Consider the following 119,497-nt stretch of genomic DNA (forward strand, 5'->3'; position numbering starts at 1 on the left):
ACTCACTCACTCACTCACTCGATCACTCACTCACTCACTCACACTCACACACTCGATCACTCTCTCTCACTCACTCACTCACTCACTCACACTCACTCACTCACTCACTCACTCACTCACTCACTCACTCACTCACTCAACTACTCACTCAATCACTCACTCACTCTCAATCAACTACTCACTCACTCACTCAACTACTCACACCATCACTCACTCACACTCAACTACTCACTCACTCACTCACTCAACTACTCACTCACTCTCAATCAACTACTCACTCACTCACTAAACTCCTCACACCCTCACTCACTCACACTCAACTACTCACTCACTCACTCACTCACTCAACTACTCACTCACTCACTCACACTCAACTACTCACTCTCTCTCACTCACTCACTCACACACTCACACACTCACTCACTCACTCACTCAATTACTCACTCAATCACTCACTCAATCACTCACTCACTCACTCACTCACTCTCAACTACTCACTCACTCACTTAACTACTCACACCATCACTCACTCACACTCAACTACTCACTCACTCACTCACTCACACTCAACTACTCACTCACTCACCCACTCACTCACACTCACACTCACTCACTCACTCACTCACTCACACTACTACTCACTCACTCACTCTCACTCACTCACACACACTCAACTACTCACTCATTCACACTCATTCACTCACCCACCCACTCACTCACACTCACACTCACTCACTCACTCACTCACTCACTCACTCACTCACTCAACTACTTACTCACTCACTCACTCACACTCTACTACTCACTCACTCATTCACTCACTCACTCACTCACTCACTCACTCACTCACTCACTCACTCACACTACTACTCACTCACTCACTCACTCAACTACTCACTCACTCACTCACACTCAACTACTCACACTCACTCACTCACTCACTCACTCACTCACACTCACTCACTCACTCACTCAACTACTCACTCACACTCACTCACTCACTCACTCACACTCAACTACTCACACTCACTCTCACTCACTCACTCACTCACTCACTCACTCACTCACTCACTCACTCACTGTCACTACATCACTCACTCACCCACTTACACACTCACTCACTCACTCACTCACTCACTCACTCACTCACTCACTCACTCACTCACTCACTCACTCACTCACTCACTCACTCCCGTTCAGCTGATGACCGGAAAATGCAATTCACGACTCGTTCGTGATCAATGCGCATTACCCACACCTACTGGTTGAAGTCACATGAACGGAAAAAAGAACAAATCACTTTAGGTAGTGATTCGTTCACTCGTTCACTGAAAGGATTCGTTCTTTTGCACGAATCGTTCACTCACTAGCCAACAGTACCTCGCGCAGGTAAGCACCGAAAGCGAGCCCAAGGAGCCCACTTTCGCCTCAAACAAGCAAACTACATGGAGCACAAACGATTTAAAGGTACGACATTTATCATCAATAATAGCTGTAAAACATTCTTACGAGCGCTGCAAGGTTCATTTTATGTAATAGCCTCTTCACAGGGGACGCGTACGTGTACAAGCCAAAAATAATCTTTGGGTCTTCAACATCACTAGTATTGAATTTAACGATCATTACACAGCCATCTATATCTATTCTCAATCTGTTAAATTAGTCCTGTCGTGCTGGTTAAATGGGTCATTCCTCGTTAGTTTAATCCGCACTTTTAATCGTATAGTGGACTCAGCGGACACAACATACGACGCAAGCCATGAAGAAAAATAACGTCACTTAGATTTGAATGACTTTTTTTGTTTGTATTTGAAGTAATATGAATTCAACCTTGTAGTAGTTCGCTGTTGTATAATTGAAGCAGACTACACAGCCAAACGTCATCAATCATCTGGAGGTCACGTTCATTTGCATTAGCTTGACATTTTTTAAATGTTATCTCGTTCACATTCTGACAGCTGAAGGTCGCTCAGCGTGAACAATGAAGAGCAGTCTTCTCCATCTCAAGAGCTGAGAAGCAGCCAAAACCTATGAGGACAAATGTTCTTTTGTTCGCTTGCAATTTCAAATGGATTTAGTAGTAATATAATATACAGGTTGTGTGTGCTGCAGGTGCGGGCTGCGATTAATGTGATCATGCTGAGGACGATTATAAACGGCGTGCGTGCGTGCGTGCACGCGTGTTGTAATCTGAGCCAAAAACATGACACTAAGATGCACTATCATCACTTGGACTCGCTTTAGGGATACGAAGAATTAGAGTGAATAAGTTTGTATAAATCTACTCCATCTTTTAATTTCTTTCACAATGCTATCAAGAACTTGGTCAGTACATTTAAACCGTGGCCTGGTGTAAAAATCACTACGATGGGACATTGTGATTTCCGAGTAATGTTGTTGATCATTTGAAAATGTGAACATTGGCAGAGAAATAAAGTTTAGTTATCTCTTCAATAATTATTGTCAGTGTGTTCTTCTAGAAATGTCTCAAATTGTTCCCCATCATCACAGAGTGACACTGCTATTTTGGAGCCTCTGATGTTTGGATAAAATGCCTGAAAAATGAGACCTGGCCAGGTGGGACTGAACTGGAGATGTTGGCTGACATGGACAACACCGGCAGCTATGACAGCGGACAATCTGCTTTCGTAAGTCTTGTGGGCTTAAACTTCTCCAAGGTGGAAAGCCGGAATGTTCCACGGGGATGTTCTTTTCCATTCCAGAGCGATGATAGTTTGGAGCATTTGTCTGCCGAGGAGAAAGCCTGCCTCATGTTTTTGGAAGAGACCATCGAGTCTCTGGACACCGAGGACGACAGCGGACTCGCCAACGACGAAGTGGACCTCTTGCCTGACCCTGGATGCTTGGCTTCTCGACTAGCGCATCTGTCAGCCTCCATGAGCAAAACCAAGCTCAATGGTGAGCTCACTTTGAAAGTGAAAAATGTTCTTTGCGTTGTTACTTACAAACATATTTTTTCTTCTAGGTCTGCAAAAGCACAATGCTTTGGAAACTATCAGGGAGAAAGTGGAGAACAAAGCCATCCAGAACTATCTTGTACCAACACCTTTTGTTTTGGCGAGCGGCTCCAATTGTTGTGAACCAAGCGTGAAAGCTGGAATTCAACTAAACAACAAATCGCTTTCATTGAGCCAAAAGCCTGCCGGTGTTCACGAGGTCAACGTTATGAAACCTCCCGCAAGCAAAGCCAAAGTCCACTTTGTGAAGACAGGTGAAAGGGGACCTTTATCCTACGATGCACTTGTCTACCTGCGGAGGAGCGCCTCCACAAAGAAAACACCTTTATGTCCTACAGTTGATCACACCATAGGCCCTTCTGTCATCAAAGAAGATCCAAACACTGGAAATGTGGGAAGGCTTGACAGAGCCATCTCCAAGGTGAGCAGATTTATGGCAGGCCCGCCACCTGTTGTACCGAAACTCCCCAAAATGTCTTCAAATATCTCCGTGAAAAGAGAAAAGGAAGCGACCCCCGCCTCAAACTCATCGTACAGTCTCAAGAACGCGACAGATCCCAAAGTGGTGAGACGGGAAGCTTTGCAAAAGTTAGGCCTCCTCAAAGACCAACACTCAGAAACTACTCAAGTGGCCCAACTGGAGTCTTATTTGTCTGCAGGCAACGGATTTTCAAAACGACTCACAAATGTAAATCCGTTGAGAAGTCCGTCTTTTTGCCAGGCTCCGGCACCCGGTCCTGGGCCTAGGAACAAGGGTCTGCAGAGCAGTGCTAGTTTCCACCACTACTCCAGGGCCACCTCGCTTTCTCATCCCAACCAACTCAACAGATTGAAGGTGGCCAGTCCAGAGCAACCTACTGTCCTGGTCAAGCACAAAAATGACAAGAACCATTCAGAACTAAAAAGTGTCGTTGAGGATCCGCCAGTCGCCCCCAAAGCCTCAGATTGTGTGACGTACACAGTAATGATGGTGCCTGGAATGGACGCCGACAGAAAAGAGGCGCTCAGGAAGTTGGGACTGCTCAAGGACAAGTAAGCAGAGCAGTCGACTTCCTGAGTCAAAAGAGGCCACGTGGTAAGAATGAAGATGATGAAGAACGTAAAGGAGCAGCTCTTTCCATCGTAGGTCCAGCGGTCAGTATGTGTGTAGCTTTGAAAAGTACAAAGATCATTTCTATCCTTTTTTCACACACCAACAAGAAAATTAAAACATTTGACAGCAGCCACTTGGAGTCACTGAGGATTGTTTGACTCGTAAGAGTCGTCTTACTTGGGAGGGAGGCCGGCCGGCTGCTCTGCCATTATCAGATTAGCTGGAGCATGGCACGCATGTTAACTTAGTCAACAGACCTTACGTTTCACTCTGCCCTGCTGTGTTCCCCTTTTGCATGTTTGAATTTCTTCCTTGTATGGTTATGTAATGCCTCAATGGCCAATTGTTGCCTTCGCAGGCTGAGGCGCATGGCTCGGCCAATAGGTGTGTGTGTGTGTGTGTGTGTGTGTGTGTGTGTGTGTGTGATCTATGGCTTATATTTCTACGGCAAATAAGGGGTGTCAAGTTCTGAAACTGATACGGCTCGCTTACTGTCAACTCATTCTATGATGGAGGTTAAATTGTGAAATGTGACACACAGGGCCAGCAGGCTGGAGCCTAAAAAGTAAAGTCCTAAAAGCATCTTTACGGTTAATCGTGCAATAAATGCTAAAATGGTGACTTTAATGAAGCAGTAAGATTCAAACGGTCTAAAAAAGTAGTCTAAAACGAGTGAGGTTGGACATGATTTGTGAAAGTAACACTTTGCTTCCGTTATTGATGAGATTTGTTTTTTTTCCGCTTTGCCTTGGATGCCGGGACGCTCAAGGATTCCAGGCGGAAGGGGCGTGGCATGATGGAGTCCAGGCTTGCGTTTGTGCTGAGGTTGGGTGAGCCATTCCAGAGGGTGGGGCCGTGGGTGGCTGCAGAAGAAGGCGTTCAGGTTCATTTCCTCGCCTAACACAACTGATTCAAAAATGCCTCATTTTTTTCACACCACAAAAAAGCAGGGGTGTGTGGACTTTTTATACTCGTTGTAAAATTGATCTGTGAGATTGACAGAAGGTAGTCGCTGCGTATGCATCTGCTCACCATGTCCCGCAGCTGTTTCACCTCTGAGCAGCTGGCTGGCCCTCTTGGATCTGAAGTAAGCGTTGGCAATGTTTTCACTGTCGCTGCGGTCCAGAAGCTCCTTGTAGCGGTCCTCCTCAGCCTGCTGAGGAACACAGGCTTGAGACTGCGCCGCAAGTGTTTCGGGATCATCAGCAGGGACTATGGGTGGAGAGAGCTTTGAAGGCGCGGCTGAGGGAAGAGGACACGAAGAACGTCTTGAAATTGGGACACGGCCGGAATGCAATACCGCTTTAAACAGGCTATTTGAGTCGAGTCCACCAAATGAGGAAAAAAAAACACCTGAGGGAAGCGTGGTTCTCTGGATGGTCACGTCGGGAATCCTCCAAGTGGCGCTCTCCTCGTCCCACGCGGCCTCTCGCTTCAGGCGCTCCAAGCTGCTGTAGTTGCAGTCCCGGCGAACCAACGGTGCCATGCGCTCAAGCAGGCCGTGAAGGAGCTGGCCCTCGCGCTCCAGGCGACGAATGGTCGCCAGGTAGTCGTTTCTCTCCTCCTCAAACTCCGTCTGCAGGTCGCGGATCTCCAGTTTGGCCGCTTTCAGCTGATCAATAAAAAGGTCATGTTTTAGAAGATGTTTCCGACTCGTGGATTTCAGGTGTATCAAAAATGCTGCTCTTACAAAAATAATCATGCTCCACTTTGATTGACAATTACATCAGTGAGTCTTTGAGTTTTGATTAAATGTATTTTTTTACTTTTTAATAGGACACATCTTGAATTTGGGTTATGTTTATCTAACAGACAAAATAATATAATTTTATATTTAGGTTACTATAAATAGTTTAGACTATCCAAAACAACAATAATAATACAATTAGAGGTGCAATCGTGTCTAACATTTTTGGCCGGTATACGTGACTGTTGTGGCGCTGTGACTGACCTTTCCCTGGACCTTGAGGAGCGTTTGCCCTTTGGCATGAACCTCCTCCTGAATGGAGTCGTAGACACTGAACAGCACGTTGTCGCTCTCCTCGCTGTTTTCCGACAAAGCTTTGACAAGCTGAGCTTTCCTTTGATCGGCCACCGTCCTCCTCTGCCGCTGCCTCTGCTGGAATTCTTTGTTGCGGGCCTGCTCGCCGCCAACCACCTCTTGCTCCAGCCTCCGTAGCCTGCACAGGAGACAATGAAGTGGGTAAAGTCCATCTGCCCAGCTGTGTCTTCTGGCCAGGTGGAGGTCTGAATGTCTTTCAAAGTGGGTTTTAGTCTTGTTGAAATCACTTTTGGTCAATGTAGTATTTTCCCAAATGAATACTATTGGAAAGTCCCCTTGTGGTATTTTTGGAAGGTTTTAACCAATTTACAGAGATTTGTTTACAATAAGATAATAATGTGTAGAAATGTGTTTTGGGATTCATGAGATAGGTCAATCCACCTGGACTGTCCTTGGTGCTGAAAGTAAGAATACATAGCAGCAGGCCACCAACCTCTCCAGGGCTTCTTTCTGCTCCACATCCCCTGCTGTGCTGACACCAGGTGACTCTTCTGGCACTCCATCTGGACTTGTTTGGACCTCTTCAGCAGCACGTGGCACAGTGGGCTGGCTCAGCTATGGTGCAAAGCAGAAGTTAGGCTTACATGTTGATGGCGGAGTGCTTTTCTTCATGTGTGTGCACCTCATTAATGCTGTTGGGGGAGAGGTCCTCTGCTGTCACACTGCTGGGGCTCTCTTGTGGTGGGAGACAAAGCAAATAAAAGACAAAACAATGAACTTTCCCTATTCATGGGTTGCGATTTGTAAATTCAGTTATTTATTTATTTGTTTAAGGTTTTTTTATATAGCGTCTACATGAGTTCAATGCTTAAGTGCAATCTACATAATTAGATATTATTCTTTTATGAAACATAAAAAGTGATAAAGCGCTTGTATTATTGTTGTAATCTGACCTACATTTCCATTTCACTCATATTTTTCGGTATTTGTAGCAAGGACTAGGTTCCATATTGCACATGTGTTGCTGACGTTTTGAAATTGTCAAGCTTACCATTCTTTGGGGAAGAGCTCCCCCTAGTGGATTTGATCTTCTCCAGGACAGACAGTTTGCTCTGATAGGAGGTGTGCAGGGCAACAATGTCCTCCTGCAGCTTGGCCTTGGATTCCCGCTCGGCGCTGAAGTCAGCCTGCAGCCTGGCCAGTCTTTCCTCGTAGTCCTAAAAGGCCAGAGTAGTAAGTCAACTCCAACAGGACAACAGCGGCCATGACGTCAAGTGATATGTGAGCGTGGGAACATTCTGCTGGAAGCTACCTTTTTAATCTTCTCCTTGTCACCATCGGCGGGGCTAGTGGAAACCTCTCCTTGGTGCTTGGACATGATGGCTGCAGCATTTAAGCATTCAGACATGACTTGATGGAGGAGCATTTGATCCGGCCCGCCATGTAATTAAAACAAATACAACCCTAATGCTCAAAATAAAACAGTTGTAGTTGCTATGGATTTAGAAGACTTGAAAATTCAATAAAACAATAACAATATTAAACGTACTTTTCAGGAATTAAACTTCAAATATGAGAATTCCTCTACTCACGTGGAACGGGGCCATCAGAGGCAAGCTGGCCCGAGATGAGGGCCCGCAGCTTCTTTATCTCCTCTTGGTACTCTCGAAGCAGCGCATCCTTGGGGTCCTCGTTGATGCGCGGCCGGTTCCGGATGCTCTTGGCGCGGTTGGCGTAGCGTAGCGTGCTCAGGCTCTCCTCGTAGTTGCTGTCGGCCGGCGAGAGGCAGGCCACCATCAGGGTTCGTGTGTTGCCGCCCAGCGAGTCCTGTAGCAGCCGGGTCAGTTTGGAATCGCGGTAGGGGACATATTTGGAGTGGCCGTCCACCAGGGCCGAGATGACGTTGCCCAGGGCCGAGAGCGACAAGTTGATTTTGGTGGCCTCGCGCAGGCGCTCGCCCGTCGCGCCCGTTTTGGACTGACGCTCGCTTCCCGCCAGATCCACCAGGTTGAGTTTCCCGGCTCTGAGGTGGTCCTGGCCTGCTGCGTCTGTGGAGAGACAACAACACCGAGTTTTTTATTGGCGCTATAGAGCTTTCAATATTTCATTATCTTCTCACCTCAAAAAACAAAGGATGTGTTTGTACAGTTTTTGTGTGTATGGCCTGACCTGTGTGGCACATCTCCAGGTGGATGCTGAAGATGGAGTGCGAGCGAGATGAGTCCTTGTTCATCAAGGTGTAGGCCACGGCACGGTTCCGCCAGCCGCGTTCCATCACCTTCTCGCACTCGAGCACATTGTGTACCGTGTGCATGGACAGGTCCCGAGCGTACACCCCGCGCTCCGGGTGCTCTTTTAGCTAGCCGCAGAGAGAAAAAAAAAAAAACTGTTTGTGACCACACATAAACATATTTATTTTAATGTATGTGATTTTTTTTTTTTTTTTTTTTACCCTGTGGGCCAAGAGCCTGTAATAAAATTTATTATTATTGCTCGGATATTCCCTTTTTCCCTCTGGTGGCGTTCTTACTTGGTTTCCACAGCGGATTATATTTTTATTTATTTTTTTCAATTTTTCAATGTATGTCTTGCAGCTTTCTTGCAGCGGACGAGGCTTTTTGGCGCCGAATAATAATGGCCGCCCGGGCGTGTGACGTTAATGCATTTCGGCCTCACTACACCCACCCAAGGCCCCCACCCTCGTGAGTCTAGTGGCAGCGGACGAGGCGTTTTGGCGGCAAATAATAATGGCCGCCCGGGCGTGTGACGTTAATGCAGTTCGGCCTCACTACAAAGGCCCCCACCCTCTTGAGTCTAGTGGCAGCGGACGAAGCGTTTTGGCGGCAAATAATAATGGCCGCCCGGGCGTGTGACGTTAATGCATTTCGGCCTCACTACACCCACCCACCCAAGGCCCCCACCCTCTTGAGTCTAGTGGCAGCGGACGAGGGAGGCTTTTTGGCGGCAAATAATAATGACATGTGACATTAATGCATTTCGGCCACTGATCTTCCCGCGCTCCCCTGTCCATATAGTATGCATTTGCGCGGCGCGCGTTACACCCCTCAGTCAGTCAAACTAACAGGCTGCCTGAAATGTCAGCGTTTACCTTGGATTTTAATGATCGCGGGGATTTAATCGATTCTCCGCCCGCCTGCCGTCTCTACGGACGGTGCACAGCAAATGCACCTGCAACATAACACGGTGAAGGCTTTATTCTATTTTTATTTATCGGGGGATGCGCCGCGCCGCGACGCCGTCGTCCCGTTCAATATTCCTTATCAGTTGACGCACGGAGGCGCAACTGCCGTCGGCGTACAGGCGATGGCCAACGCTACATTACAGTCATGAAAAAAAAAAAAGAGGAACAGTTGAACAACAACTATGACTTATTTAGATCGTCTGTCGACGTGTTACTCCACGCTTTGCTAACGGTGTCAGCCCCTCAGTGGCGGATTCCATTATGTGTCAGCTCGCTGGGGCAATCCTAAAACAAATTCAAACATGCAGACACAAATGAGAACTAGTGTGCTACTCCACACTTTGCTAACGGTGTTAGCAGTTTCCATTATGTAACAATGTTCAAGATTCAAGAGTTTTTATTTGCCATGTCTGAGGCTGCCAAACAAAAAATTCGACTTTGGTAAATCACAGCCTCTGTTCAACATTTAGGTGACTAACAACAACACTCATGACATGTGAAAAATGGCAAATATTCTCAAACATCCCCTGATCTTAAACTCCCAAGAGGGCAAGGGGAAAACTCAAAACTCCAGCTAGGGGAAATGAGAAACCTTAAGAGACCACAGATGCTTTGCCTTGCGCTGCCTGGCGCTGCCTCGCGCTGCCTCGCGCTGCCTCGCGCTGCCTCGCGCTGCCCTGCGCTGCCCTGCGCGCGCTGCCCTGCGCTGCGCTGCCCTGCGCGCGCTGCCCTGCGCTGCGCTGCCCTGCGCTGCCCTGCGCTGCCCCGCGCTGCCCCGCGTTGCCCCGCGCTGCCTTGCGTGCGCTGCCTTGCGTGCGCTGCCTTGCGTGCGCTGCCTTGCGTGCGCTGCCTTGCGTGCGCTGCCTTGCGTGCGCTGCCTTGCGTGCGCTGCCTTGCGTGCGCTGCCTTGCGTGCGCTGCCTTGCGTGCGCTGCCTTGTACTTGCGTGCGCTGCCTTGTACTTGCCTCGACTTGACTTGTACTTGTACTTCTTGTACTTGCCTTGCCTTGCCTTGCGCTGCCTTGCGCTGCCTTGCGCTGCCTTGCGCTGCCTTGTACTTGCCTTGCCTTGCCCTGCCTTGCCTTGCCTTGAACTTGCCTTGAACTTGCCTCGCCTCGCCTTGTACTTGCCTCGACTTGACTTGTACTTGTACTTGTACTTGTACTTGTACTTCTTGTACTTGCCTTGCCTTGCCTTGCCTTGCCTTGCCTTGCCTTGCCTTGCCTTGTACTTGCCTTGCCTTGTATTTGCCTTGTACTTGCCTTGCCTTGCCTTGCCTTGTACTTGCCTTGCCTTGCCTTGCCTTACCATGCCTTGCCATGCCTTGCCTTGCCTTGCCTTGCCTTGCCTTGCCTTGCCTTGCCTTGCCTTGCCTTGCCTTGCACTTGCCTTGCACTTGCTTTGCCTTGGCCTTGCCTTGGCCTTGCCTTGGCCTTGCCTTGGCCTTGCCTTGGCCTTGCCTTGGCCTTGCCTTGTACTTGCCTTGCCTTGCCTCGCCTCGCCTCGCCTCGCCTCGCCTCGCCTCGCCTCGCCTCGCCTCGCCTCGCCTCGCCTCGCCTTGCCTTGCCTCATACTTGCCTTGCCTTGCCTCACCTCACCTCGCCTCGCCTCGCCTCGCCTTGCCTTGCCTCATACTTGCCTTGCCTTGCCTTGCCTTGCCTTGCCTTGCCTTGCCTTGCCTTGCCTTGCCTTGCCTTGCCTTGTACTTGCCTTGCCTTGCCTTGTACTTGCCTTGCCTTGCCTTGTACTTGCCTTGCCTTGTACTTGTACTTGTACTTGCCTTGCCTTGTACTTGCCTTGCCTCGTACTTGCCTTGTACTTGCCTTGCCTTGTACTTGCCTTGCCCAGCCTTGCCTTGCCTTGCCTAGCCCTGAGTAACTTTGCCTTGCCTTGCTCTGTCGTCTCGCCATGCTTTCGCCTTGTACTTGCCTCGCCGTCTCTTGCGGTGCCTTGCCTGGCTTTTGCCTTGCCTTGCCTTGCCTTGCTGCGCCATGCCTTGCTGTGCCGTGCCGTGCCAGCTTGTGCTTGTGGCTGCCCGCGCCTGTGCCGTGCCGAGCCTTGACGTGCCGTGCCGTGCCCGTGCCTGTGCTTCCGCCCGTGCCAGTGCCGTGCTCTCCCGGGCCGTGCCTGTGCCTGTGCTCCAGCTTGTGCTTGGCTTGTGCTTGTGCCCGTGCCTGCGTCGAGCCGTACAATACTGTGCCGAACCTGGGCCTGTGCCTGTGCTTGTGCCTGCTTGTGCTCCGCCACGCCTGTACTTGTGCCACTGCTTGAGCCTGCGCATGCTTGTGCTTGTGCTGGTGCCAGCGCTTTGCCCGTGCTCGATCCTGTCTGTGCTTGTGCCTGTGCTTGTGCCTGTGCTTGTACCTGTGCCTGTGCCTGTGCCTGTGCTTGTGCTTGTGCTTGTGCTTGTGCTTGTGCTTGTGCTTGTGCTTGTGCTTGTGCTTGTGCCTGTGCCTGTGCCTGTGCCTGTGCCTTGCCTTGCCTTGCCTTGCCTTGCCTTGCCTTGCCTTGCCTTGCCTTGCCTTGCCTTGCCTTGCCTTGCCTTGCCTTGCCTTGCCTTGTACTTGCCTTGCCTTGCCTTGCCTTGCCTTGCCTTGCCTTGCCTTGCCTTGCCTTGCCTTGCCTTGCCTTGCCTTCTACTTACCTTGCCTTGTACTTGCCTTGTACTTGCCTTGCCTTGCCTTGCCTTGCCTTGCCTTGCCTTGCCTTGCCTTGCCTTGCCTTGCCTTGCCTTGCCTTGCCTTGTACTTGCCTTGCCTTCTACTTGCCTTGCCTTGTACTTGCCTTGTACTTGCCTTGTACTTGCCTTGCCTTGCCTTGCCTTGCCTTGCCTTGCCTTGCCTTGCCTTGCCTTGCCTTGACTTGCCTTGCCTTGCCTTGCCTTGCCTTGTACTCGCCTTGTACTCGCCTCGCCTCGCCTCGCTTCGCCTCGCCTCGCCTCGCCTCGCCTTGTACTTGCCTTGCCTTGCCTTGCCTTGCCTTGCCTTGCCTTGCCTTGCCTTGCCTTGCCTTGCCTTGCCTTGCCTTGTACTCGCCTTGTACTCGCCTTGTACTCGCCTCGTACTCGCCTCGCCTCGCTTCGCCTCGCCTCGCCTTGTACTTGCCTTGCCTCGCCTTGCCTTGCCTTGCCTTGCCTTGCCTTGCCTTGCCTTGCCTTGCCTTGTACTTGCCTTGCCTTGTACTTGCCTTGCCTTGTACTTGCCTTGCCTTGCCTTGTACTTGCCTTGCCTTGTACTTGTACTTGTACTTGTACTTGTACTTGTACTTGCCTTGCCTTGTACTTGCCTTGCCTTGTACTTGCCTTGTACTTGCCTTGCCTTGCCTTGTACTTGCCTTGCCTTGTACTTGCCTTGCCCAGCCTTGCCTTGCCTTGCCTAGCCCTGAGTAACTTTGCCTTGCCTGGCTCTGTCGTCTCGCCATGCTTTCGCCTTGTACTTGCCTCGCCGTCTCTTGCGGTGCCTTGCCTGGCTTTTGCCTTGCCTTGCCTTGCCTTGCTGCGCCATGCCTTGCTGTGTCATGCCGTGCCGTACCGTGCCGTGCCGTGCCAGCTTGTGCTTGTGCCTGCCCGCGCCTGTGCCGTACCGAGCCTTGACGTGCCGTGACGTGCCCGTGCCTGTGCTTCCGCCCGTGCCAGTGCCGTGCTCTCCCGGGCCGTGCCTGTGCCTGTGCTTAAGCTTGTGCTTGGCTTGTGCTTGTGCCCGTGCCTGTGTCGAGCCGTACAATACTGTGCCGAACCTGGGCCTGTGCCTGTGCTTGTGCCTGCTTGTGCTCCGCCACGCCTGTACTTGTGCCACTGCTTGAGCCTGCGCCTGCCTGTGCTTGTGCGGGTGCCAGCGCTTTGCCCGTGCTCGATCCTGTCTGTGCTTGTGCCTGTGCTTGTGCCTGTGCTTGTACCTGTGCCTGTGCTTGTGCTTGTGCTTGTGCTTGTGCTTGTGCTTGTGCTTGTGCTTGTGCTTGTGCTTGTGCCTGTGCCTGTGCCTGTGCCTGTGCCTGTGCTTGTGCCTTGCCTTGCCTTGCCTTGCCTTGCCTTGCCTTGCCTTGTACTTGCCTTGCCTTGCCTTGCCTTGCCTTGCCTTGCCTTGTACTTGCCTTGCCTTGTGCCTTGCCTTGTACTTGCCTTGTACTTGCCTTGCCTTGCCTTGCGTTGCCTTGCGTTGCCTTGCCTTGCCTTGCCTTGCCTTGCCTTGCCTTGCCTTGCCTTGCCTTGCCTTGCCTTGCCTTGCCTTGCCTTGCCTTGCCTTGTACTTGCCTTGCCTTGCCTTGCCTTGCCTTGCCTTGCCTTGCCTTGCCTTGCCTTGCCTTGCCTTGCCTTGCCATGCCTTGCCTTGCCTTGCCTTGCCTTGCCTTGTACTCGCCTTGCCTCGCCTCGCCTCGCCTCACCTTGTACTTGCCTCGCCTTGCCTCGCCTCGCCTTGTATTTGCCTTGTACTTGCTTTGCCTTGGCCTTGGCCTTGCCTTGGCCTTGCCTTGCCTTGGCCTTGCCTTGCCTTGCCTTGGCCTTGCCTTGCCTTGCCTTGCCTTGCCTTGTACTTGCCTTGCCTTGTACTTGCCTTGTACTTGCCTTGCCTCGCCTCGCCTCGCCTCGCCTCGCCTCACCTTGTACTTGCCTCGCCTCGCCTCGCCTCGCCTCGCCTTGTACTTGCCTTGTACTTGCTTTGCCTTGGCCTTGCCTTGGCCTTGCCTTGCCTTGCCTTGCCTTGCCTTGCCTTGCCTTGCCTTGCCTTGCCTTGCCTTGCCTTGCCTTGCCTTGCCTTGCCCCCTGCGCCTTGCCTTGCGCCTTGCCCCCTTCGCCTTGCCCCCTTCGCCTTGCCCCCTTGCGCCTTGCCCCCTTGCGCCTTGCCCCCTTGCGCCTTGCCCACTTGCGCCTTGCCCCTTGCGCCTTGCCCCTTGCGCCTTGCCCCTTGCGCCTTGCCCCTTGCGCCTTGCCCCTTGCGCCTTGCCCCTTGCGCCTTGCCTTGCCCCTTGCACCTTGCGGCCTTGCTCCTTGCGCCTTGCCCCTTGCGCCTTGCCCCTTGCGCCTTGCCCCTTGCGCCTTGCCCCCTGCGCCTTGCCCCTTGCGCCTTGCCCCTTGCGCCTTGCCCCCTTGCGCCTTGCCCCTTGCGCCTTGCCCCTTGCGCCTTGCCCCTTGCGCCTTGCCCCTTGCGCCTTGCCCCCTGCGCCTTGCCCCTTGCACCTTGCGCCTTGCCCCTTGCCCCTTGCGCCTTGCGGCCTTGCGCCTTGTGGCCTTGCGCCTTGCCCCTTGCGCCTTGCCTTGCCTTGCCTTCTACTTGCCTTCTACTTACCTTGCCTTGTACTTGCCTTGTACTTGCCTTGCCTTGCCTTGCCTTGCCTTGCCTTGCCTTGCCTTGCCTTGCCTTGCCTTGTACTTGCCTTGCCTTGTACTTGCCTTGCCTTCTACTTACCTTGCCTTGTACTTGCCTTGTACTTGCCTTGCCTTGCCTTGCCTTGCCTTGCCTTGCCTTGCCTTGCCTTGCCTTGCCTTGCCTTGCCTTGCCTTGACTTGCCTTGACTTGCCTTGCCTTGCCTTGCCTTGCCTTGTACTCGCCTTGTACTCGCCTCGCCTCGCCTCGCTTCGCCTCGCCTTGTACTTGCCTTGCCTTGCCTTGCCTTGCCTTGACTTGCCTTGACTTGCCTTGCCTTGCCTTGCCTTGCCTTGCCTTGCCTTGCCTTGCCTTGCCTTGTACTCGCCTCGCCTCGCTTCGCCTCGCCTTGTACTTGCCTTGCCTTGCCTTGCCTTGCCTTGCCTTGCCTTGCCTTGCCTTGCCTTGCCTTGCCTTGCCTTGCCTTGTACTCGCCTTGCCTTGTACTCGCCTCGTACTCGCCTCGCCTCGCCTCGCCTCGCTTCGCCTCGCCTTGTACTTGCCTTGCCTTGCCTTGCCTTGCCTTGCCTTGCCTTGCCTTGCCTTGCCTTGCCTTGCCTTGTACTTGCCTTGCCTTGCCTTGTACTTGCCTTGCCTTGTACTTGCCTTGCCTTGCCTTGTACTTGCCTTGCCTTGTACTTGTACTTGTACTTGTACTTGCCTTGCCTTGTACTTGCCTTGTACTTGCCTTGCCTTGCCTTGTACTTGCCTTGCCTTGTACTTGCCTTGCCCAGCCTTGCCTTGCCTTGCCTAGCCCTGAGTAACTTTGCCTTGCCTGGCTCTGTCGTCTCGCCATGCTTTCGCCTTGTACTTGCCTCGCCGTCTCTTGCGGTGCCTTGCCTGGCTTTTGCCTTGCCTTGCCTTGCCTTGCTGCGCCATGCCTTGCTGTGTCATGCCGTGCCGTACCGTGCCGTGCCGTGCCAGCTTGTGCTTGTGCCTGCCCGCGCCTGTGCCGTACCGAGCCTTGACGTGCCGTGACGTGCCCGTGCCTGTGCTTCCGCCCGTGCCAGTGCCGTGCTCTCCCGGGCCGTGCCTGTGCCTGTGCTTAAGCTTGTGCTTGGCTTGTGCTTGTGCCCGTGCCTGTGTCGAGCCGTACAATACTGTGCCGAACCTGGGCCTGTGCCTGTGCTTGTGCCTGCTTGTGCTCCGCCACGCCTGTACTTGTGCCACTGCTTGAGCCTGCGCCTGCCTGTGCTTGTGCGGGTGCCAGCGCTTTGCCCGTGCTCGATCCTGTCTGTGCTTGTGCCTGTGCTTGTGCCTGTGCTTGTACCTGTGCCTGTGCCTGTGCTTGTGCTTGTGCTTGTGCTTGTGCTTGTGCTTGTGCTTGTGCTTGTGCTTGTGCCTGTGCCTGTGCCTGTGCCTGTGCCTGTGCTTGTGCCTTGCCTTGCCTTGCCTTGCCTTGCCTTGCCTTGTACTTGCCTTGCCTTGCCTTGCCTTGCCTTGCCTTGCCTTGCCTTGCCTTGCCTTGTACTTGCCTTGCCTTGTACTTGCCTTGCCTTGTACTTGCCTTGTACTTGCCTTGCCTTGCCTTGCGTTGCCTTGCGTTGCCTTGCCTTGCCTTGCCTTGCCTTGCCTTGCCTTGCCTTGCCTTGCCTTGCCTTGCCTTGCCTTGTACTCGCCTCGCCTCGCCTCGCCTCGCCTCGCCTTGTACTTGCCTCGCCTCGCCTCGCCTTGTACTTGCCTTGTACTTGCTTTGCCTTGGCCTTGCCTTGGCCTTGCCTTGGCCTTGCCTTGCCTTGCCTTGCCTTGCCTTGCCTTGCCATGCCTTGCCTTGCCTTGCCTTGCCTTGCCTTGCCTTGCCTTGCCTTGCCTTGCCTTGCCTTGCCTTGCCTTGTACTTGCCTTGTACTTGCCTTGTACTTGCCTTGCCTTGCCTTGCCTTGCCTTGCCTTGCCTTGCCTTGCCTTGTACTCGCCTCGCCTCGCCTCGCCTCGCCTCGCCTCGCCTCGCCTCGCCTCGCCTCACCTCGCTTCGCCTCGCCTTGTACTCGCCTTGCCTTGCCTTGCCTTGCCTTGCCTTGTACTTGCCTTGCCTTGCCTTGCCTTGTACTTGCCTTGCCTTGCCTTGCCTTGCCTTGTACTTGTACTCGCCTTGCCTTGCCTTGCCTTGCCTTGCCTTGCCTTGCCTTGCCTTGCCTTGCCTTGCCTTGCCTTGTACTTGCCTTGCCTTGCCTTGCCTTGTACTTGCCTTGCCTTGTACTTGCCTTGTACTTGCCTTGCCTTGCCTTGTACTTGCCTTGCCTTGTACTTGCCTTGCCTTGTACTTGCCTTGCCCAGCCTTGCCTTGCCTTGCCTAGCCCTGAGTAACTTTGCCTTGCCTGGCTCTGTCGTCTCGCCATGCTTTCGCCTTGTACTTGCCTCGCCGTCTCTTGCGGTGCCTTGCCTGGCTTTTGCCTTGCCTTGCCTTGCCTTGCTGCGCCATGCCTTGCTGTGCCGTGCCGTGCCAGCTTGTGCTTGTGGCTGCCCGCGCCTGTGCCGTGCCGAGCCTTGACGTGCCGTGCCGTGCCCGTGCCTGTGCTTCCGCCCGTGCCAGTGCCGTGCTCTCCCGGGCCGTGCCTGTGCCTGTGCTCCAGCTTGTGCTTGGCTTGTGCTTGTGCCCGTGCCTGTGTCGAGCCGTACAATACTGTGCCGAACCTGGGCCTGTGCCTGTGCTTGTGCCTGCTTGTGCTCCGCCACGCCTGTACTTGTGCCACTGCTTGAGCCTGCGCCTGCCTGTGCTTGTGCGGGTGCCAGCGCTTTGCCCGTGCTCGATCCTGTCTGTGCTTGTGCCTGTGCTTGTGCCTGTGCTTGTACCTGTGCCTGTGCCTGTGCCTGTGCCTGTGCCTGTGCCTGTGCCTGTGCTTGTGCTTGTGCTTGTGCTTGTGCCTGTGCCTTGCCTTGCCTTGCCTTGCCTTGCCTTGCCTTGCCTTGCCTTGCCTTGCCTTGCCTTGCCTTGCCTTGCCATGCCATGCCATGCCATGCCTTGCCTTGCCTTGCCTTGCCTTGCCTTGCCTTGCCTTGCCTTGCCTTGCCTTGCCTTGCCTTGCCTTGCCTTGCCTTGCACTTGCACTTGCACTTGCACTTGCACTTGCACTTGCACTTGCACTTGCACTTGCACTTGCCTTGCCTTGCCTTGCCTTGCCTTGCCTTGCCTTGCCTTGCCTTGCCTTGCCTTGCCTTGCCTTGCCTTGCCTTGCCTTGCCTTGCCTTGTACTCGCCTTGCCTCGCCTCGCCTCGCCTCACCTTGTACTTGCCTCGCCTTGCCTCGCCTCGCCTTGTATTTGCCTTGTACTTGCTTTGCCTTGGCCTTGGCCTTGCCTTGGCCTTGCCTTGCCTTGCCTTGGCCTTGCCTTGCCTTGGCCTTGCCTTGCCTTGGCCTTGCCTTGCCTTGCCTTGCCTTGCCTTGTACTTGCCTTGCCTTGTACTTGCCTTGTACTTGCCTTGTACTTGCCTTGTACTTGCATTGCCTCGCCTCGCCTCGCCTCGCCTCGCCTCACCTTGTACTTGCCTCGCCTCGCCTCGCCTCGCCTCGCCTTGTACTTGCCTTGTACTTGCTTTGCCTTGGCCTTGCCTTGGCCTTGCCTTGCCTTGCCTTGCCTTGCCTTGCCTTGCCTTGCCTTGCCTTGCCTTGCCTTGCCTTGCCTTGCCTTGCCTTGCCCCCTGCGCCTTGCCTTGCGCCTTGCCCCCTTCGCCTTGCCCCCTTCGCCTTGCCCCCTTGCGCCTTGCCCCCTTGCGCCTTGCCCCCTTGCGCCTTGCCCCTTGCGCCTTGCCCCTTGCGCCTTGCCCCTTGTGCCTTGCCCCTTGCGCCTTGCCCCTTGCGCCTTGCCCCTTGCGCCTTGCCTTGCCCCTTGCACCTTGCGGCCTTGCTCCTTGCGCCTTGCCCCTTGCGCCTTGCCCCTTGCGCCTTGCCCCTTGCGCCTTGCCCCATGCGCCTTGCCCCTTGCGCCTTGCCCCTTGCGCCTTGCCCCCTTGCGCCTTGCCCCTTGCGCCTTGCCCCTTGCGCCTTGCCCCTTGCGCCTTGCCCCCTGCGCCTTGCCCCTTGCACCTTGCGCCTTGCCCCTTGCCCCTTGCGCCTTGCGGCCTTGCGCCTTGTGGCCTTGCGCCTTGCCCCTTGCGCCTTGCCTTGCCACTTGCGCCTTGCCCCTTGCGCCTTGCCCCTTGCGCCTTGCCCCTTGCGCCTTGCCCCTTGCCCCTTGCGACTTGCGCCTTGAGACTTGACTTGACTTGGACTTGGACTTGGACTTGGACTTGGATTTGGACTTGGACTTGGACTTGGACTTGGACTTGGCTTGTACTTGCCTTGTACTTGCCTTGTACTTGCCTTGTACTTGACTTGACTTGACTTGTACTACTTGTACTTGGCCTTGTACTTGCCTTGCCTTGCCTTGCGCCTTGCACCTTGCGCTTTGCCCCTTGCCCCTTGCCCCTTGCCCCTTGTGCCTCGCGACTCGCGACTTGCGACTTGCGACTTGGACTGGACTTGGACTTGGACTGGACTTGGACTTGGACTGGACTTGGACTGGACTTGGCTTTGCCTTGTACTTGACTTGACTTGGACTTGACTTGACTTGGACTTGGACTTGTACTTGGCCTTAGCCTTGTACTTGCCTTGTACTTGCCTTGCCTTGTACTTGCCTTGCCTCGCCTCGCCTCGCCTCGCCTCGCCTCGTACTTGTCCTGCCTCGCCTCGCCTCGCTTCGCATCAAACTTGTACTTGTACTTGCCTTGCCTTGCCTTGCCTTGCCTTGCCTTGCCTTGCCTTGCCTTGTACTTGCCTTGCCTTGTACTTGCCTTGCCTTCTACTTGCCTTGCCTTGTACTTGCCTTGTACTTGCCTTGTACTTGCCTTGCCATGCCTTGCCATGCCTTGCCATGCCTTGCCTTGCCTTGCCTTGCCTTGCCTTGCCTTGCCTTGCCTTGCCTTGCCTTGCCTTGTACTTGCCTTGCCTTGTACTTGCCTTGCCTTGTACTTGCCTTGCCTTGTACTTGCCTTGCCTTATACTTGCCTTGTACTTACCTTGTACTTGCCTTGCCTCGCCTCGCCTCGCCTCGCCTCGCCTCGTACTTGTCCTGCCTCGCCTCGCCTCGCATCGAACTTGTACTTGCCTTGTGCTTGCCGTGCCTTGCCTTGCCTTGCCTTGCCTTGCCTTGCCTTGCCTTGCCTTGCCTTGCCTTGCCTTGCCTTGCCTTGCCTTGCCTTGCCTTGCCTTGCCTTGCCTTGCCTTGCCTTGCCTTGGCCTTGGCCTTGGCCTTGGCCTTGGCCTTGGCCTTGGCCTTGGCCTTGCCTTGCCTTGCCTTGTACTTGCCTTGAACTTGCCGTGCCTTGAACTTGCCGTGCCTTATACTTGCCTTGTACTTGCCGTGCCTTATACTTGCCTTGTACTTGCCTTGCCTTGCCTTGCCTTGCCTTGCCTTGCCTTGCCTTGCCTTGACTTGACTTGACTTGACTTGACTTGACTTGACTTGACTTGACTTGACTTGACTTGACTTGGCCTTGTACTTGCCTTGTACTTGCCTTGTACTTGCCTTGCCTTGACTTGACTTGACTTGGCTTGGCCTTGTACTTGACTTGACTTGCCTTGCCTTGTACTTGCCGTGCTTTATACTTGCCTTGTACTTGCCTTGTACTTGCCGTGCTTTATACTTGCCTTGTACTTGCCTTGTACTTGCCTTGTACTTGCCTTGTACTTGCCTTGACTTAACTTGACTTAACTTGACTTGACTTAGCTTGGCCTTGTACTTGACTTAACTTGACTTGACTTAGCTTGGCCTTGTACTTGACTTGACTTGACTTGCCTTGCCTTGTACTTGACTTGCCTTGCCTTGTACTTGCCGTGCTTTGTACTTGCCTTGTACTTGCCTTGCCTTGCCTTGACTTGGACTTGGACTTGGACTTGGACTTGGCCTTGCCTTGCCTTGCCTTGACTTGACTTGACTTGACTTGACTTGGCCTTGTACTTGCCTTGTACTTGCCGTGCCTTTGACTTGACTTGACTTGACTTGACCTTGTACTTGACCTTGTACTTGCCTTGCCTTGCCTTGCCTTGCCTTGCCTTGCCTTGCCTTGCACTTGCCGTGCCTTGTACTTGCCGTGCTTTGTACTTGCCTGCACTTGCCTGTACTTGCCTTGCCACGCCTCGCCTCGCCTCGCCTCGTACTCGCCTCGCCTCGTACTCGCCTCGCCTCGTACTCGCCTCGCCTCGTACTCGCCTCGCCTCGCCTCGTACTCGCCTCGGACTCAGACTCGGCTTGCTTTGCCTTGCTTTGCCAATCGGCGGCAATTCTGGAACACGAACCGCAATCGGCGGCAACTCTGGAACAAACGTGCAATCGGCGGCAACTCGGAACACGAACTGCAATCACCGGCAACTCTGGAACACGAACCGCAATCGGCGGCAATTCTGGAACACGAACCGCAATCACCGGCAACTCTGGAACACGAACTGCAACTCTGGAACACGAACCGCAATCGGCAGAAACTCTGGAACACGAACCGCAATCGGCGGCAACTCTGTAACACGAACCACAATCGGCGACAATTCTGGAACACAAACCGCAATCGGCGGCAACTCTGGAACACGAAATGCAATCAGCGGCAACTCTGGAACACGAACCGCAATCGGGGGGAACTCTGGAACACGAACCACAATCGGCGGCAATTCTGGAACACGAACCGCAATCGCCGGCAACTCTGGAACACGAACCGCAATCGGCGGTAACTCTGGAACACGGACCGCAATCGGTGGCAACTCTGGAACACGAACCGCAGTCGGCGGCAACTCTGGAAGTCCGTACCCCAATCGCCGGCAACTCTGGAACACGAACCGCAATTGGCGGCAACTCTGGAACACGAACCGCAACTCTGGAACACGAACCGCAACTCTGGAACACGAACCGCAACTCTGGAACACGAACCGCAATCGGCGGAAACTCTGGAACACGAACCGCAACTCTGGAACACGAACCGCAATCGGCGGAAAATCTGGATCACGAACCGCAATCGGCGGTAACTCTGGAACACGAACCGCAATCGGCGCCAACTCTGGAACACAAACCGCAATCGGTGTGTGTTCAAAGATTTTACCACTAGCATTGACTGAAACGACACTAGACAGCAGTTTGTTACCTTTGAATGGATGCTACCTCATGTGAACATAGCCGATACCCAATCCCAGGCGGTGACGTCAACAAACAATGGAGATTACAGCGGTGTGAGTATTTTATAGTGATGAACTACAAAAAGAGATTCAATTGGTTTCAACAGAGCCCTCAGTCATAAAATTGGCATTTTCATGAGGCCGTACGCGAGACAACACCATCGGCCATGAGCAGAAGCTGCTGGCCGGCCTCCCCTCGCTCGCTCGCCAGGGTGGAGACAGCTACCATTCCACAAGTCCATTAAACGCTTGAATAAATAAGATAAATAAGAAATAAGATAAATCAGCCATTTTCCTGGCGGCCCAAACACCACGTACACCCCTTGTCCCCAAGAAAGGACTCATTCAATGGCCGCATTAGAAGAGGGGGGTGGGGGGGCTCCCACATCCCGTCCACACATCCCTTTCTTAGGGCCGGAGGATTTACAGATGCTCCTTTGGAAAGTAGAATAGAGTTTGAGGAAATGCGGCAGACTGGTGCTTTTCTTCCCACTGTCAACGACGATCAAATACATGGAGGAATTAAACAACGGTCTTACCCATCAAGGGCGTTCCCGAACATCACAGGGAAAGTTAAAAAGGAGAATAGAACGCATACACGACCGGGCAGGTAATAATAAGAAGAAAAATAAGGCTTACAGTGAAATGGGACTCACAAAGAGGGTCCTGTCCTCTGGTTGTCTCCTTTCCCGCGGGGGAATAGAACAGTCGTGTGGGAAAGATGCGTCACGCTTCTTGGGTCTCAGGTGGTGAGCCGTTTTGGAAAATAGGTTAAAACTACTTTAAAGTATCCGTCATCGTCATGTTTTCACGCTCAGTCTCATCTACATGTATCCCAGACCATTAGCCATTCTTCTCCCCGACCGCGTAGGGGACACGCTGCGCGTCTGTCGTTTCCTGTCCAACCCAGACCAAACATTGCTTTCACGTCCTACGCATAATCGGACATATAAGTGTCGTATCCAATCGTCGCTAATGTATCGTCGCGTCGGAATACATAATTACCAGTTTTGCAGTTGCTTCTGTTCGAAAATCAATCAAATGCACGCGTCGTGTTACGTGAACAAAAAAATTACAAACCTTAAAAAAAAAAAAATCGCGGCGTGTACGCATTCAACTAGCTACGTTGAACCCCACAATGAAACACTGCTTGTGCTCGATCCTGTTAAAGCTGTCACTTCAAGACAATAAATAGGACAATAAATTAGAAACACTAGATTGTTATCCACTTGCGCTACCCTCGACCATTTCAGCAAGGAATGACAAAAACATTTAAAATTCTATAATATTCGTCATTCTACCACCTCGAGACCGTGATGGGTAGATGAGGCCTCATGAAGCAGAACTGTATTGACTTTGGACTGGCACTGCGTTACTCTATTGTTCAGTAGGTCACCTGCTGGATCATTGCAATCCAGGCAACCTACATACAGTACAACACGTTGCAGTACTTTATTCTTTAATCAAAGATTAAAATATCCTTGAAATCTATAGTCAATCAACGTGAACGTGTCAAATCAGAGTCAGTGTTGTGAAGGTAAATTAATGTTGCATTTTTTTTCCTTTTTATTAACTGCCCGACACTGTTCTTGAAATTGTTTTTTTGTAACAAAACTAACAATTTAACCATAATACATTTCATAAACTTCCCCTGGGGTCGAACCCATGAAGTCCGGATTAGGTCGTAAAATCGGATCGTGCATTTTCAGAGTTGAATGCCTCGCAATATGATTTGGCTAATCAATAGTGACGCTTATTGTTAACCGCGTGGATCGTGTTAATATTGCAAACTTAATACTAGCCAATCCTCCTTCTAAATTAAATGCAACTTCAACAATGGTATAGGAAATGAATGGATGGCACTAAAATACCATTAATTTTCCACAAAATTGCCCTTTTTCCTGGTGTGCTGCAATGAATGTCAACAGGTCTCTCAGAACACAAGGCTGTGTTGCCACCTAGTGGCTTAACGAAGTACAACAAGTTACCAAAGTTTACGTAGCCATCTTTTTATATATTAGTTATTTTGGGGTGCATGGGAGTTCGCCCAACCAGTCCACATGTGTTTTGTGGGCTTGGAGAAGGCGTTCGACCGTGTCCCTCGGGAGGTTCTGTGGAGGGTGCTTTGGGAGTACTGGGTGCCGAGGCAACTGATAAGGGCGGTTCGGTCCCTGTATCACCGATGGCAGAGTCTGGTCCGCATTTCCGGCAGTAAGTCGGATTCGTTCCCAGTGAGGGTTGGACTCCGCCAAAGCTGCCCTTTGTCACCGATTCTGTTCATAATTTTTATGGACAGAATTTCTAGGTGCAGCCGAGGCGTTGAGGGGGTCCGGTTTGGGGACCTCAGCATCGCGTCTTTGCTTTTTGCAGATGACGTGGTGCTGTTGGCTTCTTCAGGCCGTGATCTCCAGCTCTCGCTGGAACGGTTCGCAGCCGAGTGTGAAGCGGTCGGGATGAGGGTCAGCACCTCCAAATCCGAGTCCATGGTCCTCAATCGGAAAATGGTGGAATGCCCTCTCCGGATCGGGGATGAGATCCTGCCCCAAGTGGAGGAGTTCAAGTATCTTGGAGTCTTGTTCACGGGTGAGGGGAGGATGGAGCGCGAGATCGACAGGCGGATCGGTGCAGCAGTAATGCGGACCCTGTACCGGTCCGTTGTGGTGAAGAGCGAGCTGAGCCAAGAGGCAAAGCTCTCAATTTACCGGTCGATTTACGCTCCTACCCTCACCTATGGTCACGAGCTATGGGTCGTGACGGAAAGAACGAGATCCCGGATACAAGCGGCCGAAATGAGTTTTCTCCGCAGGATGTCCGGGCTCTCCCTTAGAGATAGGGTGAGAAGCTCGGTCATCCGGGAGAGACTCGGAGTAGAGTCGCTACTCCTCCATGTTGAGAGGTGCCAGATGAGGTGGCTCGGGCATCTTATCAGGATGCCTCTTGGACGCCTCCCTGGGGAGGTGTTCCGGGCATGTCCCACCGGTAGGAGACCCCGGGGACGACCCAGGACGCGCTGGAGAGACTATGTCTCTCAGCTGGCCTGGGAACGCCTTGGGATCCCCCGGGATGAGCTGGATGAACTGGCTGGGGAGAGAGAAGTCTGGGAGTCCCTCCTAAAGCCGCTGCCCCCGCGACCCGTCCCCGGATAAGCGGAAGAAGATGGATGGATGGAACTTTCTAATGTTACGGAGAGTAAAGGACACTACAAACCTCTAATCTCTGCTTGGTGTCGTTGCCCAAGAGGTCTCGTATTTCTTCGTTGTAAATCTCCAAGTAGGACACCCTCACCAGGAACTTGGCATTTTCTGCACACTAGCGCACACAGCCAAAGTTTTTGTAGAACATTTAGTACTTTATACTTTTTATACATCGGCAACGGTAAATTGATGGTTACTCCAAACTGGACAAACTCTCAAACAATCAATCAATCAATCATGTACGTGCTGCCAAATCCACCTGAATGCTCTCGAAGATGTGTTCAAAGGCTCGTGGGATGACCCCCCTCTGGGCCGGAGGCTCAGACACACCCTGCATAGTGAAGGACTTGCCGCTTCCTGTTTGGCCGTACGCAAATATTGTGCCATTGTATCCTTCTGTGACCCCCTGTAAGATATTTATACATTTTATGTTAAAGGGAACAGATGTAAGTTATTTTTAAATAGCTTGTATGAAAATAATTGGAGATAAAGGCTCACCTCTACCAATGGATAGGCGCTCTCATTGTACATCTGCTCTGTGGTTTGATCGGTGAAGTACGTCCCGTCGAAGGTGAACTGCTTGGGGGGTTCGTCGGCTGATGCAAGCTTCTTGATGAAACACTGGCAGCGCTGCAGATCCACGGTCAGCACCATCTTGGAACCCAGAGCTCTCTCCCTGTCATTCAGGGGCCTGCATCGGACTACCACCTTCACAGATTCGGACCCCATGTCAGCCACCTGGAAGGATGATGAGATTCTCGATCACTGTGCCAAAACGTTTTCATTTTAATTGAAATGTGAGACTTTTTTTAAATGTGCTTTGATTGAATAAATAAAGACTGGGAAAATTGTAGTAGCCTTATTGGCCACATTTCCTCCATCACATTAAAAAGCCAAAGAATAAGCAAAACACACTTGTGAGAATACATCGTAGACAATATTAAAATGATTCAAGACAGCGCATTATATTTTTTCCTTATTTTTTTAACAATTTATGGTGTGCTTACAATGGCGGCCGGTCGAAGAAAACGTTTATTTCAATTGACCACTCACCAGAACTACTTGCAATAGTTTCAAAACTCGACGTCAAACAGTTCCAAAAACACGTCAGCTGAAGTTCGGTGGAAAATAACTCGCCCGTTGACAAAAGAAAGCCGATTGAAGGCATAATTAGTTTTCCGCTTCTCGTGTGTCGTGACAGCTTTCATTTCGCCTTTTCTGTTGTCACTCCACAATTTGGACGGTGCCTAGCAACGAGCAGCCAGCCTCCTGTTTTTTCCAGGGCGGCCATTTTGGTAGGGGCAGCTTGATCGGTCACAATCATACAATCACATAACTGGTGCAAAAGTAATCAAATAAGTTAGTGAATGTCTCGCATGTCACGAAAGCACTTTGCAGTGGGTGCAAACTTTAAATATATAAGCCTGTCAACAGAACCGCAGACTCTCGTCCAGTGGCCATCTTGGTAAGGGCAACATAGGTATTTGGGTATCTGCAAAAGTGCTACATGAGTGTTAGTGATACCAACAAAACACTTTCATTTAAACAAATATATTTGCAGCATCTTGAAAACTGAGGGGGGAAAAACAGCTTTGCCATCAGATTTAACAACCTGGGCTCTTTTCCATAAAGATTGAGCAAATACTATGTAGGACAAGTGCATGCCTTAGAAACACTGTGGAACTTGATTTAAAAAAAAATACACATATAAAAACATAAAAGCAGCAAATACAAAACAACAGCCTTGAACAAATGGCCAATACCTTACACAAACTTGAAGTGCCAACAGGGTGAATAAAAAGGTGCGCTAAGTATTAATAAACTTTGAAATGTCCCACCATACATAATGTGACTTGGTGAAGGATGATATGCAAAAAAAAAAAAAAAAGTTAGCAGTTGCCCACTTCTAGTGTCCAAATTTCATCCACTTTCCTTTCACAATCCTCTGCATTCTGCTTTTGTTCAAGTTTGTGTCTAGCTCCTGGGCTTTGGGCTCTGCGTAGTCTTCCTCCTCCCACTCGTAGCAATGGTTGACCCGAGCACAGCTCAGCCGGCACGGCAGTCCATCCTGGTTCTCCGTGTAATGTTCGATCAGCTCTCCGATGGAACTAAATTCAGCTTTGCATTTCTACCACGTGCCACAGACAAAAAGAATAGACATAACATTTCTCTATTTAGTTTTGAGAAAAATATGACATTTACTGCATCTGGTGACTCAGTAGGAATTTACCCGACTTAATCAATATTGCCAGCAATATGTATTCAATACTCCTTCTCCTTGGGGAAAGACTCAAATGCTGGAAGTTTCACAAAACAGTAATTGGCATGTACGCTCATTGTGTCCGGTTACCTCCAAGAGAAAATTCCCTTTACGTGTGTTTTGAATGAGGTGGGTGATGAGGCCAGACGGGAAGCGAATGATGAGTGATCCGCTTTTGGGTTTCTTGGGGTGCGGGCACAGGAGGTAGGATCCCAAAACGTCATCAGCCAGGAGGGAGTAGCTACTGTCACTGGGACACAGAAAAAGGAGCTGCATTGTTTTTAAAGGGGACATACAAGGAACTTCTATACAATTAGTATACAAGCATGTTGAAATAAAAACATTAACTTCTGACAAATCTTGGGATTCGGTGTTACAAATGGATGTTGCGGTAGTTGTCATGGTAACCAAAGCTGGCCTCTCCTCTTTGTACATGTTATCAAGACACCCGAGAAGAGTTTTAAAATGTGAAACAAAAAAACAACCCCAAAAAAAAAGTTTACTACTCACGTTGCGATACCATCCCAACACCACACAGCCTGAGCCAACGCTTCCTCAGTTTCGGCCAGGCTCGGAGTCCGGGATCGTCTTGCTGGGGTCTTGTCTTGGTCCTTTTCTACTGCACGGACAAGAGAAGACATCCTTCTGAGATTGTTGCAATGGACACATCTTTTATTGCATGTACAATGAGTAAATTGGCTAGTCACATACAGTCAGCATCAGTCAAGAGTTTGGAAACACAAACGTTCCTTCATACCCTCGCTAATAATGTGTGTGTGGGTAGGAATCACTGTACTCGCAAGAGGTGAAGACACACATCAAACATGAGGAAAACCAAACATGTTCCATCTTGTTCGAGACTCAAACGTGAGCACCCGTGACAGGATTGCGAAAGCTCACAAAGAAACACCTCCAGGTGATCTCCCCATCGAGCGAGCAAAGGCATTACCTAATCAACTCCCTGAATCTGCAGAGCGCCTTGTGAACTGCGGGCCCACCTTGTGAGGCGCTGAGGCGCTCCTGCACGTGGCGCTGCTTGAGCGGCGTGAACGTGAAGGAGCGGTAAGCCCCGGCGCGGAGCACTTTGTTGCGGATGGCTTTCTTGCGCACCAGGGACGGCGAGTAGGTGGGAAAGACCTCGTCTTGGCTGCCAAGAGGCTGCTCGTCACAAACCTTGTCATTTTTCTGCATGCGGACAAAAAAAAGCAAACGTCAATTGTGTTTCAATAGCTGTCTTGAAAAACGAGTAAAACCACTTTGCCTTACGACCTTGGATCCGAACGTCAAGCCTCGAAAGGGAGCTCTTCTGAAAGACACCAGGGCGCTAACACTGAGCGGGAAGCCATGGTTGAGAAGCGACGGGTTACGTCGAGGTGCGGAGCCGGACGAAAGTTCCTGGGCTTCGTCCGGGTGCTTCTCCAAATAAGATAGTTGGAAACAGCGGCACAGCAGAAGGTTCAGGAACTGAGCCTAAAAGGAAAACGGGCAAGCGCATACTTTCTTCACCCACGCTCATGATGCATATGTGAAATAGTCATTTCTAAATCTATCTGGTCTCTTACGGCTCTGGCGTGTCTGGCTCTGAAAACATGGCAGTACAGCTGGGCGTCGGCGCTGCCCGGGTTGTGGGAGACGAAGGCGAACTGGGAGTCGCTGGGCCGAGCGGTGGACAGTGACACTCTACGAAGGGCGTGGGCCATCAGGAGGGTCTGCAGGACGGAAGACAGGTTGGAGCACATAACCATTGTTAAGTGCAGTTAGAAAAAAAAAAAAAAAAAAAAGAAATAAACATCCATACCGTTTCATCCTCGTCGTACATTTTCACGCCTTTGATGGAGAACTTGAGGGATACAGGCCTACTTTTCTTGCACGTCTGACAGCAGAAGTACAGTGGTAGAGAAAATGGATGGGGAAACATAATGCTTTTGCACATGGAACAATTTGAAAGTCAAGCAGCGGGACTTACATTCAGGGTCTTCAGGTTCCTGTGCAACTGATCCATCTGGTCATCCAGGCAGCTGTCGTCCACCGAAAACGACCCGACGTACTTTGGAGCCAAAATGGAGCATTAGATGTCGAATAATGGCGGTAATATACTAATAGTGCTGACCTCAGCTGATCGGATCACTGCACCATCCTCTTTAACTGTTGTTTCTCCCATGCCGTCTGGAGATCTCTGCACGTATGCATACAGTTTACATCAATGTACAAAGAGGAAGAATTCTATTTACTGTTAAGTTGAACAGCAGATTTTGTTAACTTTATCTTGTCAAATCAAACCAAAAGAAGATAAGCATTGGATTTTTATCCACTTTGAAGGTCCACATTGCAATTAGACAAATCCCAAGCACCACTTGGACATGTGTTACTTGAACAGTGTTCAAATTTTATGCTATGTACTCAAAGTAGCCACGGAAATTCCAATCTAGTTTGTCAATTATTCACACTATTTCATCTGGGGGAAAACTAATAAAAATTTTAAAAAATCCCAAATTGGAAGTGGTATAAAAAGTAGATGCTGGACGACATTTCTCTTGTGTTGCGTCTCACCATATTCAACAATTACGCACAAGCAAGTTGGCGGAAATACTAAAGACAGCAAATTAAAACATATTCTCTTCGACAAGTTTCCTCCATAATAAAAAATAACCGTGTCTCAACAGTCGCGGACCGTCTCCCTTCTCAACCGAGACCGTCTTTGTCGACGCCCCCGCCGCCTTTAGTCACCTGAAGTCCGGCTGTCCGAGTTCGGCTGGTGCTTCGACCCAGGTATTCTGTTTAAGCCGAGATAGCGGGTGGGTGTTGGGTTAGAGGAGAGGAGATGGCGAGGAACGGGAAGTGAAGTTATGTGATTTTCGCCTTGGTGTTGCCTCTCGCTTCGCACCGCTCACATTGCTACTTGTTAACGGTTGCGACGTCACAAGTCAGAAGGCGGAAGTAGCACACCTCCACGCGATGCAATTCCGAATCGCCCCGCCCCGCCCCCTAATTGTTATGACGCTCACGGCTAAATGAATAATGTGCTGTTTTTGAACTTTAAGGTCTAAAAAAGTTTGATCACAATTAAATCAGTCTAGAAACTTGGGATTAAAAATATAAATGTGTATTATCATTTTAGTTGTGGACAAAATGTTTTACTATTGGATGTGGAGAAAAAATGAATCCATCCAAAGTAATAAGACACTCCATTCCCCCCAAGTTGGTGCTACCCACCCAATCTAAAGTGCTGAAGTCGGGGAAAATTACAAAAAACTTTGACTCATTTCACCCTTTCATACAATTTCAATTACAGCGGGGAACGAAATTTCGGTTTCTTTGTGTGTCTTTGGCATGTGAAGAAATTGACAATAAAGCTGACTTTAACTTTGATCATCTTAGTCACTCCACACAAAAAATGAAAATACACTTTTTAAAAGTAAATTACGGACTAAAATTATTATTAAATATGGTTGGGAGACTGATACATTTAAAAAACATGCATTTTACGAAATCCATGAAAAAGTATGCCAATAAAAAAATGAATGTCGATTGAAAATGAATCAGAAAGTATGTCAAAGGTCCTATGAGTCACTTTGAACTAAAACTGGGGAATATTACAAAGAAGGTGAAAAAACAAAATTCAAGCGATCGATCGTCACATCAATGAATGGAGTCATCAGATAAAACTCTATGAGATGCAGGTAGGATTTCTGGGGTCACCCGCCTCACGTTCTACCTGAGTGACTTTGGGTGGGTTCTGGTCCAAAAAGTTGGGGCTCTGCCCGGTGAGTGAGCACATGTTTAAGCAACGTGGAATTAATGCGTGACAAGCCGAAGCAAGCATGCGCGTTGCACTTCCAAAAGTCTGCAAAAGGTTGACTTGGGTTTGACTTGCACTTGGCCAAAACGTCAAACGTGACTCCAGCGCCGCCGCCGTTCATCCCGTGACGAGGACCCGCGTGATCTGTTGCGGCAGCGTGTACACCAGCAGGCCCAGGAAGAGCGTCACCACAGCCAGACACATCAAGGCCACGATAAACTTCCTGAACTTCCTCCAGATGAGGAAGACAAAGGTCTTGATGGGGTTGAGGAACCAGGTGAAGGTGATGGTCGGACGGCTGCGACGATGACGGAAAGCACTGAGTCACGCCGATGCTTCGTGACCAACCGTTGCAAAGATTTCCTTTTGCTTTTTTTTTTTTCGTCAACAACTTTTTACATACAAACTCTGTGTGTGTGTGCGTGTGTGCGTGCGTGGGTGGGTGCATGCGTGCGTCTCACTTTGGTTTGTCCAGAGGTTCTGGTTCCTTGCGGCCTTGTCCGACCGGATTGGCCTCGGCATGCTCCAACGTTACCAACTGGAGTTCTGCCTCCACCTTGCCCTGCAAACACACAAAAAAAAAGTTCTGGATAAAGGGGCTGCATTCAGTTTTGGGGCGGGGCTGGCGTTGGGGCCACCATGAGCATGTAGACGTTTCCATCAGTGTCGGTGAAGCAGACGTCGTCTCTCTTGACGCCCTTCTTCTTCTGGCGGACCTTGGCCTCCTGGCGTTGCAGGTCGTCGGGCGTCTGACGGCAGGTGAGGGGCCACCAGCCCTTCAACTTCTTGCTGCGGAAGATGGAGGCCCGCGGGCCGGCGCGCTCCTTGGCCATCTGCACAGTGCACTTTTCGGCCGACTTGGCGCCACGCACCATGTCATCCAGGCGCAGCTCCAACGAGCCTCCAACAAACAAGCACACGTTTCTTTCTTTCTTTCTTTCTTTCTTTTCTCAGGCTGTCGACGTGCCAGTCTCACCGAGGAAGTCGTTGGCCGAGATGCGATCGTAGTCCCAAATCTGAAGCGTGAGGACGGCCGGCTGGCGAAACTCCGAGTCCTCCAGAGAGAAGAAGGACTCCTTGCGCTTGAACACCACCTCTTTCTGGGGCGCACGCACAACAACATGATGAGATGAGGAAGAAGACTCACCAAGCGCACTCCAAGTTGAATTCTGGGATTGTTTTGTAGGAGGGGGGAAAGACGGTTGGCCCAGCGCATGGACATTCATTGATAACAAAAAGTGCCAGAGGGGTAAGGGTCCCGGATGACCTCGGTGGGCAGGTAGTCAAAGCGGAAGACAAATCTCCAGTTGAAGTTCCCCTCCCCGCTTAACGAGTTGAAGTGGACGTCCGTCTCCTGCTTGTCGCCTTCCAGGCCTCGAATCCAACTGCATGTCGTGAAAAGAAAAAACAGCCAATCAGCAGCCGGCCGGCTTGGCGAGGCCGGCTTGGCAAGGCCGGTTTGGCGAGGCCGGTTTGGCGAGGCCGGTTTGGCGAGCCCGGCGCGCACGCAACGCCGACCCTTTGACGTAGATGTCGGACGAGGCTTCGCCGGTGAACGGGTTGATGTCATCCAGGAAGACGTCGTCCGTGTTCCAGATGATCACACGCAGCTCGTACCTGAAAATCAGACACTTGAGCACCGCAATACATTTTATACAAAATGAAACTCGGGCTGGACGTACTGGAAGGGCAATCGGGGCTTGATGTCCACGGGTGGCGGTGCAGGAACGTCCGTGGGGAACATGTCCACCCACATGTGGAGGTAGCCCTGCACTAGCACGCACGTGTCAAAGAAGCCACGGCGTGCCGAGCGGTCATCAGGTCTACCTGCGGAAGTCCGGGCTTGTCGTGCTTGTCGTGCTTGACGAGTGAGCGGATTTCCACGTGCTCAGGGACCAGTGCGACCGCTCCTGGGACAAACTCGCTCATCTGGTCCCAACGTCGCAGCACGCTGACGGCTGCGTGCTCCTCCAACGCTGCCTCCTCCTCGGCCGAACGCGCCGTCTTCTTTAGCAAATCTATAAATGTGAGATCTTTGACTTTTATTTGGAACTCGAATTCTTGATGACTGTTTTGCCGTTTGACAGAAATAACAAAAGGTCCTGACAGCTATTTGACATTAGAAACTTGGTGTATCAAAAGCGGGTTAGTCTGCTATGCACTCTTGCCTTCGGGGACGGCATCGGTTGGGATCTTGAAGATCTTGTTGAGGACTTTGACCTCCATGAGTCTGTATTCCGGGGGCGGAATGCCGTTATTCTTACAGAGCTCGGACAGGATGACGGAGGGCTTCTTGGCATCTCGCCACGCGTTGTAACCCTCGCTGCAGACACATGGCACAAATGTCACAACTTCAGGAAAAAGTCAACTCCGATAGATGAAACAAGTCCCGCTAAAATGGCTTCAAAGCCAAATGGCAGAGCTCCTGTGTCTTTTCCGGCGTGGCTTTTTCAGACTTTTTGTGAGACACAAATTTCATGGTGTGACGTGAAACTGCCTCTTGAGCTGGAATTTCCAAACTATTCTGGTTGGAACAGCTGCCGATTGACACAAGCACCACAAGAGCTTGACAGCAGAATTTGGTGAGGTCATCAGTTTGGGAAAAGGTGAAACGCAGGATGAATCGTACGACAACAACGTCCACTCAACGGCAACGAAAATATGAGCCGAGTCGGCCGAGCGGTTGCCGAAAGGTGGGCCGGCGCCGCCTGAGCCCGCTGACGGCCAACCAAACCCACGTGTCGTAGTAGAGGGCCAGGCCGCAAGTGGCGCGGTGGCGGCTGTAGAACCGGTTCTCCAGGTCCACCCGGGTCTCCCCGATCACGTCGTCCGTGCCCACCATGTCGTGGTCCATCACCCTCACCAACAGCTCCGTCTCCAGAGGGAAGCGCGCTGTCACTTCAAAGACCCTGGCGCGGACAGACGGACAGACAGATGGATGGACGGCTGCCAGTTAACATGCATGTGTATGGGAAAAAATGTCCAAGGTAGAAGGAACCTGTGGTCAAGAGCAAAACGCTCCTCCCTCTCTCCCTCCCTCACTCACTCTCCAAAGATGGGGTTGAGTTGTTTGGGGATGTAGCGCTCCCTGGTGTCTCGACTCTGCTTGCCAACGGAGACCACCAGGTACGGGTCGGCTTTGCCGTTGGGATCGGCCGGAGCCAGATTGCTGCCCTGCAACCAGGATGAGGAGAGCGAGTTCCTTCCGGCCCTGCGCACACCGAGCGGCCGGCCAGCGGGCGGGAAGCGCTTTGTCACCTTGACGACGTAGACGCGGACCAGCACCTTGAGCGCCGTGTTCTGGGGGATCCCTTTGCCGATCCGACACTCGACCTCGTCGTCTTCCTCGTCCGAATCGATCGGGTAGACCAGGAAGGAACCCTGAGCGGAGAAAGCGGCTGAGTCAAAGGCGCGTAAATTCCAAACGCACAACGGAGGGGCCAGAGCAGAGCACCTTGTACTTTCCCGTCAGACGCTCGTCCCGGTCCTCGTCGGCGTCCTCGCCAATGGCTCGGCCTTTGAGGAGTGGGAAGGTCTGCAGCCAGTCCTGGAACTGACTGAACTCCGCCTCCAAGTCGCTGGCGTACAACTGAACGCACGCAGAACAATGGCACGACATTGACCTTGGACTCGGGCAAGATGATGCGAAAGCGTGCCGAGGGGGAACCTTCAGCGTGGCCATCTTCTTGCGCTTGGCAGGCTCCACCTGCACCGCCGCTTCTTCTGCCTTTCTCTCGTTTACTCCCTCTAACCGGCACAGTTGTTGACTTGAGAATCATTCGGTGCAAATGATGCTTTGTCAATAAAAATTAAAAGTGAGCACACCGGTTCCTTGATCTTGTTCCTCCTCCTCCTCCTCCTCCTCGTCCTTCTTCTTCAGCTCCTCAGCAGCCTGCAACAAACACGTTCATATGTTATTCAACGTCCATGTACCTTTAGGACGCCATCTTTGCTGTGGTGAAGCGGCACAGTTACGTGAATGAATGGACCACTCGTACAAGAGTGACATCATCAGCTGCGCTTGATGGAACTTTGTGTACGTGTGTGTGTGTGTGTTTTGATGTGTCTGGCCTGTCTGTCCAGCTCTTTCAGGGAGGCATAGTACTTGGACCACCAGTCCAGCTCCTGGTTTTCCGGCACGTCCTCCTCCAGCTCCTCATCCTTCTTCTTCAGCTCCTCAGCAGCCTGCAACAAACACGTTCATATGTTATTCAACGTCCATGTACCTTTAGGACGCCATCTTTGCTGTGGTGAAGCGGCACAGTTACGTGAATGAATGGACCACTCGTACAAGAGTGACATCATCAGCTGCGCTTGATGGAACTTTGTGTACGTGTGTGTGTGTGTGTTTTGATGTGTCTGGCCTGTCTGTCCAGCTCTTTCAGGGAGGCATAGTACTTGGACCACCAGTCCAGCTCCTGGTTTTCCGGCACGTCCTCCTCCAGCTCCTCATCCTCGGCCTTCAGCAGCTTCTTGAGAGGAGCCTGCGCGCAGACCAACACGGCACAGGTTAGCGACAGAAGAAAAGAAAGAAATATTCTTCAGCCGGCCGGCTGCTTCACGTTGATCAGCTTGATGGCGGCATTGGGAATGGCAGACTCTTTGATTGACAGGTTGCCGAGCTTTATCTTCTTCAGTGACTTCAGTGCGCTGGTCTTTGCCATCAGCGGGGCTGTCTTCTTCTCTGGAGACACGTGGGGAAACACAAAGTCACCGGAGAGGATTTGCAGGGGGGTTCCAAAGAATAATCAGGTTTGATGTCATGTCTTGCAGGGCGGTTCCAAAGAACATCAGGTTTGATTTTGCATCTTACGTGCTTTAACTTCGTAAGTGGACTCATCTTGCCCTACATTTGCCGCTCAGCGCTTTAGCTACCTTTGGGTTTCGGCTCGTCCTCTTCGTCATCCGGCTCGTCCCAGAGCCCAGGCGCAGCGAAGTCCAGGAGGCATCGGACCACGTGGGTCCCGATCAGGACCTGCCGTCCGAACGCTCTGCGCTCCACGACAGACAGCATCAGAGGAGGGTGGAGGTAGGCCTGGTCCGGCAGCTTCTAACGGGAAGGCGACGACGAGACGTCAGCCCAATTTCGGGGGGGGGGGGGTTGCCCAAAACGCGTCAACTGACCACGTGGAGGAAGCGCACGGGCTCCCTGAAGTTGGCGTGGGTCTTGTAGCTCTCCAGCTCCTGGGATTCCAGCTGCTGTCCGGCGCATTCCAACTTCACCAGGGGGTGCTCCACCTCAAAGAGCTGCACACGCTTCAGCTCGCGCAAGCCCCAGAAAAGCACCTGCAAACAATACTGACTAGCCTCTCAAATGGGCCACAGGGCACGCCTCCAACATACATTTTCCTGTCCATCGACAGGGATGTAAGTGAGCACCTCAATTTTGAAGCTCCTGAGGAGCGGCCTGACCCCCTCCGGGATGTCGTAGCAGCGCCGCTCTGGCCAGTAGGTCAGCTCCTGAGGGTCCACGCTGGCTGGGAGGGACGGCTGCCCGACATCAGGACGCACGGGTTAAGCTTCACGCTCTTACTTCTTGTTTACGTTCCAACAATCTTATGACATTGCTGGCCGTTCGGCATAGAAAGCGCGAGCCTGGAGCAACTCCAAAGTTTGGGATCAACAACAAACGGCGGCAGCGTCACCTCGCCGAAAGACGAGTAGTCCAGCTCGATGAGCTCGAAGGCGGCCAGCAGCTCTCCGGCCGGCGCCCTCCCCATGCTGATGTCAAAGAAGCGCAGATGGGGCTTCCGGTAGAGCGCCTCCGCCGGTTTCAACTCGGGCTCGGCGAACGCTCGGCCCAGAAGCTTGGGGCCACCCTGAGCACATTTTCCAGAGTGGCGCTTTACGACCTTCCTTCTGCCACCGCTCCGGTTCTCAGCGGGTGAGCAAGGACCGGCGTTACCACGGCGTCGTAGTCCAAGATGTGGATGATGACCAGAGGAGGGTCGTGCCCGAGGTCTTCCATCGTGCCCTCCAGCAGGACGCGCTCAAACAGCAAACACTCGCACCACGCTGGGGACAGCGTGTTGGACAACACCTGAGGCGCACACGCCGGCCGCGTGCATGCGTGGACGCTTGTGTTGAGCCATAATCAAAGATCATCATCATACGTGACTCTATAAAACTCACCTTGGTCATCTGACACTGCGTGGAGAAGAGCACCTTGGCGAAGGGATCGGAAAGGCCGTTGTCGTTGGCCGCCATCAAGCCGCGCGCTTGGTAGAGGTGACATCGCAGCTGGAAGTAGCGGCTGTCTGCAACACAACATGCAACACACACACGTTCGTGCACAAGTGGTACAGAAAATGGATGGATGGACTTTGCGTCAGCCAAGCAAAAACGGCGACGGACTCACCCTGGCAGTGCAGTTTGACGGGCATCCTCCTGGTTCCCGTGGTGACCAGTGCTACCCCCCCCTCCTGGTCCTCCTGCGACCCCTCGTAAACGGGCAGGAACTCGTCCGGGAGCGAGGTAATGGCCTCCTTGCTGTACTTGGCTTGGCCCAGCCACAGGTACGCCTCGATCTTGGCATAAATCTCACTGGTGGAACCTCCCGGAGACTAGTCACAGAATCGCAGAATATTTTGAGAACTCAGCCTCTGGAGCCAGTTTCACCGAGCTGCGCAGGATTCGGTAGACGTTCCTATCAAGAGTCGACTGAGCCCAAAACTGCCTGTTCACGCTCCCGTGCTGTCCACATTTAGGTTTAAACGCCTCACGGGCAACTAGGCAATGCATTTCCAGGGCAGACTCTCGGTTTGAGTTACAGACCTTCATGTAGAGGGTGGTGACCCGACCGCAGTCCCGCCCCCTCTGGTCCTCCACCAAGGAGAACATGACGGAGCGAGCTGGTATCCTGACGTAGGCCAAACGTTTGCTTCCACTCAGCAACCACAAGAAGACATCGGGGATGGTGTTCTGGGGCTATTCGCGGGTCAGACGGTGTCAAAGCTCACGTTGGAAGCAGAAGCGCTAAGTCGAGACCAAGAAAGCTGACGTGACGTCGTGCTGTACCTCTTGGGCCAGCTGTCGAAGTTTGCTCAGGAGTTTTTTGACATCCATCACTTGCTGTTTGAGCCTTCGTCTGGTTATGCTGTGCCTGATCCTCGTGGCCCGCCTGGCCACCAGAACCTGGAAATGAGCCGAGCATAGACAAGGGTTCATCATGCAGGCGTTTGGATACCAGCCGCATCGTGGTTGATCAGGAAAGCGTTTTCATTTGAGCTGATGCACGTGGCTTCAAGCGTTTCAGACCCATGTACATGAAAATACGAGAGCCTCACCAAATTTTTCCTGATGAAGTCTTTCCTGCATGTGTCCAGATTGTTGGGACGAAACTGAGCACGCCGATCTGAGAACAGTCGGAACTGCCTGTGTTTAACAATTGAGAAGAAAAATGTTTGAAAAGGGAGGCTTTTTGATTCAGGTTGCTACATGCAGGCGGTGGCTGACTTGCAGGACGTAACCAGCTCCAGCAGCACATGCACTAGGCGCTCCTTGATGCCACTGCGAGGCCTCCGCCCAAGAAGCTCCACCTGGTCCAGACCGATCTCCTGAAGCCGTTCGCCCCAGATAGTTACTCCCAGCGATAACTTCCCGGCCAGCTTCAGCGGCGCCACCTCACCAGCCTGTCCGCCATCTTGCTGAGCCAGTTGCTTTGGTACAGACGAAAGCTGTGGTCTTCAAACTGACTCCAGACAAACAAACATGGCTTGTGGTTCTCCCAGGGGGCCTGCAGCGGGATGCACTGGAACGACCTGAGGCGAGACACGGGTGCGACGTGTCAAACACAAAACACGCAAGTGGTTGCGAGCAGGTCAAACACAGGCGCGCGAGATTGCGACACGTCAACGAGACACAGGCCGTGCGAGGTACAGGCCAAGAGAGCGAGACAGTCCACACTCTTCATCACTCGACGGAGGTCCTTTTACCCGTCGTACTCGGTGGACTGCGGCCTCAGGGGTTCGGACACAGATCTGTTCTCGTGTTGGGGACTCAGCACCGCCTCGGTGTCCGGCTCCTCCTCGGACTCCAGCAGCCCTTGCGCCTCCTCACCGGCGTCCTCCTGGCTTTGGCTCAGCTCTCGGTGGCTTGCTTGCACCTCTTCCTGAATCTGGCTCTTCCTGGAAGGCCTGCCTTTAATCGCCTTACCCCAATTTCCTGCCGACAACGCCACCATTGACGGTTTGGGTTGTCCTTCGTACTGCTGCTTGTTGTGTCAGGTGTTCCTTTTACCTATGGAGAGTTCAAAGACCACGGGCCTGCTGCCTACTGATGGATCCATCATGGTGACCTCAAACAAAGATGCAAAGAGTAGAAAGTCTTCTTTCCCCCCTAGGAAACCCTACACACACACACACACACAAAATCTGCTCAATGTTAACCTGTAGCATCGACGTGCCGTGGTGTACCTCAAAGCTCTGTCCTCAGTCCTCGATGATAAGAGTTGCTTGAATGCTTGTTTTAATATTAGAATGAACTTCGTTGGGCAGATAGAAGATGGAAGTAAGGTTTTGTTTTTTGTTTTTTCTCGGCGCTGACCTCAGGAAGTGGGTGAATCTCCTCTACATCCACAGTCACCGCCTCTGGCACCTCCACTCCTGCCTCGCCCGACTCGTCGTTCAATCGGCTGGAAGCTATGTGCAAAAACAAAAAAAATAAATAAAAAATAAAAAAAGCAACAATTTTGAGTGTCGTTGGCACTTTGAAGGATCTTACTTCTGTCCAATCAGAGCCCGGAAAGCAAAAAGTGATCAGATGAGAAAATAAATCTTAATCATTGTTAAAATAGTAATTGTTCAAGAAAGATGCTATAAATCAGGATTTGACAAAAACAGTGTTGTGCTCGCATATGAAGATAAAGTCACAGTCACCTTCCTTCCTTCCTTCCTTCCTTCCCCCCTCCCTCCCTCCCTTCCTTCCTCACCTTCCTCACCTTCCTTGCTCTTCTCCTTCTTGCTGCCTTGTGTCTTCCTCAATCCCAACCGGCCCAGCGTTCCTTTCATCTTCAACAGAATCACACAGGGCCAAGTCAGAGCAGATTGAGCAGAACGGATGCGGCAGATCCAAATACCATCGCTAACGGAGCCGAGCTGGAGTCGGGGGCGATAGCGGAGGGCGAAGAGTAAATCTCTACACAGAGCGCCAAAAGGATTCGCCCGCGGTAGAAGATTCCCTCTCTGAGGCCCTGGTTCAAAGCCTGGAGAAGACAGTCTGGATTAGCTTCGGCCCGCCCTGCCCCGGTCCGTCCTGGGGCACTTGAGAGCCAAGAGAAGCATCCATTGAGAGGCTTACCTGGTGGACATCTCCAAGGGTGGAGTTCCGAGGAGAACCGTAAAGATTGACCCAGCACGGTCCAAAGGTAGGTTTGAAACCTGCAGGCGGACACCCTTACACACTGAAGGCTTCTTAAAGAGCACAAAGCTGGCAACAGAGCAGTTTTCAACGTGTACCATTCCTTGTGGGGTCTGAAATCTGCCGCAGGTCCAGGAAGTGAGTGGCCAGAGCAACGTCCCCCATCTTGGAGTCGTCAAGGACCTGGACTCTGATCCGCTGGGCTAGAGGAGGAAACTGCTCCACGAAGGAGATCTCTTCGTTCCAAAGCGGAGAGCTGGTGGCGCGAGCGACAGACGTCTCCCCCTAAGAGGGACCGAGCACTATGCTTTGAACCCGAGCTTGTGGACCTGAGTAGCCCGTCTGGTTTTTGTGTACCTGTTGTCCAGCAAAGGTGACTTGGACGTAAGGGTCAATGAAGACCATTCGCTCCGTGACTTTGGACATTTGGCCCATCAAGCCGGCATCCATGGTGGGCAGACCCTCCGCCATGTAGACCCGGAGCCGAAATCGAGCCCACGGGCGCTCGGAAGGCATCCCGCGAGGAAGCATCAGATTCCTGTCACAAACGCATGGCATTTGTACCGCCACGGAAAAAGCCCCGCCTCCATTCAGCGTAGTTCACACGCTTAAATTTTGGGAGAAGAAGATTGTTGTCCTGTGGAAATGATCAAAATGAGACAGCCCGACGTGGCCTCATCTGTCTTGACTTGCTTCATGTCACCCTTCTGATTGGGTTGAATCCCCCGACAAAAAACATGTTCAGCAATAGTGCGGGTGAACTTACTTGTCAATGTCCTGGTTGGTGTTGGGCATGTCAGGCAGCAGGCTTGGGGCACTCAGAGCCTCACCCTTCATCAGGACGCTGAGGGTGGCCTTCACGTAGCCCTTGGCCCCCGATCGGGTGTCGGCCGGGTCGCTGAGCGGAGCCCATTTCTGGTAGAAGCGGTGCTCTGCCAAGGAGTTGGGCCGTCATCAGGGAAGGAAGGGGGCGGTTGGTTGGATGGTACCTGGCTGGTACCTGGCTGCTGGAAGACGGTGGCGATGTCCATCTTGAAGCTTCCCACGTGGCTCATGAGGAAGGCCAGCATGCGCCGATGGTATACCTGCAAAGGCGGAGGAGTTTTGGCAGCCTGTTGCCGTGGAAACAAGCTGCATGCCGTGGCGACGGGAATGACCTTGATCTCGATGACCTTGTCAAAGAGAACCTGCGGAGTCTCGTGGAACTCAAACTGAAAGTTCTGCAACAGGGGTTCAAGTTAGTCCATCGCTTGGCTTTTATTGCAGCACGAGATGTTTGCACGTCCTCTGGAAAGAAGGTGCCTGCATGTTTTTTATTGGGCCCGACTGTCCGACAACATGTTTGATGCCAGTCCTCTACTGGCTTGAACGGCAAAAGATGTTCTATTCGATTTTGATTTCAAATGTGCTTGACTGCCCTCTGCCGTGTTTGATAGTGCTCAACCGCAGTGTTGCATTGTCCTAAAAGGTGTGTGCTCCCGTCTCTGTCGTGTCTGCTGTGGTGTGGCTCGGTTGACTTTGTGTACCTCGTTATAAAAGGGAAAGTTGGTGGACTTTTGCGTGGCCGTGTGTTTCTTCTGCTGCCCCACCCGGATCAACACGACTGGGTTGATGTTAACGCCCGCCAGTTTCTGAGCTTCCAGGATGTTGACGTTCACCTGCAAGCACCCGATCGGACACGTTCACTGCTGCAGACACCGCCCCCCCCAAAAAAACAACAATGATTTAACAACCAACTACTAAATGTGAATCATCAGCTAATAAACTAACCGACCAGTAACTAACTAACTAACTAACTAACTAACTAACTAACTAACTAACTAACTAACTAACTAACTAACTGACTAACTAACTAGTGATTCAAATAACTAACCAATCAACCAACAAATTCACTAAACAAAAATCTAATGAAATAACTACCCAAACAAATGACTAACTACCTACCTAGCAACTAATGACTGACTGACAAAAGAACTGCCAGAAAGAAGTTCTTGGAGTGGGCCAAAAATTCAAAAAGTGGATCTGTGATAGGGAAGCCCTTCCGTGTCATTTTTATTGTTTGTGGCATTCTTACCTGGAAGCTTTGAGCTTTTGGTGTGGCTGCGGCGACACGTCTTGACAGTGGCCTGGAACGACTACACACACACACACACACACGTACACACAAACACACACACACACAAAGTACAAAGATTTGTATCTTTGCTCATCTACCTATGCCAGCCACTTGAGTGACGGCAGGCGCAGCCATTCAAATGTTTTCCATTAAACGGCGGCAAAGTGCGTCAAACCATTCTACACACAAATCTAAAATGAGAACAGCGAAGCCGACCTCATCAAGGGAGCGAAGATGATGTCGCACGCCTCCGTCTCCAGCAGCTCGTCTTCGTCATAGTCGTCATAGTCATGTAGGTCGTCGTCGTCATCCAGGCCGCCCTGCGCCACGATGAGCTTGCGTCCCAGATGCCGAGCCTCCCTCTCCAGCTCCCTCTCCGGACGACTCAACAGCCGAGGGCCCGCTCTGTAGGGTGGACCGCATTGCTGCACATGCTATCATGCGAGTGTGAGGTGAAGTCGCTCTCACCTCTCTTCATCCTCAAAGGCTTCGTTGACGAAGCCCATCGACAATCTGAGTGATGCACACACACAGAATTTAAATGAGCTAACTAACTAACAAACTAACTAACTAACTTACTCAACTTGGTCGCCCACGCGGATGAAATCCTGTCCCTCCCAGCCTCCTGCGGTGCCCTCCACAGGATTGTAGTGCACGTCCAACTCCACGTAGATCTACTCCAGCAACATGATTACAACACGCACACACAAACGTGCATGTACGGATTGCACACTTACATCAGTCAAGAGATGGTTGCCATCCGTGAGTGGTTCCTGTAGCAACAGCCTTCCTGATGTAACAATGTGCTGGAGGCCCACAACCAGCTTGCCCAGCAGTCTAAACACACACACAAATATGAACATATGCACACACATGGATCACACCATGTGTGTGTGTGTGTGTGTGGGGGGGGGGGGTACCTATTGGAAAAGACTTTACTGAAGTTGTAAACTCTGATGGTCAACACTTCATGTCGGATGACTTTACCATAGTGAGGCCAGCGGAAATGCTGCACACACGCACAAACACACAAGGAAGGAGTCAAGGTCACACCCTTGGACTGTGTTGTATGTGAGTGATCTCACAAATCAACCACCCTGATTTTGTATTTGATTGATCGTTACTTTTAGGAAATTTAATGTGATATCGTTATACTGTTTGTTTTGTTGACGAAACCAAATTGTCAAAGAAAAAAACACCAACTTCATTGAAGACAGCCACACCATCACTGTGCAGCACTCGGCTCTTCTGGGTGAATCCTGGCGGGTGGAAAACAAAACACGTTACCATAGCAACGGCTCAAATCGCACCAGAAGAATAAGGTCATAATAGTGCAAGAAAAAAAACACAAGAATAAAATTGGATGTTTTTAGAAAGGGTTTTTTCCCAAGTGACGGATTTTTATAGAAAAAAAAAGATTCTTTGAAAGCAGTTATCTTTTTCAAGTCGAGGCACTTTCAGACAATATGCTTCACCGAATTAAATGTGCAACAATTAAAAGCATTTCAATGTAATTTCAAAGCAATACAAAGAAATAAAAATGAGCACAGTGCAAGAAGATGATTTTAGAGAACGACAGAAAAATGCTTTTGCATGTGTTGGCAACTTGGCACCTAATTCCATGTTTGTGCAGCAGAATCGCTAAATGCTGCTTCAGCATGTTTGCGTTGCTCCACTCAAGAACAAAGAAGCTGTCGGGGGAAAGTTCCCTTGCTTGGAAGGAATGGTGAGAAGGAGAGGAGGAAAAAAGAGCCAGCAAGGTGGAGCAGTGGCTCCCTCACGCATCCGAGACATTTCGAGGTGTTTTTCGATGTCCTTTTTTTCCTAAGCAGACAACTCACCTCTAAAGGAGAGCTCCACTCTTCGCAGGGATCCTCCCGGAAGGTTGGACACCTTCCTCAAGTTCACGCTGATGGACATAGCGAAGGAGCTGGAGGATGGCGCCTGTCTACATGTCTCAAGGTCAGCTCATGCTTTGGTGTTGGCGTGTTGGTTGGGGCTGGTCCCATCCAATCTCATGTTTGACCGGGCAACGATACTCGACTGGCTTGACTAGTTTCCTCCTTTGACTAGGCACACACACACACACACGCACATGACAAACATCTTATTAAGTACCGCAGAACCTCCAATGTCGAACACAATCCGTTCGGCGACACTGATGAACTTCCATCATAAGAACAAGTGAATGAAGCTGGAATTGCGCAATACATATGCAGTTGCAACTGTATATGAAAACGCGTATATATGGCCACTCACTCGCATGTTTTCGCCTGCGTGGGCTTCCTCCCACATCCGAAAACCATGCTTGGTAGGCCTGGTAGGCCGATTGAGCACTCCAAACTGCCTGTAGGTGTGAGTGCGGGTGCAGATGGTTGTCTCTGTGTGCCCTGCGATTGGCTGGCAACCGGTTCAGGGTGTTCCCCGCCTACTGCCCGATGACTGCTGGGGGACAAGCGGTACAGATAATGGATGGACGTAACATTTACCTGACAGTTGTTTTTTCAATCAAAATAAAAATCACGAACGCAAATGAATTGCAATATTGTAAATACATTAACTAAAATAATTGTAACTAATTTAATAAGTTCTTAGGATAAAAAAAAAAAAACACCCCGCAAATAATAAAAGAATGAATAAATACGTCATGATGGAGTCGTCTGCGGTTGCCATGGCAGCTCTGACGTCAAAGCCCCTGCCGGGATGCCTGGAAGCCCCTGAGTGTCGTCGCCATGGATACTGGCGGGGGGAGGGGTGTGGCTTAGAGGAAGCGGAAGTGTCAGCGCAGGCGGAAGTGGTACTGCCCTGAATCCCCGTTCAGCGAGAGGAGGACGGCTCGATAAAAACCTCGTCGGTCATTGAAAATCACCAACTCTCCTGCCCGACAAAAGTGAGTTAACCACATTCGCACGCACTCGGCACACACCGCCAGCAAGCTTCTCGCTTTGCGGGCCCCGGGCGCGACCCCCGAGCGGTGGTCGTTTTTGCCTCCTCCGCGGCGGAAGGTGCCCATTGTGGTTTGGATTTAGGCCGAGATCCGCTGGGGCCGCGTACGGGGAAAGTACCCAGCAGTGCTCCGGTTCGACTCCACCTGAGTATGACGACGTGTGCTTTTTATCCCACCCTGCTCTATGTTGCTTCCGATGCGACGGTCTTCGGGCGACGCGCGGCACGGTGCAGTGAGGGAGTCGCCGATGATTGGGGCCTCTTTTTTTTTGACAGCTTAAACGCGCTGGCCCGTCTTTGACGGCAACACCGGCTTATCTTCGCCTTTTGTGGGCTGTTCCCACAGGCAGGCTCAGTCAGAGTGGTGGAAAATCCGTCCGATTACCCAGCCTAGCGCTCACGTAGCCCCCGCTGCTCCGTCATGGCGTGGGCTAACACACCCTCCTTTCCCGGGACCCCCCCCACCCCCCTTCCTTCGCGATTATACTCGCGGATTGAATTTGGTTTGATTGAAGCGTGTTTCCGGCCATATGTCATATTTCGACAGCCCCAGTGGTCGTGTTTGTGCCGCCCATGCTATTGATTAAACGCATCCGATCCGAGTGTCTCGTCGTCCGGCTAGCATGCTAGGCTAGCCTCCATCTTAAAATTCCACAGGGGAGTGCGGCGGAGTCGACGAGGGCGGAACTGCCTGCAGGCCTCGCGAATAAAGTCAGAGCCTGCTGTAACACTCGCCGGCCGCGACAAATTGATGACCTGAGGCGACGAATTGAAGCCTCTTTTGTGACTGCGTCGCGAGGAATGAAGCCATGAACAGGCTCCCCACCCACCCACGCACGCACGCACAACAACTCGCTCGGTGCGCTTGCTCGCGTGTTAGCGGCTGGCTAATATTTAATGAGAAGGGGGCGGGGGGCGTTATTTTGAAATGTCTCAATTGAAATTACTGGCCGTTAATTGTAATTGGTCGATAATGATGTTTGCCGAACGATGACGAAAGGCGCTTCGGGGATTGAAATCGTCGGTGTGTGCCCAACGATTCACACATGGATGAAGGAAGATATAGGGGTCGCATATAATGGAAGCGTCAATTAAAGACTGACATGAACGGATTGATTCACTCAGTGATTTGGGCTGTGACATGTCAGAATATTGGCAGAAATGTCTAAAAAATAATAGTAGTGTGAACCACTCTCAGTGATGGTGGAGCTGTTGAGCCTGAGGTGGTTTGAAATTGGGTGAAGGCATCCACCTCCAAAAACGTGACATGCTGAGTTGTACCGAGTAGCCGGGACCTACCTCGGTGTGTCGTCGGTCGCTTTTCACCAACCTCCGTGCGGTGACGCTCACGTTGTTGTCCGTAGCCACGAAATGGACAAGAACGAGCTGGTGCAGAAAGCCAAACTGGCCGAGCAGGCCGAGCGCTATGATGACATGGCGACCGCCATGAAGCAGGTGACTGAGCAGAACAATGACCTGACCAACGAGGAGCGTAACTTGCTGTCCGTGGCCTACAAGAACGTGGTACGACTCCCACCTCATTTGCGCTGGCTGTCCTCGCATTCTTCACGGCGCTCTTGACTTTGGCGGCGGCCTTGCCTTCCTGCCGGCAGGTGGGAGCTCGCCGCTCGTCCTGGCGCGTCATCTCCAGCATCGAGCAGAAGACTGAGGGCAACGAGAAGAAGCAGCAGATGGCTCGCGACTACCGTGTCAAGATTGAGCAGGAGCTCAAGGACATCTGCAATGACGTGTTGGTACGTTCCATCATGTCGTGATCGACCGCGTTACTCGCAAAGCGAGTTGGAGAGTTTGTGTTTGTTCAGCTTGTTGATATTTTCCTATGAAAACAAAAGAGAAATGAATATCTCAAAGGAACACGCTGTTGTTGTTCCTGTGCCCGTCTCCTTCCAGAATCTTCTGGACAATTTTCTCATCGCCAACGCAAAGTTGCCAGAGAGCAAAGTGTTCTACCTCAAAATGAAAGGAGACTACTTCAGATACCTGTCGGAGGTGGCGGCTGGAGAGGACAAGAAGGGTGAGCTTTGCTGCCGAGGCGCTGGTGGGATGGTTGTGAGGTGGCCACCTTCTGCCATCCTGCTGTAAGTAAGACAGCATCTTGAAGTCAAAGCTCTCATGGAGGAAGATGGTGCCTCGTCCTGTCAAAAGTCATTGTTCTCCAGTAAGATGGCATCTCGTCACGACCCGGAACGCCGTTGACACAAAAATGTCCACGATAGCAAACATTCATTTGATCAACCGAACAGGAGCGGTGGCTCGTGCACGTCTGTTCTCGTTGTTCAAATGGGAAAGTTAAAAAAAAAAAAAGTGCTGACCGTGGCCAGCAGATGGCACAACAGCTCTCTTTTGGATGAGAGCACTTGTATCACAGGAATGCACAAGTTTGCATTACCAGTGGCTGTTGATTGATCAAAGTCTCTCTTTAAAGAGACGGTGAGCAACTCCGAGGAGGCGTACGACACAGCGTTTAGCATCAGTAAGAAGGAAATGCAGTCCACGCATCCCATCCGACTCGGCCTGGCCCTCAACTTCTCCGTCTTCTTCTACGAGATCCTCAACTCGCCGGAAAAAGCCTGTCGTCTGGCCAAGGAGGTAACGCGACAGCAATGTCAGCTGCAACCTCGGCGCCACTCTGAAACTTCATTCGCTTCCTTCCCGGGCAGGCTTTCGATGAGGCCATCACACAAATTGACAACTTGAATGAGGAATCGTACAAAGACAGCACGCTGATCATGCAGCTACTAAGGGACAACCTGACTGTGAGTCGAAACTCTGGCGCACCGCGACAAGCCTTGATTCAACACTTACATTTTGTCTCTTCTGAAGATGCCAATTGAATGTTGCTAACTGATAGTTTCTTTGGAATTGCAGGTCATTTTTAAGTCATGTAAAATACAATTCACAGAAGTACAAATAAGGTTTAAAAAGTAAAAACAGAACAGTAAGAAAGCAGTTTTAAAGAGCAAAACGTTAATTAAGATTCAAATCTAAAAAGGACGACAATGTTGTCAAGAACGGTTTCATTTTCAAACGTCTGTGAGCTCTTGTAACCAGGAAGTGACTGTGTCTGTCTGCGTCTTCCTCAGCTGTGGACATCAGACAACCAGGGTGACGAGGTGGAGGCCGGAGAGGGCGAGAACTAGTCCTACACACCTTCGACCGACTCGACTCCTTCGTCATCCGACCTCCGCTCTTTCTCCTCCTGTCTTCATGCACACAAATGTTCATTCCTTCTTCTTCATCTTCTGTAAAAGAAGCAGCCGCATGGACACCCCCCACCCTCTCTTTCTCTCTTTTCCTGCCTCCCTCCAGCTGAACCTGGCACTCCAAAAGCTCCTTTAGAACCTTCTGGCCCGTCCTGTCTCACTAGGAGGTTTTTTTTTCCTTCTAAATCTATCACCATTTTCTTCCTACTTTTTCCTCCTCTTAACTTCTTGCCAGCTTGTTAGTCCTGCCCGCTGGCTGCTTTTATTCCACTTCAATCCAAACAAGAAGACAAAAAAGGTTATTAAACTGTGTGTTTATTTTCAACAGAAACGCTCACGACTCCTTTCTTCTCGCTCGCAAAGCTCATGTTCGCCTATAGACTTAGAAGGAGGGGGGCATGAAAAAACACAGGTGTCACTGACAAAGATCGCAGATGTTATCTTAAAAAGATTGCAAGTTCAAAGGCAACCAATGAAATTGGCAGAAAAACGATAAGATCAAAGACACCACAGAATGAAATGCCAAGTCATGACAGAAGAGATCCATGTCAGCCAGGCGGTGACCAATGACAAGATTAAAGACAATATATTAAAAACGTAACTCGTGAAAAACGAAGACGAAAGGCGCATATCGTACCATGGGATTAGGACAGAAAGGAGGTGGGTAGGTAATCCGACAATTTGTGACCATTACAGGAAAATGGGCAATAACACGCTTGAGAGTAGCGCGGCGAAGACGAGATCGAATCAAACGAGATGGTGACCAGTGACCACATCAAAGACCCCAAGATGACGACGAGGATTTCAGGCACTTGGGTCAAGAGGATGGGCATCGGCGCAAGTGGCGGGCCGACTGCGCGGTGATTGCTTGTCTTTGCGGCGCGAACTCCACTCACTCACTTTTGCCTTCTATCGTGTTTCTGAACAAAGTGTCCAGTGCTCACTTCTTCCTGGTCCTGCTCTTCTTCTTCTTCTTCTCCTGCGGAGGGGGTGGTTGCTGCTGCTGCTGCTGCTGCTGCTGCTGCTGCTGCTGCTGCTGCTGCTGCTGCTCTTCCTGCAGCAGCTTCATGGCAGCCGTGTTGTTCGGCTCCAAGGTGAGGAGCTTGTTCAGGTCTCGGATGCAACTTTTCCCGTCCTGACAAAAAACGCAGTTGGAAACGGCTAAGTTAGCTGAGGGTGAGCAAGTGGCGAAATAAGAGCAAAGGTAGATCACCTTGAGCTCCTTGTACGCCTGTGCCCGTCGGTACAGTGCCTTGATGTTAGCGCCGTCGATGGCGAGCGCTGCGTCACAGTCGCTGAGCGCATCGTGGTAGCGCTTCAGCGCCAGGTAGCACAACGCCCTGAGAAAACGTGCACAGGTTAGCATCGGAGCTAGGCTAACGCGGCCATTTTGCTTCCCTACCGGTTGGTGAAGGTGGCAGCCTCTTTGGCGTGGAGGAGGATGCTTTGAGTGTACTTTTCGGCAGCCTGGGCGTGCGCCCCTTTCTTGACCAGTGCGTTTCCTTCCTCCTTCAGCAATTTGGCTTTTTGGACATCCCCCTCAGCCGGTAGATTGTGGCTCGGCGCCTCACCGTTGTGTTGCGATGGCGTGGTAGAGGGTCCTTGGCTGAGCTTTTCCCGAACTGCCAGAGGTACAACGGGGATGGGAGGGAGCTTCTCGCGCCACAACGGACCGTCGACCTGCGTCAACGCTTTTGTCATTCTACAAAAGGATTAAAAAACGGAAATTCGGAATTCGGTGGGCTCGTAGTAGCTAAGTAGATTGGTAAGCGGCAAGGTGATTACCGTTAATGTAAACTAACAAAATAACTATTTTTACAATTGAATGTGCGTAGAGAAGGTCGTTTGACAATGTTACGGCAATACTTAACGTATTTTCTATATTTAAGAAAAATACCTAATACAAATCGTCTCCTAAAACGGAGCATTTTCATTAAAAAAAAAAAGAATGAAAACTAACTTTAGAGACTAAATATTCTTATGAAAAAAATAAACAAGTGTACAAACAAAATCAAAATTGATGAAAATTTCACAACTTAAACCTGTTAAGTAGCCAACTAAGTAAGCGGGAAGCTTGCTAGTTACCTAGTAGCCAAAATGGCTTAGCTGTGTCGTTCCCTACCAAGGTGACAAGATACCTTTTTTTGAAAACTTGTTCGTTCCATCATTTGACACAAACGCATAGCGCTTGTTAGTAAGTCTGCATATGTTAGCACGCACCTGTTGGCGCCGTCGTTCGCAGCCACGATGTGCGCGTCCAGCTGCAGCACCGTCTTGTAGTCCACGTAGGCCTGCTGATAACGCTCCTGGGCCTCGGAGGCGGCGGCCCGGCGCAGCAAAGATTTCACGTTGAACGGTAGCAGCTCCAGAGAACTAGCAGAGGAGCAGGGCCAGCTTTTGTCCAATTCTCACAAGTTGCGACCTTCTTACAGGGAAGTACGGATGCTAGTAGTAAACTGAAGTAGGAAGGTCTGCCACCTGCTAGGTTGACAAGTCGCTAGGTGGCTACGTAGGGACGAATTTGGGCAAATCAAGCGCAAGAATGTGGACGGCGGCAAAGGGCGGGGACGATAATGTGACACGATCAGTCACAAAGTCTAGTCAAAGTCATATCATATTCCATAAACTCATATTCCAGAAAAATGTCAAATTATTTCTCTCTCTGACAAAACACTGTTTACAGTATGTGTGCATTTCGGAAGAAGAGTTCAAATGTAACAGAGATTAAAATGTTAAATTAGGGCGTCTGATGATAGAAGCAATCCGAAGCGGCCGAGTGGTTCGGTCACCTTACTGCTCGTGACGTCATCTTGGCTCTCAGCGTATCTTGTCGAGAGACCGAGTGCAAGTTGGTGCGGAATGGCCTAATTAGCTCATCTCGTGGGGGGTTAGCTCACCAAAGGATTCCGAGCGCGGTACCACTGCTCCCCTAGGGGATGGGTTAAATGCAGAGGACAAATTTCGCCACACCCAGATGTGTGTGTGACAATCATTTTTACCTTTTTAGCTATAGCTTTTAGCTTGGCACGCAGCCACCTTGCAAATACTGCGTAAGAAGGCCGACGGATATGCAAAGACGTCGCAAACTCACGATTACAAGGCCACCAAAAGGCTGTTCACTGTCATTTTAAGGCAACACTTGACAATTCTAAGAATCCAAAACCCCATCACGTTGTTTTGAGATCATTATTTGTTCCTTAATCATGGTTTAAAAGCAATTAAACCTTCATCACAAATGATATCATTTTCGGGAATCTGCTGATCACGGATTAACTAGCTGTTCTGTACTCACATGTTGCAGTCCTTAAAACATTCGGTACAGTTTCCTTCTTTGAGGTAGCTGGCGGCACGATTGGAGTGCAACACACTCAACTCCTCCACGTTCTTTGGATCTGCAGGGCAGGTGCAAACGTCACCACACATTGGGACTCAAAGGATATCGACAAGTTCATATTTGATACAAACACAAAAATTAAATACCAAACAATGTAAAGAATTAAGTCAAATTCTTTGGAGTATCTAGGTAACCGAATTTGTAGCCAGGTAACTCAAGTGGAGTCGATAAGTGCTGAGGTAGGTACACTTGGTGAACACGTAGGGCAAAATCAAGCTTATGCTATGCAGGAACTCTGCCTAGCAACAAGTGTGTTGCCTTCATGGTACCTGAGAAAAAATACTGCTAGTGTGAACGAGGCCAATTTGCCCTCCAATAAAGCACTTCAAAGTAGGTTCATCAAGTGTATGTGATTTTAGTCCATTAGTCGTAGTTCAAGCTTAAATTATGTGTGGCAATGGATATAGAAAAGCTTACCGGACTTGTGTAGCTCGCTGATGGCCAGGCTGTATATGCGGGTGGCCTCTCCGTACTGGCCGGCCTTGAAGCACTCATTGCCGGCTTGCTTCAGCTCGGCCCACGGCTTCGCTTTTGGACTCATTCTAGTTCTCCTGTTTTCGGAAAATTTGAAACTCAGCACATATGGCGACTGGCTTCCATGGATTCTTTGTTACAACATACACCCAGGCAACCTTGTTAAGGCTGGACATTTTCAATTACTGATATTTCCACCCAAAGTCCAACAATCATGTTTTGGTGGAAAGAGAAACGGGCCCGGTGGGCATTCGTGACATTGGCTAACTTGTAATTTATAAGAAAATATTGGTGAAAAATAAATCTCCCGTCTCTTTTATTAGACTGACAAGCTTAACTTTTCGTTCGTTTCCGAAAATATATACAAGTCAAGACGGCACGTGACCAGTAGGTCTGTCATCCTAGCTTATACCGACACTTTTTTTGCTGAAACTAAGCTAACAAAGCTATATAAACGAAGGCTGGAAGCTAAGCTAACCGGCAAACTTCCGGATGCTGAGCTCAGGTCGAAGCTAAGGCTAACGACTAAAAGCTTATAGGCTGCGGCAAACACCGGCCGGCGTGTTAGCCATGTTTGGGGAATAAAGGGAAGATGTATCGCTTACCGGCCGGCCTGCTTTCGGACGCTAAGTGGCGGATTCAGCGACAAAGGATGGCAGACGGCGCATAGACTTTAAAATGCCCTTAACTCGCCGATGTCAGCGGCACAGCCATTCCCCCAAGACCTGCTTTTTGGTGGTCGTGGTGGCACTGTTTGTGCGAAATGCGGTCGAGGGTTGCGGCGTGTCGGTAACTTTCCGACCGGCTGTGCTCACTTGTCAGCGGGGAGAATGACCACGCTAGAGTTGGCTCGTGAGTGAACGATTCGTTAAATAGAACGAATCTTTTCAGGGAACGTGAGTGACCACTTCCTGAAGTGAATCGTTCTTTTTTCAGTTCATATGACTTCAACCAGCATGCAATAACGTAACTTATAAACTGAACGAACCTGTGAGTGAACGAGTCCGTGAGTGAGTGATTTGCATTTCCCGTTCATCCCGAGAACGGATCAGTGAGTGAACGAGTGCTGACTTTCCCGTTCGCGAACGAGTCAGTGACGCAATTTCCCCTTCACGACCGAGTGACTGTTGCCTTGCCTTTCCCATTCAACAACGGATCAGTGTGTGGGGAGGGGGCAAACGATTCGGTGAACGATTCTTTTGAACGAATCTTTTGAATGAACTGATTCTAAAGATTCAGTCCACTTAAAAAAACAGGAATGCACATCACTACTTCCTCCTTCATTCTTATGCGCGTGTACGCAATCTCCGCTACGCAACATCCGGTCATCAACTATAACGTCAAATTAAAGTGGAACTTTTCTGCCTCGCACACCAGCTCGGGCTCCTTTCCAGCCAGAGAGGTGACATTCCATGTTCACATCACATCCCCCTACCCCCCCCCCCCCCCCCCCCCCCCCCCAGATGAGAATGTCCACTGGAGTGAGCACAATATTTTGTGAAGTTTCCAACATCAATTTATTAAGCTGACAAGGAGACTCAGCAAATTTCAGGAGACTCAGCAAATTTCAGAAGACCTGATAATCTCAAGAGCTGTGTAGCAGCTGATAACGATTGATCTCTTCCACTCTGTTGTCCATCCAGAGTTGAAATAGGACGCGCGCAAGCACACAAAAACACACACACAAACCCGAAAATAATACACAAGCATAACTCCCAGGCACAGACACACATGCGCACACTAGCTGTCCGGCCAAAGGAGATCTTTGGCTTTTTGCAGGTTGTGGTCCACGGCCTGGTCCAAGAACTGAAGCCAGGTCAGCTCGGCTTCACCACAGATGTGACTGGACCTGGTTTGGGGGCGACAGACAGGAAGATGACAGCTCAACAAAGCCGAATTCTGTTTGCGGGCAAAACTTGTAAGATGAATGGAGCCGGAAGCATCTGGCAGTGTTCCCAAACACACCCAAATATCTGCTTGTTTCTTCACACCTGTACACAGTGTGCTTGGCTGACTTCTGCCAAAGCACTTCGCCAGGCGCAATTACCGTTTCAACAGAGCGAGCAAGAGACAACGATTGTACAAACAGTCGAGCGCTGCGCTGAAGCCAACGAGCGCATGCTATCATCGCACAATATTGTCCGAAGAGACACAGCAAAGGGTGAGGCGTAACGCGCACGTTGGGAAAGCAAGGGAGTGGGACAGCCGTGTCGTTTGATGACACCGCATCACTGGGAAAAAAATGGATGACAAATGGCACTCACCGAATGATGGTGAGAACTTTTGTCAAAAGCGCCGCCAGCTGAGTCACCTGCAAACAAAACGGATGAGCAGATGTCAACCTTAACACTTTAATTCATCGATTCCAGCACTCAGGAACAATCATGCGACAAGACTCCACAGGCAGGCTAAATATCCTTCAAGCTACTCATGTACGTTTGTGTGAGAGAGCGTTACAGACTTACATGATTGTCCACATCGTTGTTATCCACCGGAGGGTAGAGAGACAAAGCCAGGTCATCAACTCTGTTAAGAAATAAAAATAAATATGTTTGTGTGCGTTCGAAGGAAGAGATTCTTCCAGATGAGTAGGTGGTGTGTGCGCGTGGGTGTTTGTGCGTTGGTCAGTTCGCACGCGAACCCTGGGCTGATTTCCTTGATGGCGTCGAGCAGGCGATCCAACTGCTCCACCCTCTGCGGCGCATCGGCGTCCCCGCGGGTCCTGACGGCCGCCGTGGTTTTCCTCAGGCAGGCGGCGGCGACCTTCATCATCCCCTGGCAGGCGGCCACCACGCAGCGGTCCCGCTCCGACCAGTACGCGTCCTGGTTAGCGTGCGGCTCCTCGCCATCCTCCTGCTGATCGGGGGCGTCGCCCGACGGGTCAAGGGCCTCCAACAGTGCCTGCGAGATCAACGCCCGCCTTCCCATTCAGATGGAGGAGCACGCGTAGCCTGGTCGCCTTGCGGCTCGCACCTGCTCTAACTCCTCGATGGCGTCTTTGACGATGCCGCCCTGACCGCTTAGGACCAGCACCGCTGCAGCCTTATTGTCTGAATTTGAGAGAGCGATATGAAGGGAGCTTGTTCAGCATGAAGGTCGCTGGAAAAGAAGATGGCAGCAAGCTCGCTACGTTGGTCGGTTAGTTGCGGAGGTTAGCTGGTAGCTGCATGCTAACTCACCTTGTGGTAGGTGGGTGAAGCGGTCACATGATGACCACACCCCTCCCGTAGACGTCAACTGCTCCTGAGTCAGACTAGAAGGAGACAAGTCAGTTGTTCACCTTCCCCAAGTCGGAGCCTGCCTCCTTTATTGTTCAATGCGCGTACCTCTGTAGCGGCGAAGTCAGTATGACCTCCAGAAGCTGCGTCAGGCCCTCCAGGGCCTCCACGACGGCATCTCGGACTTGCTGACGCAGAGTGACGCCTGACACATAGGCGGTGGGTGAGTCAAGCAAACAAGGTGAAGAAATAAAGAGCGCAACATTTCCTGGCACGTTACAACTCTTCTGGAGGAGCATTGCCGACACACACAATGCTGGAGGTCAAGTCCGGCCTGTTCCTCTGACCAGCCCTGCCGCCTGAAAGCAGGAGATGGTGCCCGTTAGCATGTCTTACCTCTGCTATTGGGAAGCCAGTAATAGACAGTGGAGAGGCTGAGGACACTCTTTAGGACAGAGTCGGCCAGCTGCTCTACATCCTGCGGCACAGAAAAAAAAGATAATTTTATATACTTATATGGTGGCGGGTTAATCATCTTTGCAAAATGTCTCACTGACGAACTTGCTGTGATGGCAGCGGAGGCTTGGAGAAGGCCAGGCAGAGTTTGGTGGCTTCCTGAGATACTGCCTTCGCCGCCTGGTCTGCAACACAGAGATTAGCAGTTGCATTGACGCAGGAGAGTTTCATTGGCATTGAACGGGTATTGTTGAACATGAGCACTCAACTCAAAGTGTCCCAAAAGTTGGAGAGGTTGAAGTCTCCGTCCGACTCGTTGGCTTCTCCGTCTGAGACAGAAACTTGAAGGTTAGCATTTTAGCTCCACGATACAGAAGAACATCTTGTGACATCTTGTCACAGAATGATTACTGTTGAGTGAAATCGGATCATTTTGACCATTTGAAGTCAAACAATGGCGCCATACACTAAGGTGATTCTCAAAATAGTTATCGACTAATTTAATGATTGATTTGATGTAGATTAATCAAATATTTTCATGTCCTGATATCGCTATGATCACAGGTAACAAATGCTCGTCTTGAGTCCTACTAAAAACAATGTAGTGTGGCCATCACGTTAGCAATCTTGGCTCCGTCTTACCTCACTACGTTTGACTTTATTTTATGTACAATACCTGGTGTGACATAGTAAACATCATAGTGTAGTTATGTTAGGTTAGCATTTTAACTCCACATTACGCCTAAGAGTGCCTGCTAACCACGCTACGTTAGCAATTTTAGCTCAGCCAGGCCGTTTCCGAGCTCCAAATTGGCCAAACTGACCTCGGACTCGAGCCGAGATGCACTCGACTGAGTTGAGTAAGTTGCGGAGAGTCAAGCGGACGTTGTCCTCCGTAGTCATGTCAGCCCGCCCTCAGCCCAAATGATTCCGGAGACGTATTGTGTTCTTCTTGTTATTGTTTGGGGAATTTAGCTTTGGCGCCACGATTACGCGTAGGACGCGAGGAAAAATGACGCTCGACCGGAAACTGGAGTTAAGCAGGAAACGTATGCTAGGTTTGGCGACATCTTGTGGTCATTTGTGGAAGTATTGTGCTTTGTGCACAAACGTCTTGCGTAGGGCCTTAACTGGTATTATAATCATTACGTAATCCGTTCAATGTCCCGTAGTTACAGAATATGACATTACCGTATTGGCCCGAATATAAGACGACCCTGATTATAAGATGACCCCCTATTTTTCAAGACTCAAGCTTGAAAAAAGACTTTTTGAACACCAAATTTAATTTTTCTACAGAAAATGATTACATCGGAAACAAATGATTATAACAATATACTCGAGAGAAAAAGCATGTTATTTTGCCTCATTCAAATCATGCAAAAATGTTGTACATTTTCAAATCGTCCTTGCAGCAAGGGGAAAAAAATTAACTAAAACTGTTGGGGAACAGTTTACCAACATTTGCAACCTTGAAGGAACCCCAACAAATATTTTGCTAGCTTGCCCAACAGTGGAAAAGTTCGCAGTGCCGTTCAAAACATAACAAACTGAACCTCTTTTAGGGATGGAAAACAAAACTAAGGTTTTTGCATTTGTATGTCTTTTTTTAGGTGTTTTATTTTCTCATTCTTGTTCAGTCCAAGTGGCAGCAGTGCCTTTACAAATTCACAAAGTCTTGCATGTCAAGCAGGCCTCATGGACAAAAGGTCTTGGAACAAATATAGAGCATTAACAAAAGTGAAGAGAATTGGGACGTGTGCAGGAAGTAAGCCATTAGCAAAATCTAAATTTGAACTTCTTATCCCTTGAAATGTATTCATTTTGATCATTGGCATTAGAAAAATACAATCAGGACACAAACAGGTCAACTTAAAACAAACTGGTTGATAAGCCAACATGATTATGTATCCATCCATCCATTATCTGTACCGCTTGTCCCCACTCATCTCTTCCTTTCCACATGACCAATATAAAGAAATTAAGAAAAAAATAAAAGCAGAAAAAAAAACATTGAAAGAAACAATTTAGGTAGCATGCTAAATACTGTATAAAAAATAAAAAAATCACTGCGCGGTGCTCAATTTCCTTCATTGTCGTTTGCAAACAAATATTAGCACGCAGGCACACGATTGACCACACGATCGACCACGGAAGAACGACTTTTACATTCACAGTACACGTCAAGACCAAGAGGTGGCGTTGACTTTTGGTACAACAAAAACAGCGAATGCGCCGCAACAGAAACGAATGGGAACTCGCGAAAGCAAGATAAGTAACATCGTTCATCGTGCTCGTATATCAAAATGTATTCAATTTGGGCTTTTCCCCTCAAAATTTGCAAAGCGCTGGTCACCATGTGGTGTACAATTCTTGAGGAAAAAATAATTCAAATGAAATAGGAATATACAAGACTCTAAGCACCACAAAAACGGGAACAAAATACTTACTGGATGTCAGCCATTCAGTTTGAACAAAAAGACGAGTTACCAGTAAAGCCACAAGATGGCTGCCATTTCCTTAAGGCAAAGTGCTCAGACAAAAAAAAGAAAAAAAGGGGGGGGAGGGGGTATCCTTCTTTTTTTTTGCTAACTAATACAACCCCCGCCCCCCACACAGACACAAAAAAAAGTGTTATGTGGTCATTCCCCATCTCAGAGCAGTCTTTTTTGTGTTTACAGGACACTCCATAGTCTTGTGGAAAAAGGCACAAAATGGACGAGGAGAATTTGGGCCGCTTGGATTTTGTTTGTTCTGTGTCAAAGGAGGCCCGGCCAGGACGGACAGTGTCCGCTTGGTTTACGCGTGCAGTCGGATCTTTCCCTCCTCGGCCAGCCGCTGGATGACTTGCGTCTCAAAGTCGGCGCTGTGCACGCCCGTCTTGCGAAAGGCGCCAGCGTAGCGATTCTCCTCCCAGTAGTGGTGCCAGTTGCCCTGCTTGTCGGCCCCGTAACCAAACACCGACACCTGCGGAGGGGGGTGTAGAAAGGCATTACGAAACGACGGATAGAAGGACAAAAGAACAAGAGGCGGGAAAGAAGAAAGAGGTGTTGCGTCTTTGAGCGGGTGTCATGGCGACCTGGTCGCAGGTGTGCAGCGCGTAGACTATGGCCAGCATCCCGGTGGACGGGTAGCGGCCGTGACGCTCCGTCCAGCGCTCGTGGACGTACTTGAAGAACGCCGGGCTCACCACCAACACCTGCACAGACACGTGCGCCATTAGCATGTAGCGCACACGTTACACCTCTGCTTTGCTTACCTTGTCTTTATCGGCTTCTATTCGTTCTTTCACCCGCGTGTACGTCCTGAGTGCACAAAAACATCCTGTTGGTGATGACGTTTGCTTCGATGGTTACAAATTGTCTTTGAGCTCAACGGAAATGCTGAAATGACTTTGATGTTTGTGAAAACCTGATAGGATGAGTGAGTACATTTTGATGTGGCCGGTGGAGAGGGCACTGGTCAGCCATTCCATATCTCGGAGCTTGAAGGGCAGCAGAATGAGGTGGACGCCGCGCTCCACATCTATGGCGCTCTCCGGGTACACAAAGTGATGCGTGGTGCGGTTCCCCACGTCCTTTTCGAAGCCCCGCGTCACCGCCTTGTTCATCCTGGGCGCCAAATATTCAATTGCTCTCACATGTACACCCGAGCTTCTCTACAAGGGCAATATCAAGACATTTGACGTCGCAGTCCCACTTCTTTGTCAGGACTGCGAGAGCACGGGAGGGACGGTACGAAAAGAGTCAGTGTGGAAAAGGTACCGGATGACCGAGGTGTGGGAGTCGATGAGTTTCCCGTGCACCGACTTCTGCAGCTTGCCCGAGTTTCCCACCACGGCGCAGGTGCGGCAACGCCACGGCTGCGGCGCAAAGTCCACGGGAGGCGGCGAGATGATCTGGAACATGTGCGACATCACTTCCCGGAGTGTGCCGTCGTTGCCCGAACGCTGGAGACTCTGCCGAGGGAAAGAGCTCACGTTACTTTCCGGGCCGGGTTATACTGCACAATCATGATTTTGCTATTTGTTGTTTTGTTTACTCATTTGTTGTTGTGGTTTATGATTTGCTGTCGTGTTTGGTTCATTGTTGTTGTTTGCATTTCAGGGCCACCAAAAATGGCTCTTCCAAAGACAAACAAAATAATATAATAAAACATTTTGGGGAAAGAATGTGAAGCATTCTAATTGCGAGTACGTGGGGCTCCACTGTACTTAAGTTCTACTATTTTCCATTACAAAAAAATACGTTGGAGGGGGAGGCTGGAACGTGGCCGTTCATTTCAACCGGGAAAGACAGTTGGAAAAAAAAACATGCCTTGCGTTGTGAGCGTAGTAGAAATAGAAATTGAGCTCATATCTCAAGGAAGCATCGCAGCTGCTTGGTGCAGTGAATCAGCAAGCTGAAATCAACCCCCCCCCCCCCCCCCCCCCCCTCAATCTCCTAATGGCCTGTGTGTGTGCTAATGTAGAGCAGGAAATATGCTCAGACGGCCGTCCGTGTCCTGCTTAAGGCGCTGCAAATTCTCGTCACGGATGCTCGTTCGATTTGAAAATCGTGCATGTTTGCTCCGTTGACATTGACGTTTACCCAAAAATGTAAGGTTGTCTTGACTGCCTTTATGAACAAATGCTAGTTTTCTGGAAGACTCCACTGTCTCATTTGAAGTTTTGCAGATTGTCATTGATTGCCAGAACAAATGTTTGTTGGGGCTGCGGAAGTCTAAATGTGCGTTTGGCGGACGAGCGAACTGTGCTCACCAGCCACCAGTCGAGCACTTCCGGGTCCAAGCGTTCGCTCGCGTCGCGGAGGACGGGCCGCTGTCCGGCATCGTAGCGAAGGCGGAACCAGTCGGAGGCACTCACGTCTGACACGCACGACTCGGGACAAGCGCAGGGCCTGATAGGAGCGGGCCGTTAAGACCATCACAAATGTTGGGGACGCTCCCATCCGTTACCTCGTCTCCCGACTGGCGTCGCTCTTCGTCGGCCGCTTCTCAGGTGTGGCGGTGACGACTGCTTGGTGTGTGTCGCCGACGTCAGCAGGAGGCGCTACAAACCACGCAGAAAAACAAGTCACATTTCAAGTGTGGATTGAGGCTTTCAAATGGCAAGGTTAGTTAAAAACTTGCAGGTCACATGCGATATCATCTTACCCATCTCCTGACCGCTGGCGTCTCGTGTGGGCGTGGCAAATGACAGCGACAAGAAGGGTCTCCTCTGGATGCTGTGGCTGGCGAGCATGAGGAGGAGTACGGCGGCAATGGCCAGCACCGCGCACAGCTTCCTCTTCAACAACATGGCCGGAGGTGCGAGGGGGGCGCAGCCCTGCTAGCACTTTGGCCGAGCACATCCGCACCTCCGGCGAGCTTGGGCTCGCCTCGCCTTCATGTCCACCGAGGCCCGGCGAGGGCGTTGGCTTCCTGTCCTGTGCGCTAGGCCGCTTTCCTGCTGGGGCACACGGGCAAAAATTCAGTCCGGTGTTGTGCAAATGGGCCATGAGAAAAAGTGAAGCCCTAGTTTGTTTAGCTTGCAACTCAAACGTCTTTCCTTCCTGGCACCGTAATGTGTGGCAGCCTTCCTGCAGTTCTCTCTCCCTCTTTTCCAACCGTCCATCTACTTATCTATCTAGACTTCCAGGGTCTTGTGGGCCGTGGCTGCTTCAGATTATTTTTTTCTTGTTTGTAGGGCAATGCACACTAGAGAATGCCAGATAAAAAAGTGTCTCCGAGGCTGATTCTTTTCTAAACAATTCTAGGAAGTACTCGCATATTTCAGGACATTTTGTATTGATGGCCTGCTGGCCGTCCGTCCCCTCGGTGTGAGAGTGAGTGGAGTGAGACTATCTCTGTTATTTTGGGGTCTGGCGGGGGGAGTTGCATGGGACGTCACTGACCTGATCTGGAATCTTGTGTGGAAACGGGCAGCGGCCTCTCAATGGGAAGCATTTTCACTCTCTCGTTGGCAAACAACGTTCGTAATACACTATGTAGGCAACCAACGCTTCCACACGAGGGAGTTTCGTCAAATGTAAGTAAGTGTTAGTAAATGCTGCCAACACTCCCAAAAATCATTTGGCCCAAGTGCTCGGCGTAAATTGTGGCGGTATTTTGGATCGTTACATAAGCGTGTCCGTTTCTGAGGATTCGACAAAAGGTCAAGATCCGAGGAAATTATTCAAAGGATATTTTTCGCATTTGGGTCACCCATCGTACAATCGGGAGCAAGGCAAATCCCGTTTCAAATAAAACGTGACTGTGACATTGTTCAAGTGCTAAACAGGAACTAACACGTGTTCACATCAAGCAGGAGCGAGTCAAGACAGGAAGCAGAATCGTGTGGTTCCTCTTCCGAACCAAAAGTGAGGCACTTAAGACACTTTTGATCGCCATTTTTAAGTCTTTCCCTTTTGCAGTAACAAGTCACTATGCACGACCAGACTCACACGTGCACCAGCCGTTTCCAGTCCACGCACTCTTCCCGACATCCCCTCCCTTTTTTTCTTGTAAAAGCTTTTTTTCCTCCTTTTTTTTTGAAGTGGGTGGAATCAAACGCTCCACCACCCCCTCTTTTTTCCAGTCGGAACACTGTCCCTCGAGATAAAAGCTGCCATATGCGTTACAGAAGGTACAACCTCTTAAACAGCCAGCAAAAGCAACAGATCGTATTCACAATGAGTCAGCAAGTGCTAATGTTGATTGAAACTGGAGCGTCTGACATATTCTTGTTTCTAACAGACAGTCCTTTTCCACTATAAAAATCTATACGAGATACCATCTCAATTGTGTACCTTAAATATTTCACTTTTGCACAGCGGTAAATTAAAGGTTGCTGGTATCGACTGAGTATGTTGCTGTGATCGTGTGCGTCTTTGACACAAAGTGAGCATACACATTACTACTGTCCATTGTTGTGCCGTTTGTCCGATCGCGGTTTGCTTCGTGTGCACGCCGTTTGATTGACAGCTCCGGTGCACTCCATTAAATTTGCCTCGCATCGTACGTACAACAATAGCGGTAGCAGTTTGCATTATATTATTGCAATGTTTTTCCTTATTCCGATTTGTTTCAAGACTACAGTTAGACTTCACTTTGATGGTTAATGTAGTTTTTGCAATTTTGTTGTTTTATTACAGTAGATTGGTTTCACATTTCAAAAACCAGAAGCCATTCATTTACAAATGTGATTGCACTTAGTTTACATATTTAAATGTTCAGATATGAAGATGTGATGGACAGTATTTGCATGATTTGAATAAGGCAAAAATAACATGCTTTCTCTCTCGAATATATTGTTATAATCATTTGTTTCGGATGTAATTATTTTCTGTATAAAAATTAAATTTGGTGTTCAAAAAGTATTTTTTCTAACTTGAGTCTTGAAAAAAGGGGGTCGTCTTATCGGGGTTGTCTTATATTTGGGCCAATACGGTATTATGTACTGTTAAATGTGTGTGGGGGTGGGGGGGGGCACCAAAATGCTGAAAAATATGCTGATAAACTGCAACCCCCCCACCCAATAAATAAATAAAAAATCCAAAATGTTTAAAAGAAAAGAAATATCTTCACTAATAGCTGAGTGCGGGAGTGTCGAACCGCAAGTTTTGGTCCACTCTGTAACTTTGGAGGTTGGATCGTGTCACCAGTGAAGCCGAGAGATGCCATCACAGTTTTGGTCAACAAACAAACAGGCAAAAAATTGTTTAAAAGCAAACAAAAAAAAAATTTCCAGACAAGAATCGTCATCTTCGCCCCAGTTATTCTTCTTTCGTGTAGCGGACCGACTCGATCGGACCAAGAATTTTTTAATATTTTTTTTTGGTTCAAGATATCCGCTACATTAGCATAAAAAGTTGCCCAAAGTTTGCGGGGACCCCCGATCGAGTTTGTTCGACGCGACACTCACCCACTTGCGCACACATACAAAACACACATTAGCGGCCCAAATTTATGTCAAACAAGTCATCGACATCCAATCGTCGAGAGATAACATAAAAAAAGACAAACTCACGTGAAGATTCGACACCGGAGGTCCGTCCGCCTTCGTCTTCGCTGCTTGGGGATGATGGGGGGGGGCTTGATGCCGGAGCAGGGGGCGGGCCGGTGTGAGACGTTTATGCGCCATGCTAGTGACGTCACACGCACATTCACCTTTTCGCTGCACGTATTTGGTCATCTTTGCCATAATTGATTAATTTGCTTATATTGTCAGACTTGACATTTGTACAGTATTTGTTACCTCTAAAAAATGTACCTTTACAATAAATAAAAAAAATTCGTTCTAAATTAAATGTGAAAAGAAAAACATAGCTATCCATACTACATACAGACACATGTATGTTTTTTTTTCCAACACACCAACCAGAAGTGATAGATTCCAGTATTAGCGATTGTTTATTTGTTTTTAGAGGGATACAATGATAATAAAAAGCACCGCTGCACAAACATCACCATGTCATCAAGTCATTCCATTTATCGTCAACGTGCTTGGACAAATTCTAAATATTCAACATGCAAAAGTGAATATGTCACGAGATAAACAAGACACATGTAAAATGCCACATATTATAGGAAGGCATGCAACACATTACGTATTTACTAAAAAAGAATACATATAATAAAAAAAACATTTTGGCTAGTTGTATTGGAGGCAGCCAGCTGGAGGCACTAGAGTTTTCTGAAGAAAATTTCAATACGAACTTAATGGACAATTTCATATTGCGCATATTGTTTTTTTTTCCATGAGTTGTTTTTACCCATTGAGATTATTAAGGCAAAAAGTTGAAAACATCCACAAAGCCTTGCACTCCCATTCCAACTATGAGGTAATCATGTAAAAAATTAGTGTAAACAGCAATATTTAGACTGGGTGGCAATATAAGGCAAAAGAAGAGTAGTCAAATTTAGTGGTCCATGCATCCATCCATTTTCTGAATCGTTTCATCCTCATGAGGGTATGCGGGAGGCTATCTTATGGCGGTAGGCGGGAGAAACACCCTGAACTATTTGCACTCACACTCACGTCTACAGGCAAATTTGGAGCGCTCCATCGGCCTATCGCGCATATCTTTGGAATGCGGGAGGAAAGTCACGCAGGCACGGGGAGAACATGCAAACTCCACACAAGAAGCTTGAATGGAACCTGCACCTCTGCATTGGTTAGCACGTCTGGTGCGCACCGCGTCGCACACTTTAGTGGCCATCTGTAACAAATTGTGTTTTGATGATGGATTCATAATTTGCAAAGAGGGAGACGGTCCAAGCAAAGTGTCCAGGTTTTGAGAGGTTTTTAGTTGGTACAAATTCATTCTACTAGTAAGAGTCTAGTTTTAATGACATCAGAAAACGAAATGCACTAGTGTTTATAATCGAACAGTCACAGCGTATAAATGTTTGAATCCAAGATAATGCAGGCCTCCGCATCTGCGAACATCCACGGTCTCCATCCGACAACTTTTGCACTTTTTGTTTTGTTTGTCTGGTGGTTAGCATTGGAAGAGGCAGATCTAGAGGATGACGCAGCAGCATTTGGCTGGGTAGTCGGCGCTGACCTGCTGCTCGTTGCCAAAAACGTAGAACACGTGAGAGTCGCCTTTCCACTTGTAGCTCACTTTGGTGATGGGGATTAACTCCACTGTCTGCTTCTGAATACACACACACACACACACACTTGCATATATGTACTGCATGTATGCAAAAAAAAAAAAACACATCCAAATACAGGCACACACGTGCAGACAAAGACACACACTCACAAAAGCACACGCATACAAGACCATACACCTACACGCACATAGAGAAAAATACACACAAAGACATACACAACAGAAATGCATACAAAGTACATGCGTACACATCCAAGCACAGTGGTGACGTCCTTACCTGCTGCAGGATCCTGGAGGTCTGGGTGTACTTGCTCTGGTGCTCTTGGACCAGCCGTGCCGACGCCTCGCTAACGGCCGGCTCGGGGAAACCGACGAGCGGGTACACCTGAGGCATGTTCACTCGTTCAACTGGTTGCGTTTTGTAGTTTTTTTGGTGTGTGTGTGTGTGTCCGTGTGTACCAGGTAATGGCTGTTCTTGAACAGCTCCTTTCCGCTAACTGAACGCAGGTTGTCAATCTTCAAGCCGCTCTTCTGCTCCAACACGTGATCTTCAACATGGTTAGTCCTGCGTACAAGTGTGCGTCATTTTCCATCCAACTTTATGTGAGCTGTCCATCAAGGACACAATTGTAACGCCGGCGACTCACCACTCCACTTTGAGCTGGATGAAGGTCAGCAGTTGTTTCTTTCCCTTGCACGTCTCACAATTGTCGTAGCCGCGACTGTCACACTTCCTGCATCTGCAGGAGCATGTGTGAAAAATCCCACAAGACATTCAGACGCGTACTGCTTAGCTCGCAAGTCGCCTTGATAAAACAATTCCTGTTGGTCTTTCTGGAACAGATTGATGGCACTCCCATACATTTCAATGGGGAAAGATGATTTGAGATGGGAGCTTGGAGCACGGTTAGGGAACCAATCAAACAGCCAAGTCGAGGTGGCGATGTTGAGAAAGGGCGCAGTACCCGTCTTTGCCTGTAGCGTTGCAGTGGGCGCAGTTCTGATCGTCTTTGGTGCCCGAGCCGTTACACACCCAGCACGCTTTCTGAAACGCACGCACACACCAAAAACACGCTCGTCCAGCTGCTGCTTTATCCAAAAGGGATGGATAAATGTTTGCCGATTTGATGATCGCCCTCGCAGGGTGAACGGCACGTGACCAAACCGGCAAAACGCTCAGCGGATTTCCAAGCAGGTCGATGACATTGCAGTTTGAACAAAATCCACCCACTATGAGTCATGGAGCCGATCACGGCAGCAAACGCGGTCAACCCCCAAGCGCTATCATTTGGATTCGGTCATGTGATGTTTGCAAAAAATCTGCGCTTGTGTTAGTGAAGCCCGACTCACATGTCCGCTTCCTTTGCACTCCTCGCATGGCTTCTTCCCGGTCCCATTGCAGTCGTGGCAATCCTGCACGCACATACGCACGTCAAGCTCAACAAGCATTTGACACAATTGTGTAGCAACGTAGGCACACTCACCTTTATGGAGGAGGTGTAAGGCACGCGGATGAGCTCCGTGTGATTGGTGAACATGTTAGGGGGCGTGGCCTGAATCTCCCAGGGACGGGGGGCCGTCTGGGTGTAGAAGTCCGGCGCCTCGCCTGCTCATTCATACCACACACACGGCCGTCCATCACACACCTTACTAGTGTGTGTGTGTGGTGGGGGGGGGGGTACCTTCATGAGGTTTGCTGCCCCACTCGGTTGACCTAGATTCCGTGAAAGTCTCTAGTCGATACTAATGAACACACACACATATATATACAGTGAGCATGATTGTCATCCATGACATGGACAGACAAGAGAGGAAGTGCAAAGTGAAGCCAGTGTAGCGTTTTTGCTAACCCTGAAAGTGTTGAAGGGCTCCATCTGCGTGATGACTCCGTCGTTGGCTGGCGCTTTGTTGTAGCAACAGTTGGACGCGACGAAGCTCCGGAAGGCCTCGCGTGCGGCGTCCTCAGACAAGGACGGGATGCTAGCAAACAACAGGACTTGCGTTTATCAAAGCACTTCATCCACCCTTAGTGCAGTACCACGTTGTGCCACAAAATGGAAAGCAGCACTGAGCGGGGATGAGGGTTCTAAGCCTGGTGTAGCTTTTCAAATAAGAATGGGGACCATATGGCGCGACCCCACTTGAGTGGACCGGATGAGAGATGTCGTACCTCCAGTGGTCGGCCTCGGGGCCCGGTTGGGGCGGGGCCACCGGCTCCACGGGCATGGGGGGCGGCAGGAAGGCTGGACATAAATGGAACATGTGAGAAGATGGATCCAAATTTCAAGTTTTTGGTATGGCTGGCCGGCTCTCACCTCCGCCTTGGCCCATGTCCTCGTACCCGGGCATGTTGGGAAATGTGTTGGTGGGCGGGTACATGGCTGAAAGCAACGCAAAACAATAAGGTAGACTTTCTCATGGACATGTCAAAAAGAAGTCATTGTGGGTGACAGTCTTCATTTTTCACTTCCTTAACAACATGTGCTCCGATTAAATATTGGGACACATACAGGAAGTAAAATGGGGAAGGAAAAGTGTTGGGAAGTGAAAAGCTGAAGAAAGGTAAGAAATAACATCTAAACAGAAGTATTTGGAAATACAGCCAGTTAAAAAAAAGTGGGAAGTTGGTAGTATATTATTGGGACACAAACAGGACATGTTTAAAAATTGTGGAACTTGGACAAAAGTAATAGGACACGGAGCGGAAGTAAAAAGGTGGGAATCATTCGAGAACTGGAACACAAGGGAACATTCTGTCAAATAAAGGAGGCGAAACGAAGCCTCAGGTTTCGACTTTGCAATTAAGACATACGATCCGTGTGAAAATAACAACGCGCACGCATGACGTGACTTGCATGCATGCATGCATGCATGCAGCTGTTGCAGACCCTCACACTGCACAACCTGACACCGACTGGTCGCTGTCAGTCACTTCGAAATATCTCAAAGATTTAGACGCACACACATTAATGGATCGATAAATAGATGACATCGAATATTAGTGCGACGATTTTGATATTGGGTTGTTTTTAGAAAACAAATTGACCCAACTCCTTGGGTCAATTTAAAGTCAGCAGCTTGAAGGATGAACGTTGAGCTTTATCTCATGAAGCGTTTCAGACTGTCCCAGATCACAAGTGGACAAATGAATTCGAAGGGTTCACGTATTCCCACTTGGCCCGTTCCAAGATTGAATTCTTCCAGCCTCGGCAACGCTCATGCGGTCACGTGATTGGGCCCAACATGATTGTTGCGCAAGAATTGGATTCAATTGGTTGCCCGGGGTGCATAGGTACTTGAAATTTTGTTTTTGATGACAAAACCGCTTCATAATAATGAAATTAATAACAAACAAAATAGACAAAACGGTCCGCGGACTTAATGTAAGCAAGCGGTTTAAGGTTGGCTGCTGGAATCCGCAGACTGTTGCTCTTCATTGGACGTTATGTTGACGGGTGCTTACCTGCGGTGTTCATCCTGCTCAAGAACAAATTTTTACGGCAAACACACCCAAGATGTTGCAAGGGGAGCAGACCTGAGCGGGGCACGGCCCAAGGACGGCGTCTTGTTAATTACACAAACCGTTTCCGTTGTGTCTTTCAAAATAAATCCCAAGACATGGATAATGAGTTAGTTTGGAAATCCACGGTCAGATATTTTTCTTTTGTTTATGATTGTCACCCAAAGCTGTCGCACAAAAATGCCGCCCCCTCCCCATAATGCATCATGAAAGGACCCCAATCCGGGTGAAAATATAGTGAAGAATAACATTATTTTTTTGCAGTAGTCGAGCAGGCGCACTGCAACAAGGGTATTGATAGATAAACGCTTGATTAAAGAAAACCGAAATAAATATACATAATGAAATATTTGGGTCTTGGGGCAAAATGATTGGTGAAATAAGACATCGAATTTTAATCTAAAGGGCTGCAACTTTGTTTCCTGCAATTTTAACGTTAACTTGACACCAAGTACTGCAGGAATGCTGCCGACGCCCCTCTATGGATTTCCTTCCATACCCATCTGGTATGGATAAGTGAACCGCAGCAACAATCCCAACATCCACATCTTCTTACTTTTATTGCGTTATGTGTGTGTGCAAGTGCGTGTGTGTCATTATCTGCATGCCAAACTAACATGTCTCAAGATGTTTGTCAGGAATGTCTTACCCTCAAGGCAAATATTTGTGTAGACGCAATATAGATGCTGCTAAGATGCTGACATGATTTTGATTCATAGCGAAAACTGTCATCCAAGTATGAATGAACGTGATTTAGGTTTGTGTGGTTTCATAATCTTTGCTCCGGATTTTGGATAACTTTTGCTCGGGAAAAGTTAAGTGAGCAACCAGCAGAGGGAACCAAAATTTTAGTGTGCGCGCTTTACATGTTTGTAAACAACAGTCTTCCGTGACTTTTAATACATTTTCATTTTAAACATCACAGAAAATTCAGAGACCGTAAAAAAAAAAGCAGTAAACGTGTTTCTGCAATCACTAAAGTCAATTTGAGTCTTCACCTGAATTAACGACGTGTGCGCTTTTGGAAGTAGTATTTAACAATTGTAACACGCTAGTTTCTGGGAACACCGAAGGCACTTCATTCAGTGTCTTCAGCAAACCTATAGGCAAAACTCAAAGACACAAAGCGATGAAGATTGCAATCTGTATTACACACACGCACGCACGATATGGGATCTCACAGCTTTGGACCTCTGCTCCACTAGAGGATGTTTACATGCGGCTGTGTGTGCGTGTGTGTGTGTCACGTGAGTTGCATTCTTTCCATTACAAATCAATGCTCAACACCCTTCATCCATCTACTGCCCCCCTTCAACACACTTGGTCTTCCATTACTGTGTGCGCGTGTGTGTTTAAATGTGTGCATTCGTCTTTGTTTGCGCTCGTGTTTATGAAAGTGTCTAAATGTGCGTGTGTGAGGTGAGAGCGTGAGATAGAGATGAGGGAGGGAGGGAGAGCGAGAGAGAGAGAAGAGAAAGAATATGTGTCTGCACAAGAGTGAGTGTATGCATGAAAGTGCTTTTTAACGTCTGACTGAATCTGGGCCAGGTGCGTCCGCCTGTGTGTGAGTGAATAAACACTCATGTTGAATGTCTGCCCGTGTTTTTCAGGCTACCTTCCGGTTCCATTTTCATCCATTTGTTTGCTAGCATGAACAAGCTACATCCCAGGTCAAAGGCTTACATAAGTTGTCCCATCCATCGTGCCTGAAACAGGCAATCGTGTCCGTGGGAGAATCGTCTTTGGGTCAGGACGGGTCCCTCAGAGGACGGCCAGGTCGTGGCAGCTCTTGGATCGCACCCTGACGGCCACACGCTGGTTGTTGCGCGCCACCAAGCGGTCCAGGAAGCGTCGCGCCTTCTGAGTGAAGCTCTCCTTGCGCCTGCAGGACGAGGCGCGTCGGAACTGCGCCGCGTCGGCGTTCGATGCGCCCGAGCGGCGCAGTCGGATTTGGCGCACCACACCCTCAAAGAGCTCGCTCACGTTGTGTTGCAGCGACGCTGACGTCTCAATGAACTTGCAATCAAAAACTACCGCGCACGCTCGACCTTCTGGAAAAGAAAACAGATCATGACTACATATGAGAACCCGAGACTTTTTCTAAAATCATTTTAGACAATTCAGAGGTTCACCTTGCAGTGCCACCTCTCTGGAGCGCACCAGGTCGCTCTTGTTGCCAACGAGGATGATGGGCACATCGTCGACCTGTCGCCGCCGCCGTAGCGTGATGCGGAGCTCGGCCGCCGCGTCGAAGCTGCTCCGGTCGCTGACCGAGTACACGATGACGTATGCGCTGCCACCTGTCAGGCAGGCCTCACTGCCCGCACGCCCGTCTTCGTCCTCACATGGAATGGTAGTGAAATCATTCACTTTTTTGTAAACATCTATCATCCGTGTTTTGTAACAATTTTGACGGCTCTCACCAGTTTGTCATTTGTCCACGTATCCATGACAACCAGTGTGGTCTCCTTGCCATCAACAGTCAGCGTCCTCTCGTATGTGTCTTCTGACCCCATGCAAAAACAAAAAGAGAGAGAGAGAAAAAAAACCTATGAGCAGGAATGCGTTGCATGGCAAGCGGATCAAAACGCTGCCAGTGGCAGACAGTCCATCAATGAGGTCATTCAAAGTCAAAGCAGACGATGGCGGGTCGACTGAAAGTTATTGACGTCGGCAGTGATCCGATGCTTGCGTGAAGCCATTTGGCCAAAGTTGACCCTCGTGTTGCGACAAAACCGGAACACAGCGATGCCATTGACGTTTACAAATGCTTGCATGCTAGGATAAATGAAATTTTCTTTGTTTACTAAACACTAACCTTTAGGTGTAATGCTCAAAATGGTTACGAACAAGCTCCATAAATTGCCTTTGATGTTTAAAAAAAAAACAACTCAGGTCTGTCAAATGTTTTTATATTTACAAATAAAAAACATTAAGATTTGTCTTTAATGAAAGCACATAGGTTAGCTTTCTTGACCAAATTGTATTTGTTCACAAAAACACTTTTGCTCGACTATTTCGAATGCTAAATTCTCTTTGGTGTTTAGGGAAACACATTGAGGACTCAAAAAGGTCTTTGAGGTTTCCAAAACATACATTGTTAAAGTTAGCTAAAATGTCTCCTCACCTTCCAGTTGTTCGTCTTTGTCGTTGATTCCGGCAAAGATTCCCGCCAGGCTGCTCTTGCCCACGCCGTGGTCGCCGAGCAACAGCACCCTGTGAACGCAGTCCGAGTCGTCGTCCGAGTCGGCGCTCCACTGCGCCCGGCAACGTGTGTCCCCCGGCTGGAAGGATGCCGACTGTCCCAGGGGAGGGTGCCTGCGCTGTGGGCCGCTGCTGCCGGCGTAGGGGTCCCGGGTGCAGGGTGAGCACTCCCGGGTGGGGCGGACGGGAGTGCTGCCCCGCCGTGTCAGGACTTCTGCCTTCTTTCTCTGACTGTTGATGCTCATGTTGCTACGGTGACAGCATCAGGACCGCTTGGTCCCGAGTGAATTGATGTCATTTGCACGTCCCAAATTTTCAAAAGTTTGTTGCCGCGTAAGCGATATTTTAGCGCAAGACTTTGAATTGTTTACAAATCACATACTTGAGGCTCGTCTATGTTTCTTGGATGATTATCGGAAGAGAAAACAATTTTTGGTGTTTGCTAGTAGACCAGTTGAAAGCTCTTTTATATTTCCGAAAACTCGGCCATTACAGCTGAAAACTCTAAATTTTCTTTATTACAAAAACAAAACAGATGCAAAGGGGTCCAAAACAAAGCCAAGAGAAAGTAATTAGAATGTTCCGTAACATTGAGCAAAACACATACACACATTAGGTTAGCTGAAAGACAAATCAGTCTGAGATGTTTGCAAAGACATGGAAATGATGCTCCCTGAACAGATGTGAAAAAAGGCATTGGTCTTGAGATCAATTTTTTTTAATTTAGAGTAAATACTGTAATATTGAAGGTTGCATTTGATTGGTCAAATTCATCCAATTCACTGTGTGGGCAATTATCGCTATGACGATATTTGGTCGATATACTGCCCAAGTACACAAAAACACACAAATGCATAGCAGCAGCTTTCGACCATGTGATTAAGAAATTATTAAATATGGCAAGAAGTCAACTTTGAGCGTGTCATGTGCGATGAGGAACATACCAGACAATCCACGAAGAAGAATCGGTATCGTGGCCAAGCGGGTGAGTGTGTCTTTGTAACGCAATCCTTCGCCACACTGACCTCGCGAAGTTCCACAACAGCTTTAAAAATTCAGCAGCGGAATCACACACAACCCTCTCGCAGTGTGTGTGTGTGTGTGTGTGTGACAGCAGAGGAGAAGCAGATATGCGAGGGCGGAGTGAGTGCGTGTGCGGGTGTTCAACAGAGTTGGCCTTAGGAAAAATGTCGGTCACTTCCTGTGACAAAAAAAAAAAAAAGCAACGCAAAAGCAGTCAGGGGATTTGTTGACATATCTCTCATTAATTGCTAACATGTTTTTATTTTCATGCTAGGCTAACATGAAACGCACCATCCATCACCTCGAGGGACTGCGCCAGTCAATGAAGTGCGTGTTTTGCTTTTGGAAGTTAATATGGTCGCACACTTGAAACAATGTCACATGTCGGAAAGCACTTCAAATTTTCCGCTCCAAAGCAGGTCGCCGACATGCCGGGCCCGCGAGTGGCGCTGTCACCACGCAGTGTTTACTTTTGCACGTTAAACAAATTGACCGAGATGTCGACAAAGGCCCTTCACGTAAAAAGCACTACAAAATTTCCACACCAACGCATGTTGTGAGCGTGCCGGACTTATGGGTGGCGCTGTAACAATGCCACATTTTGGACTTTTAAAATAAAAATCAATAATATCAACGGTAACAATGTCAAAATGACTTGGCTGTACAGAAAGCACTTGAAATGTTCGATTGCCTCTGGGTGGCGCTGTAACGATATCACGCTTCAAAAAAATTAATGTCAAAATGACCTTGACAAAAGGATGCGTCTGCACAAAGCACTTGAGAGATCTTTTGTTTTGGACGCTGAAATTTGAAAGTGAAGCCGTCAAAAGTACGCCTTTGGGTGGTGCTGACACCACGTGCCATCTTTTGTTTTAGACTTTGAACAAAAGAATCAGGTCACAATGTAAGAATCGAAAAGAAAGGGGGGAAAAAATGGTTTCCGTCTGCTGTGAACAAGGCAGAGGAAATACACGGCAAAAGCCGAGAGTCCGATCAGAGGCCAAAGATGTGCTTCCATGCCAAAATTAAATAAACCGCGGCTTATTCACTCAAACGTGAACAAATTCATTCCATGTCCCATATATGAAACTGTCAAATACTCAACTATGACATAATTTAATCTAATAGGAACTTTCATTCTTGTATGAATTACGTTTGACATATTTTTAGCGGGATTTGCGTTTGAAAGAAACATTTAGAGTTGTTCATTTGATGGCATTTTTATTATCAAATAACATTTGATTAATTATTGAATTATTCTATGGAATTTCTATTTTGTCATTTTTAATTCCATTAAATCATTAATAATGTCATAAGTACATAAAAATGTCACTCACGAGATAAAGAATTCCGTTACATAATGAGAAAAAAGGGCATACAATCGATCAAATCAGTCGTTAGATAAGATTACGATTAGTATTTGAGTTATTTTTACATTTCCATCCATTAATACTTAGTTTGATTCAATAGGTGTTGTATTTATTTAATTTTGGCACAAACAAAAACTTCACACACGCATGTCGACAATAAATAAAAGAGCCCAGTTTAACCCCTCAAAATGTACAGCTAATATATGGTTATTTGCAACTTTAGACAGGACACATTGTGTGCAAAGTAAAATACAAAAATAAAGTTGCAGTAATAAGGAGGCAAGCCAATCAAAAGGCACCTATTTACAACAGGGAGAAAGAAGCAACGAAAAAAAAGATGTGCGTATGAACCCAAACGTGTTGCTTGCTTTCTTCCTTTCTGTGTGTGTGTGTGTGTGTGTTCGGGTAGCACCTGAAGTCTTCAAACAAACACTGACAGGAAGTAATGGTCGACTGTGACATGACGGCTCCTGGCGTTGGCTCAGCTCAAGCGGCGACTTTTGACAAGCCAACTGAGGGAGGCGGACGGACGGACGGTTAGGGACAGATGGTGAGCAATCAGCGTAGCGAGCAAGGTGTGATCTTGAAGACAAAGATGTGAAGGTGGCCGGCGATCTGGTTGCACACGCTCACGCAGTAGCGCAGCAGATCCAACAAGGACAGAACCTGCGCCGACACGCTAGCCATTAGCACGCCAGCAAAGCAAGGCGCCTTGCCATTACCAAGCGGATGAGTGTCACTCACCAGCGCAATCCACAGCACCAGGTACTCGTCAATAAAACTGTTGAAATACTGATTGAGGAAGAGGAGGCCTGGTCCCAGGAAGGCCAAGTCGTGCAGGTGCATCTCGCTTTTTGTCATGTGCGCTACCTGAGGACACAACATCAGACGACACCAGTCAGCGCGGGATGGACGCACGTGCTCAGTGCAAACGAGGTGCTCAAGAAGGGGAGGGGAGGGGAGGGGGAAGGAGGGGGGAAAAAAAAGAAAAACCAGTGTGTTTGACTTACAACTAATTTATTGGTGATTTTGGCGGAGACGAAGCCAAAGGCCAGGATGTAAAGACAGGGGTGTTTCTCGAAGAGCTGCACGGCCGACTTCTTGTAAATCATGACGGCCAGAACGATGACGGAACCGATGTGCAGCACCGGCGACAGCACGCTGGTTCCCTGACCACAGGAAAAAAAAAAAAACATGAGTCACAATATTTCAAGCAGGAGCTCCTTTTCCAAAGCAACCCGGGAAGGCTCAGAGGACCTCCTGAAAGTTCCACTCGAAACCTAAACGCAACTAGCGCAGACTTACCGCGATGGTGGAGCCGTTCTTGCCGACGCCTCCGGTGAAGATGACTCGGAAGTAGTTGCTACAGGAGAAGATTGCTCCAAGAAAGGTGAAAATGGCAGGAACCATTTTCACCTGGACGTTAACAACGGGAATCTGCGGAGACAAAAGGGAAACAGAGTTCTGCTTGAATGATGCGCCACAAGAAGTCGTCTTCTTTCACCCAAGTGCAAAAAAAAAAACCCCAAAACATTCGAGTTCGAAGCTTTAGATGGCACGTAGGGTGTCAAACTCTAGTCCCCGGTTGTTTTGCCTTTAAGGTTGTAGAGTAATATGTTAACTGTTTATTTAGGATTAAGACTGAATGAGGAATGAGGAGATGGTTAACGGTTCCGTTTGAGATGAGGCACGGCCAGTGAGGTGGGCAGGCGCCCCCTCGTGGCTGCACAAGATTTTACAATTCGAAAGGCGTCATCCCCATTGCATTTTGTCATGAACTGGAGGGAGGACATTTGATTACTATAAAACAAACAAAATCAACTCTTTCTTAGATGACTGGAATATTTTTTAAGGCTTCTGCAACTTGTTTTTTTTTTTTTTTTGCCTACGAGATGGACACAAGAACGTATTCCTTACCAGCGCCTGCCAGAAGGCGGAGCCTCCGAGAGCTGCCAGCAGGTACATGCTCATGATGAAGAGCTGCGCTTCGGTCACGTCGATGCTGAGGGACAAGACATGAATTACTGCCAATCGTTAATGTTGAGCACCTCGAGCATACGCTTAATAATTCTTTCATAGTCACGCAAGCTTTGTCCCTTTATTTGAAGTGGAAAACGGCAACGCCAGCTCGGCTGTGTGCATGTTGGCCAACTTACATGCCGAATCTCAGCGTTCCCGACACGTAGGTCTGCCAGTGGGCGCAGTAGAACATAAACATGCCGGCGAAGCAGCAGAAAAACATCCAGTCGGGGTTGGTGCCCAGTTGCACCGCGATGCTTGTTCCCAACACCACAAATACTGCAAAAGACAAAATGGGCGGCAACATTTCAACATAGCGTATAAAATAACACATGTGGGGAGCAGAATGTCAAACGTGACAAAAATAAAGCTCGGTTCTTAAAATTTACTCATTTAAATGTCTTTTCCCATTGTCAAACCAATGTCCTATGACAGACACCTTGGAATAGTGTATTACATTTTACTTCAAGATTTAATATAAGCTATTCCACGCGGTCTACGGCTATTGATAATCAAACTAAAAATTAATAAAAAGAGCAGCACGGTGACCCCCCCCCGCCGCGCTCTGCCTGAAGGTGGTAGTAGAGTGACGCAGGTAAGTTTTTTTTTTTTGCTAGCAAATAAAATGTCTGACCGGTGGAGAGGGAGTCACAGCCGTGGTCAAAGAGCTCCCCCAAAGGCGAGCTGCTGTTAGTGCGCCTGGCCTGCTTCCCGTCGATGGCGTCCAGCGACTGGTACACGAAGAGCCCCACTGCGCACATCAGGTACGCCCACAGCGGCGCCTGCCAAATGCAGTGCGGGTTGGTCGGTCGGACATTTTGAGGCGCCGCGACTCAGCTTGCTGACCTGCTCGGTGGCGGTGGGGCAGTAGTAGACCAGCACCAGGGTGGTGACAATGTTGGTGGCCAGGCCGACGATGGTGATAAGGTTGGGTGCGATCCAGGCAGGCACGCGGCCCACCAGCCACTCCCAGTAGCGCTGCATCAGAGGCTCCAGCAGCGAGCAGCCGGCACTGCTGTACCTGCGCACGCACGCACGATTTAGAACCCGCCGGCTTGTCCCGTCCGGGCGCCAAATAGCCTCATTGATTCCCGCGAAAGCCGGCTGAGCACACACACAGTACGATCGAATGGGGAAACTTCTCACCGGCTTGTCCAGGCAGCAACCTAGTTTGGGGCGGAACCGACAGCACCCTCGACAGATTGCGGCCCGGCATTATTTAAAAAACCTTTTTTACGTGTCAGAAATATTTTCTCAGACCGGCCTTAATATAAATAAATAATACCTCCATACATCACGGTGGCAGTTTTGGGCAGCGATCGACTGTGAGTGTACCTGTGCTCCTCCAGCCTTTTGAGCTGATGTCTGGAGAGGGGGGGCGAAGGCAGTTCGAGGAACCTGCGCAGCACTCCGGGCGCCAGCCAGCAGCTCGCCTCCACGCCGGCGCCCGGGCCGGGCTCCCGGTCCCGGACGAGCGCCCGGCGGGAGCGCAGCCCCCCCCCATGCTGCTGCCCCGTCGCACTCATGGAGCCCCGGCTGGCCCGCTGCTCCCAATTTGGACACCACCTACAGTCGTCACCAGAACAAAAGCATTTGCTTAACTTTCAGCCTTTTTACAAAATGTTGTTCTTTCTTTTTTCTCACTGCGGCCGACTGGTAGGGATTTTTGGAGGCTGATGTTGACTTTGATTTTTGACAGAACAAAATTCTGGTGATCGGTTAATCAGCCAATGAATATAAAAATATTCAACACGGTTATTTTACGCTTGCAATTTACATTGACATTGGCTAATGTTATTTAAAAGTATTTACTGATCGTGGTGTTATGCAACAATCAAATTTAAACGTGAATGCCTGTGCAAATTCATAAGCAAGCGCTTCGAACAGGTCGATTACTTCGGAAAGGTGAAACAAGCTATAAGAATCGCGAGACGGGAGGGTGAAGGCGACGATCATTGCAATAATGTCATCCAAAACAGACGACCATGCGGTCATCAACGCTGCTTGCAGCGTGTCAAAAAACACCTGCAGAGCTAGCGACGAGCATAGCTTCAGCCTGGCCGCTGATGTTGAACCATGAGCATTAGCATTAGCTCGGCTAGCCGCCACCTCCCGAGCGGCCAACTTGTCTGCTCCGCTTAGGAAGCAATCCCGCGCGGTTGTGTCGTGGAACTACCGCGCCGGACGCAGCCCTATAGGGCGAGGGTTAGTGTCACGCTTGCGGGAACGGGCGTGGGAGAAGGGGAGAGTCGGGCAGGGAGTCGGCTCCTCCCGGCCTGAGCTAGCCTCGAGTGCTAAAGATCCGTAGCCGGAGGCACGTACCTGCACCGAGAGCCGCAGAAGGTCCGACGGGAGACCCAAGGCTCTTCACGCCTACACACAGGAACCCACGGTGGCGGAGCAAAAGGTCCCCTCCTCCGGCTTGTTGGAATCGAGGGGCCAATGTGTGGCGTGTGCCGATGAGGAGAATAGAAATCCGCACCGACCGGTGCAGTGCTGCTTCAGTGTCACCGTGATTGACAGACAGCGCACGAGAGCTGGCGTCATCCCGTTGGAAATCTCGCGTTACTTGCAGAGCTCTACCCAACTGCGCACCTGGTTTACAGGGCGGAGCTAACACCGACTTTGCACTTTTCAACCGAAATTTTCCTATTAAAAGGAATTGTCTGTCAATGTGTTTTCAAATTAGGCAACGTAATAAATGCGATTTCAATTGCATGTGATCCTAATAACTATCATGTTGATTTTTATTCAAATTTAATTACAAAATAGGTCACATGAGCTCTGTCACTGTGACCTTTCCTGCAGATTTTGGCGTCCAGGACACCCTTGGCACGCTTATTAGTTGATTTCAGTTCAGGGAGCTCACGTAGGCTAGGCAGAGTTGCCCCCTTCCAAGAGTATTACTAAGATAAGTAATCCTGGAGGCCGGGGTTGAACCTTCCTCCGCAAGCCAGCAGAGAAGGCTCCACAACCATGTCTTCGATTTTTCCGGCATCCATTAAATACTGAGAAGCTGCAATCCTGCGGGAGTTACTATTAGCAAAGGGAGCAATCAAGATAAAAGAAGCGGGAGAAGGTAGCAACGTGAACGTGACAACAGATGACAAAGGATGGCCTATTTCCACAATGAAGGTCTTGTTTACACCATTCGTATGACTGACAAATACATGATATAGACAACACATACATTTTGTAAATACATAGATAAATTATACTTTTACTCAAGTGCCACTTGTTCATACAAAACTGTCTGCAATGAATATACATGTTTCCCCTCCATCTGTTGGGGATTAAGGTGGAAATACTTTTGAATTGATTTATCGTGATCTCATTTATTTCACATCACAAAAACCTGGCCTTAGAACAGGGGTGTGTAGACTTTTGATATCCGCTATACCGCATTCCGTTTTGCAGCAAGGAGTCAGGTTTTGACGGAGCCGAGGGGTTCAGGCCTCTCGCTGGACCGCGCGCGTCCCGTAAGGACTCTGAAAGAAGTTTCTGAGGAGCCGGCGTAGCAGAGCGGCCACGTCAGGGTCGTCCTCGTCCTCGGGGGCCTCCCGGGCCACCGGTGCCACCAGTGAGCGCGTCTGAGCCGTGTGCAGACCCTCCATGGCCCCCGACAGCCAGATGAGCCGCTTGAGGCTCTGGATGTTGCGACCGCGGTCGTGCATCAGCTGGTGCTCGGCCACCGCTCGGCGACTGTGAGCACAAGGAAAGACCACCAGAAACCTCAATGGACGTTTTTGGTCTTGAGGGACGAGACGGCTCACGGCGTGTTGGCCTCACCTCTGGTTCTGCTCACACAGCCCGGTGGGGAGGAGCACCAGGAGCACAAAGACCACCAGCCGCCGCACAGGGATGTCACACATCTGCATCTTCTAACAACACAAAATATTGATCCAATTTACAAAACAAAATACAAAATGTCCTGTTCTCAAATATTTGTTTTCAGACAAAAAAAGAAAACAGTTAAGCAAAAATGCCAAACCACTTGGATTATTCTTTTGAGTTCTTTGTATCTGAGCCTAACAAAAAGGAGTAGAAGGCAAAGACGATTTCTGCCTTGTCGCAGGCAAATCAAGTGACAGACAAAAATCAAAAACGCCTAAATAGTCGTATCTCCAAGGAAAACAAAATGTTACACTTGGGCAACGCAAGAAACCGTCAACTATGGAACCGAACAATTATCGTCAGACAACTATTCAAAATGTCGACGTGCCTGAGTTCCTACAAAATTGAATCCAACAAAGAGTCAAGGGCTAATTGTTGCCTTACTTTAACAAGTGTTTCCTCGGTCCAAATAAGTTCCTCAGTCCAAATCCATTTTTGTCAGCTTTCTATTTCCTCCCTAAGTCTGCCTATGTTGAAGTGAAGGGCTACTCACCCCGTGGCGAGAGTAGATCCTCAGCAGAAAAATTGAGAAATCTCGACCTCCAGACCTTTTATAAAGGAGCCCTAACAAGCACGCTCATGAACACACACTCCTACACACACACACACGTGACATCAGACCTCTTGTTTGTGTGTAGGCTCCGAATCTTTGATAAGTAGGGTGAGATCACATTGGTTTGTCTATGTGCTTTCATCTCTAGAGAAGAGAATGGGTAAGGGACGTGACTAATTTCTGGATACGCGTTTGAGCGGCTGGTGAAAGTTGGACGTGTTTGTCGCCTGGAGATATCGGCGACTAATGAAGCCGAGGTGAGCGGTCGCTGTGACAACAAGGCAGGCCCCCGGCTCGGACAGGTTTCCATCCTGCGAGAATGTGTTGGGACCTGCTGCTAGCAGAAGCCATTTTAGGCCCGCCTCCCATTTAGTCACCAGAAGCGAAACAATTAAGAACAATGAAGTCATCGGTCACACGTGTGGTTCAGAAAGATTCCGGCATTGACGAGCGAGTGCGTGAGCGGTGGCGGAGGTGGTCACCCTTAAAAGGATCTGCCACATTGCCCGCCACCGCATTAACACGCCGTTGACTCCTGCGAGTATCATGGCAGGATCCACGCGGGCCTTTCAGCGACATCTATCATCCATTCATCTATCTATCAATCCATCGGTCCGTCCGTCCATCCATCCATCCATTCGTGATAGACAGGGCGGGAAATGGGAAGTGGAGAGCTGGAGCTCGGTCAGGAGCGGGTGGATGCTCGTCCTGCGGTGTAGCCGCTGATCGGGCGGCGCAGCAGCGTGGAGGAACGCGCTCCACGGGGTGCCGGGAAGCCAGGGAGCACGAGCTGACCTGGCGAAGACAGCAGTGACGCAAGGGTGGGGTGCTTGCGGCGATGGTAGTCGGGGACAAGCAGAAGGTCAGGGCGGGCGGCGAGCAGAGCGTGGTCGAGAACGGGCAGATGGTCAGGGCGGGGGGCAAGCAGAGCGTGGTCAATAACGGGCAGATGGGTAGGGCAGGGCAGGCGGGAGGCAAGACAAGACTATCTATCTATCTATCTATCTATCTATCTATCTATCTATCTATCTATCTATCTATCTATCTATCTATCTATCTATCTATCTATCTATCTATCTATCTATCTGTCTGTCAACATCCACATCTCTATAGTTTATTCTGTGCCATCCATCCATCCATCCATCCATCCATCCATCCATCCATCCATCCATCCATCCATCCATCCATCCATCCATCCATCCATCCATCCATCCATCCATCCATCCATCCATCCATCCATCCATCCATCCATCCATCCATCCATCCGTCCGCATTTTTGGAAGTCACATCTGGTACGACGCTAATGACACCGGCTTGTCAAATTCCAATGGCTTTATTTTCTGTATATAGATTTGTATAGATATTTATAGATATTTATATATAGTACATGGACGTGTATGAGACAACTCGGTCACTTGATTATCTTCTTTTGTTTAAACAACGTGACAATATCAGAGAAAGAAAGAACACGAGTGCAAGCGAGCAAGGCATTCCACATGATCAGAGTACAGCACAGCAAAGCGCGTGTGAGTCTGCCTGCATATGTAAGCGTTTATGTGAGCGTGTCTTTGATTGCTGCATGAGTGCACGTTTGAGTGTGTGTGTGTGTGTACAGTATGGAAGATCATGTTTCAGTTTGTGAATGTGCCCGTGAAAGTGTTTAAGACAACATATTTGGCGCAAGCCTTGGGGGCGGGCCGTATGTCTTTACGTGGGGGAATGCAATCGTCTATGTTCACGTGTGTGCATATTTGAATGAAAAAGTGTGTGTTGAGTCAAGGAATTGCTTGTTTTTTGTCTGTTTGGGTGTGTGCATGCGAGTGTGTGTGTATTTGGGATGTTGGGGATGCAGGGGTGGGATGTTGTCGTGTTGCATAGATTGAAGCAGACAGGAAGTGATGAAACTATCTCACGCAAACAAGGACATGACGGAAGACCAAATAAGGGAGTGTGGTGAGGTTTGTCCAAAAAGATAATTGAAATGGGCATCATTGCACTCAACAGTGCCTTCGTCGGTTTTCCCAATCTGATACTAGCATTCCTAAATTTCTAAAAAATACTATTTTTCCCCTCATACGTTAACCAACATCATGTCGTCATGTGTCGACAACGGCCTCGACAAAATGTTGCCATTCATTAGTTGTGTTTACTCATTTAAATTTGCACGCTAGCACTAATTACATGTCAAACCTACCCAAAATTTGCAAGTTGACTACTTTACACTTTAACTAGTGTGGAATGGGTCACATTGTCCAGCTGAGTACATGTCAACATACTAGTGCAGGTGCTCGCGGCCATTTTGGCAAATCTTTCTGAAGCGTGTCAATTAGTCACTTGCTAATGCTAACATAGCGACGCACCACACACAATGAGCTAATATCGACATGCCGGCACGCAATCATGTTTAGCTGCAAGTCAATTGGCGAGCTAGCAGGGAAATGTTGACTTTCAAGAAATTTCCAAAGGTCAGATAAAGACATGAAAATTTGTGAGAGACATAAAACAGCAACATTTTGTCTCAAGTGCGTCAAGGAGAACTGTTAATATGATTACGACACACACAAAGACGAGGCAGAGTGATTGATGACACAAAAAACAAATATGATGAAATAACAGACGATATTCACTCACAGTGTGAAGGAGGACGTACGTTATGATTGGAGAACATTTGGTCGACACTTGCGATGCTAGCTTAGCACGATTAGGGCCGTACTGAAAGGTAAAACAAACTAACAGCGTATAAACCTTGATCTTGTAACCCATCAAACTATATATATATATATATATATATATATATATATATATATATATATATATATATGCTCCCAAAAATGAAAGAAAATTGGTCAATCCTATAAAGTACAAACGACATGATTTTTTTTTCTGGAAAACGTGGGGGGGATTACAAAACAATTCATTTTTGTATTTAAATACGAGATCTTAACATTGCTATTCAAACAAATTACCACTTTGATCTTGCAATGTTTTTTTTTCTTCCAGTGCATGAAAAAATTAACAAAATCTGATTTCCTTTTCAGAATGTTTTTATATGACCTGCAAATTTTGTTGTATGTTTTTCAAAAGATCAGTGATTTTAATTTAAATCATCTTAATGTCTTTTTTTTCCTCTGAAAAAACAACCAAACAAAATTACTTGTAAATGTTTTTAATGATTATAAGGACTTTTCCAGCAAGCATCCCATCTACGATTCATCCTGTCAAATGTTGAGTTGTCTCATAAATCAGCGCAACATCTTTGGGCGTTTATCGCTTTTTGGGCAAACCAGAATTGGCTGAGCGTCAAATGGTCGTCCTCCAATCGGCCGGGATGATGAGGCGGAATGACAAGAAGGATGGGAATGTCTGTGTTTGTCTACTTGGGATTGGTGGGAAAACAAGTCAACATTTGGGATGTTCCATTCCGTACTAAAAACATGCACAACACACGACATTGAACACTCAACACTTATTTGGATCCAAATGCACTTGCTATTTTTGTCTTTTGTTGTGAGTAGTTTTTCTTGTGTGTGCATGTGTGTGTGTGTGTGTATATAGGGAGGGGTGCAGGGGGGGGTCAGGAAATGGTGGCTCAAGGCGACACGGAACACGATGCGACTAATCGCACCAGGTTGGACATATTGCTTTTTAAAACCACGGAAAAATTGTGGGTAGGTAATATATGTCATGCATGCCACACAGATGGTTATGCCGTATATAAAAAAAAAAAAAAAACACACCTACCATCACGCGCCTAATTAGATAATCATTAGCATCATTAGCACGGAAAACAAGTATTTTTTGCCATCAACTGAGAAGGTGTCTATATATTTACATTATATAGACATAGAAAAGTTGTTTCCTTTTTTTTTTCGAAAAGAGGCAGGTTTCTTTTCTGTAACGGATGCGAATAAATCAATCATGTTCATGGGATTTTACAGTCTCATCTAGATTTTTTTTTTTTTTTTTTTAGGTGGGCAAGTTCAATATGATGGGTGCCCTTGTTGGTATGGCAGACGTGCTTCGGGTGGGCAGGACCAAAAAAAAAAAAAACGGCGCTTGAGGACTTTGGCAGGACATTTTTTTTTGTTTTTTTAAAGCTATGCCGGGTCATGATAATTAATATTATGATGTGGTGCTTACATGGCACCTCCTGCAGGTAGCGCTGATGTTCGACAAAGAAAAAAAAAAAAAAAAAGCACGCCGCAGTCCTTGTCCACGTGAAATGGCCGTCAAAAAATTGTCCTGCCACAGGCTCCAACCCCTTTGATACGAGTCTTGAGATTGGAAAGACGCCGTCAAAACGGCAATTCGTTTGGTGATTGGCTAAATGTTTAAAGATGCGCGTTGCCACAGAGATGCTTTTTGGCGAGATGTTTTTGTTGCCGTGGTGACGCTGTATGGCGTTTAAGTGGCTGTCAGCGTGGCAATGTTGACAAGATGCTTCCGTTGCCATGGCGCGCGATGCTATTTAGTGTTCCTGTGTCTGCTGTCGCCATGGTGATGTTGGCAGAGGTCGGCAAGACACTGTTGCTGTCGTGAACCCGCTGTTCACCGTTCCCCAAGAAGCTGTTGTCATGTGATGTTTGGAGGTTGGCAAAACACTTCTCTTGCCACGGTGATGTTGTTCTGAATTTGCCAAGATGGCAATGTTTGGAGATTCCGATGTTCTCAACATGGCCGTGTTGGTCAATGACACTGTAGGGGATCCCAAAGACGCTGTCACCACGGTGATGCTCGTTTTGCCCTAGCAATGCTGTTAAGATGTTCTGGTTGCCATGGCGATGCTGTTTAAGATGCTCTTATCTCCGTGGCACAAAGTTTGTATGTTGGGGAGATGCTGTCACCGTGGCATTGCATGGAGATCTGTGAGATGGTTAGGGTCGGGTAACGACGGCAATGCTGTTCGGCCTCGGCAGGAAAAAGGGACTGGCGGTCGGCTCCTGAAGAGGGGCGGCGGCCAATCGGAACATCGGCAATCCAACTGAGCAGGAAGTAAACAAGTCACTTAAGGGCCGCGTGTGTGAATGTGTGTCGTAACCATGGCAACACACACGCAGCATCAACATCAAAAAGAGTGGGGCGGGCGGGGCAAACAAACTAAGATGTCACTGATGACTTACATATCCTCCAAAATATTAAAAAGTCGTGAATATAAAAATACACAAGTCGTAAAAAAATGACCAACACATTTTGATATGAAACGCATGCAAAGAGAGAGACTCCCCGCATTGCCGTCAAGCAGGAAGTGGAAGGAAATGAGCTGGAATTTCTTCATGTAAACATCGTACAGGTCCTTGTAGACTCTGGCGGCAGTGACGGCCGAGGTTATTTTTTTTCTTTCATTCTTTTGCTTATTATGGGCTGAGAGTCCAAAAAAAGGGGGCGGGATGGGGGGCAGAGTGAATATGGCAACTAGTGAATATGGCTCTGTGTTACATAGAAAGAAGAAAAAAAAAAACTAGCCGCTTTGGACACAAACATGACAGGAGTCCTTCTCTCCACGGCTGACTTGAGCTTGTATCCACTGAGTTTGATGGACCAGGGAGGGGGAAAATAATACAGACAACACAAGACAGCTTGTCTTTTAACACAATGATGTGTACACAGACAGTTGGACCTCCTGTCAGCTGGCAGGAAACTTTTGACGTTTACAAACTAGCGTGCTCGATGGCTTTCAAACAGCGTGCGTAGGCTAACACATGGCGTTTGCACGATGGTGCGACGTCGCCAACATGTTTGCGCTCCATTCAAAACATGTTTGATGACTCAAATGTTAAGCCTGCACGCTAATATGTTTGATTTTAAACAAGCTAGCTCATTGTTGAAGTTACATTCCGGGTTAGCAAAGCCGCTATCAGCCACGCTAGCACGCTAGCTGTCGTCACAAGTTACTTCCAACAGACAGGAAGTGGACGGGTTGGTGGGCACTGGAACAGAATTCCCAAATTTTCATTCTCAAGTTAGCATGCGACGTGACACGGATAAAACACAACATGCACCCCCTCCCCCACTTATAACCTTGCTGACCTTCTCCCCATCCCTGCTGCCATCCCTGCTGCCATCAGATCGCCCTCCACTGTTTTCAGCCTAAACATTCCGTCTTTCCACATGCAAACAGAAAAAGAAAGAGACGCTAACAAGGAGAAAAGTTTTCTTTGAAGACAGTAGTGTGACACTCAACAACAAAGAACATTCGTTAGAGGATTAACAAACAAAAACTAAATTCAAAATGGCTTAAAAATAACAACAAAAATTCCGACCGGGAAAACTCTGTTAGCCTTTAGCGGAAGCGTATGTACATGATCAGCGCACTTCTTTTCGTGCTGCTTTTTTCATTGTTTTTGTTGTTCTTTATAGCCACATGCTGCGAAAAACCCACTAAAGCTGCTCACAAGGAATTGTCATTGCTAAAAAAAAAAAAAAAAGACCAATGAAAACAAGGGTGGCAGGAATTCGGAGTCACCGGGTTAGTGTTTTGACTTATCGTGATTGTTGTTTTTAGCCACTTGCTAATGGTAAAACATAGCTCACTGTGAATTTTAATTTATCGGGGGGGGGGGGGGGGGGCAAAAAAGTGATTCTGCCATTTTGACTTCGCTAACGATCCACGACGAGGAATTCTTCAGGGGAATTTTCTTGACTTGTTTTAGGCACATGCTAACTTGTTGTTTTACACCACAAGTTAACAACCCGCTATCACTGCAAACCTGCTCATGAGGAATTCTTGCTGCTAAGAAATGTTGGGAATGAGTGTTTGGACTTTTTTTCTGGCTAACATCTCAAGACGATGAACTCTTCCATATGTGTTGCAGAATGAGTGTTTTGACTCGAAACTAGCACTTGGACTTTTTGTTGTTAGCCAGCTCCTAACAACTCTTTTTTTTTTTTTCGTTTGCCACATGCTGCAAACAAAGCACTAAAGCTGTTCATGACAAATTTTTGCTCAGTGAGAGTGGGAGGGAAAAAGAAAAAAAAAAACAGTGGGAGACGTGTGACGATGGTGGTGATGATGAGAGGAGGAAGGGGAAGAGGTGAAGAAAGAAGCTTATGCGGATGAAGTGGCGGCATCTCCCGGCATGGTTGAGGAAAGGGAGGTTCCTGGGAGGGTCTCGATCTCATCTCCTGACTCCTCGATGGGCGGGATACGAGCTTCCTCCTCGGATAGCGGGACAAACTCAGGATGGGCCATGAAGCTGTGGATGGAGCTACGCGACTCCGGACTCTCCAGACCTTCGTACAACGAGCTCCGGAACGCGTTCACCACTTTAATCTGAGAAGAAAAATAAAAAGTTCAAAAGATGTTAGAGCGGGCTTTCATCGGTTTTGTTCATATTGGGGAGCAAAGGGTAGGAAGGATGGAGGCGGGCAGATGGGATGATGGGAAGCACGCCAACATGTTTCAAATGTGATAAAACATCCGCACAATCAAGCAAAACAAAAACATCACAGTCACCAAACAGTGCAAACGTTTTTTCTGTTTCTTTGTTCCTTCAACATCCAAAGGGCAACAATTACTAACTCAAAATTCAAACAAATTTCCCCTGTGTGGGACAAGTGAAGTAATATCTTCTCGTCTATCTTAAATGTGAGGGAAAAAAATCCTTGACCAAGAATCCGTCAAAGAAAAAAGGCGGGGCGGGCCGTTGACGATGACACACGTGACGGACGGTCACAAGATGAAGGGCAAAGAAAGCGGAAGGCAACACAACATGCAAACACGCTTCAAGGCATGTGACCAGTAGGTTGTCTGCACGCCATTCTGCGGATTCTTTTTTGTCGATTGCAAAGTGATTGAACATCACCAAGCCCCGGCAAGAGGCGCCTTGACTGCGTAATACTTTTAGTTGCGTTCATTTCCATTCTGCAAGATGGCCGCCGCTATCACGCATAACTGATGGCATGAATCATACATGTCGTATGCCACTTGAACAAAGTTGGGCGCTGAGCACCGTTTTTGAGATTGTGCATAATTTGGAAGAGTTCAGCTAGCCGGCGACTTTAGCTTATGAAACCCCGGACGCTGTGCTCTTTTTCTACGGAGCCCGTCGATAAATCTGGAAGGCGCAAATTCCTTCTGTTGTCTTGACTACCTGGCGCGGTGTGCAGACAACCTGCGACAACAAGCGTTCATGCAGTTGCAAAAAGAAAAGAAAGAGTCCAGCTAGGCTTTAGCCTTAGCGTTAGCCGACTCACTGCCCGCAGCGGAGGAGGAAGCGGCGGGGGCGGCGGCCCCCCCGGCCGAGTTCCCCAGAGAGGAGGAGGTGCTAAGGCCTAAGTGAGTGGGACTAGAGAGTGTTTTGGCGCCGGCAGCGTCGTTGTGCTGGCTGACCACCGAGGGCTGCCGGCGCAGGGCCCCGGGCACCGCTGCCTGGCCCGTCTGGAAGGTGTACACGACGTCCATCTGAAGGAAGCCAAGGAGGGAGGGAGGGAGGGAGGGAGGGAGGGAGGTGGGCGCGAGGGAGGGATCATTACTGGAGCGTGGTTAGACAAAGCTGGAAGAAGAAAGTTAAACAGCGCACGCACGCACAAGCCAGAGAGAAAAGTCATTGAGGTCGATGTTATGTTTCCTATGTCGACCATAAGCTGTTACTCGAAGGGACGCTTTTGAAAAAGCAGTTTGAAGATAGTCTATCGTGAGCAGACCCATCCAAAAGTCTCAAGAAGCCACGCCCAAAAGTTTTTGCTTCATTTTTGCATCGCAGGCGCTCACCTCTAACTTTTTTCCAGACCATTCAAACCTTGCTGCATATCAGGGTCATCATCTCCGACTAAAAAAGTGCTGCCAAATTTCTCCGGTTCTTTCTCATGTTTTTCTTTTTTTCCCTTTTCCTTCGGGCGACAACCAAGAAGAGGCCCGTTGCCTGCATTCGACCTTTGACACGACTGGAGATATGCAGAAATTGCGATTGGCCGCTGTTCATACTCTCGTGCCCTGTTACCATATGTCAACAGTGGGGTGAGGACGATGATGGTGGCAGGAAATCCAGGTCATGAGTGCGTTGAAGAAAAAAAGCACAAAGGCCGCGTGTCGTTCATTTCGTGAAGACAAAGACGCCGAAGAGAAGCGAAGAAGTGGAAGGGAGACACGCAAGAGCGAACAAAGAGGCCAGGGGCGCTCGGGACCGAGAAGGAGCGAGCGAGCGACTGATAAGCTTCGCTGCAGCTTGTAGCAATTATAGCTCACGTCGTCGCCGGCATTATGAGGAGGAGGACGGGAAGGGAAGCGCGGAGAGATAAGACGCTAATTAGTCAGCAGACTTTTTGTTGCCTCCTCGAATTCCAGAAAGAAAATGCAAAGGCCCCCGCGTCACTTCCTAACGTTTCTCCCGCGCTCGGATCTCCTCACGTGTTGAAGTCGATGACAACCAAAAGCCAGACAGACAGACGGACTGTCTCATCGATTTGAATCTTCTTTGCAGATGACAGACTGAGTGGTTGTTGCTGCCCTGTGTGTTCTACTTGTCGCATGAAAGCTTCAAGTACAACATCATGGGTACTTAGCATTAGCAGACTGACAGGCTAAGCTGTGACCCTTTGCTAACACATATGTATGGTGGAATTGCCTTCATTGCATTTGTATTACTTTAACTGGTTGCTGCTACTGTTCTTGTAAGTGTGTGTGTGCGTGTGTGCGAGCGCACGCAAGGGGGACGTTAGCGGCGAGGCTAATGAAGCCCATAGGGACTGAATGGGACTGCCCGTGGACACAACTTAATGCTCACTGAGCGTTAATCAATCCTATAGGAGTGCACACGCGGGCACCGATGCACGCATGCCTCCCACGACCGAATGAAAACGTCCAATAAGCTTGTTTGGCTTGAGCGTGGCAGCGGAGTGTGAAATTAAGAGAACGTCTGTTCAACAGAAAAGCTCACTCACTGAATTGGGCACAAGGTGTAAAGTTCCCCAAGTACTAGGATGTCTAGGAATTAATTTGGAAGCATTTGATTGGCCGATTGAAGAGGCACCTCCCGATAGTGACGCCGCGGCGCGGTGGCGGCGGCCGTACCTGCGTCTGGATGCGGTTGAGGCCGCGGAACCAAAGGATCTGCCCCCGTCTGAGCTCCATCTCGGCGTGGTCGATCTCGTCGTTGTCGGCCGTCATCTCCTCCTCGTGGATGTCCTCCTTGGTGGTGCCGTGACCCGCCTCCTTCAGGAACTTCAGGTGGTGCGTGGGTATCGACGAGATCAGCTAAAAAGAGACACGGCGGCGCTCAGTCGCCTGAAAGTCTTTTCCGGCCCGAGTCAAAAGCGAACCGAAGGCCAATGAGTGAAATCTGCAACATTTCATTCACTCATTGCTGGGGCGTTCTGCAACGGAACTAACCCGTGGGGGGGGGGCGTTGGTGCTTTTTATTTTTTTCCATCTCATTGGGTTCCATCTGGCCTATGCGCTCGCATGCGTGTTAGACAAAAGGCCTCCCACACTTTGTCAGTCAGCATCTTGAAAGCGCTTGTCCTGCGCGTGAACCCAGCAGGCTGCACGAGCTTCCCCTCGCCGCCGCCACTGCCATGTTTGCGCGTATTCGCCGAGGGACCCGCACGCCAGGTTCATCTGCAGCATCCCCTCGGGCGTCGCTTTCATGCGCCGAGCTCATTACCGTGGTGATAGTGCCGGTCGCGATGGCAACAATTTGGCCTCCACCACCAGGTGTGCGTGTGTGTTTGTGCGTGCGTGCGTGCGTTCACCTGCCCCCACAGCAGCTCGCCCACGCCGATGAAGACGCACCACAGCCACTGATCGATGGTGAGCGCCGTGCAGGAGAAGGGCTTCCCGCCAAACTGCACGATGACGATCTGAACGAAAGCGGCGGCAGCAAGTCAAACCACACGCAAAACAGGTGCAAAAATGCAGCCTTGGAAAGAAAATCAAAAAACGACATTCTTCTTCCAAATGGCCTCTTGTTTTTGAGACAATCCATGATTTGGTTTTTAAAGCATTGTGGTATTCACTTCATGCCACTCTGTCTGTAGAATATTCTAAAATTCACGTCAAAAAATTCACATAGAACCCCTAACAAAAATGAACAAAGCTCGAAAAAGGTCATCCTGTCGAAATATAATCTAATTTGCGGACCTTGGAGAACTGATGCGGCATTCACCTGCAAGGCAAAGGTCCCCAGGACGACGCTGCAGAAGATGGGGTTGCGGTAGACGCCCTCAAAGACGTTGCGCTCGCCGTGGATCTTGCGGGCATTGATCTCGTTGAAGAGCTGCATCATGACGAAGACGTTGAAGACGATGGTGTAGTGCTCGGACGGAGGAGAGTGCAGCGGAGCGTTGCGACCGCTGTCCATGTCGAAGATCTTCTCGCCTGGACAAAGGCGCAAGGGCGCGTTTTCGTTGGTGACTTTGACACTTGAATTTTGTTGCAGTTGGCACGGAAATGAAGCTCCTCCTTCACTTGGACAAGATGTTGCCAAAGCAAAGCATTTGCACAAGTCACTCACCGGCAAATAGTAGCGTGAAGATGATGACCAGCTGGTAGACGGCGTGGCCCAAGATGTTCTTCATCATGGTGCGCGAGATGAGCGGCTTGTTGCGTCCGTACGGCTTGCGCAGAAGCAGTGACTCGGTGGGCGGCTCCGTGGCCAAAGCCAGCGACGCCAGCGTGTCCATGATCAGGTTCACCCACAGCATCTGCACCGCCTTCAGCGGCGAATCCTGAACAAAACAAAAACAAACTGCTCACATTCTGCTGCCACTGTGACCTGACCCCGGATAAGCGGAAGAAGATGGATGGATGGATGGATGGATGGATGGCTGGATGGATGGATGGATGGATGGATGGATGGATGGATGGATGGATGGATGGATGGATGGATGGACGGACGATGAATATTGTGCTACTCCTTCCGCCATGCCTGCCTTGGCCACCAGGAGGCAGTGTTAGACAGGCGGAGGAGAAATCTATTTCTTTTTTGTGTGTGTCATAACGTGACTAATCTCTAAACGTGAACTCCTGGCATAATAACGATAACAAGATGAAAGACTTCACAGCTGGCAGGAGCGATAAACTAGAGACTCTTGGCCCACTGCAGCTGGCGTCGTAAAGTAGGCTAAGATGATGCCCGCAACCATCTATGTGATACTGAAACGGAAGCGAACGTTCAAATCGCAAGGAGCCGCTTGCAGTTGCAGCGCACGCTAAAAGTGGAAATGCTGCAGTAAGCGCAATAAGAAGCATCGGCGCGAGGGAGCGGGATGTCCAAGGTGGCGCTCACCTGCGTGATGCATGCGCCAGTGAAGGCCACGATGACGGCCACCACGTTGACGGTGAGTTGGAACTGCAGAAACTTGGAGATGCTGTCGTAGACGTTCCTCCCCCACATGACGGCCCGGACGATGCTGGTGAAGTTGTCGTCCGTCAAGATGATGTCCGACGCCTCTTTGGCCACGTCCGTCCCGGCGATGCCCTGGTGGCCAGCGGGCGCAAGTTCAAGCGGGTGCTGACGAAACACTCGGCGACAAACGGGACTGTGACATTTGCGGCTTACCATGGCGAATCCCACGTCGGCTTTCTTGAGCGCGGGCCCGTCGTTGGTTCCGTCTCCCGTCACCGCCACCACCTGTCGGGTCTCGCCCACTGTGCTGTCGATGATGCCTGAAGAGCGAGCGGGCGCGGTGAGCTCCTCCCTCTCCTCCTCAACGAGGTGCCGCTAACGATTAGCGCGACTCCCACCTTTGACCAGCGTGTGCTTGTCAGTCGGCGACGAACGAGCGAGAACTCGCAGTTTGGGCCAAACTTTGTCCAGGCGCTCTTGCTCCACCTGCGCAGACACACCGAGACAATGCCATCCCGTTTGGGGGTCAGCGCGTCAGGTGCGCGTCGGGGTCGAGCGGGCCCACCTCGCCCTTGTCGTTGCGGATTTGCTGGTTGAACTCTTTGCCCTCCATGCACAGGAAGTCCTCGTTGGGCAGCAGGATCCCACACTTGGTGGCGATGGCCCGCGCCGTGTTGATGTTGTCGCCCGTCACCATGCGGACGGTGATCCCCGCACGCTGACACTTTGTGATGGCCTCGGGGACCTGCCGTCAGATTGCCGGTTTACACGACTCTGCGGCTTTTGTGTTTAGCCATTGGACGGATGTGTAGATGATATGCGCTGCGGGCACCTCAGGCCGGACGGGGTCCTCGATGCCGACCACGGCGATGCAGGTGAGGTCGTTGACGATGTCGTTCTCCGCGTCCCAGTTGGGCTCGCCGCCGCTGGCCGGGAAGTCGCGGAAGGCCAAGCAGATGGTGCGCAGGCCGTCGCAGGCCATGGGCTCGATCACCTTGCGCACCATCTCGTCGCGATCTTTGGGCTTGAACACGCGCAGGAGGCCATCGGAGTCCAGAATATGCGAGCACCTGAAGGCAGCACGAGGGGAACGCTCTCAAAGGCACCGCGGGAACTAAGACGCCACTACCGACGCATGCTCACTTTCTGAGGATGATCTCGGACGCCCCCTTGCTGTACATGCGGAACCCTCCGTTGGCCATCCTGAGCACGGTGCTCATGGATTTGCGCGAAGAGTTGAAGGTGTACACTTTGTACATCTTCTCCTCGGGGACCTCCTCTCTGATGGGCTGGTAGTCCCGCTTCAGGTCCAGAACCAGACCCAGGAGGGCGCACTCCGTCTTGTTGCCCACGTGTCGAGGGAGGCCGCCCTCCTTCTCTGGAGGCTGATGAAGATGAAGAGGAGAAAGAGAATCAGTTTTGCAGTTAATGATAGCTACTCTTCGAGTCAAGATGTAGAATTGCTAGGTTAGCCTAGCTTATGCTACAACTTTAATTACAGACCTTGTGTGAGTGAATAAAGGAAGTAGACTCACTCCAGTAGCTTAGTGTCTGCTAAAACTTTACTGAGAGCTACTGTCCAAGCTGAGATGATGGCTAGCTAGGGTTAGCTTGGCCTAGGCTTTTGTCTTTCTCACCAGGATCTTGGTGGTGTAGGCCGAATTGATGGAGATGCTGTTGACCAGGACCTCCAGGGTGTCGGGCTTGATGGCGCTGGCTTCGGGTATGGTCTTGTGATGAGTGTCTCCCACAAAGGCCTGCACCACGGTCATGCGGTTCATGGTCAGGGTGCCCGTCTTGTCCGAGCAGATGGCCGTGGCGTTGCCCATCGTCTCGCACGCGTCCAGGTGGCGCACCAGGTTGTTATCCTTCATCATTTTCTACAAGATGGACACCGCCGGGGTTTGTGTTTTACGTTGAATTATTAACAACGGTTAGTAACTAATTATTTATCTAATTCTCCTTGTTTGATGCTTAATTACCTGCACCATTTCTGATTCCCGTACTTACCTTGACAGAGTAGGCGAGCGAGATGGTGACGGCCAGGGGAAGGCCCTCGGGGACGGCCACCACCAGGACGGTGACGCCGATAATGAAGAACTTGACAAAGTACTGAATGTAGATGGGCGTGCACTCAGACGTCCACGTGAGTCCCTGGACGGCGAACGTGTCGATGACGAAGTACAAGATCAAGATGATCACCGTCACAGCCGACATGATCAGGCCTGCGCACAATGGCGGCCAGTCAGAAACGATAACAACCAATCATCATAATATCATTATTGACTTCTGGTACGTGACAAGTAGAAGTGAAAATCGTAAAAATTACGTGTCAATCTAAAATATAAAGCATATAGTTTAAAAGGATATTTTAAGCATATAGCTTAAAATCAACAATGATATTTTTCAAATTTGATTTTTTGTTTCCCTTTTTAACAATCAGTAAAAAATGTCAAATCCAGATATCAGCGATATTTGTTGAATTTCTTAAATATAAATACAAATATATATATCACGTATGAACAATATAATATCGAGATTGTTTTTCACTATTTTGTTCTATTTTTAAATATTGAAAAAACGCCAAATATGAATTTTCAGGAAAATAATGTCAAATATTTTTATTAGCGATACATTTCTTGTGGGATCACTCTTATGGAAATTAAAAAGTCTTGTTTCTGGAGATTAAAAAAAAAAATCATTTGAAGTGATTGTAAATGTGGGTCCATGGTTTCATCCTTTTTGGATTCATCTTAACTGGTTCCATCCTAATTTCAATAAGGTCTCAAAATCGGTGTCCAATTATGATGGGGACAACGCCCCTCCCATCCACGTCTGATGTGAAAGTGAATGAATTAAGGCTGATTGGACAAATGTGTCAATTCCAGGATGAGTGGTGTCCAGAATGGGGGGGGGGGGGGGGGGGGGAAAGCCAGATTCAATAAAAGTGAGTGCGAGGTGACCCAGCGTTTGTCTCAGTGCTTAGTTTTTGTCCCAATTAGGTTACACAACTCAGCATGTTAGCTGCCTAGCAGGAAAAAAAATTGGGTTGATATATTTGAAAAAATCGAAACAATAACAAGGAGATTTATGCTACGTGGCCAACAGAAATATTTCATCATAGAAAATGCAGATTGTGTGTTTTGAATGCTTTTTGCCAGCGCCTCACCGGCCTTCCCGATCTGCACGGCCAGTTTGGTCAGCTTCCCCTGCAGCACGGACTTCTCCTTCTTGGGCACGACCACCTTCTTGACCGGCTTGGCCTCCTCCTTCTCCTCCGACTCGGCCGCCTCCTCGCTCTTCAGCGGCTGGATTTCCAATGCGATGCCGTCCTGGGTTTTGGCTGGAAGGGGGTTGGGAAGAAAAAAAGGCGGGGGTCGTGGTCGAGGAGGTTGGATGAATATGTCAGTGATGATGAGGAGGAAGAAGGGTGTGAGGACAAAAGACAGAGAAAAGGTTAGAGAGGGGGAAAAAAGATGGCCAAAGTTTTGTTTTTGGTTGTTGTTTTGTTTTTGCAGGGAAGAAGCAGCAGCTTTTAGCATCGACATGGTTAGGGTTAGGGTTCCCCCACATCCTTTTTCATCTTCCAGGACGCAGAGGAGCTGTCATCATGACAACAATCAACAGTCGCCTGTATTAGACTCACACACACACACACACGCGTACACAAAAGACACGGGCGCACACCAGGTTGTGATGAAGCGCAGCCGACGCAATACACATAACAGCGGATTACAACACAGGGCACTCAAGTTCACACACGACTCCACTTGTCATCGCTTCCCTGAGTGAGCTCGATCGAGTGGCGGAAGCAAATCGACGAATCAATCGTCAATCGGTGCCAGCCCGCCCCAAAAACTCCGCCATTGTCTAGACGAATGTTATCAAAAAAGGACAACGTGAAAGAAATTCAGCCCCCGAAGCCAGTTTCAGTTAGCAACATGATATTTGGTGGCCGTTAGAGAAGACCCTCCAAAAAGTCACAAGACACAGAAAGTCTACCATTAAGAGGGTTACCCGGACCCCAAAAGTTGAAGACCTCCCCAGAGAGTGCATGTGTCTCACGCAAGAGCTCGGTCGGCAGCTCTGAAAAGCTGACTGGGGGAGTCTTGGCCTCATTTGCATAAGCAAAGGGCCCATTTGCATCAGGCGGATGCGCTTGATTGAGCCGTTTCCCGGCATGCACCGACCGCTGCTCGCCCAAAAGCCTCCTCAGCTAATCTGACTCTGACTGCTTGGCGCTGCAAACCTCCTCATCTTGACACAAAACACAGCAGCTACTGGGAAACGATTAGCACCACTTTAACTAACTTGTTAGCTTTCCGTTATGTCTATTGCAGTCGCGCACTTAAGTCAGCCAGTGTCACGAAGTCACGCCACAAAAAAGTCTCATCAAGACACGGCAAGTCTGCCATTTTGGTTTTAAAGACATCTTGGCCTATTTTTGACATACATGAAGTTGTTTGAGCAATTCTGTCAGATTGCTATAAATTTGGAAAATATTAGACAGATAGGTGACGCTAATGGGCGACATTTTTTGTTTTGCGTGGCAACTGTGATGTCTCGACGATTTGAAAGTTTGATTGAATGGGTGTTGTCAAGCTTCGGCGGATTGTCAAAATTCAAAGTGCTTTCACCCCTGAGAGGGAAACGATTTCGATGTCAAAATAAGACCGTGCCGGTGGATTTATGACACCCGACGAAACAATCGATGGCTGAATAGGAAAAGACACATAGATTGATAACCTATCATAAGAAAAAGGGGAACATTTAAACAACAAAATCATGAACATCTGGACGTTATTTCTTTGGATTTGTTTTGAACATTTCTGTTGGTTTACTATAAGCCATAAAGAAATTGGCAAAAAAAAAAAGCAATCCCGCTGGTTTACGCAAATGATTGACAGATTATTATTTAGAAATGCCTAAATTTATGAAGGGCTGACTTTTAAACCACCAAGCGGTGGAGCCTTCATCCAGCACGCGACGTGGAACTAACTGACTAACACATGGGATGGGCGCGCGTGTGCGTGTGCGTGCGTGCGTAGGTGCGCGCGCGGTAGTGGTGGGAGTCGGACAACCAAAAAGAAAAACGACAGCAAGTCCACAAACAGACGACAAACTGAAAAAGGACCACCCGAAAAACCACAGCGATGCAGAACCACGACAGCTGGGTGGCATGGACGGAGGATGGACGGATGGCAGGAGGAGGAGGAGGGGGAGGAGGTAGAGGCAGAGACGAGGCCAGCAGCGGGACACGAAAAAAGCAAGACGACGACGGTGGGGAGCGACCACCTGCAAGGAACCAACCAAGAAGAAGAGGAAGATTTGCTGCTGGAGTGCAACTCTCCAAAACAAAAAGAAAAAGGGGTGCTGGAATTTTTCCATCAAAGACCTAGTGGCGGCAGATGCTCAAACCACGGGAGATGCACGCGCGCGAGCTGACACCGGCGCATGTGCGTTTCAGCTCACCGTCACGACGTCAGAAAAAAAAAACCGAGCAGCTCATGAACACTCCGCCGCCCAATGCGATTGCTGATCAAATGTCTCTCTCGATTTTTCTCGCAATCGCAATGGATCGTTCTCTTTTTAATTCTAAAGCGCAAATAATCATCACACAATTGCAAACAATTTTCTTTTTTTGTTTTTCTCTTTGTGCGATTTCTGTAGATGCCAAACAAGCTTTAATAAAAAAAAAAAGAAAAAAAAACGGAAAAAATTCTTAAGAATTACCTTGCATCAACTTTGAACTTAAATACATTTGTTGTCATCTTGGACCATGATTTAATGCTACATCCAATTCAGCGCACTGCTTCTTCTGCTATGCTCATTTTGGCCACCAGGAGGTGGTGCTGTACAGTACAGTCATGCAGACACACCTCCGACTGTTAAATTGCTGCTGAGGATAAAGAATATGTGCTGGTAAGCGCAGCAATATTATCACGTACGTGTGTTTTTTCAGCCATCGACGTGTCAAGTGTCGACGATGGTTGCTAACGTTAGCTGGCGTTTTTTGTCGGCGTTAACTCCTGGGCTGTTTGTGATGAAAGTGGGTCGACGGCCGCTTGTATATAAACTTTCAAGTTCGCCTATCTTGAAAACTGTTGAAATCGGGTCATTTGTAAAAGGGCTTGGTTCCGTCGGCGGCGCTAAAAAAGTCAATACACCAATCAGAGCGCAAGAGTTGCACCCGAGTAACGTCAGGGAGCCTCCCCAATTGGAGTCGGACAGACAGAGAGAGAGAAAGAGCGCCCCCCTCCTGCCTCTGGATGGAGAATATGCAATGCGGGGGAGAGAACGAGGGAGGGGAAAGATGGCGGGACAGAGCGACGGATGGATGAATGGAGGGGGTTACCTTTGTTGCGATTTTCGGGGGGTCCTTGTTTTTTACCTGTTCGGACAGAGAGAGAGGGCGGAATGCTGAGAAGATGGATCAAAAGAATCAAACTGAAGGAGAACTTCAAAACAGAGAGAGTGTGTCTTGCTGGCAACAATGGACCAATCAGAGGGAGACGCTCACGCCGGTCCCATTTCGCTCCAGACAGCCAATCACCGAAGAAAATTCAAGTCATATATTGTATCTATGAAGATGTTCCCTTTTTTTTTTTTTTAGAAAAAAAAAAACCCCAGATACTTTCATACATTGATCTATTTCTTTAGCTCCTACAATATTCCTCTGATCATTCTTTTATCTTATCATTGTTTTTTGAGCCACACGGCATCCGTCTTTGCGCTGACTTGGTCCATTCAGCCCCTTCTCAAATGAAAGATTGACAAACTCAAATATTAGGCAAGGAAACAAATGAGCAGACCGAACAAAAGAAAATAACGAGAGCATGATCGCAAATCATAAACACTCCAAGAGGACGGTCGAGCAGCTCCGCTCGCTCGCCTGTGGCCTAGCATCACAGCGCTCCGCGTACACGTCGAGATCATTTTGGTCTTTGGGGGGGAGGAGTCAAAGGCAGGCGTGTGTTTTAATAAAGGAGGTCATTGATTAATTAATTCATTCATTCAACAGGAATGCCACACTGGACAAGAAAAAAGTGAATGACACGTGAGCTCATTCTAAGGACAAACTTTGGACTTCACTGGACTGGGATTGACAGTGCAGCTCATGCGGACGCTAATGTTGGAAGCTAGCTTGCGCTATTTGAATGTGATTGGATGAACGGTTCCGGGGGCGGGCCCGTGGAACCGAGGACGGCGGGGGAAAGTTATCGTTGATGGATCGAATTTGCCATCGATTAGTCGACATTGACAAGAGTGCCACCTTAACGTCGGTGACGAAAAAGTCGTTCAATCCCAGCCGTACGTATATGATGTGGAATTGAAGGGTTGTAACCAACGCTGCCGCATAGTTACACAACATTTAGCGGTCGACACACATCTGAGCCATGTTATCCGTTTATGTAAACGGACCCACACTATTCATGTTTCGACTGGTACTACATCGGAGTGGATGTTCTCGAGCGTATCGTAAAAGTGATTTCAGGTGGTTTGTGTCAAGTTGTTGTCCAGATGAGGACAAAAAAACATTCCCGATGTTGCGACGGTTTGCGTCTCATTCGTACTTTTTTTGGCCTTCTTCTCCTCGCCGTTGTCGCCGGCACCGAGCAGCGTGAAGATGATCCCCGTCTGAGAGTTGAGTCCGACGGCCGACACCACCATTCGGCCCGAGCCCTCCATCACGTGCGTTCCTGTCGGGCAGAAGCGCACCTTGAGTGTTGCTATGCTAACAAATAGCGAGTCAGCTACGAGCGTTCAAACGCATAGCGGACAAAAGGAGTTGTCGGCTACTGTTTCGTGGAGAAAATGCTAACATGCTAAATGCTATTTTGTGTGGTTGTTTGCGGGAAAATGTTTGGGATCCGCGGACAGACTGGAAAATGGCATTTGTGGTTGTTGGGGCCTTCAAACTCACCCGACAGCAACATGGGGTCTTTCTCCAGAGACTTGCGGACCTGATCGGATTCTCCGGTAAGGGAGCTCTCATCGATCTTCAGGTCATTGCCTTGGATCAAAATGCCGTCGGCGGGCAACAGGTCTCCTGCGGGCCGAGGACAAGAACATCAGGTTTGAAAGGAGGCTGGCTCGCTCGCTCAAATGTTAAGGTGCGTTACCGTATTTGATCTGGGCGATGTCCCCCACCACCATCTCGGCCACGGGGATCTGGATGACTTGCCCCTTGCGAATGACCGTGAACTTCTGCTCCTGCTCGATGCGACTCTGGAGGCCTCGGAACTGCTTCTCTTTGGACCAATCGTTGAAGGCCGTCACTAGTACCACGATGATGACCGAGAACAAGATGGCCGCGCCCTCGATCCAGCCTGCCTGCGCCTCGCCTTCGTCTTCCACGCCGCCCGACGCTTGGCCGCAAGCTGGAAAAAATTGCAAAGAAACATATTTCTACTCGGCTGTGTGGAGCGGGGAGCACTCTGCCCCGAGTTACCGTGGAAACAGCATCTTGATTAGAAATACGCATCGAGTCCGAAGTCCCGCTAAAGAGCTATTTGTAGAATTGCATGGGAAAATCGTATAAATAAATACAGATTGATGATTGGATGGCGGAAGCTTGCAGTCAAGTTTTGGCAACGGACCTTCACTGTTTCCTCCTTCCAGGTGGTAGAAGGACAAGCCCAGCGAGATGATGGCGGCGATCTCCAGGATGATGAGCGTGACGTCTTGCAGGGCTTCCCACACCAGCTGCAGGAAGGTTTTGGCCTTCCTGGGCGGGATGAAGTTCTGCCCAAAGGCCGCATGCCGCTTCTCCAGGTCCACAGGGTTCCCAGAAAGACCTGCGCGACACAAGTGGCACCACAAGTCTCAAGTTTAAATTCCAGTTGGTCCGGACTTGGCTTCCTCGCTGCCAAACGCGGCGTCTAACAAATGCAAAAATTCGGCAGCCCGGCCAAACTGCGACGGGACTTTTTGGAGTGGGCCGATGGAATTTGTCGGATTATAAGAAAGCGGATGTGATAGATGTCTACGTGGTCGCTGTTGCCGTGGCAACCGGTACAGAAGACATCCACTGGTGGAAGGAAGGGAAAAAGGAAGGAAGGAAGGAAGGAAGGAAGGAGGGAAGGCTTCTGTTGGAAACAAAACCAAATTAAAAAAAAGCCACTGGATCTGGCATTTTAGCACGTTGTGGATAAACGAGAGGTGACCTTCGCCAAGGCCCTGAGCGAAGAGCGAAAGCGTTGCACGACTGGATACCGTTTTGCTTTTTGGGAATCTCAGGCTGGGCGTGTGTGTGTGTATTTCTCTCGCGCTTTTCAAGCGGATTAAAATTTGCTGTTGACCAGCGTACAGTCTGCTTTTGCGGAGGACTAAAGAAATGGCAGAAGAGTTACTGACCATTTTCAGTTCAAGCAGGTCTTTACACGATGATCGAGAGTCAATTCGTTTTTCTAATCAATTCCGTCGCTGAATTGTTGCACCTCTGCTTTCATGTTGAGTAAAAGACGTGCTAACAAATCTTTTGCATTCACTGTCAGAGAGAAGCCAGCTTAGCGTTGAGAGGTTCTTTGAAATGAAAATGGAGTAAAAAAAAAAATAGACCTTTTTTACAATTTGATGTCATCTTGACAGAATACCTAAAATAGCCATTTTATTTTTAGTCGACATGCCACGTCTCACATCAGATTGTTTAGAACTAAAAACCCCAAAAAAGAAAATCACATTTTCGCTTCTTTGTGGGTTTTTTTGATGCCGTGATGAAAAGAAGATCGGCGACCACCGGGGAGGCTTCAGACGGACGCTTCATAAGACATAAAAAATGCAACAGGGGACAAAAAAAAAAAGATGAAACGTGACAGTGTGGTTCAATCTGAGCGTGTAGGCACCGCTTTGGAGTCTGCTGCCACCGCAAAAACAAAGCGTGCATGCCTTCAGCCTCACTTTCCCGTTCAGGCATGTCCAAATATCACTTGAGAAATAGAAGTATGGAAAAAAGAAAAAAGGCTTTCATTTTGGAAAATTCGATTTGACAAAATGCATTTCTTGTAATGTGATTTAATTAGGGCAAACAATTAAAACATATATATAACGGTGAGGATGAATAAGAGTGACCGCGATGATGATGATGATGTTTGGGACTGAAAAGTCGTCAGCAAGGTGGCGGCGGCGGCGGGCGCTGCGGCTGATTTGCTAAATGGAATGCTGCAATGATCTATGGAGACATTAGGGGAGCCGCATGGAACTAATTTCAATTCAGCAATGGACCCGCGGCGCCAACACGCACGCACGCATGAGCGCAGGGGATCACAGTTGACCAACGGCAGCCCGACGCCATTTCCACGTGATGTGTTTCCACAATGCGGTCCTGAGTTTGCATCTTTTTTTTCACATTTTTAATCTGTTTCTGTCAGAAGCCAGATTTTATGGGGGGGGATCTGCTGCACATGTGCGTGAACATTTTGGTGAGCATTTGAGACACATCTCCTCAAAATCACAGGAGAAGAATCTTTGGGCGGTTTACCTTCGATGGGCGAGGTTTTGAGGCGTCTGCAGATGCCCTGCACGTCGCCGTAGTCGTCTCGAATCTTGCCGACAGCCTCGCCGCTGCGCAGCTCCATGAGTCCTCGCAGGTCATTCACAGTCACCCCGAAGTCACCATCGTGGTTGCCGTCGGCAACCGAGTTCCCCGCCGGGTGGTCCACCGCGTTGTTCGCCATGTCGCCGATGCCGGCCGGTCCGTGAGAATGTCGCAGATGTCAGAGAAAGTCCCGATGGTCAGTGGAGGGGGGGGGGTGTGCGCTTTGGCAGGTTAACTCCTCGCTGGGACGGGCATGCTCCACTGGGTTACCATGGAAACGGGGATAAACATGTCCGGATGTCGTCGCTGTGAACAAGGAAGACAAGATGAGAATCTGGCTAACCAAAACAGCAACACCTCAGCCATCACAAAAAAACGGCTCCTCCCAATATTTGAAGCGTCAAAACGTCATACGGACAATCGTGATGGAAATAAAAACTTGACAAAGAATATTTGCCATCACTTGTAAACATCGAAGAGAAGCCCGTTTCTTTCTTGACTTTTCAGATGAGCTTTTTTTTTTCCCCACCTCATCAATGTTTTTTTTAACGTTGGTGAAAAGGGATCAGAACATTTGCTAAATATAGCAAGCAATTGTTCGTTACATTAGCAACCATGAGATGACAGGAAAAGAATAAAATCGGCCTGAGAAACTCCAATCGATGAATAACGGAGCTGTCCGTTAGCCCGACCGCTAACATAGTTTGTGTTTAAAAAAAAAAAAAGTTTTTGCTGATGTTGACAATAAAGCTTGAAAGGGACAAACGGAAAAGGAAGTGCAACCAAGTGGGTGGAGGAAGTTGGATGCGTGATCATCAACACAATGTGTGTGTGTGTGTGTATTTACAAATTCCACCCCATCATGATCCAAGTGCTCACCAAAGGACTTAGCACAGTTAACGGAATGCACGCGCACACACACACATACACACAAATTGCGGTCAGTAGGTCATTATGGGATGTCGCGCTGCTGCTGATTGATTGGCGATGACGCAACCGTGTCTGTGAGGAGCAATCATTAAATCACTTTAGCTCATTGTGACTTGAAGATGCTTTTTTTGTTGTTGACGTTGTCCATCAGGTCACCTACACCCAAACTGGCATTTGGGTCAAGTCCAAAAGGCAAGATGACCTTTTCCACAACTTGTCATGGCTATAAAAAGGCGCTGGCTCATCCAATGACACGATCGGAAAATGTGTCGAGTTCAAAGGTGGATCACACACTAGGTGAAATGATAACAGAAGTTCTCATTAATACTTTGTCATCTACTCTTTGTCGGCAATGACAGAGCTCAAACGTTTTCTGTGAGTCTTCACAAGGTTTTCTTCACACACCGTTGCTGGTATTTTGGCTCATTCCTCCATGCAGATCTCCTCGAGAGCAGTGAGGTTATACAAATAAGTGGGAGAACTTGCACAATTGATGGCTGACTAAATACTTTTTTTTTGCCCCACTGTAAGTGAATTTAAAATAATGTACAACTCGCCCGGCTGCCGGAGGATTGTTTGACCACGCCCACTGCAGCGCAAAGGTCGACAAAGCTAAAAATCAGCTCGGAGACACTTCGCTGATCACAAGTCACAATTCTGTCTGTGGAATTTGTGTGAGGCTAAGATGAGCCTGGGTTGTTAGCGGAGAGTCTCGCTCAAGTATTCCATTTCGAACTCCAACGCCGATGCCCACGTTGCTGGCTGTTTGGCCGCATTCCTTCTTGATCAGAAAAATGGACGACGGATGGTGAAAAACAGCACAAGCATGACTCAGACGTTTTGCTCTTGCAGCAACACACACACACACACACACACACACACACAGCAGGGCTGGCTATCGCCAACAAGCTCACAATAGCAGGCTTAATATATTTACGATCCACATAAAGATATCAATTTGATGAATGCTTTCTCATTGTGTTCATTCACTCGTTTCTGTGTGCTACCAGCCCGCTCCTTCTTCTTCCTCGACTTCTCTGAGCCTCTGCAGACACACCTGCTCTGCATACTAAAGCAGCCTGCTGACTACACGGACACACACACTCACACACACACTTCTATTCACAGTCCAAGTATGTAAGGCAAACCCTGTTGGCCACACCCTCCACACACAGAGAAAAGAACTTTTTTTCGTTCACCCTGTTGCACCAAGCAACTGAATGAATGCTTGGTGCCTCATGGAAAATACTTAAACACACACTCACGGGATCTACGCTTCATGCCTCAGGTGACACAAGTGACACAATTGTGACCTAACAGCAACCTAAAGGGAAAAAAAACAAAAAACGCACAGAACAGGTTCTCTTCCGATGGCTATCGGGGAATCATTGAGTTCAGACACGCAAGACGTCTGCCAAGCAGAGTACAAAATAAATGAAATTAAAGATGATGCCACATTAAAATTCGGATGGAACTACGTCAAGTTACCAGCGTTTGGCCCTGGTTGAAATCACTTAAGGGAAGCGCCAGGCCAGGCGCACGGAACGCAGCATTTAGTTGGCCTGGCCTGGTAAACTTTGATTTTCAAGTTCAGTTCAACTTGAACGGAAAATACATTTTGAAGTCATCATTCCATGGAGTCATCCAGGCCAACTAAATGCTGCGTCATAGTTGCATCATCATTTTTTTATGTATTGCGATCGTGCTTGTCATGATTCGGACCCGAACGGCAGCTCGTGCACATTTTTAGAATCCACCGCTCTTTGGATGACTTCATTGACTCCAAAATGAATTTTCCATTCAAGTTGAACGAACCCTGTAAATCAAAGTTTACACAATATAAAAACTCACTCGGGATGAAAAAAACCCAAACTACATCAACACGCTTAAAAGACACTCTTGGAACGTGCACCCAAGAGTCCATGGTCCCGTCCCCACAATTAAAAGTCCATTGGCGGGAGGTGGACTGCACTAAGACGCAAAGACAAGGGCTCACACATTCACATGCACCACACGTCACTGTCGGGTGGAGACAGTGTGTGTGTGTGTGTAGCATGTCAGACTCAGTCATCTAAGGGGGGAAAGCAAAAACGATAGAGCAGCCGGGAATGCAGGAGACCACACCCTTATCTGCAGTCATGTGACCACCAGGGAGTGAAGGGGGGGGGGCGGTAAAGGGTTAAGAAAATCGCCCCACTGCAGAGGCCAGGACCACGCACACATGCAAGCGGGATCCTCCCCACTGCAAAGAAAATGGGGCAAGTTGAGGATCTGACTAAGATCAAATCTCGCTTATTGATTTTCACGTGTTGCAACACTATGAACAGGATGCAGATTTCAATTCAATGAGTCAAAACCAACCAAAAAGCATTCGGCACAAGCGCGGACGAGCACGAGAACCGCTCAGGTTAGCGAGCTCGTGACGTTGCCGTCGGCGTGACCTTCGATTCGGTCAGCGTGGTCTTCCCGTGGCGAGACGACAAGGCTTCGTTCACAAACTCATAGCCTGCACGCAACAATGGGAACAACTCTTTAGCCGGTCAATAGTCGTCATTGGCTTAATCTCATTTAGCGTCAGTTAATCATTCTCGGTCAGCCAGCGCACCGGGTTGGAAATTTCCAGAAAACTGAATGCACGTTATTTTCAGGGGCAGCGAATGTCTGTCGGCCATTGTTACATGATCATTCTTTGTCATTTAGTGTCAGCCATTAAGCAAGTACCTAAAAACATCTCAAGATGACTCAGTAAGTGCTAGTTAGTCAAATCAACCATTTGTGTCGAGTTGCCGCATCCAGAGAGCTGGAAATCCAGCCACTTGGCGTCATTTCGTGTCAGCCGGCCGTTGTCACTTTGCAATTTAAATCCAACCACTCGGCGTCATTTCGTATCTGTCGGCCGTTGTCAGCTTGCAATTTAGCCACTCTGTGCTATTCAAGTGTCGCTCAAGTAGTTGGTAAATGCTAAATGGACTGTACTTATATTTGCGCTTTTATCTAGACCACATGGTGCTCAAAGCGCTTTGCAATTCACTCATTCACACTCTCACACACTCTCTCATACACTCATACGCCAATGGGAGGCTGTTTTGACGCGTGTGTGTGTGTGAGCCAGCTCGTCATCAGCCCATTTAGTGCTAGTTAGCGTCAGCCTTAGGCAAGCAGAAAGCAGAGCATCTTCATCAAAGCACTTATCGGTCAGCCTCGCCTGGCTTTGTGTTAGTTAGCCATGATCAACTAGTCGTCGAAGACATCCGGACAGTTTGTCAGCCATTTTTCATCGGTCAGCCAGCTAGAATTGGCAGTTGGCCATCGCCGTCCATCTATCGCCTCGGAAACAGTTGGCAAAAGCATCCCAGCACTTTGAAGCAATCGACGGCCAGGGAGTCATTTAGCATCGGTTAGCAATCGTCAAATGGAAAACGTAAAAGTTGAATTGCTCCGTGAGCTTGTTCAACAGGTGCCATTTTGCAAAGTGAGCCAATGAGGCGCTCAATCACTGAGTCCATTGAGAACATCAGTCAATTGCTCAGCTCCGTCCGTTGAACCGGCAGGCCAAGAAATGTCCACGATTCCAAACGAAGCCAATTCGCCGAGATATTTCGGTGGAAAAATCCAGAAACATTTGACGCTCGCTCCAAATGTTCCCAGCTTTGAGAATTTCCTCGACGAGCGAGCGTATTCGACCGAGCTTTTCTTTAACAGTTCATCCCATTGAGCTACTCCAACATCGAAGATTTTTAAATTGCGCAGACCTTTCGTCACATTGTCAGTGTCTATTCATAGCCACGGAAAAAAAAAGAAAAAAAAGACGTGAATTCTAGAAATGACACACAAGCAGCAGTGAAGAATGCAGACAAGTAACACGCTCGCCTTTGCTTTTGACACCTCAACGATGTGTTTTTCATCCTGCTCGTCATCGGCGGGACGATTCCCCACACACAATTTGAATGAAAAAAAAAACGATGGAAGGTAAAACTATCAATCAGCTCTGATGTCGGCGCTCCAAAGAGTCGTTAAGGATGCAGACGCCGCATCCGGGTCGGCCTCCGGAGAGTCCTCCGATGTCGGACAATCCATCCCGCTAATTGAGCGTCGGGGAGATTGGGTCTTTTACGATTTGTCCGTTGCAGAAAAGCTGCGTCCACTCCTGCGGCGAAATCACTCGCCCGTCGCTATGCGTCATCTGTCATCTGGTAAAAAAAAAAAATTCCGTCTCGCAACTTCATTCTTGTTATGAGATCTTTTGATCTCAGACAAACTTATCTTTTTTTCCCTCCAAAAATTAAAGTTTCGTAACGTTATTCATGGAAGAAAGCGTGAAAGTGGGCAGCTCTCGAAAATCACACTTGTGAAGTGAGCAACATACGCGTGGACATCTTTGCTACCGTGCGGCACGCTTCTTCTTTTTCCTCCGATGATGATGATGATGAAGATTCTTACTCATCCATGGATGACTGCCGGTGGAGCGTCTTGTGACCGAGAACACGGTGAGGAAAAAAAAAAACACAAAAAGGCCAGACAAGTGGCTCTTGTCTGCACAGCGTGACACGCCACATTCCTGCATTACGATTCCTCCGTGTGTTTACGAGCTCGTTTTCAGGGAGAGCTTCACGCCTTATCAAATTTCAAAGGTCGGACCGTAAAAATCAAATCCAAAAGCCAAAGATGAGTGTTGACTCGTAACTAAGCGCTCACGTTCACTGGCGATGGAGGGATTCCGACAGCACCTGCCTTCTTTCCCTCCTTCCTGTAGTCCAATTGCCCTTCCTAGGTCACTTCCTACACCCTTCCTTCCTTAAGTCTATCACCCTTCCTTGGTTACTTGCTCCTCTTTTGGTAGATAAAAAAAACCTACTTCTACGTCTACTTTTTGCCCACCTGGTTGGTCTTTTTGTCAATGTTGCTTCCTGTCATTCTTCCTTCCTTCAGTCCATCATCCATCTTTCGTTGATTTACAGAGTGGAGCGCCCGCTTTGGCCCGGCCTACGTGCTCCAGCCTTAACCTCGACGACGACAACAGGAACAAGCCCGTCCGGCCCGGCCCGGCAACGACCGCGAACGGGAATCCTCCCTCGCCGTCAGTACTCACAATACGCAATCAGCTATAAATAGCGCATGCTCGCTAAGTGGTGCAAACGCGATTTGGGCGGGTGAACACATATACATATTTGTGTGTGTGTGGTGTTTTAGGTTGCAATTGTAAATGTTGAGCCCCTGAAAAAGTTACGTGAAAGGCGATGCAATTTCAATCATCTATTTTAGGAACAGCTAGACTCAACACACACGCCGCCTTTTGTCGTGTGAGGACAAGGAAGTGAAATAGCGCGAGCTGCCAACATGACATGAGAAAGCATCAAGCCTCCACTTCCTGATGGCCGCAGTGTCTCCACCCACCATCTGCTCACTTCCTCCTAAACCGCCAGGGCACAGTCACCTCTCGGGCTCACGCTCGGCTTGCACGCCAGACACGTTTGTCAGTTCATGCGACGCTAGCGCACGTCTTTGTTTAGCTCGACCGCAAACATCCAAAGGAGGAGGCGGTAAAACGCATTCGTGAATGAAGGCTCAAGGAAAGACAATACTGTCATCCACTTAATTGAAAATGCTGCCATTGCAAAATGAAAAGAAGGCCAAACTTTATTTTTTTTACAAATGAAAGGGAAAAACAGTCACACTTGAAATAAAAAAAAAAGGAAACCGCAAGATCGTGGCTACAAAGTTAATGTGCAAGGTCACATTAAATCATAGTGCGAAAAAAAGTGCTAGGTCACTCTCTAGTCATGATCAACAGATTTCAGCAAAAAAATAAAACCAATTACGAAGAAAAAAAAATGACAGCGTCATTTCAATGATAATGGCTCCGATCACGTTCCGCAACAAGCGACAGAATTTGTTGTTCTGAAAAGATGACAAAAAATGACAGTATTCACTCAAAGACGTGAAAGGATTGAGAGGCGGACTTGAAAAGTGAACCTTCAGTCTCGGAATCAAAAAGTAAGTGAAGAGAGGCCATATTGGACATCAGATTGGGTCGGCGCAATGTGGAGATTGCCCTTAAAATAAAAATTGACACGGCGCACGGGCAATTTTGATCATCTGATCAAGTCATATTATGGATCATCTGACACATTGCAAAACCAAATTGTTCGAATGGAAGTGGCATGAAATGTGAAGAATGTCGCCCGCGCACTACCACGACCATACCAAACGTGCCAAAGTCATCATGGCGGCAGCTACTTGCGAGAGGCCCAATGCCCGCTCCGAGTTCCATCCTGCGCCAACGATGGGTCGCTGGCCAGCGAAGGCACAAACGAAAAGCCCGATGTGCATTTTGTGCCTTTTTTCTTGGCTGAGCGTTGGCGGGGGACGGATTGACGAGGGAGACGGCGGCGGCTTGCATAACAGCAGCGTGGGCGAGCGGGCGGGCGCAGCTCCCGGCAGGTGTTTAGCGGGCGGCCTTGTGGGAGCTTGCCCGACTTCCTCCAGTTGGGATTGAACGGGAGGCACCAGACGCTACTTCGCCCACAGCCCTACTTGAAAATACGGACATTATATTGCCCAAAAATTCAACAATGTATTTTTTGCTAACTTGTTTAAACAATAAAAACCTCATATTGATCGTGAACATTCAGGTTCAGGCACAAGTTGAAGGCACCCTTCGAGATTCAAACTTTGTGGGCGGGGGCAGACATTATTTTTTTTGCAGACATTTATTTGCGTCCACGAGTTTCCCTGTTTTGTGAAATGACTCTTTGTGGATGACAAATATGCAAAAGAGGTCAAGCGGCGTTTTAGTGATGTCCCCTTGGATGGATGCGGGCGGCCATCAAATAATCATGAAGGCCAACGACTCGGTTACGGGCAAACTGGAGCCGTGCCGCCGCACTCCCGTCGTCATCGGCGGCCGGAGCGCTTCGCTTGCCGCTGCTGCACTGCGTCCATTCATAATTGATGGCCACTTACATAAGAGGCGAGCGAGTGAGCGTGCGAGCGAGTGAGCGAGCGAGCGCCCTCCTCCTGCTCGCAGGGGCTTCCCGAATCCCCCTTCACCATCCGAGGGGAACAAGTGGCAGAAGACACACTTTTTTCCTTCCCCTTTTAACACGCAAGCCAAATGAAGTACGTTTTTGAAGGCATCACACGAAAGGCTCGTTCATTCACCAAATACGGCTGCTGGGGGAAAACTGGATATTACAGTCTTTGGAATTTTAGGAAGTCTGCCAAACACGGACAAGGTTAAGTTGGACAAACATTGCAAGGGAGCCCCTATTAACATCGGCCATATGTTCCGAAATTAAAGCTACAGTCCATGTATGAGCTCTAATGAAAAGTGATAGCTTAATGCTAATGTAGCGCATGAAATGTCATCGATAGGCCAACAGAAATTGGCAGACATTTTGGAAGATAATTGTGGACCCGCCTCTTCTTCTTGTCCTTAACTATGCTACATCGCCTCCAGTAGACCTCAGCGCTGCCGTACTGTGGCACAAGCAAGGTACTACGGCTTTCACTTTGCTCAGATCCAACTGGCGATTGAAACACAAATCAAGTTACGGTTCGGTCATTTTCACACAATGTACTGTTTCTGATTGAAGGGATGAAAATTACGAAAGGGGAAAAGTAACACGGCCTTCCCGTCTGGCGGATTTTCACTTACTGCAATCGAGCACATTTGATTTGGGACACGCCGTATAGACATCGATTGGCGGTTCGGTCTTCCAGGGTGGGTGCGTTCTCCGCACCCTGTCGAATAAATACCCAGCGTGAACCCACGCCGCTTTGCCCGTCCGCCGCAAGCAGACTGATCCATTTACAAATCAAAAAGAGGAATAAAAGGATTTGCCACAGGACATGGGGGACCCGCCCGCCACGGTCCCGCTTTGATTTTTTTTTTTTTCGACTGGGCTTACTGATGCGGACATAAAGCAGCGGCTCGTAAACGTCCAGCTGCTCAATATCGGAACGGGAAGTCGCTTGGGCTCGACGGGCCGGGCATCGAGCCAGATGATCGACTGGCCGGCTGGGCCACGTCTGTCTGGTAAACACTCATCAGGTGACTCGGTTGACTCCACGCCAGCCCACGGGGGCCACGCCAGCCCACGGCGGCCACGCCAGCCCACGGTGGTCACTTAGCCCGACTGAGCGACACGTTAGAACGGGCTTGCTCGCTAATTGAATAAGTGGCGCACAGCATTACGTCGCCGTGTGTTTTGTTTTGTTCCCCCGAGGCCCATCTGACACTGGCTCCTAATTCCATCGGACACTCACGGCAGGGCTTCCGACTCGCTGACAGCTTGCGATAACGCCCGCCGACCGTTGCTGACAAAGCAGCGTTTAGTCCAATCGAGTCATATTTGCAGATTGTTTCAAAACGATGAATAACTCTGCCGCTTGCCTTCCAAGCTACTAGTTAGCACTGCAGTTAAAACGAAGATGGTTTTGAAAGCCAACGTTGCAGTGCTGCAAAAATCCCCACGGATCACGTTCCGTTGGGAAGGAAACGGCAAAAGGCAGCTGTGGATGTTGTTATTTATTTCCTGGAGACCTGTCATTAGCCTTCCCCCCCCGTTTGGGGCTAAGACAGACAGTCAAGTGGCGTTTGGAGTGACAAGTACCAGACAAAAGGCAGAAGGATGACGAGGGAGTATGCAAATGAGTCATGAGCTGCTAAGTAGATCACTCTCTCCTCTCCAGCACTCAAGAAAAAAAACTGAGCCGTGCGGCAACAATTATCCTCTCACTCGATCCAATTTGCCGCAAATGGCTTTTTAACATCTCCGCAAAGGGGTGAGGAGGCGAAGAGGTCCCCCTCCCAAAAAATCAACACCCAAAAGGTGTTTAGCCTCATAGTGGAGGTGAAGCAGCATCGGCAGAAATGCCCTCGTTTGGAGGTCACAAGCTGGAGAAGATGCGGGATCCCCCCCACTCCTCTCTTCCCCTCCCCTCCCCTCCGAAACGCAATAAGTCAGGACACACCCAGATGGAGAGGGGGAGGGGGACCAAGAAAATGACAGCAAAGGAGCAAGAACAACAAGAAACAGGCATGACACTGTTCATTCTCCAAGTGGGTGACATCACGGACACTTTGTGACGGCTTTTTTTTTTTTTGGGGCCGGCTCGTGTCGGCAATGTGGGGAAACCTCTCCAACAGGAAGAACGAGCTGCCCCGCGAACACACTGCTGCCACCGCAGCATGCAGCAACCGGTGTTCACCAGGCTAACGCAATTGTCCTTGCATCCGTCAACCCCCCCTTCCCCAAAACCCCCGCACAACGAATGTGGAGTCAAGCTGATTCCAGACTTTGCGGATATCTGAATGCCAGGCTCGCAGACGTCAACAAGCACACCCGCACCGTACCGTCATTGACAAGCGGGGCGTTTTTGAAACACCGCCCGGTTTGAGGGGGCTTCGAATGGACTTGGCGAGTGCTGCACCCGGCCTTAGCCACATTGATAACCGCTCTACCATTCGGCATATCTCAAAAGCGCCACCATATATCGCAAAAAAAAGGAGCATTTGAACCAGCCGTCCGCGTTCTGGATAGCACGCAGCGGTGGGCGGCAGCAACTGGTCCGCGTTACGTACCGCATCCAAAAGTTGAATTCCGAGCAACTTCGAACAAAATACAAAATACATACAAAATACATGCGAAAAATTGACGTGTCTGACGATATGTGAAGCAACGCGGCAAAGTGCGGCAAAAGTTGCGGATGAAACGACCACACTGCACGAGAGAGACGTGCCAATGCAGGTTTCGGGCGAGGGGAGCCTCGTCTGCGGGCTTCCGCCGACCCAGCGCGTGGGACTCGCGTGGGACTCAAACACCCCCCCCCCCCCCCCCCGCACACACACGCACACACATAAGCGCGTACACAACCCTCCCACGCTAGCGACCTCACTTTGCAGCAACTGTGGCCGGCGAAACGTTCCAAAAATCGAGACCCCGGCGGATGCGGTCCTTCCACTTGTGGCGAAAAAAGCCCAAATGGGCCACCGCAAATAGCTTTATGGCGCTACAAATAGGCTTTAAAACGAGCTCAAAACTCACCGAGCAGCAACGTCGACGTGAAAACGGCCGGCAAAGTTTCACCCCCACTCCCTCCAAAAAAAGGGCAAAAGAAGCTTACCTCTAGGGGGATCCGTGTCCGAATCACGTCGGCGTGTGGAGCTCCCTCACTGGAGCTCGTCCATGTCCCAGCGCGTCGGCAACTCGACTGGACCGCAGCGGTGGAAAAAATGATTGACGGACCGGGAATGGAATTATTCGGACGAAGCAGGAAAAAAACAACAAGTCGATATGGTCCTTCTCGTTCGAAAGCAGCCGGGGGATAAAGACAGCCGTGACACACCACTGCAGCACCGCAGAAAAGAGCCCGGAACCTTCCCGATTGGGTCAGAAATCAATCCGATAAAAGGGAAGACCAAGTCCCCCTCCCTTCCCCTCCTCCGCCTCCGCCTCCTCGCAGCTGGAACACACGCAGGGGTGGGAAGGCGTGATCGCCGAGACAAGATTGAGTCAAGAAGCCGTCGGAGGGGGCTGCTGGTGGGATTGAGAGACGCTCAAGGGGGTGCTTGGTCTTGGGGAGGCGAACCGACACCTTCCAACAGCAGCGCAAAGGGGCGGAACTAGAGTCCCGTCCTAGAAGCGCCTTTTCCGGCCGGTCTGGCTGCCTTGCCCCGGGGAAGCATCTGACTAAGGGAAGGCGGGGCCAGTCTGGATGGTTGACTTTTTAAGGTGGATCGCTTCAATCAGCACGACTCCATTTTAGATTAATTTTCAACGTGTTTCTTGTAACGTTACCTTGTCGTATTTTTTTATGTATTGTGAGGGCGTGGCACCCATCTGGATTCTTAAAGTTTATAAAGTGCTGATGAGCACTGTGGATAAATATGTCAAAAATCATTTTTCATCTGCTCCCTTCATTATGAGGTTCTTGCTTCAAATCCAAAACCAGTTCCCAGGCCTTTTTTGACATGGCGTCATGGGACTGTTTATGTGGCTCTAATAAATACCAAACTTCATGTTTAGGTTGAGGAGCTGCAGTATTCCGGTCAAGTGCAACTCAACCAATTGAGCCCGATATGTGTGTTTTAAACCAAAATGGCAGCTTTCTATTGTGTTTTTCTGGGCCTCCACGTGATACACCACATTTTGCAGGCATGACACTGGCTTCAGGGGTCAAATTTAAACCCCAACAGCCACTCTTAAGAAACTAGCTTGTGGGTCGCTAGTCAATTTTGAGAACAAAAAATGTCCCTTGAGGTGCGTCACGTCAAAGCACACAGTTGCTCATACATGCCGATTTCAACCCAGAACGAGAGGGCGAAAATGGGCCCCTGAGGGGCCCGTCAATCAGTCTCCTTGCTGGTCTTGCGAATGACGAAGCTTCTTGGAGCTACCATTTAACGGCACAACGCCGCTTCACTCAGCCTAAACGCCCGTGACTCTCTTTTCTCTGCCTCTACCGTGGACGCTGACTTTCTTTCTTTCTTCGCACCTCGGCGGGCCAGCCGTCGTCCGCCCTTTACCCGCCCGGCGAGCTGTTGCCGCAACACTCTGTGTGGCTAATGTCAATAACGGCAATATTGTCAATACGGAGTGACGGCGGTGTGTTTGCATTGTCCCGTTGCCTTGCCAACCGGGCCCAGGGTGGAGCAAGCAATGGAGAAGTGCGTATTTGCTTATGCTTAGGAATATTCATGTTGAATATTTTTCAGACTTCAAGGTTCTCCTATTTACCTATAAATCAGGAGGTGGTTAGGTGACACCCAAACTGACAGCGTCTGTCTGGATCCTCGTGGACCAATCAGGATGAGGGAACTGCAGCGGATTACCCCCCTCGAAGACACTGCCAGGACAATCGAGGGCACCTCCTGCAGCTCTTCACTTTGAATTAGACATCCACTTTTTCTTTGATTTTTTATCTTATGTATTCTATGTGCCCTCATGGTCATCCTGGAAGGGGGATCCTCCCATCTGTGGTCAAGGTCTCTCATTTTTCCCCTGATAAGGGTTTTATGAGTTTTTCCATGCCCTCCTGGGAGTTTAAGATCAGGGGATATTTTGAGAATAATTGTCAATTTGTTTTGTATATGTGAAGCCCTTTGAGACTTGTTTGTGATTTAGGGCTATATAAATAAACTTGACTTGACTTCAGGGAAGTACCAGCAGAACACGATGAAACTCATTGTTGACATTAGTCAGTCAATGATTAATTAAATGCACTAATTGACCTTGTTTCGCAATTTTCCTACTTGCCTAAAAAATGGAAACTAACTAACTAACTTAAGTAATTTCTCGCTTTATGTTTTTCATACTTGGCAAATGAACAAAATCAGTAACTGAAGTAAATATGTGAAACTAAATCGCTAACAGAAATGGCAAAGCGATGAGAAACATAGAAGAAAATAAGAAATAAAAGAAAACAAGAAATAAATGGCCGTGTATGTGCACACTATCGAGGTCTATAGAGAGTCGAGCTTGACAAATGTGAAGAAAAAAAAGTCCAAAGTAAGGTGCGGCGGGCCGGTGCAAAAAGGTTGATGCGCTGGGCTCGTGACTGATCTCGTTGTCGCCGCTCTAATGGGCTCATGCATCACGCTCGCACCTGCAGAGCGGCGGGCGGCTGCGTGCATGGCACAAAAACAACATTGGCAACGGGAATCAGCTGCAAGTGTTCACACATATTCATTTCCAGACAATGACAGCGGGATATTTGATATTCATTTGTGTTTGGCAAAAAAAAGAAAAACATTTCTGAGTTCATAATTGCGTTCAAAAATGAAACAAACCAGCATCAACGACATGGAAGCAAGCTAACAAAAAAGTGAACTAACAAACACTGATCATCAAAGAGCCTTTTCCTTCTTTATTTTTTTCATGCTTTCAACTAAGTGTGACATGAAATAAATGCAAATTTGCTTCTACTCGCTAAAAAACAAAGTGCCAACACCAAATGAGGTCTCGCTTCATGGTTTTTTGTACAGGTACACCGAGGCGTCGTTTGCCATTGTGTCTTAATTATGGACAAGAGTGGAGGCTGCAATTTTAAATCCATCAGACTTATGTAATCAAGTCACTTCCTGGGGTCAGCATCCACCTCCACACACACATGCACGCACACACACACACCTACACACACACAGAGTCAGAAATGTGTCCATATATGCCGCTGGATGTTGTCTCCATGGCGACCTTCGCATGTAATTCTGATTATTTTTATCAGCAAAGAGGCGCAACGATGGAGCGAAGATGCTAACTCCCGGCGGGCGCATCAACGTCTCCAGCAGACCGAAGATTTACGAGGATATTTGTCATATTCGGTCATGTTACGTATCACGGTCGGCCTCTGTTTTATGTCGGATGGTAAACAGAAACAAACAAGGATAAACGGCGCTTCGAAACAAGTTGTTCCTCTTTGCAAAATCACTTCACGTTTTATATTTGCAAAGCAACCGTGAAATGATTTGAGCGTGGCTTAAAAGGAGGGAGCAGTCGGAAGGGAGGCTTGTGACAGGCCAGTTGAAATGTCAGGGGCAAATCCATAGCCACTCGCGCAATATCAATTCCCGTCCGGGGGGAGCCACCAGACGCTGATGGACGTACCCCTGTGGAGGGCAGGGATGGGCCTTCCCACTGCTTGGGGCCCGCTCGGCCATCATTAGCGCTGCGCTGATGAACCTTTCATCGCAGCGCTATTAATAAATCTCCGCGAGCTCTAATCTCATAGAATCCTTTCTCCCAATGTCGGATTTTAGCAATTACAAAAATCAACAAATTATATATCAAACGTGTTTCTCCTTTACAGAAGGTCAAGCAAAATGAACGATCGTTCTTTGCAGAGGATAAAGAATGCGTGACTTCATGAGGGTTGAAATATTGTCCCTCATGGATGGATGGATGGATGGATGGATGGATGGATGGATGGATGGATGGATGGATGGATGGATGGATGGATGGATGGATGGGTGGATGGATGGATGGACTTGTGTTGTTCAAATAGCTGTTGCCCAAGGGGTAGAACAGCAAAGTGACTCTGATGTTACGTTAGCTTTTCAATGGCGTTTTGTTTGTTAGCATTAAGCTAAGTGGACTTAAAGCTACGGCGTGGTTCATTGAAACAAATGCTTTTATTGTTCTGCCTTGGTGGAGATCTGCGCAATAGAGACAGAGTAGCATGTACACACACACACACACACACACACACACACACACACACACACACACACACACACACACACACACACACACACACACACACACACACACACACACAGATTGCGCCCACGCTTGTGCCGCCAAGACACCTGATGGCGTTTTTCACTTCATGTCTGCAACACAACACATCAACACA

At 49.3% G+C, this 119,497-nt stretch overlaps 13 protein-coding genes across 28 annotated transcripts; 2 read left to right on the forward strand and 11 right to left on the reverse strand.

The window, feature by feature from the left end:
• Nucleotides 1–1,145: 1,145 nt before the first annotated feature.
• On the forward strand, nucleotides 1,146–4,200 carry zgc:158258 (uncharacterized protein LOC791186 homolog). 2 transcript variants are annotated; one of them, XM_049734469.2, is made up of 4 exons: nucleotides 1,218–1,467; nucleotides 2,512–2,648; nucleotides 2,724–2,919; nucleotides 2,987–4,200. In XM_049734469.2, the coding sequence occupies exons 2-4, from the start codon at nucleotides 2,595–2,597 to the stop codon at nucleotides 4,012–4,014; spliced, it is 1,278 nt and encodes a 425-aa protein (XP_049590426.1). In that variant the 5' UTR covers nucleotides 1,218–1,467; nucleotides 2,512–2,594; the 3' UTR covers nucleotides 4,015–4,200. The 2 variants fall into 2 exon arrangements, with proteins under 2 accessions (XP_068508547.1, XP_049590426.1); XM_068652446.1 differs by having other exon boundaries at nucleotides 1,146–1,467; nucleotides 2,512–2,919.
• A 474-nt stretch (nucleotides 4,201–4,674) lies between these two features.
• On the reverse strand, nucleotides 4,675–26,357 carry kif17 (kinesin family member 17). Of its 3 annotated transcripts, none has more exons than XM_049734465.2 (14): nucleotides 26,016–26,357; nucleotides 25,461–25,700; nucleotides 25,222–25,368; nucleotides 24,976–25,077; nucleotides 8,243–8,432; nucleotides 7,666–8,121; nucleotides 7,386–7,456; nucleotides 7,125–7,290; nucleotides 6,756–6,808; nucleotides 6,567–6,688; nucleotides 6,023–6,251; nucleotides 5,425–5,683; nucleotides 5,104–5,313; nucleotides 4,675–4,934 (listed from the first exon to the last, which is right to left on the reverse strand). In XM_049734465.2, exons 2-14 carry the CDS (start codon nucleotides 25,689–25,691, stop codon nucleotides 4,786–4,788), a joined length of 2,385 nt encoding a protein of 794 aa, XP_049590422.1. In that variant the 5' UTR covers nucleotides 25,692–25,700; nucleotides 26,016–26,357; the 3' UTR covers nucleotides 4,675–4,785. The 3 variants fall into 3 exon arrangements, with proteins under 3 accessions (XP_049590422.1, XP_049590421.1, XP_049590423.1); XM_049734464.2 differs by having other exon boundaries at nucleotides 7,386–7,483; XM_049734466.1 differs by lacking the exon at nucleotides 4,675–4,934 and having other exon boundaries at nucleotides 5,104–5,224; nucleotides 7,386–7,483.
• Nucleotides 26,358–26,497: 140 nt separating this feature from the next.
• sh2d5 (SH2 domain containing 5) lies at nucleotides 26,498–30,156 on the reverse strand. Of its 3 annotated transcripts, XM_049734472.2 has the most exons (11): nucleotides 29,950–30,156; nucleotides 29,333–29,398; nucleotides 29,189–29,269; nucleotides 29,021–29,095; nucleotides 28,785–28,931; nucleotides 28,492–28,692; nucleotides 28,221–28,407; nucleotides 27,733–27,841; nucleotides 27,313–27,472; nucleotides 26,844–27,090; nucleotides 26,498–26,807 (listed from the first exon to the last, which is right to left on the reverse strand). In XM_049734472.2, exons 2-10 carry the CDS (start codon nucleotides 29,381–29,383, stop codon nucleotides 26,869–26,871), a joined length of 1,233 nt encoding a protein of 410 aa, XP_049590429.1. In that variant the 5' UTR covers nucleotides 29,384–29,398; nucleotides 29,950–30,156; the 3' UTR covers nucleotides 26,498–26,807; nucleotides 26,844–26,868. The 3 variants fall into 3 exon arrangements, with proteins under 3 accessions (XP_049590429.1, XP_049590430.1, XP_049590428.1); XM_049734473.2 differs by having other exon boundaries at nucleotides 26,498–27,090; nucleotides 27,733–27,838; XM_049734471.2 differs by having other exon boundaries at nucleotides 26,498–27,090.
• A 420-nt stretch (nucleotides 30,157–30,576) lies between these two features.
• fer1l4 (fer-1 like family member 4) lies at nucleotides 30,577–44,453 on the reverse strand. Its single transcript, XM_068652448.1, has 49 exons — nucleotides 44,336–44,453; nucleotides 43,698–43,753; nucleotides 43,415–43,503; nucleotides 43,232–43,331; nucleotides 43,074–43,168; nucleotides 42,963–43,007; nucleotides 42,711–42,899; nucleotides 42,453–42,513; nucleotides 41,905–42,036; nucleotides 41,536–41,598; nucleotides 41,379–41,463; nucleotides 41,145–41,310; nucleotides 40,736–40,916; nucleotides 40,477–40,663; nucleotides 40,319–40,398; nucleotides 40,098–40,223; nucleotides 39,951–40,029; nucleotides 39,566–39,660; nucleotides 39,260–39,368; nucleotides 38,956–39,184; nucleotides 38,649–38,781; nucleotides 38,477–38,577; nucleotides 38,308–38,395; nucleotides 38,039–38,155; nucleotides 37,796–37,948; nucleotides 37,380–37,584; nucleotides 37,154–37,278; nucleotides 36,927–37,061; nucleotides 36,667–36,840; nucleotides 36,401–36,511; nucleotides 36,146–36,307; nucleotides 35,897–36,071; nucleotides 35,584–35,705; nucleotides 35,386–35,505; nucleotides 35,162–35,206; nucleotides 34,689–34,766; nucleotides 34,476–34,610; nucleotides 34,280–34,402; nucleotides 34,068–34,195; nucleotides 33,760–33,930; nucleotides 33,190–33,344; nucleotides 32,849–33,039; nucleotides 32,704–32,789; nucleotides 32,540–32,638; nucleotides 32,289–32,406; nucleotides 31,998–32,121; nucleotides 31,660–31,922; nucleotides 31,483–31,583; nucleotides 30,577–31,319 (listed from the first exon to the last, which is right to left on the reverse strand). Exons 1-49 carry the CDS (start codon nucleotides 44,412–44,414, stop codon nucleotides 31,139–31,141), a joined length of 6,165 nt encoding a protein of 2,054 aa, XP_068508549.1. The 5' UTR covers nucleotides 44,415–44,453; the 3' UTR covers nucleotides 30,577–31,138.
• A 761-nt stretch (nucleotides 44,454–45,214) lies between these two features.
• On the forward strand, nucleotides 45,215–48,995 carry LOC125977667 (14-3-3 protein beta/alpha). The gene is made up of 7 exons (XM_049734484.1): nucleotides 45,215–45,384; nucleotides 46,805–46,964; nucleotides 47,054–47,194; nucleotides 47,352–47,475; nucleotides 47,887–48,050; nucleotides 48,122–48,217; nucleotides 48,545–48,995. Exons 2-7 carry the CDS (start codon nucleotides 46,812–46,814, stop codon nucleotides 48,599–48,601), a joined length of 735 nt encoding a protein of 244 aa, XP_049590441.1. The 5' UTR covers nucleotides 45,215–45,384; nucleotides 46,805–46,811; the 3' UTR covers nucleotides 48,602–48,995.
• tomm34 (translocase of outer mitochondrial membrane 34) lies at nucleotides 48,964–53,399 on the reverse strand. Of its 4 annotated transcripts, none has more exons than XM_049734481.2 (8): nucleotides 53,138–53,399; nucleotides 52,476–52,609; nucleotides 51,957–52,056; nucleotides 50,885–51,037; nucleotides 50,067–50,366; nucleotides 49,878–50,004; nucleotides 49,696–49,799; nucleotides 48,964–49,659 (listed from the first exon to the last, which is right to left on the reverse strand). In XM_049734481.2, exons 2-8 carry the CDS (start codon nucleotides 52,597–52,599, stop codon nucleotides 49,605–49,607), a joined length of 963 nt encoding a protein of 320 aa, XP_049590438.1. In that variant the 5' UTR covers nucleotides 52,600–52,609; nucleotides 53,138–53,399; the 3' UTR covers nucleotides 48,964–49,604. The 4 variants fall into 4 exon arrangements, with proteins under 4 accessions (XP_049590438.1, XP_049590437.1, XP_049590436.1 ...); XM_049734480.2 differs by having other exon boundaries at nucleotides 49,693–49,799; XM_049734479.2 differs by having other exon boundaries at nucleotides 49,690–49,799.
• Nucleotides 53,400–54,057: 658 nt separating this feature from the next.
• On the reverse strand, nucleotides 54,058–57,239 carry LOC125977664 (cyclin-D1-binding protein 1 homolog). The gene is made up of 11 exons (XM_049734477.2): nucleotides 57,031–57,239; nucleotides 56,476–56,535; nucleotides 56,312–56,391; nucleotides 56,147–56,228; nucleotides 55,859–55,955; nucleotides 55,712–55,785; nucleotides 55,506–55,582; nucleotides 55,174–55,433; nucleotides 54,998–55,058; nucleotides 54,797–54,843; nucleotides 54,058–54,381 (listed from the first exon to the last, which is right to left on the reverse strand). Exons 1-11 carry the CDS (start codon nucleotides 57,107–57,109, stop codon nucleotides 54,273–54,275), a joined length of 1,026 nt encoding a protein of 341 aa, XP_049590434.1. The 5' UTR covers nucleotides 57,110–57,239; the 3' UTR covers nucleotides 54,058–54,272.
• Nucleotides 57,240–57,792: 553 nt separating this feature from the next.
• On the reverse strand, nucleotides 57,793–64,297 carry st3gal8 (ST3 beta-galactoside alpha-2,3-sialyltransferase 8). Its single transcript, XM_049734474.1, has 9 exons — nucleotides 64,215–64,297; nucleotides 61,361–61,652; nucleotides 61,163–61,256; nucleotides 60,966–61,104; nucleotides 59,971–60,164; nucleotides 59,638–59,817; nucleotides 59,466–59,511; nucleotides 59,286–59,405; nucleotides 57,793–59,173 (listed from the first exon to the last, which is right to left on the reverse strand). Exons 2-9 carry the CDS (start codon nucleotides 61,503–61,505, stop codon nucleotides 59,006–59,008), a joined length of 1,086 nt encoding a protein of 361 aa, XP_049590431.1. The 5' UTR covers nucleotides 61,506–61,652; nucleotides 64,215–64,297; the 3' UTR covers nucleotides 57,793–59,005.
• Nucleotides 64,298–64,574: 277 nt separating this feature from the next.
• LOC125977663 (protein SSUH2 homolog) lies at nucleotides 64,575–69,413 on the reverse strand. The gene is made up of 12 exons (XM_049734475.1): nucleotides 69,272–69,413; nucleotides 68,124–68,189; nucleotides 67,979–68,051; nucleotides 67,659–67,788; nucleotides 67,491–67,551; nucleotides 67,293–67,414; nucleotides 67,159–67,221; nucleotides 66,774–66,853; nucleotides 66,456–66,548; nucleotides 66,268–66,373; nucleotides 66,086–66,193; nucleotides 64,575–65,847 (listed from the first exon to the last, which is right to left on the reverse strand). Exons 1-12 carry the CDS (start codon nucleotides 69,282–69,284, stop codon nucleotides 65,710–65,712), a joined length of 1,053 nt encoding a protein of 350 aa, XP_049590432.1. The 5' UTR covers nucleotides 69,285–69,413; the 3' UTR covers nucleotides 64,575–65,709.
• Nucleotides 69,414–70,208: 795 nt separating this feature from the next.
• rem1 (RAS (RAD and GEM)-like GTP-binding 1) lies at nucleotides 70,209–74,240 on the reverse strand. Of its 2 annotated transcripts, none has more exons than XM_049734483.1 (5): nucleotides 73,477–74,240; nucleotides 72,456–72,781; nucleotides 71,752–71,834; nucleotides 71,461–71,668; nucleotides 70,209–71,379 (listed from the first exon to the last, which is right to left on the reverse strand). In XM_049734483.1, exons 2-5 carry the CDS (start codon nucleotides 72,775–72,777, stop codon nucleotides 71,090–71,092), a joined length of 903 nt encoding a protein of 300 aa, XP_049590440.1. In that variant the 5' UTR covers nucleotides 72,778–72,781; nucleotides 73,477–74,240; the 3' UTR covers nucleotides 70,209–71,089. The 2 variants fall into 2 exon arrangements, with proteins under 2 accessions (XP_049590440.1, XP_049590439.1); XM_049734482.1 differs by having other exon boundaries at nucleotides 72,456–72,804.
• Nucleotides 74,241–74,756: 516 nt separating this feature from the next.
• cept1b (choline/ethanolamine phosphotransferase 1b) lies at nucleotides 74,757–79,488 on the reverse strand. The gene is made up of 10 exons (XM_049734470.2): nucleotides 79,267–79,488; nucleotides 78,280–78,510; nucleotides 77,791–77,965; nucleotides 77,579–77,726; nucleotides 77,082–77,223; nucleotides 76,843–76,927; nucleotides 76,231–76,362; nucleotides 75,936–76,094; nucleotides 75,670–75,795; nucleotides 74,757–75,591 (listed from the first exon to the last, which is right to left on the reverse strand). Exons 2-10 carry the CDS (start codon nucleotides 78,468–78,470, stop codon nucleotides 75,484–75,486), a joined length of 1,266 nt encoding a protein of 421 aa, XP_049590427.1. The 5' UTR covers nucleotides 78,471–78,510; nucleotides 79,267–79,488; the 3' UTR covers nucleotides 74,757–75,483.
• Nucleotides 79,489–79,961: 473 nt separating this feature from the next.
• pth4 (parathyroid hormone 4) lies at nucleotides 79,962–84,394 on the reverse strand. The gene is made up of 3 exons (XM_068652312.1): nucleotides 81,332–84,394; nucleotides 80,734–80,825; nucleotides 79,962–80,646 (listed from the first exon to the last, which is right to left on the reverse strand). The coding sequence occupies exons 2-3, from the start codon at nucleotides 80,820–80,822 to the stop codon at nucleotides 80,394–80,396; spliced, it is 342 nt and encodes a 113-aa protein (XP_068508413.1). The 5' UTR covers nucleotides 80,823–80,825; nucleotides 81,332–84,394; the 3' UTR covers nucleotides 79,962–80,393.
• Nucleotides 84,395–84,541: 147 nt separating this feature from the next.
• LOC125976702 (plasma membrane calcium-transporting ATPase 1) lies at nucleotides 84,542–115,823 on the reverse strand. Of its 7 annotated transcripts, none has more exons than XR_007484486.2 (22): nucleotides 115,271–115,818; nucleotides 104,156–104,518; nucleotides 102,276–102,473; nucleotides 101,799–102,056; nucleotides 101,600–101,725; nucleotides 101,250–101,375; nucleotides 100,031–100,066; nucleotides 96,845–97,018; nucleotides 95,686–95,900; nucleotides 95,313–95,555; nucleotides 94,819–95,060; nucleotides 94,508–94,745; nucleotides 94,241–94,420; nucleotides 94,074–94,161; nucleotides 93,889–93,995; nucleotides 93,616–93,807; nucleotides 92,842–93,055; nucleotides 92,494–92,705; nucleotides 92,081–92,188; nucleotides 91,401–91,583; nucleotides 87,419–88,661; nucleotides 84,542–86,372 (listed from the first exon to the last, which is right to left on the reverse strand). XR_007484486.2 is itself a non-coding variant. In XM_049732528.2 (22 exons), the coding sequence occupies exons 2-22, from the start codon at nucleotides 104,349–104,351 to the stop codon at nucleotides 88,437–88,439; spliced, it is 3,654 nt and encodes a 1,217-aa protein (XP_049588485.1). In that variant the 5' UTR covers nucleotides 104,352–104,518; nucleotides 115,271–115,821; the 3' UTR covers nucleotides 84,542–88,436. The 7 variants fall into 7 exon arrangements, 6 of the variants coding, with proteins under 6 accessions (XP_049588485.1, XP_049588480.1, XP_049588481.1 ...); XM_049732528.2 differs by adding an exon at nucleotides 89,700–89,792 and having other exon boundaries at nucleotides 84,542–88,661; nucleotides 115,271–115,821; XM_049732525.2 differs by lacking the exon at nucleotides 84,542–86,372 and adding an exon at nucleotides 89,585–89,792 and having other exon boundaries at nucleotides 88,511–88,661; nucleotides 115,271–115,821.
• Nucleotides 115,824–119,497: the final 3,674 nt, after the last annotated feature.

Source organism: Syngnathus scovelli, chromosome 11 (assembly GCF_024217435.2).
Source record: "Syngnathus scovelli strain Florida chromosome 11, RoL_Ssco_1.2, whole genome shotgun sequence".
NCBI lineage: Eukaryota > Metazoa > Chordata > Actinopteri > Syngnathiformes > Syngnathidae > Syngnathus > Syngnathus scovelli.

Excerpts from the sequence above, each read along its gene's own strand:
- zgc:158258 (XM_068652446.1), top strand. The coding sequence starts at position 2,595 with ATGTTGGCTGACATGGACAACACCGGCAGCTATGACAGCGGACAATCT. Across the intron at positions 2,920-2,986 it reads GAGCAAAACCAAGCTCAATG|GTCTGCAAAAGCACAATGCT; the intron begins GTGAGCTCACTT and ends TTTTTCTTCTAG.
- kif17 (XM_049734464.2), bottom strand. The coding sequence starts at position 25,691 with ATGGGGTCCGAATCTGTGAAGGTGGTAGTCCGATGCAGGCCCCTGAAT. Across the intron at positions 8,122-8,242 it reads CCTGGAGATGTGCCACACAG|ACGCAGCAGGCCAGGACCAC; the intron begins GTCAGGCCATAC and ends GTCTCTCCACAG. Across the intron at positions 4,935-5,103 it reads TGAAACAGCTGCGGGACATG|CCACCCACGGCCCCACCCTC; the intron begins GTGAGCAGATGC and ends CTTCTTCTGCAG.
- sh2d5 (XM_049734472.2), bottom strand. The coding sequence starts at position 29,383 with ATGGGAGAAACAACAGTTAAAGAGGATGGTGCAGTGATCCGATCAGCT. Across the intron at positions 29,096-29,188 it reads GGAACCTGAAGACCCTGAAT|ACGTGCAAGAAAAGTAGGCC; the intron begins GTAAGTCCCGCT and ends TTCTGCTGTCAG. Across the intron at positions 27,473-27,732 it reads TGTTGGGATGGTATCGCAAC|TGACAGTAGCTACTCCCTCC; the intron begins GTGAGTAGTAAA and ends TCTGTGTCCCAG.
- fer1l4 (XM_068652448.1), bottom strand. The coding sequence starts at position 44,414 with ATGTCCATCAGCGTGAACTTGAGGAAGGTGTCCAACCTTCCGGGAGGA. Across the intron at positions 32,639-32,703 it reads AAGCCCCGATTGCCCTTCCA|GTACGAGCTGCGTGTGATCA; the intron begins GTACGTCCAGCC and ends TCTGATTTTCAG. Across the intron at positions 32,407-32,539 it reads TCCGACATCTACGTCAAAGG|TTGGATTCGAGGCCTGGAAG; the intron begins GTCGGCGTTGCG and ends CACGACATGCAG.
- LOC125977667 (XM_049734484.1), top strand. The coding sequence starts at position 46,812 with ATGGACAAGAACGAGCTGGTGCAGAAAGCCAAACTGGCCGAGCAGGCC. Across the intron at positions 47,476-47,886 it reads GGCTGGAGAGGACAAGAAGG|AGACGGTGAGCAACTCCGAG; the intron begins GTGAGCTTTGCT and ends CTCTCTTTAAAG. Across the intron at positions 48,051-48,121 it reads CCTGTCGTCTGGCCAAGGAG|GCTTTCGATGAGGCCATCAC; the intron begins GTAACGCGACAG and ends CTTCCCGGGCAG.
- tomm34 (XM_049734478.2), bottom strand. The coding sequence starts at position 52,599 with ATGAGTCCAAAAGCGAAGCCGTGGGCCGAGCTGAAGCAAGCCGGCAAT. Across the intron at positions 51,038-51,956 it reads TGTTTTAAGGACTGCAACAT|TTCTCTGGAGCTGCTACCGT; the intron begins GTGAGTACAGAA and ends CTCCTCTGCTAG. Across the intron at positions 49,800-49,877 it reads AGGCGTACAAGGAGCTCAAG|GACGGGAAAAGTTGCATCCG; the intron begins GTGATCTACCTT and ends GTTTTTTGTCAG.
- LOC125977664 (XM_049734477.2), bottom strand. The coding sequence starts at position 57,109 with ATGACTACGGAGGACAACGTCCGCTTGACTCTCCGCAACTTACTCAAC. Across the intron at positions 55,786-55,858 it reads CTGACTTCGCCGCTACAGAG|TCTGACTCAGGAGCAGTTGA; the intron begins GTACGCGCATTG and ends GTCTCCTTCTAG. Across the intron at positions 55,583-55,711 it reads CTTCACCCACCTACCACAAG|ACAATAAGGCTGCAGCGGTG; the intron begins GTGAGTTAGCAT and ends TCTCAAATTCAG.
- st3gal8 (XM_049734474.1), bottom strand. The coding sequence starts at position 61,505 with ATGTTGTTGAAGAGGAAGCTGTGCGCGGTGCTGGCCATTGCCGCCGTA. Across the intron at positions 61,257-61,360 it reads CGCCAGCGGTCAGGAGATGG|CGCCTCCTGCTGACGTCGGC; the intron begins GTAAGATGATAT and ends CGTGGTTTGTAG. Across the intron at positions 59,818-59,970 it reads TCCCACACCTCGGTCATCCG|GATGAACAAGGCGGTGACGC; the intron begins GTACCTTTTCCA and ends TTTGGCGCCCAG.
- LOC125977663 (XM_049734475.1), bottom strand. Across the intron at positions 67,789-67,978 it reads CCCGAGGCCGACCACTGGAG|CATCCCGTCCTTGTCTGAGG; the intron begins GTACGACATCTC and ends GTTGTTTGCTAG. Across the intron at positions 66,374-66,455 it reads ATCCAGCTCAAAGTGGAGTG|GACTAACCATGTTGAAGATC; the intron begins GTGAGTCGCCGG and ends ACTTGTACGCAG.
- rem1 (XM_049734483.1), bottom strand. The coding sequence starts at position 72,777 with ATGAGCATCAACAGTCAGAGAAAGAAGGCAGAAGTCCTGACACGGCGG. Across the intron at positions 71,835-72,455 it reads CAAAGACGAACAACTGGAAG|AAGACACATACGAGAGGACG; the intron begins GTGAGGAGACAT and ends GCATGGGGTCAG. Across the intron at positions 71,380-71,460 it reads CAGAGAGGTGGCACTGCAAG|AAGGTCGAGCGTGCGCGGTA; the intron begins GTGAACCTCTGA and ends TTTCTTTTCCAG.
- cept1b (XM_049734470.2), bottom strand. The coding sequence starts at position 78,470 with ATGAGTGCGACGGGGCAGCAGCATGGGGGGGGGCTGCGCTCCCGCCGG. Across the intron at positions 75,796-75,935 it reads AAATCACCAATAAATTAGTT|GTAGCGCACATGACAAAAAG; the intron begins GTAAGTCAAACA and ends TTGTGTCCTCAG. Across the intron at positions 75,592-75,669 it reads TGGTGCTGTGGATTGCGCTG|GTTCTGTCCTTGTTGGATCT; the intron begins GTGAGTGACACT and ends GTGTCGGCGCAG.
- pth4 (XM_068652312.1), bottom strand. The coding sequence starts at position 80,822 with ATGCAGATGTGTGACATCCCTGTGCGGCGGCTGGTGGTCTTTGTGCTC. Across the intron at positions 80,647-80,733 it reads CTGTGTGAGCAGAACCAGAG|TCGCCGAGCGGTGGCCGAGC; the intron begins GTGAGGCCAACA and ends TTGTGCTCACAG.
- LOC125976702 (XM_049732528.2), bottom strand. The coding sequence starts at position 104,351 with ATGGCGAACAACGCGGTGGACCACCCGGCGGGGAACTCGGTTGCCGAC. Across the intron at positions 95,556-95,685 it reads CGCTCGCCTACTCTGTCAAG|AAAATGATGAAGGATAACAA; the intron begins GTAAGTACGGGA and ends TCCATCTTGTAG. Across the intron at positions 92,189-92,493 it reads TGGGGACCTTTGCCTTGCAG|ATCGTCATCGTGCAGTTTGG; the intron begins GTGAATGCCGCA and ends GCTTTCGTTCAG.